Source organism: Xiphias gladius, chromosome 15, assembly GCF_016859285.1.
Source record: "Xiphias gladius isolate SHS-SW01 ecotype Sanya breed wild chromosome 15, ASM1685928v1, whole genome shotgun sequence".
In the NCBI taxonomy this organism is placed as follows: domain Eukaryota; kingdom Metazoa; phylum Chordata; class Actinopteri; order Istiophoriformes; family Xiphiidae; genus Xiphias; species Xiphias gladius.
In genome coordinates this window covers 28,186,167-28,330,345 of record NC_053414.1, presented here as the reverse complement: position 1 = coordinate 28,330,345, position 144,179 = coordinate 28,186,167, and the positions used below count along the sequence as shown (strand labels likewise).

At 39.5% G+C, this 144,179-nt stretch overlaps 4 protein-coding genes and 1 pseudogene across 9 annotated transcripts; all 5 read left to right on the top strand.

Annotated features, from left to right (window-relative positions):
• Nucleotides 1-51,850: 51,850 nt before the first annotated feature.
• LOC120800302 (FERM and PDZ domain-containing protein 1) lies at nucleotides 51,851-76,403 on the top strand. Its single transcript, XM_040146313.1, has 14 exons — nucleotides 51,851-51,969; nucleotides 52,158-52,321; nucleotides 59,116-59,218; nucleotides 59,353-59,398; nucleotides 61,073-61,177; nucleotides 63,228-63,323; nucleotides 63,868-63,993; nucleotides 64,141-64,260; nucleotides 64,840-64,976; nucleotides 67,598-67,817; nucleotides 67,959-68,141; nucleotides 68,792-68,936; nucleotides 69,048-70,373; nucleotides 72,880-76,403. The coding sequence occupies exons 1-14, from the start codon at nucleotides 51,851-51,853 to the stop codon at nucleotides 76,401-76,403; spliced, it is 6,414 nt and encodes a 2,137-aa protein (XP_040002247.1).
• Nucleotides 76,404-81,546: 5,143 nt separating this feature from the next.
• On the top strand, nucleotides 81,547-88,676 carry LOC120800303 (multidrug and toxin extrusion protein 1-like). The gene is made up of 16 exons (XM_040146314.1): nucleotides 81,547-81,729; nucleotides 82,256-82,357; nucleotides 82,476-82,544; nucleotides 82,751-82,899; nucleotides 83,655-83,697; nucleotides 83,962-84,006; nucleotides 84,098-84,195; nucleotides 85,029-85,126; nucleotides 85,363-85,544; nucleotides 85,770-85,878; nucleotides 86,868-86,943; nucleotides 87,656-87,725; nucleotides 87,828-87,960; nucleotides 88,064-88,158; nucleotides 88,266-88,329; nucleotides 88,406-88,676. The coding sequence occupies exons 1-16, from the start codon at nucleotides 81,547-81,549 to the stop codon at nucleotides 88,645-88,647; spliced, it is 1,758 nt and encodes a 585-aa protein (XP_040002248.1). The 3' UTR covers nucleotides 88,648-88,676.
• A 2,257-nt stretch (nucleotides 88,677-90,933) lies between these two features.
• On the top strand, nucleotides 90,934-101,745 carry LOC120799625 (annotated as a pseudogene).
• Nucleotides 101,746-104,822: 3,077 nt separating this feature from the next.
• Nucleotides 104,823-121,174, top strand: LOC120799597 (multidrug and toxin extrusion protein 1-like). Of its 3 annotated transcripts, none has more exons than XM_040144789.1 (16): nucleotides 104,823-105,164; nucleotides 107,832-107,933; nucleotides 108,045-108,113; nucleotides 108,342-108,490; nucleotides 115,308-115,350; nucleotides 115,872-115,916; nucleotides 116,019-116,098; nucleotides 116,538-116,635; nucleotides 117,288-117,469; nucleotides 117,581-117,689; nucleotides 118,953-119,028; nucleotides 119,236-119,305; nucleotides 119,401-119,533; nucleotides 119,641-119,735; nucleotides 119,854-119,917; nucleotides 119,999-121,174. In XM_040144789.1, the coding sequence occupies exons 1-16, from the start codon at nucleotides 104,973-104,975 to the stop codon at nucleotides 120,238-120,240; spliced, it is 1,749 nt and encodes a 582-aa protein (XP_040000723.1). In that variant the 5' UTR covers nucleotides 104,823-104,972; the 3' UTR covers nucleotides 120,241-121,174. The 3 variants fall into 3 exon arrangements, with proteins under 3 accessions (XP_040000723.1, XP_040000722.1, XP_040000725.1); XM_040144788.1 differs by having other exon boundaries at nucleotides 116,001-116,098; XM_040144791.1 differs by lacking the exons at nucleotides 117,288-117,469; nucleotides 117,581-117,689 and having other exon boundaries at nucleotides 116,001-116,098.
• Nucleotides 121,175-124,226: 3,052 nt separating this feature from the next.
• Nucleotides 124,227-136,310, top strand: LOC120800726 (high-affinity choline transporter 1-like). Of its 4 annotated transcripts, none has more exons than XM_040147019.1 (10): nucleotides 124,227-124,319; nucleotides 126,682-126,889; nucleotides 128,703-128,816; nucleotides 129,168-129,323; nucleotides 129,399-129,577; nucleotides 129,985-130,128; nucleotides 131,960-132,113; nucleotides 133,750-133,967; nucleotides 134,173-134,732; nucleotides 135,762-136,310. In XM_040147019.1, the coding sequence occupies exons 2-10, from the start codon at nucleotides 126,706-126,708 to the stop codon at nucleotides 135,769-135,771; spliced, it is 1,719 nt and encodes a 572-aa protein (XP_040002953.1). In that variant the 5' UTR covers nucleotides 124,227-124,319; nucleotides 126,682-126,705; the 3' UTR covers nucleotides 135,772-136,310. The 4 variants fall into 4 exon arrangements, with proteins under 4 accessions (XP_040002953.1, XP_040002954.1, XP_040002952.1 ...); XM_040147020.1 differs by lacking the exon at nucleotides 124,227-124,319 and adding an exon at nucleotides 124,603-124,665 and having other exon boundaries at nucleotides 129,429-129,577; XM_040147018.1 differs by lacking the exon at nucleotides 124,227-124,319 and adding an exon at nucleotides 124,670-124,761.
• The last annotated feature ends 7,869 nt before the right edge of the window (nucleotides 136,311-144,179 follow it).

Sequence of the window (144,179 nt, the reverse complement as noted above, 5' to 3'; positions counted from 1 at the left end):
AACGGATACTTTAAAGCTGCACTAATTAATATTTTTGTATAAACAATGAAAAAAAAAAGACTGAATTTCTTAAACATGTTAAATTCTTAAAGTCCCCTTAAACTAAAAAAATGTTGTTTGCTTTTTGTTACTTCCCTTTGATGTTTGACCACAATTGTGATATTAATTCCAAATTATACAAGCAAAGGGAAATTTTAGAGGGAAGAAAAGGCACAGGTAAACCAACTTTCCAGCGCCAAATGGCAAACAGACAAAGTTAGCAATTAGCCAGTGAGGCTAAAGAGCCAGATATTTTTCTCTGGAATTGGTGGAAACCAAAACAAAGTGAATATTGGTATTATTCATCAAGTGGACAGAAACACATTTGCCATAATAGCTTTGTAAGATGAGAGTATCCTAATTTAGTGTTTAGAGCATGTTTCACTGCCCACAAGAGGTAAAAAATATATATACATATATGAATGAGTGCAACTTTAAAGGGAATTTAGTAGTCATAAAATTACATCACCTTATTAAACATGTAAGGTATCTATTACTTGAAAAATTGTTACACCCAGTCTAAACATAAGATTGCCTCCTAGAATAATAACCTTTGAGAGCCTAAATATCATTGCATTAAATGTATGAAGAGTGACTACTTTACCTATTGTGAGTACTGTGTAGACCATGTTTCAGTAGCAGCTTTGCACTTTTTACGTCTTGGTTTCACATCATCACCCGTTGAAACACTAAAAATGTATTTTTTTTAATTTTTAAAAAATTTTTTGGATTGATAAAAACATTCTTGACTTATTGTTCTCCACCAAGGAGTTTATGTTTTCACCCGTGTCTGTTTGTTGGTCTTTTCATAGGTTCGCCAGCAGGATTAAGCAAAAAGTACTGAACCAATTTGCACCAAACTCGGTGGAGGGAATGGGCATGAGCCAGGTGAGAACCCATTAAATTTTTGGTGTGGATCTGGTTAAAGGGGTGGATCCAGGAATTGTTTTTATCAATTTCCTTAAAACTGCGAGATAGAACACTTTTCATCACTTTCGTCACTATTTGGCCTTGGGTGAGGTTTGTGCTCTACTGAGTGCTATTCTAGTTTTGTTTTCTTTTGGGGAGAATGTGTTACTCTCATTTTTCAGTAGTAGCTGGTAATGTTTCTTCTGTGGTATCATGCAGAAGAAACACTGCTGTACAGGTATGAAAAGAGTTATTGTTGCACATATTGTTTCTTTCAGTTCTGGAGGTTATGTTCTGGAGTTCTGCTTGTGTTTTATGTTGCTGCAGTCAAATATGCCTGAGAGCTTTGTGTGGGTAGTAAGGATTGTACTGCATGGGCATATGGATAAGATAGATATACACACTGTAAACAATGATGAGTGTGTGCTTAGACTCACGCACAAACACAAACAAGGGGAGAATTTTGGAATGCAGCGGGTGCAGGTTTATATGCCTGATCATGAAAGACTTATTTAATTAAGGCTTTTAAGTTCAGAGCCAAGAGTTGATATTAATGGATGGTGGTGATGAAAGGTGTGCGCTCCTCACTTTAAAGTAAAAATCTTTGTTTTTTTTACACCTTGGGTCTTTGGCTGTTATTCATATCAATGACATTACATTACATGGACATACTAACTAAAGATCCTACATTAGAACAGTAGTCCAGTAGGGCAAATGAAATGAGGGGTCAGACAATGACAATTTTTTTTAGTATTTTTTTTTTTTTAAGGTCCGTTAAAGATTTACTCATGCCAACTGTGTGTGACTAAAGTACAAGCAGCATGCTTGTTCCTATATGACATCATAAGACGTAATTACCTAAAATCACCAAGGTGCTCCAAATACTTGAATAAAAGTCTTTATCAAGCATTCAAAATTTAGGACAAGCCAACATAAAATATTTGGCAAAAGCCAAAAGATAATGACTTACTGAAGGAAAATCTAATTCACTTCAGGGACATCAGCTGAAAACAGAACAAGAAGTTTGAAAGTAGAGTCATGCTTGAAGAAATTTCTGGAAATGTCATCTGGTAGTGACTTGTAAGAGTTCAAGGATTGATAAGGATAGGAATTCAAAGAACCTTTATTGATTCTTTTGGCCGTTAGGGGGCAGCGGAACAAGCTACAAACACAACATTGATATACAGTATTATGGCAAACATGCCCTTTAACACACTAAGCGGTCAAGGAGCAACATTAGCATTAATTTTGAGTCACATTTATAGCCACCTGATGACTTTAAATCCAATATTCATTTTCCTTTTTTTAGCGTTGTTTGAGTCTCCACCGACTCTTGAGGGAAATATCTGGCTTTTAGAAAAAAGTAACATACTGTAGCTTCTACGTCGCTCTTTGAAAGTAAAGTTTCCTGTGGGTATGAGATTATCAATAGATTCACTCTAAATTAATTAAACACTTTTTGAATTGACCTTGGCTTCCTTTAGTTTTTCTTGGGGTTCATACCTGACTCCCACCTGGTCTATGTGTGTGAGGAATATGTTGGTCTCGTGATTCAACTGACTTGTCTACATGCCCTATAGGTGCTTTCCGCACATTTACTTTCAAGTCATCGTCATCTGCATGTGACATCATCGGCACTCTGGCATACCTTCGTTGCGTTTTCCTCCTCGCTTTATTTCACGGCCACACAAGATAAGAAGAACCCATAGCATACCAGCCACCAAAAAGAAGAGTGCTGAAGAAAGAGCAACGCAAAGGCAAAATAAACAGATTTCAAAGCACTTTTATATCAAGATCATCAAACGTCCCATGCGATGAAAGGACATGCCGCAGCTTGCTTTAATTGACACACTGACAACCTCAAACGTATGATAAGAAGAGGAGAGTGGGGGCAACAAGGATGGAGGGAAGGAGGTGGGTAAGAATGGAGGGGCTGAGGAATGAGAGAGAGATCAGCCTAAACTAACAACAATAATGGACTGATAGAAGGGCTTAATTTCGTCTGACAGACGGTGCTTTCATCAGATTATGGGCCTTGAACTGCACCTTGATTAATTATTAAATAAGGCGGCCTGCTCTTCAGCTCCGGCTCTCATTTGATGCTCCCGCAAATGTGTTTCTGCTGACAGATAGAGGTCCACTACTGGCCCCTGTTTACATATACCAAAATAGAACAGCAGGCAAGTCCCAGTACTGTGTTATAAAGCATGACTGGAGCTTTGATGGTATTACAGCCGCCTTAGGGTGGTTTTTACAATCCAATTTCAACCTTACACATAGATATTCCTCATCGCCACTATGTTCACTATGTTGATTCATTTGTTTGTTTATGCACATATTGTACTGTATGGGGAGATCTGAAATCCGTAAACTATTTTTGTACTTTAGTACTTTACTCCAAACTTACCAAAATAAAGAATATTTTTATCATAAGACTTCAAAAAAGTGTGTCACTACCCTGTATTCATACTCATAGCAAATACATTTCTATATTGGCTGTCTGGAGCTGGTAATAGCTTGTTGCAGCAGCCATGGAATTTGGTGGCAGGAAGTACATTTACTCAAGTACTTATTTACAGTTTTGAGGTACTTGCCCTTTACTTAAGCTTTGCCATTTTATGCAACTTTCTACTTAAACTCCACCACATGTTAGAGGGAAGTTTTTTAATTTGTCTCCACTGCATTTATATGACAGCTGTACTTACTAACTACTTAGCAGATTACGATTTTACAAATAAAACCTGGTGTATGATCAGTTTATGAATATCACGGATTGTTATATATTAAACTACCAAAGAGTTTATAAAGTGGATAAAATTAGCTCCATCTCCACCAACTACAATGTTAAAATGTTACTTGTATGCATTAGTGTTATTTAATAAAGGGAAAGGTGGTGAAGTTTATGTTGAACAACTGGTAATGCATGTTATATATGTATGGATGGATATGAGTATGTACATACATGAAATGTTATGTGTACTGTTTGTTTGCATGCATGTACTCCATGTGCATATGTGCGTAAAAAATGTAAATACGAAGATGATTATTTTGCATTTCCAGTATGTGTACATAATTTGCGAATGTGTTTCTTTTTCTTTCTTTTTTCCTTTTTTTCTGATATACATGTTTGTTTATAATCTCACACATTTAAAAACAGCAACATTTTGACCCGGGAGACTACAATCAGATAAAAAACACAAAATTCTTTCAATAAATAATTAAGAAAACGTAATTGGAGATATCATTAACGAACAATATATTGGACAGAAAGCTAATAAATAATAAAAACACAGAATGACCAGTCCTGTCTTCATGATGACTTTCAAAAAGCATAAGAAAAGAGATGGATCTTAAGACGGGTTTCAAAGGTAACAGGTAAGTAAGGTTGGTCACATACTTTGTGAAGGTAGTGGTAAAAAAGAGATGTGGTAAGTTTACAGTGTTGCAAAATGGGCTAAAATAAAAAATCTTTGTGACACTTTCCTAATTTTAAGCCATAGACCTCTGTGACAGTCACATGCTGGGACTGGATGCAGATGCATACAGTATGCTATCTTCCAATCCAGAGCGCTTTCAGATCTTTGAAACCTTGAGGTTAAACTTCGTTGGGCACATATGCTGTACTGTACCACAGGCATGCCGAGATGGAGTAAAAGGATGATTTATTAATTTCCATAAATAACATCAAACTGTCTGCATTTCGACACGCTAATAAATGAACCCTCCAAATCATTCAGACATGGGAAACAATAACCCAGCCCATCATTCAACAAATCAAAACCCCATGATTTTCCCTGAAATGGTCACAGCTTTCTTTCCGCGCCGAAATCCGTGCTCTTGGCCTAGATCTGACACGAGATTATGTGGGATTGGCGTCTACCTTTCTTTTTCCTCTCTCCCTTTTCCTTTGATTTGGGAGCCTGTGTGTGCGGCCTGCGTCTTTTCAGCTCCTCTTGTTTGGTTTGGGCATATCTGGCATAACTGTGGTCTTGTTAATGCTTCCCTCCAACTCAGTGCATCTGGAGAACCTCCCGCACACCTCCTTAGCTGTATCGGACAGCCCATGTGTACGATGTATATATACACATTCAGAAATGAATAAACAAGTTCACACACATATACACCCTCCTCACTGATGTCAGGCTTGCCCAGAGATAAACTGTCTGGCTCCCATTCTTCAGCTGATTTCAGTTCTCTGAGGACATCTCCTGCCCATAAACTTGCACTTCTACTCGAATGGGAAGAAAGAGGTGAAATTAGCAGATATAAACAAGTCTTCCTGGAATGAGAGGTAGTAGTATTCAGTAAAGCCTTTGATCCAGCCTTAACAAGATCGCTTTGACAAGTCCAATTTGTGGCTGCTTCTCCCCACAAAAGCTCATTGTGTAGAGATGCTGGAGATGATCTAATCACCAGTGCCCTCAGAAGTCTGAGTGAGGAGATGAAGAGGAAACATAGTGGAAACATTGTCATCCATCACTTTTTGATGTTAAAACACATGATGGCTTCGCCTTATCTGATTTTTCTACTAAATTAGTAAGACCAAATGAAATGGAGCAGATCAAACAAGAAGAAGGAGTCATTTAATTGCATTACACACCCACACTCCACTTCCTGCAGTAAACTGTCCTGTTCCTCTGTAGGAATGGACATTGCAATGAATAGATGGAGAACAATGCTCCTGCAGATGATGGCTTGTTGAATGGTTTACATGGTTTTATCAGTTCTCAGCTCCCTGTTCACACAGCTACAAACACAGTAATCCCCAAATACATATCTCACATACAAATACACACAAAAAGTCTTTCGTTCACAGATTTTTCAAACTTCAAATAAACCTGGTTACCAAGACAATCAATGTCCCCTTATCGTCAGCAATCCTGCAAAAACTCGTTCGTTCTGGTGAGAGTTCAGATGTCAGCCACACGCTCAAAGACAAAGCCGAGCACAGATACTGACTCATGCCTTCCTCTATCTATGGCACCAAAAAAAAAAGGCAGATTCTGAAATGCCACCTCGTGACTTTTTGGCGGAGCTAATCTATTCTATTTAATGTAGTTCAGAGGGGCCCGCACTGAAGACACAAGGCAGGATTAGTCCTCATATAGCGGTGGCAAGATGAAAGGAGATAAACCACTTAGCCTGGTTCTTGGATGACTTTATATATTTATTTCCCACAAGTCTCTTCCCAACGTTTGAAAAGGGATTTAGCAGCAAAGACACTTCAGTCTCTGGAAGTTAATCTTTTTTTCCTCTTTCAAATAAGTTGTGGATTTTTTTTTCTTTTTTTTGCGCACAGTTGAGTTTTATGAACTTTCGACAGTAATTCAGAGACAGAATTCCCTGTGCTAACCTTTGTTATAAAAAAAAGCAACTTTTCCTGCTGTTCAATCAGAAACACTGAATTTGTTAGAAACTGCTTTGACATTTGAATGTATTTAACAGGTCACTGACTGTGTTTTTCTTTCTGAATCATACCTCGACATAAATAACTCTCATAATTTGGATGCAGATTTCCCTGACCCCAAAATTTGCCATGTAGCCTTCATGTCTGGCTGAGAGTCTGACCCATCTGCTCTTGAGTATCTTCCCACTCCTCTATTGACTCTGCAGACCCTGTGCTCTGAGCTGAGCACACTGAGGGGTGCCGACCGAAGGCTCTGGCCCCCTCACATCAAAGGCTCCTTATGGAGGATGTTAATATTTGCTCAGGTGCATGTCGCGGGTCTCCCTCTCTGAGCAGAGACTGCTCAGAGCATATAAATATATCAGAGGCCAAAGAGACGTCTGGTAATGCTGTCCCTGTGTGTGTGAGAACAGGGGAAGGGAGTGGATGACAGTGTGTGCTGTCGCAAAACACACACATACACACTCATATACACAGACTCCACCCCTCCTCCAGACTCCTCCGGTTTATAGCCTGCATTTGAACCCCCTCATCTTCCTCTTTCCTTTCTTCTTGGTGGCCTTCTGACCCGTGGCTGCCCTTCGACCGGGGGGGGGACATCGACAGGACAGCTGGGGACAACAGGAACCCTGTCCCAACCAAATCCCCTCCTGCCTCCTGCCTCTTCCATCCCATGACCCCTCCATCGCCTTTGAACTTCTGCCGCCCAATACCGAAGAAGAGATCCCTCCTGAGACGCCGCCTGTTTACCCAACAATGTTATAAATAAAAACACAGTGGCAAGATTAGATATAACTTTCCCCATCCCTTTGTTTATGGCGCAAGTCCTCCATCTCACATCTGCAACGATTCCATCTCGGTGTCACTGATTACAGCGGCTTACAGATAGCCTGGGACCCATCTCTCAATGTTGCCTACACTCCTGTTCTTTGGATGTCAGGTTGACTTGGCTTGGCGCGACCGGCTTGTTTGCGCTGTGCTCCGCAAATAAGATCTAACCCTCCGCAGCCTCCGTCGTCAGCCAGCGCAGATAGACAGACGTGGAATCTAGAAACTCCAGCGTCACATCAAAGGAGCTGGAAGCCAGTCAGCCCCACATCTGTAGAACAATCTGACAGCAAGACTGATGTGTTTCGTAACCGGCTCACTGACAATACACAGACTGTTGAAGACCTGCAGAACTGCTGCTGCTGTTGGTGGAGAACACGTAAACAGTATAAACATACAGTACATGTCTGGAGTTTAGGACCCCAGGAAACCATGGAGCACTGGTGTATGATGTCTTTGTTACAAGCTGGAACATAATAGTAGCCTTTTGTTTGCCAATTGCTTGTTTAGTATAGGAATAAAACCATGATAATAAACAGAATCATAAAAGATATTATAATGCATAATATATAGGTATAATATATATAGATGATATACAGAAATCAGACTACTCGCTATTTGTATGGAACAGGCTGACCAGATGGAAAACTTCTCTATTTTTCTCACCTTAGAAATAAACATATTCATACAAAAATGAGGGAGGCAAGACAGATTGTATAGTTTTGTGAGAGGGTCAATATTTACCATCCCAACAGCAGACGATTGCCTTTAAAGCAGTTTGTATCAGTTATGCACATCATAAATTTGCCCAATGCCAGTGGCAGAAAATCCATTAATGCTGTGACTGTTGGTTTATCATCGATGTGGAAATGTTAAAAAAGTCTTTCACAATGACTTTGTCTATCTATCTAAACTCAGCGCTGGTCCAAGGACGTGTGCAGAAGGAAATGTCATTCTTTGATGGCGTTTTCCTGTATTGCCTGTGAATGACGATAACATTACCCAGAAATATCAAACAGGAGTGTTAAATTATATAATATTGATCGTCTGTTCTTATCAGTGAAGCCAAGGGCTTGTCCTTCCTGTTCATATTGTCCTTCCTGCTTGTTGTGATCCTCACTTTCTCAGTGTTAAAGTAGTAGGAAAATATTTCAGGGCATTCACTGGAGAAGTTAAAGGTTCATCCAAATTACAAAAAACACTATTTACAACTTAACTTTATTGGTATGTAGCTTTCTAATAAGGCCGGATTACCAACCAGATAAAGTGAGCAACTGCAGTTGGACCCCCTACCCTAAGGGGAAGCGAATGGTCCAGGTTCACCGAGTGGTGTTTCTGTGGTAAATTGATTAATTGCAAATTTATTTAGTAATACAGAATGCAGCGTTAAAAGCAGAACGTAAACTGAAAAGACAGGCGCTTTAAGGTGACATCTTGAGGGCCCATCTTGAGAAGAGGCCCTGAGTTAAAGTCTAATTTTAAAGCCTTTCAGTTTATCCTCTGCTTAAAATTATGTTCCTTAAGGTTTTCAACATATAAATTCCAATTTTTGATACTGATTATAGCTGGTATTTATTTAATGAATTTACAGTCATTAGTTACCTCTCTATATACTCGAGTAGTTTGCATTTTCAGTGGCAGAATCCATGACTCCTTTGCTGGATTCAAATGCCATGCACATATGCAAGGGATTCTCTGGAAACTATCTATGAATGTACAGGATGAAAAGCCTCACATGTTACATAATGAAGTAATCCAGAAGAGTGAAACAGCTGGTCCTGGGCATCTTGGACACATACTGCGTTGGTAGCAGTATAGCTACAATGAATTATAAAGAAGACATCACATTTGTAAACAGATACATGAGTTGCTCACCTTCCCCTGTTTTATTTCTGTCAGAGTGGCCACTGTGACATAAATGTGTTATTTCAAACGATAACTCTGGGATTTGTATTATTAAGACGTTCTTAGTGTTACCACCAGCAACCGTAGGTGTCGCCAATCCAGCCAATTTACCTGGCACATATTCCTAAATAAATTTGTGTTTAATGAAGTTACCACAAATTAATTACTAATTGCTAACTGATATATACACAGTGCATAGAGAGTGGGGGGTCAATAGGGGCCCAGAGCTCATTATTGCCCCAGTGCCACAAAAAGGATGAATCTGGCTCTGTGTACAGATAGTTTTGGTTTTATTTGCAGTGGTTTTAAGATGTCTGCAGCTGAGACTATGTTTGCCACCCCAATACAATGGAGATGGAATTTAGTTTGTAGTGCTTAAGGCATAAAAAAAAACAAAACTCAATGGCAATCTGTCCTCCACAAACAATGTCCAACTTACTCTCCACAGACCTCAGGACAGACATGACCAAAACTAAAACTACACGTGGTAAATCGTAAGATGCTTTTTTCGTACATTGGATGAACTGTATCTTTAATCTATGTTAAAATGGTTTATTCTGTGATACTGATTGGAATGTACAGTATGACTTTTATGGCTCGAATGAATGCGAGAATTAGTAGATTACATCATTACAGTGCACCAACTGTTATATTTTACTACTTTATGCAAATGCATTCTACTTACTCCACATATTATGTTTCCCCATGTATTATTGGATGAAATTGCATAACAGTGTACATATGTTGTAATTAGTACGAACTAAGGCCCTCAACTTTTAATCAAATATTCTCTTTAACATACTGAGATATAGGAGTGTGGGGATTTTCTGTTTAATTTTCTACCACACTTTGTGATTTCCAGTTAATGAGGATACCACTCATGAGTCCGAAGTCTAAAAAGATCTCTATCAGCACAATTTCTCTGCCCCAATTCAGGTGGCTTGTTATGAAGATGAGCGAAAACTACGAACACAACTTTTCTGCGCCGTCTCAGTTGTCTTGATTCAAGTTCATGAGCACCCTTAATAAAACATAATAAAATCCAATTAATAAAAATATGGATAATAAACAATGGAATTTTGCTATCCTCCTATGGTAGATACCAAACTACCACAGCTGTTCCTCATTCACCACTTAAAGTGGGTTCACTAACAGTAATTAGTAAAGTCTGAATAAGAGGGGAAGACATTTTTGAAATCATTAATGAAGACTGACCTTCTCAGTATTATCAGTCTGATGTGTCACCATGTTGGGACAAACATATTGAGTTGACTGGAATTAACACAGACTCCCAGAAGGGAAATTACTAAAGTGAGGGGACCATCTGTTTGGCAATATGGAGATAATTAACTGCACATAAATGAAGTCAATAAACACACGGTGGGTGAATCTATATTCATCAGAATTAGACAGAGAGATTACTAATAGATAGCAACCTGACTATGAAAAAAGGAGAACATAAATGTATGTTTGGAAATGGTCGTACTCTTGTGACCTCTTGTGTTTGTATAAATACGCAGATAAGAAATTTCGCTCCACTATGTTTTCTTGCATCGTGTTGCCTGCGTGTGAAAGACACTTTAAATGAAAATTCATTTCACAAAACACTTGTTGTAATGTTGTTTTTAATCATTTGGAACTGTTGCAAAGTATCTGTTCATTTACAATTCCTACTTCCATTGGTGAAATCCTTCACTACCCAGAACGACTTTCAACCACCACAGAAACCAGTTATAAGCTTATATGCAGCACTAGACTGTTAGTTGATAAAAGCTTATACTGAAACTGTTTATGTGATAATAAATTTAAGTTCAATATCCACTCTTTTTATAGCTCTGTTTTTTGTCTAAATTTGTTAAATGTTCCCCAGCTAGCTAACTTTGGCTTCTGGTGCAGAGCAGGTAGTGTACAGCGGCTTTTTCTAGATTTTTTGCGGAGAAAAAAATGACTTGCTGTACCTGGAAACAACACTGATAAAGTTGTTACAGTTACCATGTAAGCTTGTTAACATGCCAAAAGTTATATGCTGACACGCTGAATGTTAAATGAAGATGTTTAGCAACCTAAAATGCCAAAGTTAACATGTTAGCATGAAATTAAAAAAATAAAGTTAGCCTCGAAAGCACAACTAAGCTAGAGCATGCCAGAGGTATAGTGCATCTTAGACTGGTGAAAGTTGATCTAAAAGTACTAAAATTGACACTATAAGTCCTTTTGATAAACATTTTTGATTTGGTAAGCAACACGGTCTCGCTTGAGCCACCCTCAGGAAAAACTTTTTTTGGCCCACTAGTTGTAATTTGTCAGTACAGACTATTAAATAATGAAACATTGGTAATTATATTTGGTATTTTTCCAAAATGGGTATGTAGCAAAAGAATGATGTCTGGTTTAATTTTATTTCAGTCAACAATTTATGTCCACTGTCATAACAACAACAAATAGCTGCTTTGGTTTTATTGATGAATTCATTTATTTAGCCTTTACAAGTTATCACTTGATGGACAGGAGAATACGTTGTGTGATCTGTGGAGAGGGAAGAACAACAGGAAAGAAGAACAATAAACGGTGATGATGATATTAAAAATCCATATTTATCAAAGATTATCTAGAACAGAACAGCAACTCTTGAAAGGACGAGTGAAACAAGCGCAGCAGGATAAAACTGACTGTCAGGAAACCTCACTGACATATTTCACGTCACAAACTCTCCTTGTCAAATATTCATCACATCCTTTTTCCCTCCCTGTTTCATTCCAGCTTCAATAGTAATAAATACATTAGTGGATAAAAGAAAATCAAACCGGTTCCCGGAGGGAGCATGTGAAGCCTCACAATCTCCATGCTGTTTGTACTTGGGAAGAATCAATTAAAAATGTACAGCTGCCATAGATTTATTATTCATATGCACATCTTTTTCAATTCATCGATGGGCCGACACATGTATTTGTCGGGCGGGTAAATACATCAGCAGAGGAGGAGGAGAGAGGAGCTGAGCTAGTGCATCGCATGCATAGTGGGATCGTTTGTGAGAGGTGGGTCTCATTTTATATATATATATATATATATACACAGTATATAGATATGTACATTTGTAATATGCGTGTGTTATGTGCACTGACGTACTTAGAGTTCTCCACTTGTGATCGGATCAGCCAAGACACATGTTAATGCCAAGTGTGAACGGGACCTCACAGCTCAATCTTGTCCGGATGCTCGGGAAAAAACATGGATTATTGAGCAGTGCATTTTTGAATTTTGACAGATTCTTATCTGATATTTTATCATTTCGTCCTCACCCATCTGCCTGCCAGTCAGGTTGCTGGTACTATAGATCCCTTATGGCTCAGCCAAAAAAACCATTGCTATGCAACCTTTCCCCCTGTGCTTTGCTTATAGGATCCACAAGCAGACCTACAAAGATGTGATTGAAGTGAAAGAGTCAACTCAATCTGAGCTCACTCACTGGCACGCACGCACACACACAACACATGTGGGTGTTTCGTCTTGTAACATCTGAGATTCTTCAAATCTGCTTTTAAAAAAAGTTTCTCGCCAACCACATCAGTAGAGACGAAACTTGTGAAAAGGGCTGCCAAGTAAGACACAAACACACACACACACACATGCAAAAAACGCACCTACCTCCAGGTTCCTCCAACATGAGAAGACTGTCCTTTCTTCCTCCTCTTCCTCCTCCACTTGTTTCTCCTTATTGCATTTTTATTAAAAACATCAATCTGTGTGATGCGCGCCTGACATCTGTTCTGGGGAAAGTTGTAGAGCCCTAATGGGGGATCAATAGAGGGAAGATTACTCATGCTCAGGTGGAGGGGTGAAGAGTATAGTTTAGCAGATGTTCCATACAAAGATAAGTGAGCTGTGTACGTCTATGTGTGTGCATCAATATAAGCATGTGTTTGAACGTGTGTGTGTGTGTATGTGTGAGATAACAGTCATAGAGGATCCCTGAGGGAACCCTCTTCCTGAGAGCTTCATCCTTCAGGCAGAAAAGCTTTGGAGAAAGCACTTCATACCTTCAAAATTACAAGCTTTGAAATGTGAACAACTGATAGACAGCAGCATTCAGGCTGAACTAACACCTTCGTTTAGCCTTAATGTGTTGCCCTTGTCGGGTCGGATCTCTCTATCATGTCTTTGACTAAACTTGATGGTGGAGTATGCTCACACTTCCTTTCCCATCTGCTGTATAAATGTTACTTTTATCTCCGAGATGTGTTGCCTCTAAGATAAGATGAGATCCGAGATGACTTTGTCCAAATCCCAAACCAAAGGAATGAGGGTGAAAAAAACCACAGCTCTTGAATGTTGTGGATATGCTCCTCTTTCCTCTGCTGTCATTCCAGCTCTCCACCCCTAGAGGGCGAATTCAGTCTCCCTTTTCTGAAGATGGGTAAAAGAGTATTTGACTGAAGGCTGGGACAACCAGAAGATCAGGTGTTAAGTGTTAACTGTGGCAAAACAAAAAATACACATGTAAAACATGTCTTGGATGGAAAGACAAAGCTCTTTGACAGCTAAGTGGCTTGGCTGCTGATGATCCATCTCTCATCAATCAGCCCATCTCTTCACATGCAAGATGTGCACTGATGGTTCTGAAAATTTCAGCAAAAGTAAAATTACTGAGAGGCAGAAAGGAAAAGCGAGTGAAAACACACAATGATTTGCTAAAGCAGCTTTCTGACACAATTCCTTCTGGCTCTTTGCCACAATTTCTCGCTGCTTCTCTCCACATCTGGCGGTGGAACATAAAGGGGTTTTTTGAAGGATGGAGATACTGTAGGTTACTGGATGTTCTTCCACCTGCAGGTTGCTTCAATCACAGACACACACACACACACACACACACACACACACACACACACACACACACACACACACACACACACACACACACACACACACACACACACACACACACACACACACACACACACAGTAAAACAAGTTTTATCTGGTGTGTTAAAAGCACATGCCAGACACTGGAGGAGCAGCTCGGATGTTTCCAAAGGCACTGTTTTAGAGAGACAGCAGGAAAGGTGTGAGGAGGAAAAAATATGTGACCTTTGACCTCAAAGGAAGTGATTTATACAAGACTATAAAGCAAGCCCCCAGGATCAGCGCTGAGCTGTGATTTTGGAGTAGTCGCCACGGTCGGAATTATAGGCCAAGAGACTTCCACAGACCCAAAAACCTTTTTTTCATTTACAATTCATTGACTCTTTGTGTTGTCACAATATAAGACATTAGGTGCAACAAAAATTAAAACGGATGTATTACTAAATTATTTAACTAAGTAATTAATTAATTAATTGGTTCGTTTTTGCCATTCATGTATACCTGTAGTCAGCAGGAGGTTAGCCTGCTCAACCAGAGGAAGACTCTGATGCACATGAACAGGGAGCACGGTTTCCAGTTTCTTAGTACGTCTATATAGAAAGCCATAGTGGAAGAAAAAAAACATCATTTAGTTAAAGTGACAACGTCTGGGATGCACAGACTTCTACAGGTTTTCAAAATAAAATCTATTTATTGCGTATAATTGTGTTGCTAATATGACAAAGTACACAAAAATTATACAAAGTTTTCCTAACTATATTAACTGATCCAAAGCAACATGACTAAAATTTTCCAAAGAAAAGTAAGGGAGTGTGTGAACTAACGTTTGATAGAGAGAGAGGCAGCTTTACAGCCTCTACTGTGAAATAAATAATGTATATGAAATATATATATATCAAAAACAAGTCTCCCGTTGGGATACAGACTCAAGGAGGTATTGTTACTCATCATGATTTAGAAATGGTTATAACTAACATCATTAGAGTTTATTTACGGCATATTTTAACTCAAAAGTTGCTAAAAGTGCTTTAAATACTGTAAACATTTTTTTTAAAATTACAACATTACATCCAAAAAGTGTAACTGCTTGCATACTGATTATAAAAGATTAGAGGTCCTCACTGCCAATGCAGCTGACCCAAACAGACCCTAATGGAGAGAGAACACCAGCACTGAACGCAGCATGATTCACCACCAATTAATGAGCAGCCATGGTCACGAAGCGTAACAATACATGTCATTTTTCTCTGCACTTCACAGTTCACACTCTCTGTCTCGCATCATCTAAACACATTTCTCCCCCGCGATGATGATGACACACCACGTGGTCAGAACCGATAGATAGTTTGATCAGATCCACTTGAGTTTTAGACATAGAATGACACAGGTGCTAATCCCGAAACAATACAATAGGATCCTACCCAACCATATTAGACTGACTATAATTTGGACCCAGATATTAGGAAGCCAGTGAGGACCTCTTAATTTGCTTATTATTGACGAAAATAGTTACTGTATTAGTCATCCACAGCATTTAACATTCAAACTACAAAATGGAAGTGCAAGCTGCTTTGACAAGTGTTTGTCTGATTGGTAACATGTTACACAATGTAATTCACACATGTGCATGAATTTAGTAATGCACCCTCACATTGCCCTCTTTAGCTTGTTTTCTTTTCACAGCATCAACCAAAGAATTAAACTGAGAAAGCCTGCCTTTCTCTCTCATTTTCCTGTCTCCGTCTCTCTCTGTGTCCTGCCCTTGAAAGAGAAAAGGATAGGCTCAGACAGCATGGGAACGGCTAACTACCAGAGGATCCGTGCAGTGTTACATCAAAGGCCACCCCATTTGCACAGCAGCTTACACACACCCACACATACACAAACACCGGCTTACATATTTGGGGTTGCTTTCTCTGAAGTTCATTACGACTGGCAGAACTATTACCCTCTTTGACAGCATGTGTGTGTGACTCAACTACAAGAGGGGAGAGTTCAGCTCATAAACAGTTCAGCTTGGCCAGAAAGTTGGAAAGCTCTTGAACAGTCCCCGCATTATTGTTCGATTTTTTCTTATTTCCGGATTGTGAGAGCGAGTCGCCTGACTGCGTGTGAAAATGTTTTCGCCACAGATGCTACCAAAATGTGTCGTGTACAGTAAATAGCTTTCACAAGTCATTTTCCGTGACTGGTGGTTTAAGTTAGTGGAACAAAACGGCAAGAATCATAAGTAGATGGATTAGTGGACATCTCCTCCCACACCCTCTGATCTTTTACTGCAGCCTCATGAGAAGGAAGCACCCTTCTACAGTCATCTAGTACACTTAATCTGAAGTGGCAATATTAGAACCCTGAGTCTGTGCCAAGACAAATGCAGCTAGCGCACACAACTGGCTGTTCTCAATGGTTCCTGGTTCTGAGAAAGCAGAGGGGGGATCTCACATGAGTAAATTATTGGAGGAGAGTGGAAATGAGTGAGGGAGGAACGGGCAGATTAACGTGAGAACAGAGGAGGAGTGTATTGTGTGTGGGAGGGACAGATGATGGATACAAGATGTGTGAAGATCCTTAGGCAGGATGAAAGAGGTTGAGGAGTCACATGGAGTTACTGGACTAAGACTTTGAGCGATATGATAATAACAGCAGAGACTAAGAGAGCAGAGATCACTGTGACATCATTAAAAAAAGCGGATTAATGTGCAGTTTCACCTTAAAAGTTAAGGTGGAAATGGACTCTAACCGGCCTGTTGCCCATTGTTACTTAAGTAGGCTGGAGAGGCTTAATTTCATGGCCAGGTCTGGTCAAAACATGAAATTTAAGTCCAGATGAATGTGACCTCAATCTGCATTGAGACCACGGTGGTTAAGGTGGACAGAGAAACTGACTTTGTTGTAAAGTTGAGCTCGCATTCCAGCATCAACTGGCGGTTGGATACAAGTCGTCTCGCCACATGTTGGAACCATTACATGATGTCATGGTGGTACAATTTCCCACCAGTGCCTGAATGTGTGAGAGGAAGTGATGTCACAGGCTCAGGCTGAGCCCTGCAGATGGCACTCTGATAGACCAAGGGAGATACTATCTTAACCCTTTTTGTGTGTGTGTGTGTGTGTGTGTGTGTGTGTGTGTGTGTGTGTGTGTGTGTGTGTGTGTGTGTGTGTGTGTGTGTGTGTGTGTGTGTGTGTGTGTGTGTGTGTGTGTGGGTGGGTTAATGAGACATGTCAACAGATGCATAGATCAGTTGGTTTATTTCCAAAACACCACCCAGTTAAAAAAAGTTTTCCATCCTCTCTTCATTCAGTTTAAGATCTGGGGGTTTTAACGGTGGATCTGTCCCTTTAAAGCTGATCTGATCAATATTTTTATAATAACAATTAATCAAATGACTATGTGTAATGTGAAACGTGTCAAACCCACAGAGAATTATTGACTGAACCTGCAGTCCTCCTTAGCCCTAAGGGGCTTTTTACTGTCTTCCATTGCTCATTGTTTCTGTTTTTTGGCCTGCAATTTCACTGTTTTGGTTCATTCTCACTGCTCTCATCAGTGTCGATTCCAGGTGCAGGAGGCAGCTGTTTTCAACAAAAGCGCCAGTGCACTGTGCACTCCCTGCCTGGCAATAAACAATATACTGACAAAGTTAGCAACTAGCGTAAGCACTTAGTGTTTATAGAGCCAAATATTTATTAAGTTTTTCTGCCAATAAGAATGGCATTTTTGGTTTAGGAAATATGAAACAAAGGGATTATATCCTATAGAATATTTTTATTTTATGTGTGGTACTGCATAAAATTATTGAATGAAATGGTGGACATATAATTATCATATGTTACCCAGGTAACAAAGTCATGTTGAAAATAATTAAATACCAGCTGCGCTATGAGGTGCAAGTGTAGCGGAGCTAATGATTCCACTTGCAATTAGTTGCCATTACTTTACTAATTTAGTTTGTTAAAACTGTTTAAAATGTAATATTATTAGTTTCCCACTGGAACTGGTTTGTTGTATGTAACATGAGCGCTCTCTACTGCGTCCCTGCAGACTTGAGAGGGATGCTCCACGTACTCTTACCAGTCTGCTGTATTCTGCCCCTGTGGTACATAATAACACTATAATGATAATAATAATATTAGTACCTTAATAAGGTCTTTTTGTTAGTAAAAGTGTTATTTCTGCAGGTGGTATATTCAAGAGGGTTTTCAAATTCCATATCAAATTTTGAAGCTTTTGTGATGATATTGGGTTGTTGTAGAGTCATTTGTTGAGCTCACCACGTTATTGGTGACTTTGCTAGCTTGATTGTAACTTAACTGCTAACCAGCAGTTAGCTGAATTTTTTCTATCTGTGTTTTTGCAATTTTTGGAGCTTATTACTACGGAGCTGTGGGTAAGAAACCTGATATGAATCTGTTGTTATCAGAATTAACGGCTGGTTGGAGCCAAAAACAGTGACTGTTGTGCCTGATTCATCACACAGCGCAAGAGAGGGTAAACAACTGCTACAATAGGCTGGTGAGCGGGGACGAACAGGTCTGGAGCTAAAATTAGCATCAACAAGCCAAGCAGTGATGAGCAGTGCAATGAGCCAAATGTTGTAGAGCTAAACTAAAGTAAAGTTTTTTTAACTATTCAAATGGAAACACACGGGAAATGTTACAATACTTGCTCATTGGTTTGTGGCCAATATGGCCATTCAGGTATTTTATACTGGAGCAACATATTATGTTATGTGTTTTCTGTTATTTTATTTCAGCGATATAATTAATGTGATTATAAAAGAGCACAGAAGACCATGGTAAGACCATTATGTGCAAATTTGTACAGTATAGTTTAAAAAACTGTGTTAAATTCATATTGTTTTATGTATTTAATAACAGCATTTACGGCATTTGAAGGAAAGACTCAATTCACGGTATTCAGAAATTAATTTATTGTAAATGTTATTTTAAATAATTTGGGGTGTGCACTATGGTGTCGAAGGCAAAGGAACTGATCGTTTCTTACATTTCATTAAGACATTTGAGTAATGATTATTTCTCCCAGTCATCCAGGTCAGGTTTGTTTGGTTTGAGTCGATTAAAGTGATGAGGAGACAACCCAGAAGAGAGTTTGTTTTTCTGTGTATTGGGATTGACAAAACTTAATGTACATGTGAATATATGGCCATTTTTTGGTGAGATGGCTGTGCAGTTAATGCCACTATATGCTCCTCTCAGCGGCCATTTTTTATTTTATTGTTTCTTTTCATTCTTCATGATACAAGGTACCAGCAAACTTTTTTTTGGTCTCACATGTTGTCAAATAGTATTGCAAATAGCCCTTCTGCTTCCTGCTTGAGTCTAGTGCTCTCTGATTCTGGTCCAGTATAATTTGTAATTCCTACAACATCTAATTGTTAACATACTATATTGCCCCCCCTGCAGTATTAGGAGCTGTGTGCTACACATATATAAATACCTACTTTAAGCAATATGTTCAGATATTATGATACATATTAACACACCTTAATTCATCCTGCAGGTGTTAAATGTCACACTTCCATGAGATCTTAAAGTAAACCAAACTAGTCATCCTAGTTTGCTGACAATTAACAATGGCTTTATGCAGAATGTCATGAAATTGTAGGCAAAAATAGTGCTACACGTGGGATGATGCAATTATCCCAGCCTACAACCCTTTACATTTACATACAGATAGTAAATTGGAACTAAATACTGCCACAACAACTCATAAAACAATATACACAACCTCAAAAATCCCAGGTGTTTATTTGTTTGCATTTCAAACAAATCTCTCTTTGTGTGTAAACTGGTTAAGCGCTTAATCACTATTTTCAGGGGAAGGGAGAGAAGAGACGGAGTGGGACGGTTAAAGTGGATTATTTTGCAAGAGGGAAAAAATTGGGGGTAGAAGAGGGAAAAAAATGAGAGGGAGGCTGAGCAGCAATCAATGTTTTTTTTTCCCCCAGAGCTCCACAGGGATTTGCGCTGAGTGATCTGAAGTGGCGCCCTGCTGTGAAAACCTGAGTGCTTTGACTCCACATAAAACCATTCAATCACAGAGCACCATGTTCTGCTAAAAAGCCCCTTATGAGATCATTACCAAAGATGAACAAACAGGCCCTAATGAAAAGAGCCAGATCACTTTCCTTGTGTGAAGGATAAGGGGAAAGTTGGAATCGGAGCTTCAGTCACAGATTCGTGAGTTTGAACTGTGTGTTTTCTCCCTGTCGCCAAGCTAAAAGGTTACAGAGGCTTCTCATTTGAAATATTTCAACTGGAAAATGCTAAATTTTGTTTTCACTTAAAGGGGCAGTTCACCAATCATAAGATCAGTTTACTCATCATGGGGAGCACCACTCAGGATGTGAAAACAGTTCCATGTCTAGAAGAGCATTGTCAAGTCTGAGAAAATAAACCTGATGATGTCATAGAGATGACATCTCCGGTTTACAGTTTGAACCTGGAGACTACAGATTAATTGTAGTCATTGTACAAATTGTTGAGTTTAAAAGACATGGAAATTTAACAGGCGGAAAGGGTCTAAGGAGAGATTCTATTAAGCTGAATTATGGGAACTAAGGATTCCCCATTTCTGGAGCCTGACCCATACTGGTAGAAAAAGTCAGGATATTTTAACCTCTGCTGCACCAATTTTCTTCATTCTTTTTGAAATATGCCTTTTGCAAATCCCCTGCCTTTGTAGAATAATGATACTCCACTAGTGGAGTGCCCCTTAAACTGCCTGATGGTCACAAGATCAGGTACAATTTGGGGTTAATGCAAGTTTTTTTGTTTCAATCTTATTAAGAAAAAAAGAAGCAATTTAAAGATGTCACCTTAGGCTAAAAGAAATGTGATGGGCATTTTCACTGTTTTCTGACATTTTTTACAGATGAAATATTTAATTGATTAATCAAGACAATAATCATCAATTTAATCAATAATAATGTTGATTATTTGCAGCCCCAATCGTCTATCTGAAGCTATATCTGATATACTGTGTCCTTAAACATCACAGCAGTGTACCCTTAAGCATTTGAACAGAAGATTCATTTGCTCTTGGGCACCTGCCACCATTGTCAAATTCATCACTAGTTGAAATGCAGGCTGGACCCAGCCAACATCAAACAAACCCGGGGGCCCATTACAAATGAGCCTCAACAACTCCCAACCAAAACAAAATCTTTCATACTTTTTGTGGCACTCGGGACCTGGGAACATGAAACCCAAAACAGTCATATTGACAGTTCCTCCTGTTAGCAGACACAGAAAAACAATGTTCGGATAATGATGCAATCCATCAAGTAGAAGCAGTAACAAGGGGCAGCCCCTATGCAAAGTGATACTGCTGTGCTTTAAGGCCCTCATAATGCACCTGCTTGTTTCCATAACACAGGACAATTGGTTCACATTTGAGAGCCAATGACTCTTTTTACATTGACCTAATGGTTCCCAAGACTGACTTGGCTGTGGTCACACTCAAGTAGAATGGAAGTGTAAAATAAATCAAAAGTCCAAACATGTCTCAACTGTAGCTGCTCAGGAGGCATCTTAACTATCAGTTATACTTTTATGTTCTTGGTGCTTGTTGTGATATTGTCTGATATTCAGGATTACGTGGACAACTCTTTGATCTTTCCTAACAACATTATATAGGACTGTCAAAGAATAACCTGAGAACAAAGAGGAACAAAGAAAATGTCCACTGCCAGTTGTCATGGACATGTGACAAAGAATTCCTCAGTTCTTGAACAACATTATGTTTCAAAAACATCGAAAGCAATACACATGTCACTGCTGGATTAGGTAGCCATGCTATGCACAAAATCCTGCGACTGAAGACATAAGCGGGCTGGACCCACATGAAACAGCCAGCAGCAGCAGAAACTATATCACAGGTCTGCCAGTAGAGAGTTCTTGGTCAGTGTACAGTGTGCCCTGTTTTACAGCCGCACGCACAGATTAAAAGCCTAGGAACATTAAAGGGTTTGACCACCTGTCTCAGTCCTCTCTCACAGGCCTGAATGAGACCACAGGGAGATCCTCTTCCTCCAGCACACCACCTGCTATCACTACCTCCCCTTTAATGTTGGGCAACTCTTTAAAGATCCCACAATGGCACTTTGTAAGAGTGCCCAGTTTAGCATGATGGCTACTTGCAAAATCATGCCACACTGTGCTGTGACTTGCCTTAAAGTACAAAGAAATAAAGTGTTTACAGTTTCTGATTTTTTTGTGTTTTATTCCCAAAATTGACCTCAGGGGGACATTATTCCTTGTAGAAACCGTTCCTGCAAATGACTAGAAAAATATCTGTTGCAAAAGTGATTGAGGTTTTTCTAGTTTTTCATGCCATAACTCAGTCAGAATATCAAAGATTAAAAGGTATTTTGTATTTAAGAATCACATTTCCAGTAGTAACTGAATACATATTTTGCATTATTCAAACCTTTAATAACTGATTTTCAGTTACTTGAGGTTTGAGATATTGACATATTTTCACAGTTTTTCATAGTTGCTTATTTACACTTTCAGCAGATACAGAGCAACATTACCTTTCATTTGGTGTCGCAACCTTGCTAATATAATTCCAATATTCACTCTCCCTTTACCAACGCCCAAGGCAAATATCTGGCTCTATAGCTGCTAAATGCTAATGCTAGTCATTTAATTTTTCCGTCTGGGCAGGTAGTGTAGGGTGGGTTTATCAGAGCATTTTTTGGGGTTTTTTTTTTTAACTAAAAACAGCTTGCTGTATGGTGCTGAAAACGACATTATAAGAGCGTTGAGAGAGAACCGAAAGTGTAAAGCAAAACCAAAAGAATGAGCTGAAAGATAATAAAAAGCTGGACCACTTGATTTACAAATTTACAAATTCTGCTGGCTTAATATAGAGGGTGATTTTGAATCTGAAAACTTTTAATCAGACATCTGAAAGGATAACTTTTAAGTATGAGTGTGTTTTGAAAACAATACTTTCAGAAAGTATATATCTTATAAGAGTGGCCAGGTACTTTTGGCAGCTGATATGTGGGTTGAAGCTACGCTACATGTATGACGTGTAGTGAGTAGAATAAGATGAAAATAAAGTGCTGGTTGTGCAACTGTAGCCTTTAGAAGTCAGCTCTGCAGTAACAGAAGAAGAAATAAAAACTGAGAAGGCAAAGCCTGTTTCACACAAAGTTCAGCCTCTCTTTCTGACTCCGTCTGCCTCTCTTTGCTCAAGGCAAACCTTTTCATCTGCTGTACACACCCAAACAGCCATCCATGACACTTAGGGGTCAATTTAACTGCAATGTAATAATAACAACCACAAGAAGGAGCTGATCTCTCCAGAAAAAGTAAATTACAGTAATAATGAGCAGCGTAGATTATATAAGATGTCTGATGGATCAGTACATGCACTTCGATGGAAGTCTGTCAAACTGAGCACAGCAAAATGCTAACAGGAAAAAGAGAGAAAAAGAAAGGACTTTTTGCCAAGTTGTACCCAGTGTTAAATTTAATGGTACAAGTCAGAAAGGAGTTACATCAAAGGCCACTTAAAACTGGGGGTTGTTTTTTCTGGGCAAATAAAAGATAAACTGTCATCACCATTAAACTTGGCCACAGATGGTTTTTTCTCTGTTTTGGATACAGAAAAAGATTTATTTATCCTCCATTCCTCCCACTGCCATGTAGGTCAGAGTCAGTGAATCAGATGTAACATATATTAGTGGGGGAAAAATGCAGAGCCACAGCCAGACCCAGATGGGCCATCTGGCAATTTTGGCATACACCTAAAGAGACAGTCCACCTTTCTGCCATAACTTACTGAAATGATTTAATGATAGATATTTGTAAAATACTGTATTATGAATGTGATGGGGTGCTTCAATGAGCACCTCCACAGCATTTCGTTGTGAAATCAAAACACTTGGGTGTGCTATCTTAGACCAAATTATTATACATTTGTAGGTTGGAACTTTGCTGTTAAACCACATTTTTATGTGTGCAACAGCTACTACTTTAAAAACAAAGCCCTGATTTTAAGGTCTAAAGAGAGAAGTGATGAGGTAGACAAACATTTTTCATTTCATCAGTTACATTATACAGCATTAGAGTTGGTAGTGCTATGAAATCTCAAAATGTGATCCTAAAATCAGACAATTGACCATTTTTATGATATTGTAACAAGCTAGAAAGGTAGATAGTCACACAAGTGTTAAATTTCCAAAAGTTTCATCAAAGGGGGTAGGACTTGAAACTTGTTCCCAGTCCAGTTGCAAGAATTTTGCTACATTTCAGTATTTTTAAACCAGACAGAATATCTCCACTAGAAACCTTAAAATGACACTTGAGTAAAGTCAAAAGTTTGAACCAGTTCAGCTGCATTGTAAATAAGTGAAGGTTTTTAAGAAAGCTTTAAACCTACAGTAATTGATTTTTGGCCAATTGGGTAAGGCAAGGCAGCTTCATTTACTGTATATAGCACATTTCGAACACAGAGACAATTCAAAGTGCTTAACAAAGGCAAAGAAAAGTATTAGAACAACATTTAAAAACAATAAACAATAAAAAGCAGAATAAAATAAGACAGAATAAAATGAGATAAAGTTAAAAAACGCATCATGCTGAAAACACAAGCTTTTGTCACAAATTTTGCCTTTTATGGTGAGTGTATAGCATACAGTGGGATTTTACAGTTTTTTCACTGAAAACAGCAGCCTGCTGTAGCTATAAATGACAATGATGGGAGCAGTAAAAGTGAACCAAAACAGTGAATTTGCAGGCCGGGAAACTAAAACAATAAGCTGAAAGAAGCTAAAAAGCTAATTGGAGCTGAAGCAAACTGCAGATTTGGGTGTCGGTTTGTCATGAGCAACCTCTTTCACATTACACATAGTCATTGAGCTATTGTTAATATAAAAATGTTGATTACAACAGCCTTAAGAAAAGTTTTTTAACACTCAATACAAGGGAAAATATCTTGTTAAAAGAGCAAAATCTGAAGAGGAATTCTGCATACACATTTGGGTGTACCTATTCACAGAGACATTCTCTTCACAGTCCTGTCTTGGCTGAGTGATTTATAGTATTACATTGTGATGTTTCCTCTGCTGGAGGTGCACATGTACACCTAGTTCAGATCATCAAAGGAGGTGCAACCCGTTCCCATGCTTGTTCCTTGGATCTTGCTATTAAATATAAGAAGATCAGGTTAAGTGATCAAAGACCCTTCGTTTCTGGGGCTTAAGTGTTGCTCCATTTCATCAAAGGCCAGCAGTTTTTTCAACTTCCACTACCTCAAGGTAACATAAAACTAGCAAGTAATGGAGCTGTGCCCTTCCTGTAAATACTGTACATGTCTTTTTCAATGGGAACCAATATGAAAGAGGATATAATGACAAACTGGCAGCTTCTTTTCTCACATTCCTCCAGCATGCGACAAAAAAGGCACCTGTCTCTTTTATCTGCAAAAAACAATACAAACAGACTTCAAAAGAATATCCGGCTGACATTTGGTTTTCCTCCAACCAAAGTGTTTATCAGAAAGGCATATATCAGGCCGCCCTGGGGCATTGTGTTGCCAGTAACCTGCTTCCTCCAGGCCCTGGTTAACTGTCACGACATATGTCCTTCAACCACAACTTGGAAGCTATTAGTATCAGCTTCCTGTTGATGAATAATGTATTCACATGGTGCTGTGTGGCACTCATTCCAACAGAATAGCAGTTAAACACATTTAATTCACATTACTCAACTGATTAATAAATCTGATATAAATGTACAAATGAACTATTTGATGCAAATAATATTATGTAAAATAATCTTTTGCACATTTTGAAGTTCAACTTAATAAAATTTCTATGTACATTGAATAGGCATTAGTCGATTGGCAGCTCATACAGGGCACAATCATTGTCACAGTAAAGGCATTGAGTTCTTATAGAGGCCACCTATTTTGCATTTGTGATACTGAGTGGCAGTTTGGATGAAATTATCCTCAAATTAGCAAATGTTCTCCAATGGCAGATAAAAGACCTATGGAAAGACTTCAGGTAACATTCAGGTAATCAGGTCCTCAAGGGGCTTCTCCAGCTCAAATTTTTCGATGGTAAAGAAACAGTTTTTCTCACAGTCGTATGATTTACTGTATCCATCTGCACGCCAACTAGATCTTGACCAGATGGAAAAGAAAATGAAGGTTTTTCTCTCCCTTTGTCTGTCTTTGTCTTTCTTCTGTGAGATAGAGAAAAGGTCTAATGAAGTGCATTGGAGACAGACAGTCTCCTGAACATAAGGCCAGCATGTGTTGGCGTGCTACGCCTATAGACTGCTTTGTGTCCAACGTGAGCCCTGCTAGCATGAGCAGCAGCCACATCATCAGTCAGCTAACGCCACTCACTAAGTCAGCTTCAGTAACATACAACTTCACTTCTTGTGGCGTAAACAACCCATCATCTTCCATAAGAAATGCACAAAAAATAATGAAGGACATTACCCATCATACAAAATAGCTAACAGGATGCTAAGGACTTCACTGGAATGTGAAAAAATCATGATATTAATTTTCTAACCTCATTTTCCAGTCTTGTCTGATATTTTTTTCCATGAATACGATTTTTTACAAAAGTTAAAGTGGATCTGAGAGTAGTGTTACATAACTCTGGGAATTTAGAGACACATATTATTAACTACCATTCTTCTCTACTTCTTCTCAGTGAAATGCATGCCATCATAACTTTTGCCTCCTGTCAGCACTCGAATGCCATTCAACGTGCTTGTGGGGTTCAGCATATTTGGGGTCCAAGTTCACTTTCATTGAACTATGGTATCAGAATCTGGTGGAAAATCATAGCAATGCATACCTTTATGGCTCAACTGACGCACTCTGGCAGCCCCATTCTCCACTGAAAATAATGGCCTCGCTCTGGGAAATATTGCACTTGTGCATTTGGTGTGAAGGCAGAGTAAAGGCATTAGTATGCTTCAAATGAAGACCTTGTCAGAGTGTCAAACATTGTCTGAAACCCCTCCCCACACACATTTCCAATGCTTAACTTGGGAGGGCTGTGTCTGACAATTTTTGTGATATTCCAAAACTGTCAATGCGACATTCATACGCACTTCATGCAGCAGTCGATGCTGTGCAGAGGTGAGAGGGTTTGTAGGATTTGGACTTCTTTATCAAACTCACTTTCTTCATTCACACAACTACTTTTGTCAGTCTTTATGTATATAAATTAATGCAACGTCACGAGAGACAGTCCGAAAGTGTCTACTGATATCCCCATTTGAATGAGGCATTGCATCTCAATCAGCATAACAACAGGCTTTTCATTGCAGCTTTGGTTGTGGCCATTGAGAATTTGCATAAACAGTTTTGCCTTTAGATGTGGTCAGACGACACTTTGTACCAACCAGTATGTTTCAAGCTTACTTCGGCCTTAAGGGTTCTTAAGCAAGATGCTTGACTTCCTCCAGCTCTAGTGGCACTTTCTCTGCACAGAAACCTCTGGAGGAGGGCAAGACAAGAAGAGAATTTTTCTATCAAAACATTGCATATTAATGATGATAATGACTAGGTGTCAGATTTAGTTTTCAACCAAATAGTCATCTAAAAAATATGAACTCTGTACACTCCACATGCTTCATCTACACTAATGAGCACCTTATTTCCCTCTGAGCATTTATATGCTTTAACATAAAACATACCTCCGCCTTGCTTCAAGCTGTATCGTCGTTGCTGGCCTCCTCTACACTTTCTCTGTCTACTTCTCAGTATCTGCTGCCAGCTGGCTGGGAACCCAAGCCGTGCTCTGTGTATCGGTAAATATTCCATACAGCTCTTTGGCCACACTTTTCTCTGACAGTATCTAGTGACTTCACAGCACTAATCAGATGTCCTTTAAAGCTCCACTGATCTCACTTTGTTGCCAACAACAAATAACATGTACTTTTATGCTAGACATTTTGTATTTTTTCCCCTAATCCTTTCAAGTTTGTCCTCAGCAGCACTGTATGTGCTATGATCCGTCTCTCGCTCCCTCCCTATCCCTCATCCCTCTCTCTTTCTATCTAATCCCAGACGAAAGGGAGTTGGACACTCATTCCAAAAGTTGGAATTGTAAATAGCTTGAACCACATCTAAGGGAGAGACAGAATTAGCAAGAAAACACCAACTCAGGGCAGAGAAAGGAAGAGAGAAAAATACCATATTGTTCAATATTCAGGCCCAGAAATCCTCTAATGCAAGTCCCATACAAGAGGTTCAACAGGGATAAGTCCAGAGTAAACCTTGGAGCCATGCACTATTTCCATCCTTACTTAACAAGAAGCTTTGTTTGATCTCTGTTATTCTGAAGAAATTATCAAAGGTAATTTGATCACTCTTGGTCCAAAAAGATTAATGACTAACATGAACAATGATGTCCAAGAAGTGAGGAGGCATTCATCCAGTGTGGACAAAACACTGACAACAAAGTGACCCATAGTGGCCATCACAGCACTTTTAGACTCAAGACTGTCTCTTTCATGTGGATGACGTGTCCTGCCCGCTTCTCCAGGAGACGCCAGCAAGGCACCATGGTCCGATTAGGGAGTTGCTGGCAAACAATACCAGGGCCCAGTGCCATCTCCAGCTGCTTCCTCTCCACAAAGGCCCTCACTGAAGTGGATTGTACTTATTTATTCCTCTTTTATAAGGCGGACATGAAAGACAGAGCTGTTTATGTGTGTTTATTATGACTTGGGTTCGCAATAGGAACCTTAAGGAAGACTCCCTTGGAGAATCAAAGCGCTGGTGTGTGTTTGATGCCGGACCCAAGTGGTCTTGAATGCTGGGATCAGCTGGTTACTCTGGGTTTATTAATTCTGCTGACATTTAGCCATGATGCAGCATGACCTCAGCTTCTCCACAGTAGCATCTGCTCCCTGTCTTCATCTCGGCAAATTTGGAAAAAACACCAAGACAGAAAGGTGGTACGTACCGTTCTCTAAACCTAGAAGTGACAATGCCTCTGCCATTGTTGCACTTAGTACCTCTGCCCTCACTCTGAAAACTTGGCCATATCCCATGCGCAGCCCTGTGGGGAATGGCAAAGCCTCACGTCTGCAGCCGATTAGGGAGAGAGATTAAGGCCTGCCAGGAGAGACCGGGCCATGGTGGAGGTGTGGGTACTGGGATAGATGGAATGAATAAAAGACGAATTCAAACCAAATCAGGGCTGCTGGGCTTATCCACCATCAACTGCAGAGTGGTTGGAGCTTCCTGATAGAGATGCAAGAAACCATGTTGAGAAGAAAAAGGAGGGAGAAAAAAAACGCTGAACTATTAAGTTTACATAAGTTTCAACCCCCGCCACCAATTGTTCGCATGCTATCCAAAATCTGCTCGCCTTTTTCTTTTGTTACCTTCATCTCATCTCTCACCCAATGTGATGGACCCTGAGAATCAGGCTGGGCTGTAAGCTCTTAACAAGCCCAAGAAGGTTTTTCAGCCCTTATTGTAATTTACAAGAAGCTACTTCTCTGTCTATATTCATTCTCTGATAAGAGAAAACTGTCTCATCTATTTCATATTCATTAAACAGACTACTGACAGTTACATTTGGTTTCAATAACATTTTCATGTGGAACCCTTTTCCTCAAGTTCTAATGAAAATTTATTTTGTATGTATGTATTTTTACTATTTGAAATCTACTATATATGATTGATGTCTTTAACTGACGGTACTTTATTTCATAATTACACACTTATAACCCTACACAAAACTTTGTTTTGTGTAGGGTTATAAGGGGGGGGCATGTTTGTTTGTTTGTTTGTTTTGCTGTTGGGATTGTATGAACTCAATGATTGTTTTGCTTCGTCGAGTCAGCCATTGTGTGACATTGTGTCTTGTCTCACCTGTTGTGTCTGGTTTCACTAATTTAAAAACACTCAAGTTACCGCATAGCTCATACCACCAGTAGGCACTGTGAGGATGCAGTGCAAGGTCCCTCTCTAGATGATGTGTTTTTTGTACAATTTAGGATGGACAAGGCACATACACACAGACATGTTTAGACTGTTGAACCTAATCAGATAAGATCGACAAATGGGCCCATGTTGCTGCTCTTCATTCTTGCCAAACACACAACTGATTTCACTCTAGTATTCTCCTCTCTGGCTGAAGCCATGCCAACCAGTGAGACTGTCCACTGTAATGTTTGGTCTCATCCACCAAACCAGTGACATCCATGACTATTTTACCAAACATTTTGTGGTGACTGATTGAGACGTAGTAGTCAAAATACCCTTCATAGGTGGTGTTTGATTAGCCCATTCAAATCATTCCAGGTCTATAACAGAAAAATATGATTGCAGATCCATCAAACGATTTACTGTACTGTTGAATTGGATGCTTTTTGTTTCATCCTCTTTCTTTCATTCACTCTAAATATACATGAGCTGTTGCTGAAAGGCACTGACAATGTATCAGTAAATATATAGGGCAGGTAAATATATAGATGTTTAAAAGATTTCAGGAGATATGTATAGCTCGGAAATGTCAGTTTATACTGGATTAAAACAGACCTGTTTTAATGTGTGATTATGAGGTTTTCCAAAAATCTCTAATATCTTCCAGTAATTCTGATTCTCCTTTTCTCGCCTCTTCCATCACGTTTCATTTTGAATCAGGAGCAGCTCCGCCATCTAGTGGTTGCATCTGAAACATATCAGCGTCCTCCAACACGCACCCACCTCGTTCTAAATGAATGGTCTCCGAAGAACATAAAATAGCAGTCATGTTGCTTCTATGGTAACACAAATAACTCCAAGCCAGCCATTTGAAGTTCATCCATACTGTGCTAATGATGCTAATAAGGCTAATGACAAAGAGGATCCTCTGTACTCCTTTCATGTCAGCCACGAAACAAGAACAACATCTCCCTTCCTTAGGACAGTATTGAATGGATTTTGGCTTCAGAGGGTAGCTCAATTCGCTTTGAAAAACTAGGAGGTTTTTTTTTTTTATCATGAGAGAGGAAGCAACTGGAGCAAGTGAAAGAAAGCGGGAAAAGGATTGTTTGGAGTCAGAAACACATTTCAAAGGCTTCCCCAAAAACAGCCTGCGAAATCTGAGATGAAACCAGCTAATAAAGCGCCGCACGGCAATAAATAATGCAACAAGAGGAAACAACATGAAAGATCTTTTCATCTCCATATAGAGAGGAAAAGGGAAAGGAAGCAATAAGAATGTGTATATGCTCACTTCTGTAGTCAATACAATAGTTTGTTGGACTTTCCTTTGAAACTTTTGAACATTAGGTCGAGAGGATAAATGTATTTCTGGTTTACAGTCTTGATGGTGTGCTCAATTAAAGTTGTGGCAAAAAATGAAAAAAATGAGAAATTAAAACATGCTTTAATTAAGCCTGACCCACAAGGAACATAATGGCCTTTGACACTTGGCTTCTCTCTCTTCTTCTAGTCTCATTTTCACTTTATATGTTGTTTAATTACTGTTGAATTTGTTTTGTTTTTATTTCCCTTTCTGTCATCACTCCATGTGGATGATATCCTCTCTTTTCCCTCATTTTAGCACTAGAATATGCTTCTACTCCCACTGCAGCCCATCTCCCCCCTCTAGTTAAAAACTAGAGCCAATTGTTATGAATCAGTACAATCAAAAGGCCAAAAAAATCCCCCTGCGCCCACCCAAAATAGTTCTGTCCACCAGCTGATGGCCAAGGACAAAGATCAAACCGACTGGGGGGGGGGGGGCAAACAAGAACAACAAAAGAGTTTCCCCTCCTAATCTCTGGTAAATTAGAATAGACGTGTGTAGCAGTGTGGGCTTCCTGAAGAGGATAAAAGGGCTTGAGTACTGCCTGGAAGTGGACTGTGTGGTTATGATATTATTAATAAAGGCAATATGGAAGATGGACAAATGCTAAAGCTGCATTTGAGTCTAGCATGTGTGTGTATGTGTGTCTTACTGGATGGAAGTGAGACACGGAGAGGGAGAGAAAAAAGGAGAGAGAGGAAGTAGTGGTACAGTTGTCTAACACTGACATCTTGTGACCGGATGTGAAAACTGAGCTACTAACATGAAGTTGAACCACAGGAAGCAGCTGATTCCTGTAACATCTCCAATTTCCCCGAGGGGAATGCTATAATCAGTCCACTACTTAACACCACAAATCAACACAATTCATTACACAAAATAAACACAAAGAAATTCCTCAAAAGAATGTTAATGACTATTGTTATAATAACTATTAGTAGTGATGTAATTGTGTAGTCTTTTCTGTAAACTAAAACTACTTGACACATTCATTTACTACCACAGAATCACATCTAATTATCACTTACACAAGCAGGGATGGATGGATAAAATCCTCTATCATGACATATATACATTTACACTGGGTTATGATATCATTACATACCGACCAGATTTGGGCTAACACAGGAAAAATACATACCTGATAAATCATGCTACTTCATAACAGGGATGCCAAATAATGTCCTAAAGCACTCCAGCTCATTGATTTGCAATATTGCCCGCAGTGGCAGTTTCAGTGTGTCATCCCCAACGTGTGCCATATAACTTTGCTTTATGTTGCAAATTTTTAATGGCCATAAATTTGGACAAACAACCCAAACCACTAGAGACCACTGAAAATACAACTGTGCTTGAAAGGAACTTGTTTTGTTTTGTTTGTTTGCTTTCTTGTTTGTGTGTGTTTTTTGATTAATTAATTAATTAATTAATTAATTTTGCATATTTGAGTCCAAGTTGCTGAATGTGAATGCAATGTGAATGAATAACAGGCAACACTGGATATATGCATGTTCCTGTATACAGGTAAAAAATACACTTACGCCAGTAGGAGGCGACAGAGGCCAATTAATGCAGTATATATCTATCTATCTATCTAGCTATCTATCCATCCATCCTATGTCTGTGCCACTTAATTCTAATTTTTGTGGGCCGACAATGTATAGTGTTTGAGTTCTAAATAAAAATAAAAGACTACAGTAGAGTTTGCTGCCTTAAAGGCTACGATTTCGGAAGCGAGGAAATTTACTGTAAGTCAGCATTAGGGTCTATGTTCCTATGGTAGCACAGCCTCGCGGTGTTCACGCACGAGCATGAGCACGTGCATGTAGCCTACAAATCCGCTCAGCGCGTGGACACGAGCAGGGAATGAGTGATGCGGGTGTGTACGGTGAGCTTGTGTGTGTTTCCACAGTTTGTTTTCTCTTTGTGAAGCGACGACCACGTCATTAAAACTTTATTCGTGTGTGTGTGTGTGTATGAGAGAGAGAGAGAGAGAGAGAGAGACGTAAGAGTGTTGAGGGAGTGATAGAAGATTACTGTCGCTTAAGCCGCGTGCGTCTCGACCGTGCGCATCTCGCGCGCTCACCTGCTCTGGGACCTTATCAAACGCCCCCATTGATTCCTAACGGGGATCTCGGGCCGTGGTCCTCGTGCTGCCTGGACGCCGGGTGACATGGATTAACCGACTTCCTCGCTGCCTGAGGAAGGTTCGGCGTTTTTTTGGGGTTTTTTTTTTTTTTTTTTTTGAGGCGCTTTTCGAAGTTGTTCCACATCCAGGACGGTCGGGACGGCCCGCCCTGCGCTCAGGAGGGGATTACAGAGGAGATACCCGCTACTCAGTAAGGTCTTTACACCTAATTAATATACAGCCAACTAGACCGAATAACAACTAGACATAAAGTGCCGAAAATAGATGTGTGTGAACAGAAATTGTATTTGTGTCCCTTTAGTGCTTCGCTGCAAGCTAGCTAGCAAATGACGGTGCTTTGGCTTGATAAACATCGTTACATTTGTTAAGAAAAACCAAAAGCCAACTAAGGCTGAAAAGTCTGCATTATCCCACCAGCTCACTTGGACATTAATATTTTTAATTTTAATTTATGCCTCCAAGGAGAAAAGTCGTCTCATCGCTTATCATTAAACTCTTAGCCTCTATGTGTCACAGCCAGTGAACAAATGAACACCTGCTCTCCCCCCCCCAAAAAAAAATCCACCAGCTGGTAGGTTGCAGGTGAGAGGTGCCACCCATTCACGACTTCGCCTGTTTAAATACACCTGCGTCGTTTGATGAAGGAGAGGTGCACATGAAGGGGAGGAGACAGGTTGATAAGAGGGGTGGCTCAGCTTAGCGACTGGCTGCTAAAGGACTGGAAGGTATGAGGGAGTTGGTCCGAGTGCTGTGGATGTTTGACTTCAGTCAGTTTGGATATAAACAGACTGAGACATCCCTTGGCTCCTTTCAAAGCAAATGACTCAGTCATTTTCTATATTCAACTACTGCTAAAGAATTCATGAATAGACTAATAATACATAGTCTGTGTGAAATCAAAATGTGTTTTACTAATGCATCACTGCGAGCAGGAGCAGGCACAGCCACACAGTCAAACACTTTTTGTGTGCACACACTCAGACGCACACTACTACATGCATTTTACAGCAAGACGTTGCTCCAGATATTTTGCTGCATCATGCTTCAGCCTCTTGAAACACAGTACACTATGTTGATGCCATTGTAACATGCTAATAAGGGGCACAACGTGCTGCTGTGTATCAGGCTTGACTCCATCTGCATGTGAACTGTATGTGCCCAGATCAATGGGTGTGTGCAGTGTATACGTGTGTCTGTGTTTCATGAAGAGGCAAGAGTGCAAAGCGATCCCTGACACTCAGCGCAGAACTGAAACTGAGGAAGAAGAAGCAGAAGAATATGAGGCCGGCATCGTTCTGACGGCCCTCCCAGGCCTTACTAATTTATGATGTTATTTTTAGGCTCGGCTACATTTTTGATGCTTCGTATTTGTCAAGTTTAATATTGAGCGAAAACTTGGGATGTGTCTGTCAACCTCTTTGTACGTAACTGCGTGCACACAAACATACAGTACACACACACACACACTCATACCAGCACACCGTTAGACAGAAATGAAGTGTGTGGATACTTAAAAGGCCCTTTGACACTATATTCTTCTTCTCGCTCTTCTTATTTTTATTCCTATTCCTATAATAACAATAAAATTTAGTATAGAACATTTCAAGACCTTCGTTAACAAAGTGCTCTACTTGAAACTTTGCATGAATACACACAGACACAAGTGCATTGTTCAGCTTTAGTCCCTGATGTAACTAAAATTTCCCTCAGCTCCTTCTTCACCGCCAGAGCCTCAAAGCTTTAGACTCAATGGCAAAATAAGAAGCAGCGTCAAATTCTGTTATTTCTCCAAACTAATGAAGTGACATAATGAACTCTTGACCCCAATACTCAACATGAGACCTGACATTGTGCTATACTTAGGCTGAATATTGTAAAAGGTAAATCTCTTTAAAAAGCTCCTCAAAACATCTGAGGATGTGAAGGCTACAGGAAATTAGAGGAAGAAGTCTTCCCAGTGAGCAAAAACTGGTACTGCCACAAAAATCCAGCTTTCCCTGACTTACTACAGCACAGTGGTGATTCAGAAAGTAAGCAGGTTAAGAGGAACTGCTCTAATAAGGTCTAAAAGGTTTTAGGTGAACCTTAATCACCTTTGCCATATAGACAGCACTTTCATGCAAGTCTGGCTTCAATCTGAAACTCCTGATTAAACGGTTTTCCAACAACAGTAGAAATATTTCTTAAAGCGCTCTTAGCGCAGTAGGCCCATCAGAAGCCATCCGTCCGTTCTTACTGGACAGAGATGGATAATAAACTGATATCCTCCCGCTGATTCAGTGAACCTTATTTTACTTTAGATTTCACCTCCATAAATTTGGATATGTCCTGCTGTGTTATTGAAATTCTGGAGAACTAAATTTATAGTTATTACTGAATTATTGTACATCGACCATTAGACCTGCGCGCAAGTGCAGCTGTTTACATTTAGTTCAACAGTTTATGCTTATACTCAGTCAAGACTCACTCGATTTTCAAGTTTTACACACTTACATAGCTTTATGTAGGTCTGGAGATCCATCCATTGGTGACGTGAACAACTGCAGTGAATAAGAGGCCATTTTCACAACAGACATTTTGGCATGTCAAAGCAGGAAAGGCACATGTGTATTTAATAACATCACAAACAAATACATTCCATTTAGGTGAGCTAGTTCTGGCATGGCTTACTGGGACACTAACTTCTTGTTAGCGAAATTTGTTTCACCTGTGCTTTTCCTGCTTGGTCCAGTGAAAAGGTCTCAAAACATATCTGTTACTGGGTGACTACACCCTTGTTTTTTTCTTTGTTTGCCAACCTGTTTGCCAGATGTCAGTGACCGAAAACCCATAAAACTAAAAAATTATACACCTGAATGACAGATCACCCAGCCCTGGTTTCTTATTTCCATTTGTCATACAGTTGTGTAACGAGGGTTGTAAGTAACAGTTATTGTTATTATTGACTAATATGGCGATTATTTTCTCATTTAATTGTTCAGACAATAAATCATCAGAAAACAGTGAAAAATGACCATCACACCATACTAGAAAAGATTACCTAAATGATTAATTGATTATCAGATTAGTTGCAGATTAATTTTCTTTTAATTGACTAGTCAACTAATCAATTAATGGACTTATTGTTGCAGCTCTAACAACAACATTCACTATATGAACTACATCTGGGGACAAACAGCATGATCTAGCTAACACACACCAGCTTTCTCACAGCTGAGCTTTGCTGGTTGAACTAGCTCTTAGGAATTTATATTTCTTGTTGTGCTACGATGTAGACCTCATTAGGCTGTAGCAGACTACATTTTGTTGTTTTCCAGTTGTCTGTCTATACCCCTCATTTTAATTTTTTTGCTAAACAGTGCCAGAAACCTTATTTCTGTTCTTGACAGGCTTGGTTTGAGCAAGCTAATGTAGCAAAGTAGCTAAAAGGCTAATGATAATTGTTTTTCAAATTGCCAGCTATAACATTTGGCAGAGGACACATAAAGTAAGCCAGTGTCATAAACATAACCCTCATTCATAGACTTAAGTTACCAGACCCAGTCTAATTTGCTCAAACGTTAGTGGATTAATTACCCTACGTAACAGTAAAGCCACTGTATGTCTGTGTCTCACTGAGAAAACCTGGAGAGTAATGGCAGTTGATGCCTATGATGTCTGTTTCTGTCTTCCCCTCTCAGTGTTAGTAGATGGATGTCTCACTAGGAGGATGGTACTAGCTAGAGATTCATGATCTAAAACTGTTGCCATCAGTCAGTTCACAAAAGGATTCATGGAATAAATACACCAAATAGGAACAGACTTTGCAACATTAGACAGACAAAAATACACATGAATGAAGATGATAGCACCGGTGTTACCTCGGTATCCTATTTTCATATTTGCCGTAAACACTTTATTGATGGAGTGGAGATCGAAGACAAATGTGTTTCCTGAATCAAAGCCAACCCTCCACTCCCTGAGACTCAACTCTCATTATAAATTGCAGTGAAATATAAATCAGCTAATGAGAGAAATGCAACATATTATCTAAACCTTCATTCTGTTTGGCTCTGCGTACAAAACCAGTATTCTTAAGAAACCTCTATAAACTGTTTCCTAAAGTGGAATAGCTTTAATGTAGATTACATGTACTGTACTTAACCTTTTGGCATGTGCAGTTTAAGAGACACACAATGACACATGCACACACACTGTCACACGGCCACCCACTGTCTGTGTCACTTGACTAATCAAGGTCATTAGGTTACAAGCATTGTTTGTGTGTGTGTGTGTGTGTGTGTGTGTGCGTGCTTGAATGTCTGTGTCAGACTGTGATGTGAGCTGCTAATTAGATTGTGTGCCCTCTCTGCTCTCTCTAAAGGAGTGAGCATGTGTGAAAAGATGGCTAATATAATAATTTTTTTAGAATGAATTCTCATTTATTCAACAAACAATATTGCATGACGTAGAAAGTTTCAAAACAGCTTAAGCATTTTGTGTATTTCCAAGGAAAACAAAGTGATTTGTTTTGCATTTCTGGCAGCAGCAGAGGTTTGTATTCAAATCTGTAAAGCAAGCAAAACTTGATAAACAGAAATCTGAGGAAAACAAATGAGGCTGCAATTAAAGTGGATGACAGACAGTTTCATCTGTAATGTATCTTGGTGTTGACCATTACTCAGCCTGAGACACAAGGGCCCAAAGAACATATTACTAGGTAAAAAACACAAACAAACAACACAGACTACTGCTAACTTTATTTTCTAGAAAATTTCTAGATACGAAAACCCAATATTCCCTCTAACTAAGCAGACATGGCAACCACTTATAGAAAGTCTCAGTTTGTGGCTCTAATGGCATCTTCTTGAAAACAGCTGATAAGGCCTGTGGTTGCTGTAGTATTCCCTAAATAACAAACATGATGATATCAACCATAACTTTACCTATGATATTACTAATTAAGAGACTCCCATGTTTCTTTGTTGAATAATATTGAGATTATTGTAAAAGGTAGCTTTCGAAGGGGAATTATCATCGGGGGAAACATCCACACCCTACTTGTATGTACTTTTTTACACTGAAGCCCAGTCTTGACAAGGGGAAGCATATATCCTGAAGCAGTCATTCCTGATCCCTAGTCCACCCGCACAGATGTTTTCACTCATTTACCCTGATTAAAGCTTTTCTCAGGACTGTGTGGACTTCTTATTTGTTCATAAAGTTTGGTGGCATCACACAATTCCCAGCCTAGCTCCACCCCATCCTGACCAGCAGTCTAAACTGAAAACACCTGCGTGAGCGTACAGGGCCTTTAATCTGCTCATTGTTTTTCGATTTTCAGAGGAGCAGAGCACTTTTAGCTGATTCTTACCAAAATTTTATGTCCTTACGCATCCTCAAGGGTTTGTGTTAACACCGTTTCAAAACACCAATTGCAGGTCTTTACAGTACATAAGGTCTCCCTGCAACAAAGACAGGACACTGTACTGTCAGTACTGTGTGGGAATGTACAAGCTGTGCTTGAGTGACATCTCCCTCACTCTCTGGTTAGCTTTGTTGGGTGGGAAAAAGATACACACACACACACACACACACACATACACACAGTTTGGTGGCCTTTTTGTAATTCCATCATAGTTCCACCATCCTTCAACATTTAATCAGCCAGAATAATTGAAAACACCCATGTGAGTGTGAACGACCTCTAAGTAATTTAATTTAGTAATTTCAGTTCTTTAAGGAATTTGATGAAACAGCGTGTTAAGCTGTATTCACATTATCATGGAAAAACAGCTTTCACGCCCATCTCCTCCATTATTATGTACATTAATGTGGTCTGTTCAGTAAGTCCTCCAACCTGACCCATATAGGTAATTTTTCCCCACCCTCTAATATGACCCATTGAAGCATCTCCTGAAATAGGTCTCCTATGGCAGCAGGCAAAGCGGACCTTCGTTGTCATGGTTACAATAATAAACACATGGAGTGTAACAGCAGTGGCGTGCTGATTCTTCATCGTTATGGTTTCAATGATAAACATGCAGTTAAGCTTATGGAATGGTCACTCTTTGGTTAGATTTAGGCACAAAAATGACTTGGTTAGGTGTAGGAAAAGATAATGTTTGGGTTAAAGTAAGGACTTGTAAATAAGTGCTCGTCCTCAGAAAAGCCTGTTATAACAACAATGACAATTGGTTTTAAATGGAAAACAACAGCAGTCTACCGTGTCAGAATCCTGTGTTTTGTGGATCCATCCGACTACCCTCACCTCCTCCCTTTGCAGTCTTTGTCGCTCTTTACACTACCCCACCTGACTTCCTCCGTTGCTCCTGTCATAATTACTACGGCTGCTATGGGTCATCTAAGAATAAAACATAACTATGTGTCCTAATAAGCAGCTTGCACAGACAACCTTTGACATTTTTTTTTTACAGGAGGACAGTTTTGGTGTGTTGCAATGATATTGAAGCAAAGCTGCACTGCACAGTTCAGTTTTTTAAAGCTTTGACCCAAGCAAAGCTACAGCTTATGCTTAAAGATGAAGGACAAATTGATAAGGAGTTTTTCTGTATGTGTATGAAAAAACAGAACAAATCAGCAGCATATTGACACCAAACTAAAACCATTCGCTGGGCAAAATGTCAGCCTTCAGATTTAGCTATTAGGTTTGTTACGTACTTACACACTGTGAGCAGCATTCCCATTGTAGCCCGTGGGTCTTTGCAGAAGTCATTTCTCCTGTTAATCAGAACAGATACTTGCAAATGGTTATAAACTACCATTAAGTATTTGCAAATTGCTTTTTTTCCCAGTAAGCTGGATAGGGGCACAGAAGCCCCATTCACCCCCAAGAATGAAAGTGAAATGTTCATGGCAAGAGCAAAATTTTTCCATGATAAAGTGAATACAGCTTTACACTGCAAACATTATTTTTAAAATCTGATTTTCACCTTTAATTTCATATTATGGATTTTTTATATGTAATATTACTTGTTAATATTACTCATACTAGTGCAGTGCCAGTTCAAAACGTGCTTGTTATCTCATTAATAGTTCAATATTTTACTCAACCATTTAATCATCATCTAATGTCCACGTCACTGCTGTGTTGTGATATTAATAATAATAATAATGGACCCTATTTGTCAGATACCTGATCAGAAAATACTGGACCACGTTCAAGTTCAAAAGGACTGCTGTGACACTTACACTTACATACCTATTTATTAAGTACACCTAGATAAATATAATGCAGTATAATACAACAGGGCTGCAATAAATCCTCCCTTCGTGTTCAGTGTATTTTAAAAGTCATTTTGGAGGCTTTCGTTTTTGGTGCTGATGAACTGTAAAGGTTTATACTGAAGGGTGTTCCTAATATTATGTTCATGCCATTTATATGAATTAAAGTTTACGAAATATAAGGATAGATGCCAGGGTGCTTTTTCTTCCAGGATGACTGTGCAGAGCAGTTTTACAGCTGTGATAAGCCATTTCCACTTTGCAGAGTTTGGGTCTCTGTCTAAAATAGTCCCTCACTTTAAATCATCCTGTGCGAGGTTTTGTCGCTGCAGCTTGTTTTCCAGGGAATCATTGCATTGATCGGGTGCTGCCTTTGTTCTTATCGATGACGTCGGCTGCGTTGATGTGTCGCCCCAGCTCTAATTGATTGTATTTTAAAGAGAACCGAGAACCGCTCACCCAAAACCTTCGCAGTCAATACTGCACTTCCTTGGGTCATCAGCGATACACACGTCAGGTTTGAAGTCAGTCGGGTGAGCAGTTGTTGAAAAAAATCAAAGGACAGACAAAAAGAAAGACCTAAATTAGCTTCGTACATAAACCCCAACCCCCCTGCTTTAAGCGGGCAAAACAGAGAATCATTCCTGAAGAATATTTGATAGTCAGGTGTGATGAACAGACATATGTTCTTTAGGTTTACCTACCCGTCACACCCTCACCTTCTTCTTTCTCCCTTTTTGTTCTGCTCACATTTCCCTTTCTCATTTTTCCTCTCTTTGCTACCTCATGTTTTCTCTCTCTCTCTCTCTGATTCTGTCTCTCCCTTTCTTTCCCCCTCATTCTTTCTTTCTCTGTGCGTCGGTATGCCTGTTAGTTGTTGGTAGAGTGAAGCAGCTGCATTATCTAGATACATTATTGATGCACACAGCACTCTGACTAACGTGCACACACACACACACACACAATAAAAACATACATACATTCATAAAGTCAAAAACATAGTTGCACATAGACACACATATACACAATCACAAAGAGCATGTGCCTCAATTTGTTTTTGAATGTGAAAGAAACGGAGAATGGCAGCACATGTACTTCTTTATGCCTGAGAGAACACAGCTGATTCTGCCCAAACTCCTCTCTGTTCTTAAGCAAAAATGAAGCTGTCATGCTGCTTCAAATGCACAGACTAAAATTAAGCCAACAATCCAGCCAAAGCCCCATGCTAAGCTAATAGTTAAGTGTTGTGTGCTTACTTAACACCCGGTGGTACTTTGGGAGAAGTTGGAGGCACAGAGGAGCTGGAGGAAACAATCAATCTTTAAAAATAACCAAAGAATGATGACAAGAGACAGATTCAGAAATGCTGAGAAAGACAACCGGAAACACTGAGAGGAGGGAGAATTATGAAAGAGAAAATGTACTGAGGGGTGAGAATTTGAGTGGTGGGACGGCAGAGGAGGGAGGGAGGGGGGACAGACGAGTTCCCAGCATCTCTTTTCCCATAGCTTTGTAAGGGCCTCATTAAAAATGGATGATGTTTGGAGCAGTGCAGGGGCAAGTGGGACTCCACAAACAGCACAAGTAGCCCAGGCAGCCAGGCAGGCCCATTCTGCTGTGATCGTGCCCTGCTGTCTTTTGGCTCATCTCTCTCTCTGTCTTCCTCCTTTCTTCCCTCGACTCACTTCACTGTCTTCCCTCTTTTTTCCTCCCTCCTTCATTTCCCACCCCCTAACTCTTTTCTGACCTTTCTCGCCACCGTCTGTGTCTGTCCATCAAACTCTGATGGGAAGATGTCTTTTTTGCTGCTTGGCCTGTCCATTCTTGTCTTTTCCCTTCACTAATTTTCTCCCTTCCTCTTCTGTGCATCCTCCTGTCATCTGCGCTTTTTTCCCTCCCTCTATGTGCTCCTCACACTCTTTCTCTGCAATGTCGTTCTCTGCAATGAGACAACGACAGAACGAATTCATTTGATTAGTGCGTGTGAAGGAAGAGAGATGCTCCCGTCCATTGTTGACTTCATCACGTGTCTGTGTCTGTCTATCTAAGCACGTATCTATATCTTTCTGCTTGTGTATGTGTTCGTCGAATAATGAATCTATCTCACGGTCTTTCCTCAGCTATGTGAAGTAATACTGACTGTGTTTAAGACTACAACAACCCCAACTCTTAATTTTCACGTTTTGTCCCTGCCCTCAGGAGATGAAGACAAGTCACCGCGGTCCTGTTCAGCAAAGCGATGGACAGACAGAGAGCACAGCAGGACTTTAACTGCCGCCTTCATGGAGCCCTGATACACAGGGCAGAGAGCAGGTGCGTGTGTGTGTCTGTCTGTCTTCCTGAATCGGTAAACACAAATGTGAAACAGATTTTGTTTGTATGTGTGCACAAAAAGAAAAATTACAAGATTAGAGGATTAGGAGAGCGTGGGATAAGGAGAGAGTGAGTCAGACAGACATTGAGAAGGAAGTGAGTAGTGCAGAAGTGTCTGAGTTATAGTTGTAGCCAGTCTGTTACCCTTCATAGACCTGTAAGGTTGAGGTGAAGCTCAGTCTAATCTGGCTCAGCGGGAGTGACGCACAAACTCCCTGTCAGAGCCTGCAGATACACCCTGTAATCCCATTTGCCTGCTTTGTATGTTAGTGTGTGTGTCTGTGTGTGTGTGCATTCAGTACATTATGCAAAAGTTGTGTATCAAATTGTGAGTAATGCATGTTTCAGCATATGCTATACTAAACCCTGTCTCCTATGTTCATATACCATGGGGCTGTTATGTGATTTAAAAGTCAAGTTCAAACAAATACAACTAACACATAATTTGTTCTAACTAATTTGAACGTAACCCCTTATAGCGTATTTCAATTCAAGATGACATTCCTATACTACAGAGACGTCACGGGGAGGATGCTTGGGTGGATGGATTGTTGTACAAATCTCACAAATTTTATATCAGACACTGGGGTTTGCAACCTGCATCAGTTGATACTTAAGAATCAAACATAAGAACAAATTGAGGGTGATTGGAAGATCCCTAGATTTGCATGGCTTTGGTCATGAACAAAAGTATTGGAAAAATAAATATTTTTACCTCATGGTGGTGCTAGAGGAAAAGTCAAAGGATCCCCAAAGTCATTAAAGATTCGTCATCTGGTAACCATGAATCTCTGTACAACATTTTGACACAATTCGTCGAGCATATGTTGAGATATTACCTTTCCTACCATAACGCATTTGTTATAATTGGTGAAATAACCCACTTAAGTAACAAAATGCAAAATCTTAAGCTTAGGAGAGACATATGTTCATTTTAGGATGATGAACGTTTACCCTCAGATTTCTGTAAGAAGCTGTAGATAAATATGAATTGATTATCTGATAGATCATAGTGACAAATTAAAATGTTACATATCTTAAATAGAGTTCCATTAAACTTTGATGAGATTCATGATATCAGTAGCTTACCTGGCTGGTAATGGCAGGATAACCTGCATAACTTGCATTTTTAATTAGCTCCACCTTTTCAGTCTCTAACCACCAGCATGGCAAAGCATATTATTAATGTGACCAAATAGCTAGAGAGTTTATTGTAGGGGAAGAAGTAAGGATAGGATTTGCTATACTAAACTAGAATGAACTACAATATACATTACAAAAACTGGATTTGTGTGAAATGCAAAGTCACAGAGAAGAATATGGATAGAGGGAGAACCGATGACAAAGAGAAAGACTGAATATACAAGAGGGTGTGTGTGGGCAGAGGGGGATAATCTACAATCCTGGTTGAAATTATTGGCACCCCTGAATTTTAAGTACAGAATTTAGAATAGCTTCAGAAATAAATGCAAACTAACCAATTTTTTTTATAAAAATCAAAATATTTTAATAAAATGCCCAAGGTTACTGAACAAAAAAACATAAAAAACAAAACTTGAATAATAGTGAAATAGTACTAACACAAAATGCTTCCCAGACACAATTGTTTGCACCCTTCATTAATATTTGGTTTCAGAACCTTTGGCAACAATGACAGCCTCAAAATGTTTCTTGTAACCATCTAGAAGCTTCTTGCATGTGTCTGCTGGTAGATTCTGCCCCTCTTCCACTGCTATGCATTCAAGCTCTTTTAAGTTTGCAGGAGTCCTTTTTGCAATGGCAGATTTGGATTTAGCTCAGGACTCTGATATGATTACTATATTATTATATATTATGTAGTATGTATATCACAATGTTAGGTAAAAAGAAAAGTTTGTGAGTTTTAAGTGACAATCAGGTGAAGGTGTGTGAGCACAAACAGAAGAGTGCAAGTAGCATTGCAGGTAAAACGCCAGGCTGAAATTAGATTCATAATCCCCAGTTGGACAAGTTTGGTTTGAATCAGGTTGAAGATTGATTAAAATAAGATTAATATAATTAATATGACACAATTATAATATGATTTACTCATATTATAATAGGTCTGTGACAGTTGCATAAATGACTAATCAGAGAGTTATATGAAGAAGAGAATAGAACCTCAGCTTGACCATCTCATGTCTGGATGGAGGACCACCTATCTGAGCCATTTTCCTGAGGATACCCGAGACATAACATCGTGTTGAGATATATCCAGTGCAGTGAAAATAGGATTTGATTGGAGAAAAAACCTACCTACACTGCACCTGTTTGGTATTTTGGTGACTCACCGTTCCCCAAAGTAGGTGCAGAAAAGGTTGTGTTATTGGCATTCCTGCAGCACACTACAATGCAAAAGGAAAGATTATGGGTAATAGGCTATAGGTTTGCCAAAATTGATGAAGTAATTTTCGATGTACCTTATAGTAGCTAAATCTAATCATCGCTAAATTCAAATAATGAAGAAAATAAATCCTTCAAAACAAAAGGCTATTGTTACTCTTATTTGTTATATTAAGATGTTGTTTGTATCAGATGTGGTCATAAGGTGAATTGCTGTGATAAACTTTGTTTAGTATGTCCAAAATTGTGATTTCAACTTCAAATGTGACTTGATCTGCCCTTGGCAGCACAATCCAGCTGTCCAAACTGTGTGGGTGTGGACACAATAACAAACCCATGAACATGGCATCATGAAAGATGAACATGCCTGGTCTGTATAGGTTGTCCAGGTCATTCAAATCTAAAATATATTTTTTTAAAAACAGATACAAATTTTAGCTTTTCATTACAAAATGAATTATGGATTATGTTGGAAATTACAGAAGATGTACAAAATAATATGATAGCATTGTGGGAAATATTTCTCTTTGCAGTTGTGTTGTTAGAAACACAGGGAAACAAACGTGAGAGATTTGATTCCTCCCACAGCTAAACAGTAATCTAATAGAAAGAAAGGGAGAGGGACACAAAAGCGAGGGAGTGTATGGTGACTAGTGGAATAGCAGCAAAACATTCATGTGAAAAGAAGAGACAACAGACGATAATCTAGACGAAATACAAGGATGGATCAGTGGGGAAAGCAGTTTTTTTTTCAAAAAGTTATTTTATCAGGGAAACTGTACATCTGGAAAGTAACAAATGTACAGGGCATACCTTAGTACCTGGTTACATGAGCAGTCCAAAATTTAGGGAAATGCAGTTGTTTGATGTCTCTACATAGGATAAAGAAAATTATATAAATTTAATCTCTAACAGGCCTACAAATACTAGAAGCAGAGAGAAGCAGCTAGCCGATCTCTTTAACACTTTCACAATGTGTTCACACTGTATTACATTTGTACAATGGTGTATTAAGGCCATTGTAGGTTTAAAAAAAGGAAAAACGGGCTGGTGGAGGGGGATAATATTCCAAGAAAAAATTCAGAATTTCCGAGATGAAAGTGGTAAAGGTTGCAAGGTTGGATCAACCTCTTCACACTACAGACGCCACCACTTGCTGTGTATAATACCTGCAGTGGATGACCTAGTCAAATATACTTTGCAGTTGGATTTAGCAATAAGGAAGTAATCTCTTCACCATATTATCATAACCATCCAGTCTTTGGAGAGACATTGCTATGAACCACATCACTTCACTTTGCAAGGCTGGATCAACCTCATCACACCAGAGATGGAACCAGCGATATCCCTGCACATGTCAATTACGCTGTAGTTCGTGATGCTAAGAAGCTATCACGTCATCCAAATCAAGTTTCTTTTTCTTCTGAAAAGGCCCAGTTCACAGCAATGATAATATGGGGATTCTGGGCTAAAATCAGAAGTATTTCCTTATTGCTAAATCTGATTGCAAAATATAATTTAATTAGGTCATCTACTGTAGGTATAATACACGGCAAGTGGCAGCGCCTGTGGTTGAATGACCTCATCCAACCTTGAAAAGTGACGCAATGTGGTTTTTTCCTGTAAATTTGTGACTTTAATCTCAGAGAATTTCTGAGTTTCAGAGTTTTTTATTGTAAATGTATGATTTTATTCTCTGAAATTCTGAGGTTTTTCTTTAAGATTATTACCCCCACCTCAGCTCTTTAGTTTTTTTGTTTGTTTGTTTGTTTGGTTCTTTTAACCTACAATGGCCCTAATACGCTGTTGTACATTTAATTTATTTACGAAATAAAAGATAAAAAACTGAAATAGATAAATGTAGATTTAACCAGAAAGACTTGAAATTATTTCTTACACCTGTCCACTCTGGTCGGTTGCCAGATTGGCTTTGTGTTGTAACTCTGCCAGCAACAACATCCAGCTCTCTAGTTAGTGAAACTACCTGGAAGCACATGCTGTAGCTATAGATCCTTTATTGAAGTGCTGTGCCAATCATTAAATATCTGTTTGTCAAGGCATAACTCCACTTGTTTAACTGCTTCTTAACCACTGGTTTCGAACCTCATGAGATGATTAACAGGATCGAAAGAAAGCAGGGAAAAAAACATATTTCTTCTACACAAAAATGATTTTTTTCGAGCTTTCTGAATAATTTTAGGCTTTTGAAAACTGAACTGGTTAACATATGGTGGGGGTTCACAAGTAGATATTGATTCAAGCCAAACATCTTGCAAACCACTATTTTCTCTACATACATTTTATAATTATGGCACAGAATAAAAAAGAATATAACAGTTTTGTTGTCCCACAAAGTGCAACACAGATCAGCAGCTCTTTACTCTTTTTTTTACTTCTACTTTTACAAATCTAAACATGTCCTGTACCTATCTCTGTACTGGAGACATATAGAAGAAATGGATTTTGTAGTTCAGTTCAGAGTGTATTTCCCCAAATGTTGGGCTCTTCCTGGAGCAGATTTTCAATTTTAACATTTTCAGAGTCAAAGTAACAAACAGTTCAACTGTGCAGTAGCTGAATGATATTAGAGTGTCGGACAGGAGTATTACTTAGGGGTATAGGGTGCTTTCACACCTAACCCATTTTTGTGCAGAAGGTGTGTTGGTTTAGTTTGGTGTGGACGTTGTCATTCTGATTCTGGTGTGGACCAAACAATGGACCAAGACTGCTTAAAAAGGAGGTTTTTGGGCTGTGAACTCTGGCACAGTTTGTTTCTGTCATGAACACAATCTGGACCCACCACAGGATTGTGAGATAGTTCATATTTGGTTATAGAATGAAAAGCTAAACTGCTGTTAAATTTACACAAGCAAAGTGTTGATTGTGGGAACAGTCGAGGAAGAGATAACAGAACTATAGAAAAGGATTTTCCCTGATTAATCAGGAGTTAAATCGGAGGTGTGTTGTGCTTGTGTCTTAAACTCTGTTTTCACAAAGTAACTATCCATGCCACTGTTACAATACAAGATGTCTCATTTCTGTCTTGTTTCAAGGTGTCCATCAATATTTATCAAATGTGAGGTGCAGTTGCTGACTAATAATGCTCACAACCACACTCTTTGTTGGCTCTTTGTGACAACCAAAGAAGAATAAATTAATGCTTATGGTGCAGTAAATCTACAGTTTTCTGTAACTTTGTTTTTAATAAGTCAGTGTGAAGACTAAACAAAGTAGAGCTAAAGGGCAACAGAGTTTTTTTCTTTGGTCTGGTGAGTGTAGTAAACTACAGGTGTAAAAGCGATCTAAGTGTCAATATCCTATGTGTCACAAGCCTTCCTTTTCAAATTCTGTCTCATGACTCAGAAACCTCTAATTGCAAATGGATAACAGTGAGTACAAGGAAAGAGAAAATGCTTAAAATCCGGTTTTTACATTATGAGAACCCATTGGTAGGGATTGGAAGTCAGCAATGGATGCATGATGCAAGAATATTTATGAAAAGTGTAAGGCTGAGAAATGCAAAGTGTCTTGTGATTTATTTGAGAAGGAATTAAACTCTGATATTCCCAGCATCATATAATCTTACACCTTTAAAAAAAAATCTGGCACCATTTCCTGTCTTGATCTCATATCTTGAACGCTGTGGTTGCAAAACCAGAACTGCTATGCGGTTTTAACTCTGTCTTACCAGAGGTGATTTGATCAGACTGCTGGGCTTGTACTTTATCAGTACAGTCAATCTTAAACCCTTAGGAAGGAAAACATGTTTATGGGATTAGGTGGGAATGGCCGTGTATGAAGGTTTTGTCCCAGTGTTTGACATTTGAAATGCACAATCATTTGGCTGTAATCCATCCCCAATTATCCACTTTTAGAAGGAAGTAATTGCTTTGGAAATCTGTGATTTCCAAGCTTCAGGGCTGTTACGTTTCTTTATATTTGTGTGTGTATCCATTTCATTCGTGACATCACCGTGCTGGTGAGCTAGTTGGATTACTCTGACCCTAAAGAACCTGAGTACACTGAATTGTGTCTCTGTAACCTGAGAAGTTACGTACTGCGAGCAAAGAAAACAGGAAGAGTGAGATATGGAAGAGCGACAAGTGAGGGGCAGATAGGATGAAAAGGAAGAGAGAGAATGAAGCAGGAGAGGGGTACTCAGACAGATGGATGGATAATGTGCTTACAACTCCAGATCCCCCAGGAGACATTGCTGTCTGGCTGTGTCACTCAATTCTTTCATCACTAAGACCTTCTCCCTTATCACCTTCTATCACACTTGTGTGATTTCTGTCTTCCTCTCATTCAGTTTCCTGCGCTTGTCTCATCATACTGTACCTAATGAAGCATTGGACACCTTGCTTTCTTTTTTTATTCAGACACCTTACTCCCCCGCTCCTCTCTTCTCCCCTCCCCTCCCTTCCCCTCCTCTCCTCTCCTGCTCTCCCTCCCCAACCTCTTGTTTCCTCTAATGGATAGTGCTAATGCCCATCATCAGCAGCATCCTTCTGGGGGAGATTCCTTCCTGCAGCTGCTCACTGTGGGACACACAGGCCTGCTGAAATCATTCACTCATTCATTCCACCCACCAGTCCATAAATGTGTTCACGGATTCATCCATCCCTCTGCTTATTACCCTTTACACAAGACTTTTGTCCAACAACAATTCTAAGGCTCGTGGTTTGGGGGCTCTGTCTCATTCATCCATCCATTCATATTTTAATCATTTCATTCATTAATTTGTCCGTTATCTGCGTACCATCCATCTGTCAAATTATTCACCAACTCTTAATTCATTGCTAAAAATGAATGAGTCATTCATTCATTTGTTCACCTGTTCTTGTTCACCTTCACTCTTTCTTTTCCATCTTTCATTCATAGAAAGGTGATTCTACATGAATGCTCACTATTGGAGTATCTATTACCCTGTCACAGTCTAGTAGATTCAGCCTTTGATGATGTGAAAGGGGTATTAGGTATCGGCTAATGACCAAGTCTTTTGTCTGTGTGCCTCAGTCATCTGGTAGGAAGGTTTCAGGTTTGTTTATATGTGTAAGAGAGAGAGAGAGGGAGACTATCTTTTTGAGAGCAAATACTCTAGTATTATAGTATTCCATGCTAATGATCAGGCCTTATGATGTGCCTTTGCTAATTTGCTCAAAAAGCAAAAACTTCGAAGTGTTCAATTTCTGGCAAATGATGTACCATTAATCACTCACTATAAAGAGAACACAACTTCGTTTTATCTAATAGCCCCTTATCTTCCTTACCATGAAATACACATTTCATTGTATATTTGGTGTTTAGATTGATAAATTTGTTTTGTTTTTTTTCTTTGTTGTTAAAGGATAGGTTCCAGTTTTTTCAAGTGAATGCCCACATGTATACTGGAAGAGTTACTGTTTGCTGTAATCATTCCTCTTGTCCATACTGGCTATGAGGCAGTACCTGTATTCCATGTATTCTAACGTTCTGACAAAGCTAATACACGGCATCAGCAGCAGAGTTAGTCATATTCTTCCACTGTCTTTTGAGTGTGAAGTTCCTCATACAGTGGTCCTCGCTGACATGTGTCTGGGGGATTGTAGAGACTGTCCTCCTGTAAAAAAAAAAAAATGACACAGGAGATCACTGTTTGTTTCCCCGTTTCAAACTGATAGTCATCGTAGTTCCTTTTATATATGACAGTTCCACAACGTTAACTGCATATTTGATATAGCATATGCTTGAGGGTAATCACATCATGGTCAGTGTGGACAGGTAATGAAAATCCATGAAGGAGTTGGGGGTAAAATGTTCTAAAGTCTGTAGGCCTTAATAAGCACACACTTGTATGTAAGCAGATATGGCATGATCTAAAATATTGCAAGGTTCCACAAGGACCCATTAACTCACTACTGTAGGCCCATGCATTAAACCCATCACACACCAGATGCAACCCATGTCCATTACATCCATCTCACCAGCCGCCACAGCCTGTCAACAATCATTTATGACAACCACCAGCCTCACAGCAAACACAACAGGGACCCATTTAAAGGAGACGCCATCCTTATTGGAAGTTAGGAACTATTGATATTGATGTTTATTGAGATTTGAACCAAAATGCAAGCCATTGGCTCTTAACTGGGGCTAAGAGCCTATTAGGCTGCATGAGGCCACAAGTGACATCATTGTTGGCTTCAGCTCATAGCCCAAAATCACTGTCCACCACTGCCAAGCCGGATGTGTGAGTGTGTGTGCTGTGTCTCTTATGCATTGCAATTTGCAAATTCTTAAAACTGCATGTTGTATTCTGATTATGAATGTCTGATGGAGTTGTAATTTACACGTTGCCTGTTTGATTTGACTATGTTCCTGGTTGGATTCTCACACAAAACATTACATTACATTACATGACATTTTGTTGTTACCGTGGAGCCAGTTAACCACTTATAGAGTATGTATGACTCCTTTGGCCTTTTTCCCCATGCCAGGTAAATGGAGGTGCAAGACAGGAGCCGCTCCCCATCTCGTAGGACCAGCCGGGTGGAGCAGGTGGTGGGACGATGGCTGAGACGGTCCCGGGACTTAGGCAGCAGGTCTCACTCTCTGAGCAGGTAAACCTCTTCTCTTATTCAAATTCATTAGTTAAATTCCCCCATTTTATCTGACCTGTATGTCGTCTATCTGGAGTTGTTCACCACAGAATTGGTCAATTGCCAGAGCAGAATTGGAAATCTTAGTAAGCTGTCATTCAGACTTTACTGTTTGTTTGTTTTTTGTTTTTGTTTTTGCTCCTCTCCAGAGACCGGGTTGGAGTGGATGGAAGGACAGCAGAGTCCAGTGGCTCTGATCAGAGGAATTACCCCTTCCGCTTTAACGTTCAGATTCAACGGGACCCGACCCTTAACTCTCATGGCATCACTCTCTCCTCCCAAAGCCCCATCCTGGTACAAGAGGTCGCTGCAGGTATGACAAGATTCATAAAATGTAAACATACTATAGAGGTGGGAAAGAAGAAACATTACAAACATTAACATTACAAAGAAAGATCTGCAATCTTACTTTAGTATAGATAAAATATTACATTGTTATTGACAGCTGAGTGCCTACTTCACCCAACTGTCTGTGTTCTGAGGTGAACAGTTATACGGCTGATGACTGAACATTGAATCGGGGTTGTCTGATACTATATACAAACCTAGTTGTCTTTATATGTGGTTCTTCTATACACAGATATGTAACGCTCTTGTCCCAAAAACCCAATGCAGCACTCACCCTGGACAATTCAGGAGTAGAAGAAATAGAGTAGTACTCAGTATCAGGGAGTTGGGTTTCATAGCTGACACTGCACGTTTTGTTGAGATACGTCTGCTTGGTACCTCTCCACCAGCTCTGACTCCTTCTCCCACAGAGATCCCATTCTACATGCCCAGAGTCAGTTTCCTTTACCAGGGTCTGTAGTGTTTTGGTCTACTTTATTAGTACCTCCTTACCAATAGGCACAGCTGCTACTGTTCACTTGAGCACCCAAGAGAGCTGCCCTGCAATAGCCTGTCCATCCAAATGAAGGGAAAGTAGCCCAGGAAAAGAGAAAAACACAGTGTTCCCACAAGTGCGTCCACTGTCTGGAATAATATATCATAGACTGGCTTTCCCCCATTGTTATATTATTTTTCCGTATATATCAATGCAAATAGACCTAATCTAAATGTGCTACAATAATATACCTGATTCAGTTTGATACTGTTATTCATAAACTAGTAATACTTAGTTTAAAACAAGACTAACAGTCTCACCAGACATTCAACCAACTCTCAATATTTGACATATTTTGATACTTACAGACACATTTTGTTCTGTACTCAGAATGTATTATGGTTAAACCCCCAGTCCTGTAAAGGATTTATTATTTTTCGACCAGAATTCTATTCATGGCAGGCTTTGAAACAGCATTTATACTTTTAACAATATCTACAAAAACTATAATAGAACAGTTAATTGATTAAATAAAATATAAAACGTTCAAATGATTCATAAAATGTACCTTTTTTCCTACAAGTTGACAGAAACAATAAATAAATAGCTTAATGGTCAATAAATAAATAGAGAATATTATATTTTTTACTATATTTATTGATTCCTTTAATATTTGTTTCTGTATATTTTTCCTTTGTTTATTTACTTCTTTACCTCCGCATTTATGTATTTCATGATATATTTATCCAGTATCAATTTTGGGCCCTAATTAGGATCTATATAACCTCTGTTCACTTTCACAACCTCCTTGAGTTTGTGTCAAGGTGAGCTAATCCAGCCTGCCTTATAACTGTAATTTAAGAGGTACTTCAGACATTGAAAATACAGTTAAACATTTTTACTGTACAAATTGGGAGTGTGGGAGGAAAGCAGAGCACCCGGCGTAAACCCACGCCACCACACGGAGAAACTCCACACAGCAACAGGTTTCAGGTTGCTGATGGCCCCATACAGTCCATTCAGAAAGTATACAGACCCCTTCAATTTTTTTTTACATTTTGTTATGTTGCAGCTTTATGCTAAAATTGTTTAAAATAATTTTTTCCCTCATCAGTCTACACTTAATATCCCATAATGACAAAGCAACAACTGTGTTTTACTGTTTTGGCTTTTTCATCATGGGGTATTCAGTGTAGATTGATGAGGGACAGAATTAATTCAGCATAGGCCATAACCAAATGTGAACAAGGTGAAGGGGTCTGAATACTTTCTGAATGCACTTTTTAGGGTTCTGAGAGCGGTCGTTGCTGCAGTGCTGCAAACCCTCTCCAGCTGCAGCTGCTGGTGTACTGCCTTATAGAATGACAGCAAATAGAAAGAGGGAGGAGAGTATACCTGCAGTGAAAACCATTACCTGGGACACGTTTTTCCATGCACTCTGGGAGGCAGCTTTCTCTGCAAGCTGAGCAGAGCGCTGTTTGATGTAGGCTTGCAAAGACTGAACAATGGCAGTGTCCACAACTAGACCCTAACAAAAACATTTTAGAAAACACTTTAAACAAATGGAAAACAAATCCCCAAAAACACGTTTCGGAAAACACAACAACATTTTAGAAAAAACATTTACAAATTAGAAAACACAATTTACAGTATATTGCTGTGTTTTGTAATTTGTTAATGTGGTCGATCCAATGTTGTTGTGCTTGGTATGTCAAGGCCACCATAAGTGATGGATCCTAATTCTTCTTCCACCTTTTATTAAAAACTGATTTGAATGAATAATATTAAATAATAATATTATATATGAATATTATTATTATTATTAATAACAACAGTTTACAGCAACGCTAGAAATTGTGACAAAATTCATGTCGCAGCACTCAACGGGCAATCATTTACAGAGAATATAGTGTAACGGCCGAATTTCCAAGGATCCATGAAAGGATCATTTTTCCTGCATCAACCTGCCAGCTTCAGCTAACCATCCGTTCATCTGTCGCACAGGTGTGTGTCGGCTCGTCCTTTTGCGTTATATGCCAATAACTCCAGATTAGAAACTAAGTGCCAAATTACTGGAATATGACTGGACTCCTAAAGCAGCCAGGACTGTGTGCGGATCCTGCGAGAATGGGGGAAAAAGGAAGCGGAGCAAGCCGGTTGTAACCTTAAAATGGTAGCCCAAGCACAACAGGTGCACCACGGTATCGAAATTTGAGACATCAGACTCATCTTGTTTTGATTAAGACAGATTTAACAGCTCTAGAAATCAAGTGTTTCAGCTTTGTACCAAGACAATACATATGTGCTGTATTATCATCAAGAATTGCATGGGGGGCTGTTAATACCTGCCTGCACGTCTAGTTTTTAAAAAAAATGTTTTAATCCTTCCGTTGGTAAAAGTGGTACTGCAGCATACACTGTAAGAGTTCGTGAAATTTTCAGGGGCACGTGTCCATTAGCAAGTGGCGCTATAATCAAGATAAGCGCGTTTTAGCCAGTTACTCCCATACATTACATTGCACATTCAAAAACCTTACGTGTACGTGTTCCCTGAATTTAGCTGAAACTCGTGATATAGTCCACGCCCATTTCTGTTTATAAATATTTTTTGCAAAATTGTGAAATATGTGAAACCTACGGTTTTTAAATTTCTCCTATGTTGTGAGTCCCATCTGCACAAAACTTAGCGCATAGAATCTATGGACCTTCATGATAAAAAGTTATAAAAAGAATTTTCATAATCCAAAAAATGAACACATTATAAAAGGAACAACTTCCTATAGGTTGCAGACAGAACATGAACACAACAATCATTCTGATTAACATGAAACTAATCTAAACTTTATACTCATACAGAGGAAGTGATGTCATATATTTATATAGGTCTTTTTGATTAACACAAATTTTTTGCCAGTAGTTTGGCATGCCACCCCGAGGTTCTAAAACAAAATTTAGTGCATATTGGCCACTAGGTGGCACTGTTGCACAAAGTTGAAAAATAATCGAAACCTATATTGTAGAACTCATCTTTGATCTCAATCATCTCAGATTGGTTGAAGTATAATCTGCATAAATTGTTGCACTTAGCATCTAAGAACCCTCATGATTGTCAAATCACTTACACCAAAATTGGGGTAAGTCGCAACAGGTTCACTCAACTCCAAGTCCAGGTTTTATGTAAGGCTAGGTTAACCATGCTTCCTAGAATACCTACGGGAATACCCCTCAGAAACATTTCAACCTTGATGGATCTTTGTCCAGTCTCTGTGCTGCTCTCAACCTGAGACTTGCATAGCACCCATTGGCCTGCATGTCTGACTTGCATCGCCTCAACAGGCCGCTCAGTGCAGATTGCATGGGGGACTTGGATCTAGTTTAAACCTGCCTGCAGGTCTAGTGTGCTTCCTGTTATGCATGGGTGTGGGTGGCATTATGGCTGTTATTGGAGTCTATGCAAAGGAGGTGGGAGATGCATACAGCTGGTGGTGTGCTTCGCAAGATCAACTCAGTGTGAACGAGTCCTTTGAACTAAATAAGTTTAAAGGGACATAAGAATGTGTCAGCACCTGTAGATGGACATGTCACCTCTACTGCATGTCATGGCATAGCACCTCCAATTGGTCAAAATGTAAAACTTATAAATACAAGGCTTTGCCCAATTCTGGTATGCTCACAGGTAACAGCATGCACCCTTATTAATAATTCTCACTAACACCAGTTCAGAACTACAGAAGTTATTATCCAGCGATTGGCTGATGTAAATGTCACATCTAAAGGAGAGCTGTGGTCGTACAGTCCCTCCCTAATCTCCAAAGATAGAATTGGTCATCGCATACCGTATCTTGAATATGATTTACAGCTGTCAAAGTCCTCACTCAGTTTATGATTAGTTGCCTTTTAGAGCCGATGCCAAACTGTATGCCATGCGTAGTGAACCATTTAAATGTTGCTGAACTTGTGTTGAACCAAATGGCTGTCTCTGTCTCTGTTTGTGTTTTGTCTTGCAATGTGTTTACACGACTCCTCTCATATTTTTCATGGTAAAGTGTCTTGTTCTAAATTGTGATATGTTCATTTTAGAAAATGATATTTGTTGACAGTGTTTCTGTAAGTTGAATCTTAGTATTTTGCCAGTCAAGGGTTGAAGATACCTTTCATTTTTTAGTTAAAATATCAAGTTGTCAATGATACTAAAGAGAAAATAGTCACACAACACAGGTAATCACCATAAATACAGATTTTAAAAAAACAGAAATGGATAATTCAACACATTTCTAAGTACAATGTCTTCAACTAAAACAAAGGCTTGAGGAAAAGTACCAAAGTCTGCTTCTGTTTTGTAATGCCAATCAGTGATATTGATCTACTCGCTCTTGTGCGCATTTCATATCAATACTTAATACATTTGAAAATATGAAATCTCCCATTTAGAGAGTAGGATGTTTTTCTGGAATAAGGAGATGTTTATATTTGTATGGTCTGTATGTTTTTATTTATCATATACAAAAATACTGTACTAAATCTTACTGCCCCAATTTTGGATTGTGTTTATACACAAGCACTATCTGTTTTTTTTTGTAAGCCAGTCATGTAAAAAGTATACATAATTACTCGTACAAACTGTATATTATATTCTGCCTATATTTGTACTCTGAAGTGCATTTTGTTGCTGAGCTGCAGAGCCACCGTGACCTGAATCCCCCTGAAGTCCAGGGGCAGATTACCTTGCTTTCTCCTGTCTGGCTAAAGTTCACTCTGTCACCATGTGCTTGTACCTCTCTCTCTCTCTCTCTCTCTCTCTCTCTCTCTCTCTCTCTCTCTCTCTCTCTCTCTCACACACACACACACACACACACACACACACACACACGCATGCACACACACACACACACACACACACACACACCGTTGCTCATGTCCTCAGTGGCCCTACTGAGCCATGGCTCAATTTTGCCTCTCTCTGTCTCTGGCACGTGCTGAAGCAACTCGACAGTGAAATGTGAATCCTTATTTAAAAGCATTTTCAGAGCTATCAGCTATGTATTCATGTACATTTTGGATGAAACATCAAGTAATAACTTGTTTCACAATTATATAAATTAACACTGAATGGTTACTTGATGTTGTATATAAAACATTTGCTGAGGGCAATGTTGATGATAATAATAAGGAAAATGATGGTGGAAAGTGCTCATGGAGGCAGCGATAGGGGTGATAAATGTCTGTATGCAAAAGAAACTATTATCTTTCTTTACACAATATACACCGGTGACACAAGATATAATGTTCAAAATTTGCATTGTAGTAAACATATCTACATGATCTCATGTACACTGTCTTTTGGTTTGCTGCCAGTGAGCCCATTTCAGACTGCCTCCAGTATTAGTATGGTTGAAACTTAGGCCAAAGACCATGTTCATACTTTTGTGATGCAACACTAAAATAATATTAAACACACTGCATCAACATGACGTCGCCACAACAGACCTAGAGCGGGAGCGGGTGTGCAGGGTGTCTTGGGGAATGCACTTTTAATATTTTCCCAGTATATTAAGTGTAAAGAACTAAATAAAATCCATGTAATAAAATCATATTTTTTGAATAAGAAAAGAAAGGGATTTGTTAAGTTTAGTATAAATAAAAGCAAACTTAGAGCTATCAGTAACTCTATAAAATTAGATCTTCCCAAAATTCAGCGTGTTGTTATAAAGCACTGGAAAAGCTGATTTCCATACCTCTGTCTAAAATTGTGAAACTCAGCGGCACTGATGCAATGCCAGTGTCCTTCCAAATTCTTCTCAGTTTCAGTTTATTTCACTGCTGCCTTCTGCAGTACTTTCTGTAATAATTTGAGCAGAGAGCAGCTAAACGCGCACAGTATGGGACAGCATCATCAGTGTATTTAGAGCAAACGTACTATAACTTTTACCCACACCTCTGCTGAATTAAACAGTGCAGACTGTACAAGATTTTTCTTACGTTTATCACCTAATTCAGTGAATACTACTGTACAAGTTCAGTATTATCTGTGTCAGTAGTGGTGACAGTCATTCTGTTAAGTTTAAGAGCAGATGCAGACTGCCCTTCATCTTCTACAGTGATGTACGGTGAATGTTGGGAAGGTTCGGTTTGGAGAGCTCTTTAAAAAAATATGCATCAGTGTGAGATGAAAGGGGATCATTCAAATACCATCTATTGCCTGTCATCAACCCCAGTTGCAGTATGAATGCAGGCCAATTGAACACCCTCAGGCATGACAACACAAAGACATTTTGTGTGTGCAGGTGGTCCTGCAGATGGTCGGCTCGTCCCTGGCGACCAGCTTGTGAAGATCAATAACGTCGCTGCAGATGACCTGACCCCGGAGCAAGCTGCTGAAATAATCAGGTCTACACCGACAGCTGCATCCACAAACACACAAGAACATGCATGTTTATTGGTACATGCACCAAGAATACTGTTTGAAATTAAGTTATGCACATCACATTTAACTTTACCACTCTCCTTTTCAATCATTTCAGGGAGTGTCGAGAAACGTTGACAATGACGGTCCTCAGAACAATGCTGGTGAGTTTACCATATCCAACTAACCACACACAGAGACACACACTTCACAGAAAAAAAACGTTTACACACAAAGTTACACTGATGGGCACTTCATTTGATAATGGCTGGTCCTCCGCCAGCAGCACTTTTAGATGAACTTAATGTCTTTCTTGTTTCATATTTTCATTAGGTCGTAGAAACACACACATAAGCGTGTGAAGTATATGTAGATATACTGTACATGCGATATACACAGAGTTTTAAAGTGTGGTCAATAAGCCCATTAATCAGCATGTCAATGAGGCTTGGGGCCATGCATCATTGATAACAACGATCATGTCACCAAGGTCCCACCACTACATCACTGTTAACAGTGACAACATGTTGCACCCTCGTTAACTCCCCCCATGGACTCAGATCCTGTGGACAAAAACTCTATCATGATCACTCAATCTGTGTGTGTGTGTGTGTGTGTGTGTGTGTGTGTGTGTGTGTGTGTGTGTGTGTGTGTGTGTGTGTGTGTGTGTGTGTGTGTGTGCGTGTGTTTGTGTGTGTGCTAACTGTGTATTTGTGTGTGTAAGTTGTTCACCTCAATCTGTGTCCATGAAGTTGACATATGTGTTTGCACTAAGGTGAAGTAGATCGGTAATTAAATGGCGGCTCCTCAGTGATTCTCATCAGCAGCTCTGCTGATGGAGGCACCTTTTCTATTTGATTCATAGCTCACGGCTCCTCCAAGAAATCAATATTGAGCTGCAAGGAATTATTAGCATTTCCCAGAAAACTTTCATCTGTCTTGTGTGTTGATGGTAACAAAACATCAAAAGAGTTCTGAACCAAGGCATGCCTAAATGAAGATTTTTATTATAATTAGTTAGTGATATAGGAGCAGGTTGTTTGACATTTTCTAGCACTTTCAATACACCAACTGCAACTGGTTGTGCAGTAATGAATTAATCAGTGTTCTTATACTAAGTACCTGTACTTGGCTAAATGCAAATCCCTTGATTGAACTGCAAAATGCCCAAAATGTAGTTGGAAACTTGTGTTGTATTGACAATGAGATAGGATCGTTATTGCTCCATTAATTTAGCATTTTTAAAAATGTATGCACACATTTATATACCATAATCACTTATCTCATTTTACTTCCCATTTTCTATTTTTGCAATACTTGATTCTATCCAGTATCTAGTGTACACATTGGTCCCTGAAAGTGCCTATTATTTTATATTTTTTGCCAAAATTTAAACAGCCTTAATTTAAATAATTAAACCTTTTCCTCAGCATACGGCATTGATATAATTTATCTGATGTCAGCATTGTTCTCTTGGTTATATACAATGCACAGTATATTTTAATAGTTTTTCTAGAGTCAAGTAACCTGAGGCAAGAAACAAATACTGTATATAAAACAACAACTGCAAGCTTTTAACTATTGCCTGGAGTAGTGTTATCCTACCACAACTAAGTACATATTCTCAACCCATTAAAAATAATAAAGTGTTTTTGGCTGAATTGCTGTATGGTTGCTTTAATTAAATGCAAAAGAAAAAGTAACAGACTGTGTATCTTTTCATTTTCCTCATTTCACTGTGCTTCACTTAAAATATACCTCACAACCATATACAGTCCCAATTAATTATTAAAAAAAATACTGTGATAACCTGATTTATTATTATGTGTTCCTCCCAGGGCCCAAAGTCATCATTCATCACACCAGAGAAGAGGGCCAAACTCAGGTCAAACCCTGTGAAAGTTCACTTTGCTGAGGAGGTGGAAGTCAATGGACACTCTCAGGTGAGTTTGAGAACATTAATGCTAAAACTCAGCTGTAGCTCCCCCATGCCCATCTTCATTGTTGCCTTATTATCATCTTTTTGGCACTGTTTCCTTGAGACAGTTGGTGTTAATCACATGCATTACAACTAGAAACCATGTAACATATGTTATTGGGAACAGCTATCAAGATCTTTGAAGTTTTCTACAAATTTTATTGGCAGATAAATTTCACTCAGTCACAACAAACTGCATTATTTTTGGGCACTGTGCTCAATCAGGTCATCCATTAATACATAGGTGTCACTAAGACACCATTTACACAAGATGTGTATCTGGATACATTATCTGGATATTGACATCTGATCATGGGCCTTTGCATTTACCACTGTGTTTTTATGTCATTTCTGCCTGTATTGTCATCAGTGCTCATATAAGCCCGAACCAGAGTGCTGTGTATAAATTTTCAAACAATAAGAAAATTCAAAAAGAGCACCAAGTTAAACAACTTTCACTATCAAATCCAAAGACCTTCATTGACTACAACAAAATGTATAAATTACTTGCAAAAACAATTACTTTACAACATTGGAGAAATCTGAGTAGAAATTTAAGCTATTTAGATAGCCTGTGGAAAAATAATTCTCCTAAATCATCAAAATACATACAATACAAAAGAAAACTGGACTCACTTTTCACCCCAAATCACACAGCTCACACAATCTATTTTTCTCCTCAATATGTTTGAATCTATCATCTTCATTGGCCAGAGGAAGAATACCTGCTCTCAAGAGGTTTCGTAATTTTGGCTTTGACAAGAAATTTTCAAACCATTTGTCTTCAGATATCAATGAAAGCTTACTTTTAATAGAGTTAAAGCAACAATGCAAATATTGCTATAGATATACAGCATATCCATCTCCTCCAAGACTGGGTAAATCTCTTTGCCCACTGTGTAATTTAATTCTCATGAAAACTTTATGGTTTATTATATTTTCTGCCATTTACATTAGGTTGTGATTTTTTTTTTCATTCTTCATAAATTCAACATATTGTGACTTATTTGGGTTATCTTGGAATCCCTTGTGAGGGTTCTGACCTCCAGGTTGGGAACCACTGAGTTAAGGTCTCCTAGATTTTGATAAATCAAAATTTCTGACGACAGACATTGCTTTGAAATGGGATTTATTGCTGCCAGGTGTACTTTTTTACTATGGTGAGGAATGACGTTTTGTAATAGATCAGTATTATTCCATGCTGTATGCAGTTTTCTTCAATGAGCCTTGTTTGCCAGAGTTCCCATCCTGCAAGCGGATGTGAAACTAGCTGGATGAGGAGGCTGGAGTGCCCATTACTAATCACAGGGAAAACACAGATCAATATCTGCCTCATCCTCCATTCCTAATGTCTGTGATTACAGGACAATGAACCGCAGATTAGGGAGAGTGAGGTAGAGGGAGATAGAAAAGAGACAGAGAGAGAGGAGGGGGGTGGGCTGTGTTCACCATTGTTAAAAGGGAGAGAAACCAAGAGAAATAGAAGATGGGAGGGTGACAAGGGAGGGGTTGTCTAAAATTTGAAAGCTCGGGGTTTGAACTTCAAAACATTCAGACATCAGTGTTGCATTACACTAAGGTGTCAATACAGAAAAACACTTCCTAAAATCATAAGAGAACAGAGATGAGACAGGGGAAGATGAGTCACCACAGTGAACAAGCCTGGCAGACAGAAACAGGCCAGAGGATATGATGCAAAGAAATTCTCCGAGAGAAGAGCTGAAAATTAGACAAGGCTCAGGTCTCTCTTTCATACTGAAAGTGTGTTTAATGTGCAGAGCATGCATATAATATTTTTCATATTTTAAATTACACAGCACCTTTGTATCTAAGACAGACATTACATTCACAAACATAAGGGCACTCAAAAAGGACAAAAATAAAACATCCATTCCATCCATTCCCATCTCTCTGTAAGTCTGCTACTTATAATCCCTATGATTACGATGCTCACTTTTTCATCTGACACCTTCCGTGACCCCTGATCCTGACCCTGACCCTTGTCTGGTTTGCAGGGTAACTCGCTGCTCTTCTTGCCTAACGTTCTGAAGGTTTATCTGGAGAATGGGCAGACCAAGGCCTTCAAATTTGAACCAAGCACCACAGTCAAGGTACTATACAATGATAGTCTACCATGCTGACATCCATTCCTACCTTAAAAATATCCTTAGAGTTGATACCTTACAACTGTAATGGAGTTTCGGGGGGTTCAGTAATGACTCTGACGCTCATGATATGCATATTCGATGATACATTCTCAGTGATTCTTACCTAGGTCAAAAACTGTAGCCAATTTTCACGCTAACTTCCTTGTTGGTCCAAATATTCTCTGAGTGTATAAGTCATGTCAAGGAGCCTGTAGTCAGCTTTATGAATGTGTAGGAATGTGATGTAGAGTCAAGCCTGCAGTAAAATCCATATTCAAATATAACCATATAACAGAGACAATGTTGGATTGAAATTATAGTCTAATTCAAACACTACAACTGTTATTCACTCACTCCCTTAGCCTTAATCAGGATTTAATATCAGTATCCTGGATTTGTTAACCATTCAAACCTTCCCTTCAAACCTCAGCTCAGCTCACCTCAGCAAATATTTTTCCTGATGTTATACAATATCATCTCTCAAGATGTGATTTTCTGTGTGCATCAGGACATTGTGATGACACTGAAGGAAAAGCTTTCTCTGAGCCGAATTGAAAACTTCTCCCTGGTGCTGGAGCAGCAGCACAGCATCAGCAAACTACTGCTGCTACACGATGAGGAGAGGATACAGCAGGTAAACACACACACACACACACACTGATAACAATTATTTTACATGTCCACTCAAATGTACATATTTGAACTATAGCTCAACTGGGAAGTCAAAATAATCTGTGACAATATACAGTATACATGAAGAGAAGTGTCCATGTGTCTCCAGGTGGTCCAGAAGAAAGAGGACCATGACTACAGGTGTCTGTTCCGTGTTTGTTTCATGCCCAAAAACCTCCAGACTCTTCTGCAGGATGATCCCACAGCCTTCGAATACCTCTACCTGCAGGTAGATTGATGAACCGCTGACCCACAGACAAACAGCAGGCTGCAGCATTTCACATTCACAAACTCCCCAAAAACATTAACGGAAAAAGGGCTCCAAACAAGTCTCACCAGGCTCAAATTAGGAAGCAAAGTTCTGTAACTCCTACAAAAAGTCCAGTTACTGTATTGTTGCAGTTGACACATTTCACCACGGAGTAAATCTGCTGACAGATAGGTCAGCTTGTTCTGAAAGGTACAGTTTATCATCAGATCCAAGCGTAGTTTTATTCCTGCCCTGTAGTTCTTTGATTCGAATCAAGAAAATAATGTATTTGTCAACAGGCAAAACCTGAACTGTAAAGACATCATGTTGCATGAATGAAAAAAACACTTACTATTATGAAGGAAAACCAAAACATCCTTCCACAGCATGATTTTTTTACTTTTTAAAAATTGCTTTTTAAAAGTTACCCCCTTGTTGTTATGGATATTTTTGCCAGTACTATAAAAAAAATGGATGGAAGATTATTTCTTAAATGATATTTTTCTAATTTCATTTTTTACCATTTGTACTGTATTTTTTACTCTCTGTTTGTCTTAGGGGGTGAATGATGTGCTGCAGGAGCGCTTTGCAGTAGAGATGAGGTGTAACACTGCCTTGCGACTCGCTGCGCTGCACATCCAGGAGAGGTTGGCAACCTGTGGACAGTCACCAAAGACCAACCTGAAAATCATCACGTGAGATATAAGCAAATTAAGCTATAACTAACATGGGATTTTACTCCCAGTCAAGATCCCAAGGCAAGGTGGGGTCCCATGCTGGTCCTACCATGTTGGGGGGACATTAACGAAGTCAAAGCTAAAAATACATATATAAATATATAAATATATATATCTATATATATAGTATAATTAATTCAATCAGCACATAATTCTAAGTTGCATTTTTGTTATTTTGCATCAGTCAAATCAAAATTACTCTGCTTGAAATGTAACAGAAGGGTTCATTTCATAAAGGTAGAATAGAATAGAATGCCTTTATTGTCATTGCACACTGTACAAAGAAATTTAGTGCGTCCCTCTGAGTGGTACATACAATTTGCTGTATATAAAAACAACAGGCAGCAGAATCTTCAAACAGAGCAGTTTCTGTGCCTTTTTCACCGGGGAGATTGTGTAACAGGCCATGTGAGATCCTGGGAGATGTGTGCGCCAAGGAATTTAAATCAAGTCACTCTCCTCCTTTGTCTCCCCTGATGTGTATAGGAGCCAGTTCCTCTTTCTGCTTCCTGAAATTGATGAGCAGCTCTTTCGTTTTGGAGGTGTTGAGTGTCAGGTTGTTGATGGAGCAGCATTCTGACAGTTTGCAGACCTCATCCCTACAGACAGACTCGTCACCACTGTGTATCAGTCCTACCACAATGGTATCATCTGCAAACTTGATGATTGTATTGGAGCATTGGGTTGGTGGGCAGTCATGGGTATAGAGGGAGTAGAGAAGAGGGCTGAGCACGCAGCCCTGTGTAGCTCCAGTACTGAATGTCAAGGTTGGGGAGAGATGGTCCACAGTCTAAAAGTCTCCGGTTGCTTTGTTAAGAAGTCCTTGATCATCTGTATGTGTCTTCTGCATGTGTACTGACTGAAACTTAGGTTTAGCAGTTTGGTTAGCATTCTGCTGGGGATGATCTTGTTGACAGCAGACCTAAAGTCCACAAACAACATCCTCACATATGTGCCCCGGTGTTCCAGGTGAGTCAGTACAGTGAAGAGAGTCTACTATGGTGTCTTCTGTTGTCCTGTTGGCTCTGTAGGGAAATTGATAGCAGTCCAGGGTGGTTGGAAGTGAAGCTTTGATGTGCCTTAGGATCAGCCTCTTGGAACACTAAATTACAGTAGGGGTGAGAGCCACAGGTATGTAGTCATTAAGGCTGCTGATTGCTGTTTTCTTTGGGACATGCACAATGGTGGCAAATTTGAAGCATTTGGGGACAGTGCATTCTGGCAGAGAAAGGTTAAAGATGTTCCTGAACACCTCTGCCAGCTGATCCGCACAGTCTCTGAGTGCCTTCTGCGAAATTCAATTTCGACTTGCAGATTGCCTGGTTTAACACTGTGGAGCACTCTTCCGATATCATCTTTGCTAACAGTAAGTGCTGGGCTTTTAGCAGTTGGTAGTGGTGCTGTCCCGGTCTCTGCCTCCTTCACATCACTCACCTCAAAGCGGCTGAAGAAGTGGTTGAGTTCTTTGGCTAGCGAGTTGCTGCTGCTGGTGGTTGGGTCTTTGCTGCCTTTGTAGTTTGTGAAGTGCTGTGCCTTGCCATGCACTATGGGGGTCCCCATCACAGAAATTACCTTCAATCTTATGCCTGTAGGCTGCCTTTGCATCCTTGATGGTTCTCTTCAGGTTGGACCTGGCAACACTGTACAATTCAGCATTGCCAGATCTAAAGGATATAATGCAGTCTCTCAGCAGAGGCTTGACATCCCTGGTGATACACGGTTTGTTGTGACATTATATACACTGTTCCGTATATAAAACAGGGCTGTGGATTTGTAGTTCTCAATGTCTTGTTGTGCAAATAGGTCCCAGTGGGTGTGTTCAAAACATTGCTGGGGTTGAAAGGAAGCCCCTTCAAGCCAAGTCTTTATGGTTTTCACAGCAGGCTTTGTTTTGCTAATGAGAGGTCTGTATGCAGGTAGGAGAAAAGGGGATAGGTGGTCAGACTGGCCTAAGAGGGGGAGGGTAGAAAATCATAATACACATTTTATAATATTCATCCAATAGGGCATTTATTAGCTGTGGTGGTATTAAATTAATGACCATCTAAAAAGGTCCAGCCAAACTGAGGGCTGCCAGCAATGAAATATTCCAGATCTAACAATGTGTCAGGAGATCAAGGGAATAACATCTATTACATAACCTCACTGCAGACATGAAACACTGTTGAACTATATAGTAGAAGCAATAAGCAACTACTATACAAATGTTACACTTAATAGGTTCTCTCTGTATTAAAACTTCCTTTTCCTGTTAAACATTTTCTACATTGCATGCCATATACACACAAACACAGGTGGAGTTCCAACTTTGAACTTACAATATACTATATTTCTGGGTAAAATTAACTCAACGTACAACTATAGTACAACTGGAGTCAGCTCTTTACTTGAGTATCAGTGATGCATTTCAAGATTGTCTTCATTGATTGATATTGTCTTCAAGGAGAAATTTGTTTTGGTATGGAAGTGGCTGTTCCTTTCATACACATATGCACATATGCAAAAATGAGGTTCAGCTCTCTAACAGTATTGTTCATACAAACAGACCCTCTAAACCTGTGTTTTTGTGTTTGTTTCAGGAAGACATGGGGCATAGAGAACTTTGTGTCATCCACATTGTTGAGGAACATGCGAGAGAAAGATCTGAGGAAGGCCATCGGCTACCACATGAAGAAGAGCCAATCGCAGCACGATCCCAAGCAGAAGGGCCTGTCAGTCAATCAGGCACGGATAAACTACCTGGAGGAGCTAGGTGATCTCAAGTCATTTGGAGGCAAATCCTTCAGTGCCACCATGATGGTAGGGTTTTAGACTGTTAATTGTGTATGTACTGTATATTGATTTTGTAGTTGAGTTTTGGTCGATGGAAGTTTCAGTCTTCTTTCTCAATAATTGCCCATCCTCCATCTTTCTGTTAAACAATCCCTCCCCGCCCGACAGCTCCAGGACAGGGAGTCAATGGTGACCCTGCTGGTGGGGGCGCGGTACGGGGTGAGCCAGGTGGTCAACCACAAGCTTAGCATCCTGTCCACCCTTACAGAGTTCACCAGCATCACACGCATCGAGCTGCTGCCTGAATCAGACAAAGTCAGCCTAGTTAAAATATACCTGCAGGATATTAAGGTAAGAGCAGGAATACACACACCTAGACAAAGTACTATAAACATCGTCAAAAAACACTTGTACTTTAAAGTAACCGAATCAGCATTACAAACTGCTACAAAGATGGGTCATACAAGGTTATGCACCAGTAAGCATTATTTGTTCACCTCTTCGTATGTGCAGTTTGTCTGTATTAAGTGTGTGTTATGATTTTTTGACACAGTGCACCTTTTACATACTAAATACAGTTCTGTAATTTTGCAATCTATTTGATGCACCAACAGTTTGGACACAGGAGGTTTAGCCTCTTTGGAGGTCTGGATGTTAACAAATCAAACTACTACCTGCCATGCCTCTTTAAAAGCTTAAGAATGTCGCTAATTAACATTTATCTTAAATGACCTACCTATGTAGTTTTTTACTGGTGATTAATGACTTCAAAATTCTTTTCCTGACCTGTTGATATTATTTCGTGTACCCCCTCTTGTATAAGATGTGCGGACTTCAGCATAAAAAGAAGTAGAATTGCTTTTTCCTCAATATTGTGACCCATTTGGACACAACAGGATTACTGTATGTTATGTGTGTTTCTACTGGTAAAATTATCTTTCTATTCCCTCTCTTTCCTTGTCTCATTTCATATCTTCTTGTCTCCTCTCTCTGACACAAAGCCCATCACATTACTGCTGGAGTCAGTGGCAGCCAAAGATATGTCCTGCCTAATAGCAGGGTACTGTCGTGTTTTTGTTGACCCCAACCTCAACATCTTTCCCTGGATAGATGACTCCAAGAAGCACAGAGTATCTGCTGAGGAAGGTATAAAGAAAATACTAATATATAGTAATATACAGCCATAAAATTATGCATACATCCATAAATTTGGTTTCAAATCCTGGTGTTTGTTTTCATATTAATGTGTGTTCACAGGTTACGTGTCCCGGTGTGGCAGTGACTCAGATGATCCCTCAGACCTGGACATGGAACCACTAGTCTCCATGGTGTCGCTCAATGAGAAGCCCGGCCCTCGTGTCAGATCCTCATCAGATCCAGATGGAAGAAAAAGAAAAGACAGAGACAGAAGGAGAAACAAAGATGGCAAAGAAAAGGGAGATAAATCTTGGGGGGGAAAAAAACAAAGGGAAGAAAAGGATGCTGACACCAAAAAGGAAAAGTCTTTGCCACATGAGAATAGAGAGGGTAAAAATGAAGACACTGAGCACAAGGAGGAGACGGAGAGAGTGCAGGATGGTGGAAAAATACAGATTGAGATAACAGACAATGACTCAAGGGAACAACAAGAAAAAGTGGGAGAAGGCGGGAATATTGGAGGTGCAAAAGAGATGCAAGGAGCAGAGGAGCAGCCGTCTGCATCAGAAGCATCAGATTCTTGTCATACTGACTCTCATGTCCTCACCAGCCCCTCCAGTGACTCCATTGACGCCTTGGAGGAAGATGATGTACTGTCATGTTCTTCTTCTTTCAGCCACCCCAATGTTTCCTCGCAAACTCATCACCACATTTACTCTCCCCTTCAGCTGAATCCTTATGCTCAGCCTCACCTCCTCGCCCCTCCCCCAGCTCATTCCCACCCCCTCATCCACTTCCCAACTCACGACAGGGGAGGAGGGGGCTGCAGGAGGTCAGGCGACGGAGCCGATCCTCAACTCATCGCACCTGTTTCCACCTCTCAGGGCCTTCAAAACGCCAAAAATTGTTCAGGCAAGCCCTGCTCTGATGACAGTTCATTGTGCTTCGCTGAGCTCTCCCGCCTCGTAGACTTCCTGCCGAGCCCTCCGGAGGCCAGCGAGGATGATGAAGATGAAGATGAGTTTAGGAGGAGGAGGAAAAGGTTGAAAGAAATGAACCAGTTGATGAGAAGAGCAGGTGAAGGAGGAAGCGTCAGTGGGGAGGGCAGTTATAATGAATTTCCACTATCCCTTTCCCCATCCTCCCCCTCCCCCAACATGGAGTTTGTGTTTAACTTTGACCGAAGCGACGCTCGTTGCTACTACAAACTCTGCTCCAACATTACCCCGGACAGCGCTCGCAGCCTTCCCCACCCCCTGCATCATAAGGAGGAAGAAGACTGGGAGGAAGTGGAGGGAGATGAAGATAAGGCTGAAGACCTGGAGCCGATCCCCATCCTCCAGCCACCACCTGGCTTTGGAGACAGCAGCTCTGACGAGGAGTTTTTTGACGCCAGAGATCGCTTCACCTCACCTGAAGACCCAACCTCAGGGGCAGTGCCAAGAGGTCATTTAGTTGTCATTGTTCTTTGAGCTTCTTATTCAAATGTTCACAACTATCAACTGTCATTTTCATTGTCTTTTGCAGAGTGATAAAACACAGGCTGTAAATTCTGCTTTTGCTACCATCTAGTGGCTGAAGCTTTTACTTTGCAAAAGCGAGACAACATTGTATTATGGAGCAATATAACATAATTGCCAGGAAAGTAGTAGACCACACTTCTGACCACACCTAACAGTGATGATGGATTTGGTCCACTGGCTTATAAAGAATCAGCCTATAGAGCCTATAGAGGTCAGTGCAACCATGCTCTCCTGCCAGAAGAGATATAGCATTTCATCCTTTGCACTTAACTGTCCAAAGATAATTATTAGTCCAGTGGAAAAAATGACTAAGTACACATACTGAGGTAATATATAAGGAAAGTTTTGAGGTACATTTTTACCTTAAATTTTAGTTACTTTACAGATAAAATACAATGCAAGTTAATGATCAAACCAGTTGTTTCCAACCTTTTTTGGCATGTGGGCTCCTTACAAAAAACAGTGTCACTGGGGGGGGGCCCTTGTCACATGCTTCACATGTGTGTGAGTTGTTAGCAGTTCCACTAAAGACAGATTTCCCCTATATAATTCCAGTATGGATTCAAAGAGGTCAAATTATCCAATATTTCGCAAAAAAAAAAAAGATTAGATTTGAATTGTATTTTGAGTATTTTCATAATGTTGTATTATTATCATACTCAAGAAAAGGATCTATACTCCCGCTACCACTGTAATAGACACAATTACTAAAAAGTCGTAGTTATTTAAATTAGTTAAAATTAAGTTAATTAAAGTAGTTGCTGTGTTTTCTCGGATAATGGCAGCAATGCTATGTAAATTACTGAATTATAAGGAGCCAAACCTACTTGAAAATCATATTTAGTTAACTTGATAGAGACCTGATACGTCATGACAAATAACAAATATTGTTCCCATCTTTACTGCTGTCTCTTTGATTGTTGTTCAATCAGAGTATCTTTTATATTTATATTATATTATATTATATTATATTCTTTTATATTCTTTTATATTTTTAATATTAAGTGTAAAAAAAACATAAATTAAAAGATATTTTTTTACGCCTAAGGCAAGCACAGGAGGATCGTGACTTTTTTAGCCGCGAGTAGTGCCTGCAGGTGCCATACAACCGTAATAGCTGTATCCAAATGGGAACCATCCAGACTTGTGAACAGAGCCCTTGCGAGTTTTTTTATTATATGTATAGTCATGTGTTCACCATTCTCATCAACACCATCATCAAGGGTGCTGGAGGGTTGAACTGCGCTATGAGACAGGACTTACAAGACCTGATGTGTTTCAATTGAAATGAATTGAAACTGACCCTTGTACTCATTTCAAAGTATTTTTCTGAGTGATTCTTAACAGTATTGATGAGATGTGTAGGTCTGTTGCATTACATAGTAGCCATACCCCCTCATCAGAATGTGCAGCAATTTTTATTTTTATTTTTACATCAGCTGCCAAATATTATTACAATATTGTATCAACATTAAACCCTCAACTGACAAAAACCAACCTTTTCCAGTCTAGTTTTGCAGATTATAACAAATCCAATGCCTCCTATTCATATTCTGTATGCGCAGTATGAAACCTTACTACAATAATGAACAATAATGAAAAAAGCAAATGTCTTCAAAATAAATAAGGTACATATTATCGATCATTTATTTATTTTTTACATTGTCACATCCGTATCACTATGGATTATGGGTAACATTTCAAAAAACGTCCGGGGAGGTCTGCACCCTTAGTTGACACTCTGGAAGTCTGCAGAAAGTCCATTTGAGTCCCATGCGGACTTAAATGATTGTGGATTTGGACAGTCCTCATCATTCACTGACTTCCCAGGAACACGCCCATTAAGATATGCCAACTTATGTAGCCTGAGAGGTGAAACCCAGAGCAAAAATGGGCTAGAGCGTAATAATTGCTAGAGCGTAATAATTAAAGGAGTTATATTAACTCCTCTCTTATCTGGATTTTGGCAGCTAGACAGTAAGAGACCACTGTTTACAGAGATTTTATAGAGTGAATCAAACTGAACCAATGGAAACTATACCCTTGGTACCAATAGTGATGTACTACTCGCTTTTATATTAAAAATATATAGTTTATAAAGTCACAAGAAATTGTTTAATTACAATATTCAAGCCAACTTATACATAAACCTTCAAGCAAAAGTAATACAAAAATAGAATTGGTCGTTAAATTAATTTGGATTATCCGAGTCTATTTTCTGCTTCTGGGTATGAACATAGAAGACGAGGAACTTGTTTGATATGAAAAGTGCCCTGAGATAACTTCTGTTAGGATGATATAAATATACTTGCTATATAAATAAAATTGAATTGAATTGAATTGAATTAGTTATCTGGAAAATAAAAAGCTAATTTTGATACACACTGTTTTTAACATGTTTGATTGAGCTTTTTCTTACTATCCTGCAGGTATTTGCACAGAGATGAAGCTGGACTTCCTAAGTACAATCAGCCTCAGTGACATCAGAGTCTCTGTGACAGATGGAGACAAAGCTGGAAAAGCAGAAGACGACAAAAAGGAAGTAGATGAGGAAGGAGGAGGCAGAGAAACGTTGTTCCAGCTCAGAAAAAGATCTCGCAAGCGTCGTTCCTTCATGGAAACTGATTATACCTCTATGGTGTCCTATCCAGAACCAGATCCAGAATCAAAACAGGACCTGGGTTCCAACAAGCCTCATAAAAACCTTTTGGCAAAAGCCAATGATGCTCAGATGCTGAGTTCAGATCCTGAACCTTCAGAGCAAACCCAAAATCCCAGCCCTACTGTCTCCTCCCTGACTCACTCTGAAGGGGAACCGGCTCAGCTCGAGTCAAAACCCATCCTGTCAAAAGCCCGTTCTCATGGACAATGCTCTCCTCCTGGTTTTGGATCTCATGAGCAGATTAGAGACCCACAGCCCCTCTCCAGGAAGCAAGAAATGGAGATGGAACCTGATGCAATGGAATCCAAATCCGTCACAGACCTCGTGATGACTGCATCTCCTACCATCACCATGGTCCGCTGTCGGGTGGATCCAGATGGGAAGGAGAGTGCTGATCGGAGGGGTGACGGAAAGGAGGAAGGGGAGGGACGGGAGGACATGGGTGAGGGAAAAGATGAGGAAGAGAAGGAGGAAACAACAGGTGTGCCAGGGAACGGGCCATTCACTATTCATATGTTTTTGCCAGAGATCACTGAAGAGGAAGATAATGGGGACAAGAAGGGAGAAGAGAGGATAGAAGAGGTGAGAGGGTACAGTTCAAATAGGCAGTCAGAATCCAACACAATACCTACATGTTTGATAGATTCGAATAAAAAAGGTAGTAATGGATTTTTGGGATCTCATCTAATTGCCCAAGAGCTAAACTTTTATCTAGAGGAACATATTCCTGAAGCTGTGTGTGACAAGTCAAACCCACCGTCATATTCACCACCGCCCCCTCCACCCTCATCCCCTCTACCCCCACTACCAGTTTTTCACAAATCCCAAAGTGACTGTTTTCTGACAGAAGAAGAGGGAAGCAAAAACATGGAAACCTCAACCAAAATGTCTTTGTCTTCTTCTCAGGAGATGCCACTTAGCAAACAAAATTACACAAACATAACACAATTACATTTAGAAGTCACAACCTGTGTTAAGGAAGATGAAGCTATTGGTGTTGTTAGTTCTACCGTAACTACTAGTGATGAAGTTACTGACAGCACCAATTCTGACAGTGTTTTTGATGACGAAGAGGTGAGTAATTCCTTAAATTCTAGTTCAAATGACAAGAAAGATGACTGGAATCTGGTTACAAAGCATAGCATCAGATCTAACTCAGCCACGGCAGGTAGAGGTGAGTCACAAATTAGTATTAAGTCTCTGACCAGCACTGAAGCTCAAACAAGAATGCATTCAGTTAATTCTGATTATACTCGTGCTATAAACTCTATCACAGCAAAGCTTGGAGCCGCAACTAGCATCACATCTCCGACATTCACTTCAGGTACTAGGTTGAAAATTGAGATGACACAGGAAAATGCTTCATGCTTGAAAGAAATTGTAGCTAAACGTGGAAGTGATTCCACCATGTCAAGTGTTGAAGCTAGACACAGTTTAGCTAGTCCTAGCTTAGTGAAGTCAAACACAGCCACGGTCCATGATCTCTCCAAAGAGCCTCCTTCTCCAACTCATTTCCTCTTCCAGACCTGTTCCCCCAGCTTCATGGGTCGATTATCTGCCTCAACACTTAGGGGGAAGATTCAAAAGTTGCCCCTTTATTTATCACGCTCCGAGGAAAGCCTCCACCAAGCTGGGGTTGGGAATGAAGCCCAGCGTCCTGCTAAGTACAACAGTAGCAACGATGTTGAGATTACCATCAAAGTTCTAGATGTTCATGATGTCACACAAAGTACAGATTTGGAAATGGGCACAGCTTCAGAAACAGTGGATTCAGATGATTCGGATACAACTGTTACAGGATCAGAGGTGGATGGGGAGTTTTTTGTGGAAACAACCTCAGAAAAGAGTTTTCATTCAGGTTTAGAGGTGAAGGAAGTAAACTCTCCAATGATTATCCAGACTGAGCCCAAACCCCAACACCAAAATCAGCTTCTGTTCTCTGGACCCATCAAGAACACACCAGGGCCAGTAACAGAGGCTCCAGCCTCCATCTTTAACAGCCTCCAAAGAGATACCTCAGGCCTGAAAATAGACACTCCTGGCCCTATAAAAGATGCTCCAGAACCAAATATGGTCACAAACCCAGGTGAAGACATTCCAGGTTATAAAATGGGCAAACAGTCACCTTCCATTCCCCCTCCGATAGTGGTGACCACACAGAACCTAAATAGGCCAGGACTTCCTTTTCATAATCAGTCACAGAAAGTAAGACGAATCAGTAGCGACAGGCCTTTGATTGGTCTTTGTAAGCCTTCAGAGCAGAATTCCGACTCACCAAAAACACTTTCCTCAGGCTGCAGAGTGTTTACGATCTGTAAGGATCCATCTCAAACAAAGACTCCAGCCGAGGTTGGGACTACCCTGCCCTTGAAGTCTGAGCTTGGCTGCAGTTCTGTGCTAGCGTCTGGATGTGAGTCAGTTGTGGAGGGGGTGCAGGTACCACTGGACGCTTGTGGTTGCCCAGCGGTCTATACTAACTGCTTCAGTGGCGGGGACAGCTTTGACGACGAGCTGACAGTATACGAGTTCTCTTGCCGTACACAGAGCAGTGGTGTGACTCAGACTTCAGGAACAGTTCTTCCACTCATGGCTTCTCCACCTGTCCCCTCCTTTCTCTCCACCTCCTCCACCCACTCTCCCTCCTTTCCACGCTCCGTCCTCTTCTCCTCGTCTACCTCTGAGCTCAGCCCTCTCCTCTCACCGCTCTCTGAGGCCTCTGACTGTTTCCTGTCTCAAGCACACAAGGACACCATCAGTCGGTTAGGTCAGCAACACTACCCAGAACCGCCAAGAGGTTTCCAAGTACTCCGCGTAGACGTGGGCCAGCTCCTTTCAATTCTAGAGAGTAGCGGTAGTGACCGATCTGTGGCAGGACATGGAGGCCGCCACCCGAGGGACACCTGCCCGGCTCACTTTACAGAGAACAAGCGGGTGCTCCAGATAGAGGCCAGGCGGCTGATGTCAGGCTGCCAGAAGGTGGTGGGGATTGGACAGAGCCCAGAGGAAATGCTTCACTCTTTGGCAGAAAGTTTCCGGACCCTGGTGGAGTTGGCTGGAATATGCCTCTGGTTCTCTGGATGCGACAGGTGTGACCGGAGGAACGCAGAGGCAGTTGCAGGTCTGGCAGATGTGGCCCGCTCATTCAGGGACTTCTGTCTGGCAGCAGAGCGAGCCAGCAGCAAGCGCAGCTGCCAGGACCTGAGCACCAAGCTGCTCGCCAAGCAGTGCACTGCGCTCACCGCCTCTGTCTTCTGCCTCACTCAGCTGTTCCGCACCCTCACTGCACTATGAGCAGACTACTGCCTCTGAATGACCTTCAAGCAACCTGTGGTGTGTAACCTCAGATGTATGGGGTCCCCAGTGAGCCCACAGCTTCGATGTGGGCGAGGTGTGACCTGGGACAGTCAGTGTGTTTAGAATGGGCAGTAGAGCAGGAGCTGAGGTTAGCTGGGAGCTCCATGACAGTTAAAATGATCACAAAAAAATCTCAACATCATAGAGCCAGTTTGCACTTTGTGCAGTTTTGTTGAGGTGCTTATGGTGACTGTGCACGCACTGTAGCCCACAAACCAAACAGTCAGGCAACAACCAGACTGTAGAGTGGTGCAAGCTGCAAAAGCAGAATCTGCTTGCAATTCAGTATTGACGAACTGATGTACTTGAATGTATCCAACATGGTTTATTATGTTTATTAATGTATTATTTTATCGTACTGACAAGTTACTACAAAGCAAACAAGGAATGTAAAGATAAGGAAGGAGGAAATTTGGAAATGTTTACAGGCATACCTTTAGACAAAGGAATAGTGCGTGAGAGTAGTGGGCCTTTTACACACATACACATGCGCACACACATATACCGAAAGCGATTCAATATTTGCTTCATCCATTAATACACAGGCCTCTTACTTGACTGACTGATCATGTTAACTTTTTGTGTCCTCTGATAAGCAACACTGCAGTTTACTGACGCTTATATACTGTATCTTTATATCCTCCAGGCTGTTGGTGAGGACTTCTTTGAATGTTACTGTTTACAAAACCAAAAATTAGAGTGAGAAGTGATTTGTTCAAATCACACAAATCAAGCCTGAAGTTTGCCATTTTATAAATCTAGTAGCAGAATGCTGATGTATGCGCATTATATGACTTTATAAAACAATAATTTGAATGAGGTACAGTCCTTTCACACATTCAATTTGTTGTCATTTTGCACAGATAGTTGTTATGATTTATCTAAATGTAATGCATTTGCTAGCTTTTCTCTCATTGGTTTGTCAGCACTTGCTTACTCCACCTTAAGATGAAACACTGAAACTCGAGTGTATGGTGATGTGGCTGTCAACCACTGGTCTTTTCCATACATTTGTTTGTTTTTTTCTATTTGGTACTAACATATTTCCATCCAGAACAAGAATCTCCATTCTAAATTAGACCCGGTGAAGATGACATAGTTTTATGAGAATTGTACACATCTGAAGTTTCAAGCATTGTACATGCACTGGACATGCCTGGCTGAGCTTTTGGGACAGTCAGGAGGGACTTTTCGCTGACTTAGACTACAATGTCCATTACACTAAGTGCATTATTACTACAGATTTCCCAGTATGGCCACAAATAGCAGTAAACCTGAGACTGAATATGGGCACAGATAGCCCAAGCAGTGCAGGAATACAGTATGCAGCACTGCTGCTGGCTATCTGTATGTTATTTTTTAGCCTTTAATTGACATGTTGAGTGGGAGGGTGTCAGAAAACATCAGTCAGGCTGATCCAATCATTGGTTGACAGCCTCTCAACAGAATTCTTGAATTCTCAATTGATTGAAAATAATACACCTTGATCACAAAACCCTGCACAACACTGATTTACCGAAAGCTTATTGTTGTGGATAAGCTGTTGTATTGGAGCATTTTCACTTGGAATGTTTGTTAAAATACAAAGGATTGACACACACTGGACCTGCATGTTCACTGGAGAAATAAACGGTATCAGAAATAATATCACCGCTACAGTACTGGGAAAAGACATATTGCAAACAATGTTCTATTTATATTTACGATGGCAACTGAAAGACTTTTATTTGTTAACTTGTAGTGTTTTGTTCCCTTTGGTTGTCACAGAATATCATTTCCTGTACTACTATTCCCAGTTTGCAGCAGAGAAAACTGAATTACTTTTGCCACGATCTCCACGTGGAAATTGTCCCAAACAAATGATGGAAAATCTTTTTTTTAACTCCTCTTCTGTGCTCACGAAGCATGCTGTAATAAGCCATAAAATGTATTGTTGTTTCATCAGGGATTTTATCTGTGAATGACTGAATGATGACGTCGGCTCTTGCTTTGTAATGCTCAACTGTCACCATTAAAAACAATGTCAAGATTTTCTTTTTAGGATTCCTTCTTTGCTCATTCAGACAAAGAGCCACCAGGACAAGTTCATTTTGTTTCTCAGCACAGCCAAAAAGTCTTTACACACTCCAGACAGAACTGTAAAAATTGAGCATGTATTTTAAAAAGTGGTATTGTGATGCCAAAAATAGACCAGCACGCCAAAGATGAGTGAGACTGTGCTTACACTGATAGCTAGTTCTCTACAGAAACCCTATTTGTTCATTTATGAAACCGTTCAGATTCCTCAAATTTTTCTGATGTGACACTGAAAAAAAAGCAAATAGCAATCGCACAGTGATTTACATTTTTTTTTTTTTTTTCTGTGAAATGTCACGGGCAGTGTCTAACCTGCTTTTTCTGTTTTTGCGCTGGTCCAACATGAGCTAAGTCCGACTCCTTTTTATCCTTTATAGCATGTTTATATTGTTAGAAAGTATTTTCCTTATAGTATATGGTATAAAATACATACATGTCATTCTTTGATAAACTTGGGCCAGTAGAGCAAAGCTTCTCACACAAGGAAAAACCAACCGAAGATGGTGCATAGCGAGGTCACGGTAAATCATTCAAACATCCATCACATCACATTTCTCCAGCTTTAGTGAGACTGCAGTCACAGTGAAGAAGGGGGAGAGAGGAGTCCATCTTTTCTTAAGGACACATTCAATTATTTCACCACTAGAGGGCAGAAACGTTTAAAAACAAACTCAGCAACTCTGTCAGAGCCTTCCTCAATAAGCAGCATTGTTGTTCATTCAAACTGAACAACCTACTGCATTTTCTGTATGTTGCAACTCCACTTTTAAGACTGAAATGGAGGAGAAGTCCTTAAAGTGCTGAGGAAAAAACGGGAATTTAGAACTTCTACAATTTCATCTAACTGGAAATTTCATCCTATGTTGCAGATCACGTGATATGATTAAAAGCTTTGCAACAGCTTCTTAATGGACCTTCAGGTAAGGTTTCTCTGTGCAGCTACTGAGTGTTTACGGCCTTGGGGGACAACATGCAAACTCACAGATGGCCAGTGGATTTGAAACCAGAACCTCATTGTAAGGTGAGACTGTTTACCAGTAAGCCACTGTGCCACCAAAGAGGAACTTGATTTCCAACATAACATGCACCTGTTTTTGTTTGCGCAGGCAAAGTGCTGTGTATGAGTATAACCACTATTATATCTTAGTGTCTCAGCCCTTGGTTAAATTTATGGAGGGTATCGAGTTTTCCAGTATTTGGTGTTGTGCTCCTTTCAGTACCCAACAGTGCCGGGCACAGTAATATAATATCCTGAAATGGAGTGGGAGTAAAACAATATGTTTGCAACAACTTTGTACTGATTTGCAGTGACCCTTCGCTCTAAGGGGACAAGTGGACCCAAACCATGCCAGCAAAATGCCCCCCACAGCACCACAGAGTCACCGGATCCCCTCACTGTAGGGTCAAGCATTCAAGCGTGTACTGTTCTCTCTGTTTACGCCACACGTGCACTCGTCCACTTGTCGAGAACATGGTGAAGGACGAAGCATCTGACCATATCACTATTTTCCACATCTCTGTAGACCAGTGCCAATGGTTCATGCACCACTGAACTCTCAAATGTGTATTCATCTTTGGAATGAGGGGTTTATGTACTACAACCCAACTATAATAACCCTCCCTGTGTAGTTGTCGACAGACTGTTGTTGCTGACACAGTCTGATCACGTCCTGCATTGACATTCTCAGTCACCTGAGGAAGAGTTGCTCTTCTGTTTTTCCATACATTTCGCACTAATGCACGACCATCGACTGTGCGCAGGCGACCACGGTTTCTTTTTATTGGCGTCTTTCCCATAGAACTAAACGCTGATGTCACTTTAGTCACTGTTCCTACTGAAACAGCAGCCAGCTGAGCAGTCTGTGAATGAAGCTCCTGCCATCCGTGTCCTACTATGAACCCTCTTTCAAAGTCACTTAGATCTTTCCCTCTTGCCATCTTGATACAAAAACCAGAATCAACTGGGTCTGCTCAGCATTTTCATACCTGCCACAGAGCATGATGGGATGTTAAGTGTTTAATTGTACCATGCAGTGCACTTGTGTGGAAGCAGTGTAGAGTAATATACACAGGGTAACAAGCTCTGATCGTACTGTCTGAATCTGGTAGACGAAGGGTATCAGCTGGTATCAGAAGCAGCCGAGTCAAGTGTGGGGATTTACACCGGTTTGTAGCACTGAACGGTCTCAACAGCAAGTGCATTTAATTACAGTAAGCCCCGAGGAGAAAACTTGATTCAGTCAGTCACTGCCTGCACTGCTTAAAGCTAAACTTTGCCACACAGTACTCCAGTCAGTTTAGAAAACGATTTAACGCTGTAATGCTTTCATTCCTATGGCTGGCAGTTAGATTGGTAACGAATAAAAGGCCAGGAGCCAGGAGAGGTTGTTGGACCTGCAGCTATTGCAGGCAGTATGAACCAGATTAAACTCGATTTGTATGGAACTTGCACAAAAACCAAATAGAAAGGACCAGTTCGTTAAGAAAGAAATAAGAAAGGAGTTCTTATTTTTTTTTGTCCACTATTGTGCGCCAATTTTAATATTTTTAATGTAAGTAAACTTGTCTGGGCAAAGTCCAAAAACACTCCTCTGGAAGCCCACTCCCTGTAAAGGAAAATTTCGAGAAAAGGAAATAGTAAAAATAGGAAAATAATCATGATAACCATTGAAATAGTGTTTAAAAATTATTAATTTTTACAAAGCAATTCAACAGTTGAAAGTTATGAGATACTATATCTGTCAAAATATCAACTTAGTATCTATAGTATTATTTTTGATTCACAGGCTCATTATTTTCATCTAGTATCTCCTCATTTTAGCTCACCATGAGTTGTTGTTTTCTTTTTTCTTTTTTTTCATGGCAGAACTGGCCTTCCACAGACTCTGTTAGTTATCAACATAAACATTTACCAGCCTCCCATTTTCGGTGTCCGCTGAAATGGGAGCAGTTCTAAATAGACCTCGCTGACCGTTTAGAGTATATTGCCTGTCCGTGTTCAGTTATGGAGGGTTCTGCAAAAACAACAGTCAGTACCAATGAGGTGATCGGAGCCGTGACAGCAGGTGAAGCAGCTTCTTCCGTACACGACTCTGGGGACAGCTGCAGCTCCTGCCTGAAACTGGGCTTTATCCAGCTGGACTACCGGAATGAGCTCAAACAAATGTGCAGGCTTGTGGGACCAGTGGTAAGACTGAGTTGGAGCACCATCGCGCCTTTATTTAGCTTGCACCCTATGTATGTTTTCAAGTAAGCTACAGATCTGCAGTATTTACCTGTGTTTGATGTGTGTGTATGCATAGCTTGTACCTAACTTATCTTATCTTAAAGAGCCTTGCAGGTGTCATGGAAGAAGCGAGAAAAAGATGCAAATTTGTGCTCACAAATTAGTTGAATTTATATTTTATAAATTCTATTAAATGAAAGTCACAGTCAGGTACTAAATGTAGTGAAATGACATGGTCAACAATTCTCTCTGAAATGTAGTGGGAATGAAACAAGTCCCTTGTTCATATTGTATCATTTAAAATCACTTGTAAAGATGCTGTAAACACCAACAATGTGTTTCCCTTGAATATTTGTGAATATTTTTTAGGGCTACATGATATCTCTTAGGATGCCTCACGTTTATTTTTATTTTCGTATGAATGTATGTGGTATTTGTGTGAACTAGAAAATGAGCAACGGGTGCTGTGTTTGTTTTTGTTTGCCAGGTCATTTCCCAGTTGATGGTCTTCATGATCAGTGTCGTCAGCACAGTGTTCTGTGGTCACCTGGGGAAAACTGAACTAGCAGGGGTATCCTTAGCAGCTGCGGTGAGGAGACTTGCGTTGGATCTATCCGGAAATGCCAGTCTGTTTGCTGTTATTGCCTTCTATAAGCTTGCCTTTGAATTTTTATTGATTGGTAATAATGTTTCTTTTTCAATTGCAGGTGCTTAATGTCACTGGTATTTCCATTGGATCTGGTTTGTCGTTAACTTGTGATACCCTCATATCTCAGGTAGTGTTCTTTGACTTCACAGTATTTATCTAACAAGGACAAACACAAGCAGTACTGTTGGTTTCTGGTAGTCCCTTTATATTTGCTTAACAATGTACGGTAATTTTGTTTCAAGCTGGTTTTCTTAAACCAGTCATTACACCAATTATTGGTGTGATTGGTGTTTTCTTATTCCACTCCCTTATCTGTCTGCCTGTTACACGCAGACGTATGGGAGCGGTAACTTGAAGCGTGTGGGCGTGATCCTCCAGAGAGGGATTCTGATTCTGCTGATGGCCTGTTTTCCCTGTTGGGCCATCCTCATCAACACTGAACCTCTCCTACTTGCTGTCAAACAGAGCCCAGAGGTCGCCAGGTCAGTCATTATTTAATCCCCGAAACAACACTAGCCTTCAGCATCTCTTTCAGTGACACTGCCAGACATGCGGTCTTGTCCAGAGCCACTTCCAGTCTTACTTTCTGAAACAGCTGAAAAAATCTGCAAGTGTGGTGAGAGCATTTTAAACTGTTACAACAGAATTTGACTGATTTTTATGAATTTCCTCAAATAATCCTTCACTTATGTCAATGCAAAGGTGATAATAATCCATCATGTTATATATTATAATTCGATTTGATGAGCAATTTTGATATTAAGTCAATTTTGCTGACAATACTTCCGTACCTATAGTTAAATAAAGTTTGAATGCAGGACCTGTATTTGTAATGGAGCATTTTCACACCGTGCTATTGATACTTTTACTTCATTAAATGGTCTGAATACTTCTTTACCCTGTGAGCGTGTGGCCAAATCCACCAACACTGCTCCAAAATTTGGCCAATGCACTCTGGTTAATGCCCTTACTTGTTCTGCTGTTTTAAATACTTGGTAATGTGTTGCCTTCAAGCCCAGTGCAGCCACCTTTGCCCATCACTGGCAGTCATGAATGAAATCCAGCAGTGCTCATTCTGTTGATGTTTAAATCGACTATTTGCCTTAAATGGTCATCTATTCTGAGCTGCAACCTCATATAATGTTATATATGCATCATATACAATCATATGATTCAATCTGACATGATCTCATATACATACTTGAATTATTTGTTTGTTGGTTTTTGTGTCATTAAGTCTCTCACAGTTGTATGTGAAGATCTTCATGCCTGCTCTGCCGGTGAGTTTGATGCATTTTGTTTTCCATCGGGATCTTAAATATGAAGAAACAACTGAGTTGGGTGGATTCAAATTTCAGAGAGGTTTCTGGTGATGGAATACAGCGGAGGAAGATGCACAACAGACAGTCGTCATTCTCTTGCTTGTGGACATGTTTGTGGAAACTTGTATTCCGTCATTACTCTCAAGCACAAATTATCTTGTTTTCTACGCTCAAGTGACCCTGCACCATTTTACTTACTGTATATTTGTCTCCCTTCTCTAGGCTGCTTTTATGTACCAGCTGCAAGCGAAGTACCTTCAAAATCAGGTGCAGTCTCTTAATGCAGCTTATACACCACTGGTGTGAGATTTAATGATGGCCAAAGTAGAGTCACCTTAACTTGTGCTGTCGTTTTCAGAGCATTATATGGCCTCAGGTTATGACTGGACTGACTGCAAATGTCCTGAATGGAATTATCAACTACATCTTCCTCTATCTTCTGGATTTGGGCGTAGCGTGAGTTTTTGTATCTTCATGATTATGAGTTCGAGATTAGTAATTATTGGCGTACTATTAATCACTCAAATCGTTCACATCAACAGAAACAGTGTGTTTTAATTTCTGCTAGCATTTATATTAATGATATAATGATCATAAGAAAAAGTTGACGCTAACATAGCATTTTAACGCTACCTGGAAAGTCCACTGCCAAGTGCACAGTGGAAGTTTTCAGAAGCAACGCGTCTTGCAAGCAAGCCAGTGTTCATTTCATGCAGCTCATCTCTAGTCCTCACATTTGTAGATTATTGTATCTTCCTCCGCACCAGTATATTTACTGGGCTACACAATGTGTATGTGAAACCATGACTGTCCTTTTCTGTGTACACATGTCAGAAGGAGAGGAACTCTGATGCACACTTCTTACTCATTAACTGATTTGGCAGATACAATTGCCAGCCAGATCCTCTCTAGATTAAACTGCATTTTTTTTTTTTGTACATGTGCTTACATGCTAATGTTAGCTAGGCTAAGTAATAAGATGGCAAAGCACAGGAGAGGCTGAAAAAAAGTACAACCAATTAAAAAGAGGAAATATACGGAGGAGCAAAATACTAGACACAACTTACAGTATAACACATCCAGCGCCATCAATAAAGTTAATAGCTTTTTGTTTCGCACTGGTAGTATTACAGGATAGTGCATCGGGTTTCGTCAGAATGTAGACGGATTCCTATTTGCCTTGTCATGATCTGAATGAACATGCGGAAGGAAAAGGTATGACATGTGCTTTCTAGAGATGGTAGAAATGTTTGCTATCCTTACTCTAAACCCTGCTGGTTTTCTTGAAGTGGATCTGCAGCAGCCAATGCTATCTCTCAGTATTTGATGGCGGTGGTCTTATACGTTTACATCTGCTGGAGGGGTCTGCACAAGGCCACATGGGGAGGTCAGTTCTTTTGTCCTTTTTGACCAGATTTTGACATGTTTTGACAATGTTTTAGTTGCTCTGAATTCATTATGGGGTTGACTGTGCTAATTCCTGATGCTAATATGTAATTTCATCCTCTTCCATGATTCAAATCTATGGTCTTTCACAGCTTCTAGACTGGTTGTCCATTATGTTCAATTTATTATGTTATGGTTGACAAAATTAATTACACTCCACGTTTCTCTGATCCACAGGTTGGTCGCTTGAGTGTATGCAGGAGTGGGGACCCTACGTCAAGTTGGCCATTCCCAGCATGCTCATGCTTTGTCTGGAGTGGTGGATGTTTGAGTTCGGAGGATTCCTGGCCGGAGTGATTAGTGAGACTGAGCTGGCAGCCCAGGCCATAGTATTACAGCTGACCAATATAGCTTATATAGTAAGTAAATCCTAAAGTGTTCTCTTCTTTTAACTTTGGGGACGTCTAAAGGCAGATAGGCCTTCTCAGCACTGAGTTTGAAATAACCAAAACTGTTCAAACTTTGGCAGAAAATAGCATGTTCATACATTTTCTCCTATAGCCATATGGGTCTTAAAAATAAACGTTATCAAAGACAAATTCTTATAATAATCATCTGATTTTTATGTCTTGTTTCCTCCCCAGTTCTCAATAGGATTCTCTGTTGCTGCCAGTGTACGAGTTGGGAATGCTCTTGGTGCAGGAAACATAGAGCAGGCCAAGCAATTTTCCAAGGTTCCCATCATGTGTGCATGTAAGAACCAATGCAGACAGTACATATTGCCCACATTACGTACACAGAGAGTCGTGAAGGTAACGAGAACGCGGTGGAGCTTGGGCTGAGTGGTAGGGTTGGGCAATGTGATGGCATATACTGTAAGATGATAAAAAGTAGTCGTAGTGGATTTTTAGCATACGCCGTGAATTAATGTGTCAAACTTCACCAGAGTTGAGCTTGAAGCGCAGTCTCCACCCAGGTATACTTTGATGGCTTGGTAAACAAGCTACAAAACAACCTCCACTAGGGAGAAGTCCACTGCTAAATTCCATTTGCAGCCTCGATAACCAACGAGCAAGTCAGCCGTGGCCCAATGAATCAGTCAGTTTAAAGGCTAAGGAGTGAGGCCCCTATCTGTCATTACCACTGCTAACTGCATTGTGTCCTTGTGCTCTGGCTGGTTCAGCTGTCAATCAAACACTGGCCTGCTCGCTCAGAGGCTTAGTAAATAAAGGAGCCTTTCTTGCATATTTCAATTTTTCCTTCTGTACAGTAATAAGAATATGTAAACTTTAAATGTAGAAATCACTGTGTCTTGATTATTGACTGCAAAAATAGATGCCTAATGGTGATTTCAGTTGGACTGAAACTATCAACTTTGTAAAATACACTTATCTATTGCTTGTTTTTATCGTTCAAACTTCAGTCGCGTTCCTGTTTTAATGTTGTCACCGCATGCTGACGTCATTAAAATTTTAAAGTGTGTTTTACATATTTTAGATTTTCTAGAAAGTTGGCAGTGACATTAATTACACTATTACATGTCCAACATGCCTCTCTTTCTCTTGTTACCGATTCTCCAAACACGCACGCTTTCTAATGCATCTATTGTACAACTGAAACACCCATGAGAAGCTCCTTATTTCCAGCAGATTTGATTATGCACAGTCTTACAAAACAAATCAAACGGTGCCCAACTTTATTATCATCATGTTCTAATCTTGGTTTCCTTTTTCTCATTGCAGTCATAGTTGCATGTATTATTGGAGCTAGCTTTAGCATCGCTAGAAATGTTGTTGGATACATTTTCACCACGGAGCAGTGAGTATAGACTTTGTTTCTTGCCCACTTTGTAGCAGTGGAACAAGCTGTTAACACAACACTGACGTATTATCACCTAGTAAAGTTGTTATGGTGAACTTGATAGCCAACAGTTGCCTGTTACACAACAGTAGCATTTATTTAGAGTCATGCTTATGTTCACCTGATCAGTGTAACTTCAATATTCACTCTCCTTTTACTTTTGTTTTGGCAGCAGGGGGAAGGGGTGTATCTTTCTCTTTAGCTACTAAATGCTTCTGCTAACTTTGTCTGCACTGGGCAGGTGCAGTCAGTTTATCTGTCGGTTTATCTCCATACAGCTTTGGACAGCTGCAGAGTCAGGTGATAATACAGTATTTGACATATACATCAGATAAAGAACTGCAAACAGATTTCCAGTAAGCTGCAGACCTGGATGTGTCATAAACACGTGATTAAATACACATCAGTTTCCTTTCTCCAGAGGTATGATTACTGTAAGGATATATTCTGAGGAGTTTTGTTTGAACCAAACATGGTGACTAGTCTGAAACTGAATCAAACAATACCTGATAAATGGTAAAATACTCAATCCCATTGAATATTGTGGCATGGAGTGGAAAACGTTATTTCACAAAAGAGCTCAGAAATTCTCTCCTGTTCTTAAGTTTTCTATTTCCGGTCGACTGGCATTTTTGTGTCTTAACAGAAACCTCTGTCTGCACGTTTTTAGAGACGTTTTAGAGAAGGTGGCTGACGTCATGCTTATATTTGGTCTCATGCACGTCGGTGATGCCACTGCGGTGAGAAACTGTTTCATGCAAGTAATCAGCAAAGCGTTTCAGTGTAATATTACCGACATAAACAGAAAGTGGTCTGATCAAATCTGTGTTTGATGTCCACAGGGTGTGGCTGGGGGAGTTCTTAGAGGAGCAGGGAAACAGTTGGTTGGTGCTCTGTGTAACCTGGTGGGATACTACTTCATTGGCTTCCCCATTGGTGTGTCCCTAATGTTTGCAGCGAACATGGGAATTGTGGGTAAGAAAAGACCTTTAATGTACCGTTCTGCAGTTAGTACTGTATGTTGTGTCCATTAACATTCAGGAAAGCCATTAAAACCCTTCTTACATCTCTCTAATAGGACTATGGACAGGACTTACCACTTGTGTGCTAATGCAGTCGATTTTCTTCATCACATATGTGTGTAAACTTGACTGGAAGAAGGCTGCTGAAGAGGTGCATACCTACCTCCCTTAACCAATCAAAATGCTACTGTGTAAAGTTTACTTTGTTTTGAGATGTATTTGAAGTGAAACCTTTTAATCTCTAATGTCTCTGATCAGGCTCTCGTGAGAGCAGGAATCCAGATCAAAGATGAAATTGAGATGGTCGGGATGGAAAACACAGGTATTTGTGTGTTTAAATGAAATGTCCCTTGGGCAAGGGTTTATCGTTAATACCAAATGTACCTTCACGCTTTTAGAGTCAAAGCAGAACCAGGCTGACATCAGTACTACTTCATCCAGTTGTGACATTGCTGAGGAGGATCACACTTACCAGCAGGTGCACGGTCCAGATCAGAATAAATCCACCTCCTCCACAGCGGGAGATGTTCTCTCAGTAACACAGCTGATTTTACGGCGTGGACTGACACTGCTGCTCATGGTCGTCATGCTAATCCTTGGAATCTTGGCCAACAACTTGCTCATCAGACTGTTGAAATGAATCTTGCAGACAGACGGATGTTTGGCAGGTATCATAGCTTAGAACTACATTAGGCAATATTTATATGTTCACACTGATTAAAATTACGGTCTGTAACGTGTAAGGTCACACTGAGGATCAACACTTCAGACTGCAGCTTTGTAACGCTCTCAGCGTTTTGTCTCTTTTTTAATCAGGGTTTAGCACAGCAAACCAGGGCCGAAATACAAGTAAATATTGGACTCAATTTTGATATGCAGCAAGAGAGACGAGTCCACTGAGACACACACATGTTGCTCGGATTCTGTTGAATGTGTAACTTACATCAGGCAAATGTTGGCCAGAGTTCTTCATGTGCAGGTATATTATAGGTAAGAACAGGTTAGAAAGTGACAGAAATTTAATTTTGGCGCTTTCGCATACACACGCTTTTTGTTGTTTGTTTGTTTTGTTTTTTGTATTTTTGTGTTAAACTGATACTATTGTTGTTGTTTTTTTTTTTCATTTTGATCTGATTTTGTTTCACATGGCACAAATGTTTTTTGTTTTTCACAATGAATAAATGTTAGAAATTGAACAATTATATTTGATTATGTTTCTGTCTTGTCTGTGGATATCATTAAAATAAAATGAAGCATCCACAGATTGTTGAAGCAATCGATGGGAGCTATTATTATATAAGCTCCAAATGACAGTTATGTGGATTATTATGATAGGAAGGGCACTTTCTCCATCCAGTTTGGTGTGGAACAAAGACTGATGTCTTCGTAAAGTACATGAAGGCCAAGTGTGTGGATTTCAGGGTGTGGATTCAGGTGATTCTGTTTATCCCATTCTTACTTGAACAATGAAGCTTTCTCCTGAAGCCAGAAGGAAAGAAGTGATAACCCAGTTTTACCATCGGCCAACAAATGACAATGGAGACTCAAGGGTGGGCGAAGTTGCCTCACTTTTGTAAGATGACTCATCTCCTCCTGCTGCGATGTTCACAATTTTCTGTGAGCAACAAGACAGCGCAGTATAATAAGGCAACTCAGATCAGCCAGAAATGCATTGTGTGCACATTACGCCAGGCTGTAGGGAAACGCAATGGAAACGATAGTTTGACATTTCCAGTGTTTTTTTCAGACTTTTTTCATGTTTCCTTAACAAATTCAAAATTAAGAGATGCAAAAGTAGCAATATCACAACGTAAACATAAGTCCTGCTCTCAAAGTTTTACTTAATTAAAGGTACAGAGGTACTTGCTTAAGGTACCATAAGTGTTCATTATACAGAATGGTCCCTTTCCGAGTGCTGGATACATTATATTACTGGATTATTTCAGTTGATGCACAGGTCGAGATGGATCTTATTTCAAGTACTTTTAATACAGCCAGGTAAGTCAAAACAAAGCCATCATACTTTATGAGCATATTTTGTATGTAAAATCTGAAAACTAGTAACTATGGCTGTGCAGTCAAAAGTAGAAATAAAAGTCTTAAGTCGCATAGGCCTACGACAACCTCAACTTGTCAACTTAATACAGTACTTGAGTCAGCAAGATGTGTGCATGTGAGTAACCACAGCGCCTTCTGCAGCCACCTTAAATTACTGCTGGTCGGAAATGAATGAGCTAATCTCTGCTACTGGTATTTTTTGAGCGTTCCGTACAAATCGAGTTCACACTGGTATGTACCGTCTCCAAGAAACAGTCATGCCTGTATTCTTGAGTTCAACATGGATCAAAGATTCCACCTTCTCCTGGCTCCTGGCCTTTTATTCGTTACCAATCTAACTGCCAGCCATTGGAATGAAAAAACTGACTGGAGTACTGTGTGACAAAAGTTTAGCTTCAAGCAGTGCAGGTAGTGACTGACCGAATCAAGTTTTCTCCTCGGGGCTTACTGTAATTAAATGCACTTGCCATTGAGACCGTTCAGTACAAACTGGTTCCATCCCAAAAAAATCGAACATATCAAAAACACACCTTGATTTCACAAGTTATTCACTTAGTGTAGCCAACGGCTTAATATCTTGGGAGGATGTGAAGCATATTGTTTTACCCCCACTCCATTTCAGGATATTATATTACTGTGCCCAGCACTGTTGGGTACTGAAAAGTGCGCAACACCAAATACTGGAAAACTCGATATACTCCATACATTTAGAGGTCTGCACCCCCCACCCACCCTTTTGAAACCGATATACGCCAGCTTTGTTTGACATTTTCTAAAACTGCAGAGGGCGTTTATCAGAGGGCTCAATGGAGGGAGCAGTTGTAGACATCAAGCCAGGCTGTGTTTTTACAGCGCTTCTTTCTCGGGTATGGACGATTCTGCACCAGCAACAAAATATACTAAGAGAGCGAACGGAGCCTTGATAGTTCAGGGCTCTGGTGAATGCTATGGCTCTCGCCTGAGGAGCATCCGAGGCTTTGTCCCGCTTGATTACCGGCGTGAGATAGTACAACTTGTTAAACTAGGGGGGCCAGTGGTAAGTTTGAGTCAGAGCACCTTTCCTATTGTACAGGGCTGGAAAGTAACAAATTACAATCCTCTGGTACTAAAGGAGTCGTTTTGCGGAGACTACTTATAGTTTTACAATTCTTAAATGGCGGTAATTCTTCATAAGTATTGTTTCAAGTGTTATACTACAAAATAATCATCACTTGAGGATGTCGTGACAGACTCTACACAAACGTCAGGCTGAGCAGATGACGCTGGCACTGTCCAGACGGAAAGTATTCGGACAGTTACACATTCTCTAGGCTCTGCGCTTCAACATATTTAATTTGAAATAAATTAACAGGTACTGTGAGGGAGCCTTTTTAACACAGTGTCCAGACATTATGGGTTCAGATATACAGAGGACAGATACACATGAAGTCAAACAAAGTCCTCATATTTCAAATTTTTTATAAAATCCTTTGCAGTTACTGACAGCCTGAGGTCTTCAATTCTCTTGCTTGCCGTGGGGTCTCTCTACCGTCAGTCTGGTCTTCAGCAAGTGAAATGCAGCTCGGTCAATCAATATAAATGTCAGTGTGCGAGTTACAATAGCAGCCATATGTACCCAAACCATAACAGAACCACCACCATGTTTGGCAGATGAGCTGGTATTCTTTGCAGTGCTTCCCATACACTGATCTATTTGTGGCGCCCCGCCACAATATCAACATTGACCGTCATGTGTTGATTTTTTTTTTTTTTTGAGGATTTTAAATGTGTAAAATCTTATTTCATTGTTAGAGCTGTGCGCAGCGCATGGCCAATATTTGTTTGACACGATGTGAAGCAAGCTGTAGTATTTATTTGTCCAAAATTACATGCCAATTAAAAATATCTGGCAATAAAAACATAAACGGTATTATTTCATATTCAGTTTAAGTTTAAAATTAAATGTGATGAAGCACAGAGACTGAAAAAAATTGTAATTGTCCAAATACTTCTGTCTAGACTGTATGTTAACGTGGCATTAATGACTCCACACCGACAAATGCTTGACAGAGAACTTATATGTATTATAAGTAGCCACCAATCTTTTACCATTCAAAAGCCTCATCTTACTATTGCCATATTTCAAATTCCTAGTATAAAGGGTTGATTTTTTCCCCTCACCTTTTTAATATTGATTATGTATTTTCCTGATAGCTTAACTTTTTGCCATCATACATTATCTGATATTACACCCACCCAGTGGTGAATTACATAAACTATTTTCAGGACAATAACAGAAAAAGAGGATGCTATATTTTCATTCGAGCAGTCAACCTTGCTGAATTGTTTTATAGTTCATGAAAGGACTTAAAACTGTGCCAACATTTTTAGCATATCCTAAACCAGAATTAATTAACTTTCACTTCTGGTTTCGTTGAAAAACTTGATCTAGACAGAGTTTTTTTTCCAAATATACATAGGTATACATGTAAAATACTGTGTAAAGAATCTGACACATCAAATAACTGTTAAAAAAAAAAAGTTTTTTCTGGCTTTTCTATTGGAAGTCTAGATGCTGGGGTAGTAGGGCTGCTCCTTATATATGCAAATTAATTTAAGAAGGCCACGGAAATAATGCAAACGACTTTGCATCATTGCATCACACAATTAACAAATCCACATTTACATAGTATATAGCAGTGAAGATAACAAAATATCAGATGAAATCTGCTCAAGGTTACCATCACAAAATCACAAGTCACAACTGAATGACATAAGAAGGTTTTTCAGTGTGTGTTTGAAACAAAGAGAGGAAGAGGTATGCAGTTATTTATTAACTCTAATGCACTGTTTAAACTTAAAATTCTGCTCAAAGCCAGAGCTTTTCAACAAGGCTCTGTATATATTAGGACTTTACACAGGGGGGGTTGAACAATCTCTTTTAAGACTTGTTTTCCAAATACTGTTTCAATACAAACATGCATTATGTTTTTTTATGTTAATATCCGGAGGGTGTTGTGTTTGTTTTTGTTTGCCAGGTCATTTCCCAGTTGATGGTCTTCATGATCAGTATCGTCAGCACAGTGTTCTGTGGTCACCTGGGGAAAACTGAACTAGCAGGGGTATCCTTAGCAGCTGCGGTGAGGAGACTTGCGTTGGATCTATCTGGAAATGCCAGTCTGTTTGCTGTTATTGCCTTCTATAAGCTTGCCTTTGAAAATTTTATGATTGGTAATTGTAATAATGCTTATTTTTCAATTGCAGGTGCTTAATGTCACTGGTATTTCCATTGGATCTGGTTTGTCGTCAACTTGTGATACCCTCATATCTCAGGTAGTGTCTCACCACAGGATGTTCTTTCCCCTTAAAAAAGTCCAGCTATGAGTTTTTGTATCGAGTTTGTTTTCTTGACTCAGTTGTCCCCTTGCTTGTAGTGGTGTGGTGTGTTTTATTATTCCACTCCCTTATCTGTCTGCCTGTTACACGCAGACGTATGGGAGCGGTAACTTGAAGCGTGTGGGCGTGATCCTCCAGAGAGGGATTCTGATTCTGCTGATGGCCTGTTTTCCCTGTTGGGCCATCCTCATCAACACTGAACCTCTCCTGCTTGCTGTCAAACAGAGCCCAGAGGTCGCCAGGTAAGTCTCAGTGGAGTAGAGGATGGAGTCTGTGGTTGCATTGCAAACAGCTAGATCAGAAAGAACAATATCATGTTGCTGATGGCTCTTGCCCTGATCACTTGTGGTGATGTACACTCATTTTATTAGGAACACCATACTAATACTGAGTAGGGCCTCATTTTGCTCTCAGAACAGCCTCAGTTCTTCATGGCATGGATTCCACAAGAATTTGGAAACATTCCTTTGAGATTTTGCCCCATGTTGATATAATTGCATCGCATCATTTCTGCAAATCTGTCAGCTGCAAATTCGTGCTACCGATCTCCCATTCTACCAAATCCCAAAGGTGATCTGTTGGATTCAGATCTGGTGACTGTGGAGGCCACTGAAGTACAATGAACTTATTGCTTTGTGACATGGAGCATTATCATGCTGGAAGTGGCGATTAGTAGAAGGCAAATTGTGGCCATAAAGGGAGGCACGTGTTCAGCAACAATAGTCAGATTCAAGCCAGGATTGATTGGTAGTAACGGTCCCACAGTTTGCCAAGAAAACAAGGCAGGATGGGCCGATTTTAGCCAACCAACAGGCCAAAGCTCAAAGTAGCAAAAGAAAGCAGCAAATGCTGACCTTTGAGAAGTGGGAACCAGCAAATGTTTGGCATTAAACAATTCATTCTTATCAAAACAGTCACTGATTCATTTTCTGTGGATCTAGTAATCAATACATTGTCTTAGCTCTGTTTTGCCTGTATTGATCTTTTGTGGCAGGTAGGTTTGGACCGGATTTAGACCGGATGAACAAAATATTAATGTTCAAATGCAGTGGAACTTAAAAAATATATTGTCATGAGCGACGACTCTGTGGTCTGCCAGTGTTGTTATCATGATGACTAATGTATATTTTTCTTAACTGTGCTGTTTTCATATCGTCATATTGTTTGGCTGACATAGTGAGGTACATAATATAGTACTCTCAGGATATGGTTTACAGCACTGTAATGACCAGAAGCTGCAGTTTTTTTGCTGATATACTATGTGTAGGAAAAGGTTTGTCTTATATTTTAATCACTTTTTTTTTATTCAAGTAAGTGAGTTGTTTTTTGTGGGGGCACAGCCCCTCCACAATCCCTATTGAAAATCTGTAACCTGTGGTCTAATAGAGGTGCACTGATCCGGCCCACCTGATCAGTATCGCTGCCAATGCTTAAATCATTAAGCAGATTGAGCATCAGGCAGATGTGACCAATCCACGTTAAAAACAAATTCTTCATCAGTGTCATTACAAAATTCAGCGTTACCGCTGTCAGTTACATTCATTGTCAGGGCAGGCCATAGTCTCAAGCTGTAGTCCCAGCAATCCTGGGTTAGTTAAAATTACTTAATATAGCACTAAACACTAAGTATCAGATTGGTACTTGGCATTGGCAGATACCTTTAGTTTAGGTAAAGTATCGAGACATCCAGCAGAGGGGTGCTTCCCTAATGTCTAACATAGGCTAGTGTAAAGACTTCAACACTAAAACAATAAGATGTCAGACTGCAGCTTCGTTACAGCATACAAACCCCACAAGTCCAAAGATAAAGATGAAGAAGTGGGGATTTCCATTTACTTACAGTGTATTCTGACTGCAGATTTCTAAAAATTTTTTTCAGTTCAAAACTGTGAGAGCCTCCCCCTCCCCATACCCACATATCTCATCACCAGTCAGGCATAACCTATTTAATCCCACGAAAGTCATGTAGATTCAGCATCTCAGTCAATGCTGTTGCTGGACTTATCAAGAGCCACTTTCCCTTTCTAGCACTTTTGCATATTCTGAAGACAGTCAGACTGTCTGTCTATTGCACATAAACACAATCACACTCAAATTCACAAGTAGTAATTTACAGTTACACATTCACCTAACCTGCATATCTTTGAAATATGGGAGGAATATGGAGCAGTCAGAATATTAAATTTCCACTCAGGAGGGTGCCAGCTGGGCAGCAGAGACCCCCCCCCCCCCCCCCCAAGATGGGAAGAGAGCTTACTGTTGAGCCGTTGTGCTGCTAAATGAAATTCACCTGGGGTTGTGTTGATTCTTCTACTACTTTTTGATAGCTTTATACATCCCATATCAATTAAACATAATCATATATTTCAGTCTCACATAATTTCACATGCATGTTTGTCTTTTTTCCATCAAGTCTCTCTCAGCTGTGTGTGAAGATCTTCATGCCTGCTCTGCCGGTGAGTTTGAGACATTCTCTTTTCCTTCACGACCTTGTGTACTAGGCCATCAGTTCACTTACAATAGGGGCTGGTGATATCAATAAAATCTTCTATGTACGTTGTGTACATTTATATCATAATACTTTCATAAAATACATTTTCTGGAAATTCAAATGAGAAAACATCGCCAAATGGGAATGTCGATTTTTGGTTAATCCTGTTATTTAAATACCCTACAAATCAAAGGTTTTTGAGGACACGGCTGCTAAAATCCTTTTAAATTCCATACTGCCATTATGCTGTCGTGCTCATTGATTTGCATTATTGCCCACAATGGCCTAATGCAACAAGAGATATTGGAGGGATTGCTACCTCGGAAGATCCAAATCTGTGTTCTCTCACAGAAAATACTGCCATGTAACCCCAAACTATGTTCAACAGACACAGAATTCTGATATGTTATTGTCAGTTTACTTGTGTCAGTTTTCCTTCTTCAGGCTTCTTTTATGTACCAGCTGCAAGGGAAGTATCTTCAAAAGCACTTAGCTCACATTAGGACATTATATCTAAAAACATAACAACCAAAGACTCATCAGCCTCAGCTGTGCTGGTCTCATGAGGCTAAGTAGATGTGTGTTTTCCTCAATGTCTCAACAGAGCACATGTTCACATGCTAACATGCTAAATGCTACGTATTTAATAAAAGCTTGTGTTAGCATTATGTGCAGTAAAGCTGTGACCGAAAAATATACTGTTTCATCAGGCAAAGATGAAGAAACAACAGTGCTCTGGTGCTAGCAAGGCTATGATTTAGGTTAGCAAGTTTTATTCAGAAAACGAAACGACATGAAAAACTTTTATATGGACAGACTTTTGACAGGGAAGAAAAGAAAAACTAGTGATGCTCGTCAAGCATCAACAAGTCAATCAAAGCCAACATACATACACATACTAATGAACTAATGAACTAATATACTAATCAGAAACATGCATGAAAAGAAGCATCTCGATAATGTTATTTCAATTCAAATTCAATTTTGTAGGTATTACTTGATAGTCACTTTATATGTTAGGGTGAGCATGACATGTTTTTTGGCTTCCAAAGGAAGGGCTTGAGAGAAAAAACAGCTTGTCTTTTTGTTAGTGCCCTTTTGTTACAGCTTTGGACAACAGTGTCACCAAATGTTGGCTTATTGGGCCTGCCAAGAATCCCCAAATAACCTTTTCTAACTGTGGCAGAAAATGTGTGTTCATGCAGCACCCCATCATTCATAGTAAGAAGCTGATGGAGGAAATAAGGAGCTTTCAGGGCCTCTGTGTCACAGAGGCATTGATCCTATGGTACACTGGAAGGTTGCATCTTGTGGTTTTGTTGTATTGGGACTGAAGTTGCCTTGAAATGTGTTTCTAATATTTTTATTAACATACACAAAGGAGCAAAATTTCTACATAATACAATTTAACAACAACAACATCACAAAAAAACAATGCGGACAAGACATAGAATAAGAATAATCACCTCTGGGACACTGTTTTAACCTTTTTACTATTTGTATCACAATTATTATTTCATTAAGTTAGTATTTGCAGTATTACAGGATTGCTTAACTGGATTGCAATGTAAAGGGGTTCTATTATTTTTGTCAATCACTTTAATATGATTTAGTAACAATTTGAATTACCATCTACACACAACATAAACATGAAGCAATAAACATGCATTACAGTTATGACAACAGCTGTCAGCAAAATGTGGATATTTTTCAATGATTCTACTTTTTTTTTTCTACTCTTGCTCTAAAACCTGCTGGTACCTCATGATACTACTAAAGTGGATTGGCAGCAGCCAACGCTATCTCACAGCATTTGCTGGCTTTGTTCTTCTATGTTTACATCTGCTGGAAGGGTCTGCACAAGGCCACATGGGGAGGTCAGTTCTTTCCTCACTGTTGTGAAGATTAGGACCACAACATGAGTTTGATGTTAAAATGTTTCCCTTTGTCTGAATTCATTTCAGACTGCACTGCAGTAATTATTCTCTCCGATACATACATCTTGTTTCATCATTTACAGTGGGAGGAAAAAGTATGTGAACCCTTTGGAATGAGGTAATTTTCTGTGTTAATCGTTCATGAAATGTGATCTGATCTTCATCTAAGTCACAAGTATAGACAAACATAATATGCTTAATCTAATAACACACAAACAATTATAATTTTTTGTGTCTTTACTGAACATACCCATTAAACCTTCATAGTACTGGTGGAAAAAGTAAGTTATTCCTTGGACTTAATAACTGGTCAATCCTTCTATGGCAGCAATAACCTCAAAAAAATGCTTCTGGTAGCTGCTGATCAGACCTGCACAACCTTCAGGATGAATGTTGGACCATTTCTTCTTTTGGGGCAGCTTCCTCCATGGTGTCCTGCCATTTACATGATACTGCATGCAACCATGCACCATGATTTGCATTTGGTAGACTCATGAACACAGATGTTAACCAGGTTCACATATTTTTTGCACCTATACTTCGACTTGTTTGAATGGTGTATTCAGTATCGGCAAGAACATTACAATGATTTGTGTGTTATTAGTTAAAAAAGATTTAGTTTGTCAAATAATGCAACTTAGATGAAGATCTGATGTAAATGCAGGTAACTCCAAAGGGTTCACCTACTGTTCAGTGCGACTATACATCTCTTACAGCACGTTGATTGGTTATCCTTTATAAGCATTCCACTGTGTAATTTTTGTTAGCTACCCTCTGTAACTACAAACCTTTGATCCACAGGTTGGTCACTCGACTGCCTGCAGGAGTGGGGCCCCTTCGTCAAGTTGGCCATTCCCAGCATGTTCATGATTTGTTTATCATGGTGGATATTTGAAATAGGAGGATTCCTGGCTGGAGTGATAAGTGAGGTTGAGCTGGGTGCTCAGTCCATAGCGTACCAACTTTGCATTATAGCTTACATGATAACTCCTCTTCACTTTTTCCTATCTTGTAATTAGGCACACTTATAGTCTGTTGGTGACTGCTCCCATGAAACCTTAATTTAGAAAAGGCAACTTTTATCCTCTTTTTTGGGACGTATAGCTGTATTTAAAAAAATATGCTTTAAAATATAGTAGTTCTAGTAGCTGTTTTTTAGCCCCTATGCTGTATGATGACATTGCTCCATCTTTCTCTTTCGAATCTGGCTAACTATAGTTCCACAGAGCAGCCAGATTTGGCTGTTAACTTTTCATTAGTTTAATACAAATATATGGGCACTTAATGTGAAGATAAATATCCCCCTCAAATAATGTATTTCCATAGCAATAATTTACATCCTGATCTTATTTTCTTCCACAGTTCCCAGTAGGATTCTCTGTTGCTGCCAGTGTATGGGTAGGGAATATTCTTGGTGCAGGAAACACAAAGCAGGCTAAGCTATCTTGCAAAGTCCCCATCATCTGTGCATATAGGAACCATTGTATACAGTACATGTTGCGTACAATACACTCACAATTATAAATGTAATTACAGTACCTCTTACACCTGGGGCCAATGGTGGCCTTTCTGACAGCCATTGGTTTTTAAGATGTACTTGACTTCACATCAGCACAACAAAAAAATACTATAAACCAAGAGTGACAATACATTAAAGGAATGCATTCAAAACAGATACAATACATAGGAGAAGTAGATAAATAGACAGATAGAGAGATAGATAGATAGATAGATGGATAGATAGATAGATAGATAGAGAGATAGATAGATAGATAGATAGATAGATAGATAGATAGATAGATAGATAGATAGATAGATAGATAGATAGATAATATACATGAGAAAGGTATAAGAATGCAGTATTGATAGTGTAACTGTTCTTAATCTTAGAATTTTTTTTGTATCTGAGGAAATTCATTCAGTCCACATTGCATAAAAAATCCTGTTTTATCTGGACTCATGTTTAATGTATCATGTGGACTAATATCAAATGTATTATTTGGCTAGAATAATATATTTAGATGTTCTCAGTTCCGATATATAAAACAAGTTGTTGTTTTTTTTTATCAAGCTAATCTATACAATTGTAGCTTCAGTCTGGAGCTCTCTAGTTCCTTGTGTTCACCTGGTGGTTAAAATATGCACACTGTTCTTGAAAGTACACATATTCAACTTTATTAACAAAATTAGCTAGTTTTTTGTTTCTTTTGTCCAACACAGTCATAGTTGCATGTTTTGTTGGAGCTAGTCTCAACATCGCCAGAAATGTCATTGGATACATTTTCACCTCAGAGTAATGAGTAAAATCTTTGCGGCAGTAACCTTCACAAGTTATTTTGTGTATCCTTGGTTGCAGTCCACGTGCCATAGCAGGCATGGTGTCCTAATGCCAGTCAAACTGTTGTACATTAACACAGTTCATCATCTTTATGCTGACACACAAACACTGGTCTGTGATTGTTTGATGAGCCTCAGTTATGTCTAACAGGTTTTTTTCTTCAGTATTGTTAATCCCATTTTCCCTGCCGAATAGATTTCTTTCATTTCTTTCATTTTTATCACCTGACTGAATAAATAAGTCACGTACAGCGATGAACTGTGCCAACAAAACTTGTGTAGTGGGTGTCAGTGTCAATTTCAGTCTCATAGTCTGTTCATTGTTTATCAGTTGGCTGGGGATAATTTACAGTATAATGCAGTTATCTCACTAAAGAACTCAAAAATGATCTCCTGTCCTGTAAAGTTACATTTCAGGTGTGATTGTCAGTTTATATGCTTGCATCTAACAAAAATCTATAACTGCATCTTTTTGTAGAGACATTACTAAGAGGGTTGCTGACATCATGCTCATATTCGGTTTCATGCATGTTGTTAATGCCACTGCAGTGGGTAACAATGAGCAGTTGACTATTCATGCACGTTGATCAATAAAGCATTTTTGACATAATGACATGTAGAGTACACAACGTGATTTGACAAAATATCCATGCAAATATCCACAGACTGTGGCCGCAGGAGTTTTTAGAGGATCAGGAAAACAGTTGGTATGTGCTCTTTGTAACCTGGTGGGTTTCTACTTCATTGGCTTCCCCACTGGTATGTCCCTAATGTTTGCAGCGAACATGGGAATTGTGGGTAAGACCAAACTACTAATTGCCATGTCTTGTGGCTCCTGCTTGTCAACTAACATTAAGGAAAGCCTTTAAAACTTTATCTCTTATTTCTGTGTAGACTATGGACAGGACTTACCATTTGTGTGTCACTACAGGCGTTTATTTTCATCACATTTTTGTGCCAACTTAACTGGAAAAAGGCTGCTGAAGAGGTGGATACAGTAGCTACATCACTCAAACCGAATTGCCTTTGCATTTTTGACTTTGTCTTAAGATGTATTGGAAGTTGAAGCACACTATCAGCAACTGTCCTTAATGTCTCCAATCAGGCTCTTGTGAGAGCAAGAGTCCAGATCACAGAAGAAGAAGCGTTTGGGATGGAGGACCCAGGTAAGCAAATGCACCCACTTACTTTTTTCATTCTGTACAGTAGTTATATTAAACAGCCCTGCTGTGAGGACAGTATCGTGTTTTGTGTTAATATTAAAAATTCGTTTGAAAATTCTGCCTCAAATCTTTAGACTCAGATCAGAACCCGGCCCTGGCCAGTACAACTCTGTCTAGTTGTGTGAGTGCTGAGGACTGTGACAGACCCGGAGTTGCTTCTTCCAAGCCACAGTGAAGTCACCCCTACCACCACAGTGGGAGATGTTCTGTCAGTTACACAGTTGGTTTTACGGCGTGGCCTGACATTGCTAATCATGATCGTTATCCGCATAACTGGAATTGTAACCAGCAACTTGCTGGTATAACTGTTCAAATGACTCATCCTAAATGTACAGAAATATTTATTAATGTTAACATGGAGTGTCAAAGGGCTGCTCGTGAAGTTGATCCCACTGAGAATCAACTCCCCGGTCTGCAGCTTTGCTCGGATTTCATTCACTCTTAGCCTTTTTTGCGGGCTTGTCAAGCTACAAATCTCACCATCCCCATCATATTTCCATTTTTTGCCACAATATAAATGAGGGAGAGCCCAAGTAAGTGACTTGTGATGAGTCATCAGCCAAAGAGAAACATATATTTTTCTCAGCTAGCAGACCAAACCTTTACTAAAATGCAATTAAATAGTGGACTTGTATTTGATAGTAGTACAGTATATCATCTCATCTCTCTGTCACTGAACACTCAAAACATATCAGAAAATCTTGGTGCAATCATGGATTCAGACTTAAATTTTAAAAGCAATCCCAAGACAATAGTCTGCCCATGATTACTTTAGAAGTACAGCAAGATTTATAGGACAGCTGGCACTGGACAGCTGATTGATTCCAGATTTATATACAAACATGGGCAAGCTGCTTATGTGGAACAAACTTCCAATGATCCGAGACACCTTTTAATTATGTAATTCAAAGTAAAATCCATGGGATTGCGTATAAATAGCACACCACTTTCGGGCCATTTCATGTGTCATTTAACACCCTTTACTCCTGTGTGTCATTTAATGCCATTTTGGTTAGGGTTGGGGGAGTTTTACGGTTAGTAAGTGGAGAAATGATGTGCGGTCATGGAGAGACCTGAAAATGGCTGTCCACCAACAGTCCAGATCCAACATGACAGAGCTTGAGAGGATCTACAGAGAAGAATGGCAGAAAATCCCCAAATCCAGGTGTGCAAAGCTTGTCACAACATACCCAAGAAGATTTGAGGCTGTAATTGCTGCCAAAGGTGCTTCATCGAAGTACTTAGTAAAGGGTCTGAATGCTTATGTCAATGTTCTATTGTTCAATTTCAGCAGAAGGCTGCAACATAAGAAAATATGGAAAAAACTGAAGCAGTCTGAATACCTTCTGAATGCACTGTAGTTTGCCATTTTGTTTCATCTCAATACTGTTTGTTTTATGAAAAGCACTTTGAATTATGTGAATATATTGAAAGTGTGACATGTTATACAAATCAAGTTCCCTCGTCTTGCAGTCAGACAAACACTAAGTACTATATCACTGCAGAAGAAAAGTCTTGCCATGTAACAAAGAAAACTTCTTGGCATTTTAAAGATGACAAATATAATGTTCTCTTGAGAAACCAATTGTTATTTCAGCAGTGGTTAATTTGTGGATATACTGGACAACTTTTAGTTGTGAATCTCTCTCACTGTGTGAATATGAGCAAGACATTTTAGCTGGGACATTTAAGTGGAGAGGGGTTTCATAAAAAGGCACAGAAAAGCAGGACTCTTTTGGGAAAAGCCTGGCTTGAGTGATCCTAACAAACAGGAATAAGCTCTTCATTAAACTAATTTAGAGTTTAAATGATCAGACTTATGAAGACTGTTGTCAGAACGGCTTGTTCATGACTTTAAAACCCAGACCCATGACAAGCACAGATCCCATCAAATCCCAATAAAGAAAAAAGAGCATGTTGTGCACCAGGGAAAAATGGGCTCTGTGCTATTTAGCTCCACTGTTGGCTCAGTTTGGCTCAGGGCTTTTCTTGTATGTCATCTTGGGTTAAAGTCCAGCTTGACTGTGATCCTTTTTCTTTTTTGAATGTTAAAAATTAACTAATGTGTAAGATGAAAACAACTGACTAAAGTGTCACTTACAGAAGGACCCTAGACAGTTATGTATTATAATTTGTATTTTCCAGCAAATTAAAGTCTGTCAACTGGATTATGCACCTTGGTGTCTTCATGTGGCATAAAATCTCCATATGGCGGATATATTAGTTTTTAAAAAATGTACACAATTAACATATGCAACATGCAACATATACAGTACATACATATATATACACCCGTGTATCTGGGAGTCACGTATTATGGCCAAACCGCCCCCTGGCCACCAAACTAGACGTACCATGAAATTTAAATTCCATAAGCAAAAGAGCCCACCTAATTCCCCCACGCAAATACCCGCATACACATATACCTACACACACCCACATACATCCATGCAGATAATGTAAAACATAAAATACACACACTCATGCTTACATACCCACACACACACATACACAAATTTAGTTTATATGTACAAAAGTAGGTGAATAGGTCAAAAAGTTAACAAAGAAAAAGTTAAATAGATAAATAATTATATCAATGGTTATGATAATATTAAAAATATATCATTAAATATTAATTGTATCATTGTAATGAGGTCCTAACTGGGTCAAGGCGGGTCCACTGGGCATAGAACTGGCACCTTGTTTTTTCATTATGGACGGTTTTTTTTCCCTGAGGTAAAACAATGCTTTTAACTATGTATATTTATCTATGAAGGAAAAATGGAAAGGTATTGGGAGTTTGTGCACTAAAGGACCATACATTAAGCTATTTCCGTGCTCATTATTATGTTCCTACTAGCTACCCCACGTACCATTTTGGTCCTATAAAAATGATTGAAAAATGCCACGATGCCATTATTTATTCTTAACGTCTTCATATCCATTGGTGGTAGAAACCTCATACACTGGAACAAAATTAGTAAAAGACTGTATTTAAAGATAAAAAATATGATATTGTACACTGATACTGTGGGTTTGTAGTACTTTCAATATCACTCTTGTATAGGAATTTTTTCTTTCCAAATCTAGGGCCTTACGAAAATAAAGTGGCATGCAGTACAGGCTTTTAGTGGTTTAGTCATGCTGATAACGTCTGGTGAGGCTAGAATAATACTTTGAAGATATCAATGCCCAAACATGGCTTCCCAGGCAAGACGTTTCTGGAGTGAAAAATCCAAAAAAATATCAAGGTATATAAAAAAATATTAGAACAATTGGAATTGAACAAAAAATATTATGCAGGCATTACGACGAGTACCCTGAACCTCAACATGTGGACTTGAATGCAACATCAGGTCCGCCCAATGGTAGAGAGGCCCCCAAAGTGCCACATGAGGTGGTTGGCTTGGAGGACGCTCCTCAGCCCTCCTCATGAGGGTAAGCCCTCCCCTCACCCCTGCGCTGGTTATCAAACACAGTTCAACTGCCTTATGGGATATGACATACGGGAGAGTTCGTCGGGCGCATCTTCATTTGTCTAGGCATGGACGGTTCTGCCAAAACACCCATTAAATACCCCGAAGAGGCGAAAGAATACTTAAAAGCAGGCCAAGCGGGTCCTCGTGTTCAGGGGTCCGGCAATGGCTGTGGGGCTTGCCTGAAGAGCATGCGGGGATGGGTCAAGCCGGAGTACCGACACGAGCTGGTACAACTTCTCAAACTAGCGGGACCAGTGGTAAGACTGAGCTCGCACGCACCGGAGCACACCCCCCCCCCCAGGTGCACTCCCTGTGTTCTCTCCATGTACACTATGTGCGTGTTCTTCTGTATGTGGACAGCGTTAACCCTGTACTCCAGCACAGTGGAACTGAAATGAGACGTCAAACGGTATTTGAGAGCTGACTTTTTAACTTGAACTGTGTCCGCGCATTGTGTACGTAACCGACGGGTGGCGATGGAAAAACCTGACAATGAGTGAAGGGACAGGATGACAATGCGCCCATCCATAGGGAACGAGGGGTCACTGAATGGTTTGATGAGTATGAAAGCGAAGTCAATCGTATGCTATGGTTTTAGTCGCCAGCTCTCAAACCAGTGGGAGTTTTGGTCCAGGGTGTTAGACCGCGCCATCCACCACCAACACCAAATGTGGGAATATCTTTTAGAAGAGTGGTGTCCATCCCTCCAGTAGAGTTCCAGAGACTTGGAGAATCATTGCCAAGGAGCATTAAAAGCTGTTCTGGCGGCTCGTGGTTGCCCAACACCTTACTAAGACACTTTATGTTGGTTTTTCCTTTCATTTGTCACCCGTCTATATTAGTTAGTAATTAATTGGTGATGACTAGATAAAGAATAAAAATAATAAATGCAGTAAAGTAACAAAGTAAATTTGGCTCGATCTCAAGGCCCCTCTGAAGATATATATTATGTAATAAAGCAGGTGTCACCTTGAACTCCCTGTCATTTCATTATATATTGTGATATTACTGCTGCATACAGTATTGCAATATTACAAATTTGCATTTAATCGAATCAGACACCAGAACCTGTAGCTTTACGTCTCCTTGAGGGTCTGGGGTCCCCCAACACTTGCCCTCAAACTGAAGGTTAAAGTCCGCACTTAGACTCTTACTAATAATCACTGTCTAAATACTTAGGGACTATATTGTAGGAATACTTTGTACTGTGTGAATACCTGTTTAATTAAGTCACTTGCTTTTCATCATTTCATCACAGAGGCGTTGGCTGGACTGTTACCCATCAAGGACTGAGCCCAGACTCTTCATCATCAAAAACGTTTTAAAAACATACTTCTAAATAGACTGTTTCCATGCATTTTTTTCTTTCATGTGAGGGCTTCATTTTGCTTAAAAATGTGAAAATTTGAGAAGGAAGGAGGGGGTTGTATTGATTGATTTATGATTTCAACATTTACTCGAACGTCTCAAAGCAAAATGAGCTTCATAACAGATACCTGCTTCCATTATTACTAGACCTACATTTTGGAAAATCCTCAAAAACCATCATTACAATGGCAGTAAATGAGTAAACTTTCATAATTTGGTTGCCAAATCATTGCTGATGAACATAGTAGATATGAACCACAACTCCCATCTCAGGGTACGGATAGTAAAGCAAGAGAAAATATTGTAAACTGTAGAAAAATGAAGACAATGCCTGAATTCTGTCTTTTTAAAATTACATTATCTCATTAAATTTAGCCTACTTAACACCTTGTTTTCCTGGCTCCGCACGAGATGATGTTTTTGCTTCGGCTTTACTGGTAAAAAATCTGGGTATATCCATTTTTTTCCTCACACTGATTGACTGTGTGAGCTAGCGTTTGGGACCTTTTAGCCAATAAGACATGAGTATTTCCACAGATTTTTCTGTAAACCCTCTCTAATTGATCTTGCCTCCATTCACTGAGACTAGAATTACTGCTTAGTGGTTGTATGCCTCCACCAACCAGTGAACTTGCAGTTTACATCCATGTCTGTCCACACTCATATTATATATGTAGTGAAGACTTTGAAGGAATTTAATAAAAGGTATTAAGTGTATTTTATCATAATTAGCGTTGGAATTCTTGAGTTATGGCCAAAAACATGTTACGTGTGGTTACAGTGGCCTTGATCTTTGACATTTAACCATCAATTCTAATCAGTTCATCCTTGAGTCCAAGTGAATGTTTGTGCCAAAATTGAAAAAATTCCCTCAAGGTGTTTCTGAGATATCACGTTCACAAGAATGGGATGGACATATGTATGTACAGACGGACAACCCGCAAACATAATACATCCGGTCACGGCTGTCGCCAACTTGAAGGAATGATGAAATACAACACTCTGTTGACTGAAGATACAAAATTACAACATCTTCAACATCGTCTTTTACCAACGTTCAGTTACATGTGACAAACTGCTCCAAGTGGAGAATTATTCTGGGTTTAGGAAAAAATCTTCAGGGCTACAGCCCTGAATGACCATGCCACGCGACGTCTATGTTCATCAGAGGCATTGGATTGGCTTTGACTTATGCTTATGTTGTTAGTTTGTTACAGATAATAACTGTGTTGGATAATGCGCAGCCATCCACCTCCAGTCACTTGAATGCCTAATATCTGCATAGGTACTGAGGTGGTTATCTAGAATATGTTTCATATTGTTACACATCTAATTTAAATGACTTGAAAAGATGCTGTAAACACCAACAATGTGTCTTCCTTAAATATTTGTGATTATTTTTTAGGGCTACATGATATCTCTTAGGTCTTTACTCACTGTTTTGGAAAAATTCTATGATGCCTCATGTTTTTATTTTTATTTTTGTATGAATGTATGTGGTATTTGTGTGAACTAGAAAATGAGCAAAGGGTGCTGTGTTTGTTTTTGTTTGCCAGGTCATTTCCCAGTTGATGGTCTTCATGATCAGTATCGTCAGCACAGTGTTCTGTGGACACCTGGGGAAAACTGAACTTGCTGGAGTATCGTTAGCAATTGCGGTGAGGAGACTTTCTTGAGTCCTGTCTGTTTATTCTGATATCCCAGCCAGCCAGTACTTGCTTTAATCTGTCAATGTAAATGTTGTTATAATGTTTCTTTTTCAATTGCAGGTGCTTAATGTCACTGGTATTTCCATTGGAACTGGTTTGTCGTTAACTTGTGATACCCTCATATCTCAGGTAGTGTCCTCACCACAGGTTGTTCTTTCACTTTGTTTATCTAACTAAGAAAAACACAACCAGTACTGCTGGGTTCCCAGGTTATCCTGGGGTCCCCTTAAAAACAACTCAACAATGAGCTTTTGTATCAACTTAGCTTTCTTTGACCAGTCTTTCCCTTGGTTATTGGTGTGATTTTGTGTTTTCCAACTCTGCTTATTTGAGTATCTGTCTGCCTGTTACATGCAGACGTATGGGAGCGGTAACTTGAAGCATGTGGGCGTGATCCTCCAGAGAGGGATTCTGATTCTGCTCATGGCCTGTTTTCCCTGTTGGGCCATCCTCATCAACACTGAACCTCTCCTACTTGCTGTCAAACAGAGCCCAGAGGTCGCCAGGTCAGTCATTATTTAATCTCCGAAACAACTGTGCTGTGCTGTGTAACTGTTCAAAGACACACAACATAGGAATGTTCTATCGCAGCTGCAGTGAATGAAGGCCGTCTGCGTGGCATTGTCTTATCCCTGAATGTCAGTGGAACAGTGAGCAATCAATGGATGCCATAAATTAATATAACTACAGCATAAAAGGTGAATAGTAAAATGTGAATAGTATTAAAATATTCCATTACCTTTCCCCCTTTTGAGCGTTTTATGCTCACACAAAAAGAAAATTTTAACCTTATCAACCATGGGTATATGTAAGAATAGTGTAACATGTAGTGTAAACATGTTGTACAAATAACACTCATCTTAAAACGTCTGTGGTCAGTTTAGCATGTAAGACATCATAAAATAAAACCAATAAAAAACTCATCCAAGGATAGAATAGTTAATAAAATGCAAGATAATGTTTTTACAAGATTACAGATCTCTGGCTTATAGCAAGCCAGTACAGGCTTGAATACAACTAGGACACACTTGAATTGTAATATGAGTAAAACAATCAACAATTTTCAAAGATTACATATACATGAGGCAAGTTGGCAATCATTAACAGCAGTCATCATCAGCAGCTTTTAAACATATTCATCAAGGTCATCATCATCATAGCTGTGTTGATCAAATGGTGGAATCCAATCTGTTGTTGGGAACAAATTGTGTTGTTTTGTGTGTTCTACTGTCACATTAACATATTGGCAAACGGATTTCAAAATCAGTCCCCTAAATTTAGGAAATACACAACAACCTAGGATGGCAAAAAGCAGTACTACGATAGGGATGACAATTCCAATTTCAGCAAGATAAGCTCCCCATTTCCCAAAAAATTTCTCAAGTCAAACATCAGCAAACTGACTGTGGCCATGGTTTTCTTTTAGTTCATTAGCCAATGTTTCTAACCTGGTCATAGCCCTTGTGAAAGAACCATCAGGGGCTGTGTTGTTTGGAATAAAAGTACAACATGAATCACCAAACATAACAAAAACACCACCCTTTTCAACTAGGAGCATGTCTAGGGCCATCTTATTTTGCCAGGCCATCTATGAGGTTGCCATCTCTAGTGTAATATACAAATCGCTGTTGGTTGTATTAGATGTAATTGATCCAATCTGTGTTTGCACCATTAATACAGTGTGGACAAAAGAATGCAACAAATTCAGCCAATTGATTATTCTGCACCTGGTATTTATTAAGGATGCCTCTTGGAACGCCAATAGAGTCTACCCATACTCTGGGATCTTCCTCAAATTCCAACTTAACTCTGTGGTACGGTACCGGCTCACCGATGTCATTGGCAGCGAGGGGTAAAATAAAGTGGGGTGGCCTTACTTGGGTACACAACCCCTTCCACACATTTCTGGCCTCTACACATCCACCATCTGTCAGCCATAGGTGAATCAGATATAAGGCTTGTGGCGTATTCGTCACACGGTCATTGTTCCCTACTAGGCAGGCCTTATCTAATGGGGATATAGTACATTGAGTGATATTCGATGTGTGGGTACAACTTCTCTCAAACATTCCTACATCCACACTACCTTTTCTTGAATAATAGCAATCTGTTAATGCCATATTGGCTGTTAATTCAACATTTGTTGGAGGTAGAGTGTTATCCCAAGGTCTTTGCATATCATCGGATTTAAGCGCATGACTGCATAAAGGAGAGGAGAGTTCAGATGCTCCAGCGCAGTCCACATCGCAGTCGTCTCAACGGGTACCATGGCCTTGGCTGCCCAGGTAGTGCCATCGTACGTCACCTATTCACCGCTCTCGCTCCCTAATCCTCAAGTGTGCTTTGTTGAAGCTTGGGATACAAGCAGGCCTTAGAGGGTTACCGTACCTCACTCACTTCAGGTTTAACTGAGGTTCCTGATCTGCGCACTTGGATGGTCCTCCCCATGTGCCGACTTAGCATAGTGAGGAAAAAGATATTTAGGTGAACAGGGTTTGTTGTTTGGTCCAAACCGTATACCGTCAGTGTATGTGCAGCAGCTTCTCTTCCAGAGTGTCTTTTCATCAGCAGAGGTTCTCTACTGTATTTCCTGCAAGTCAGCTGTGGGAGTAAAGGTGTGTTATCAGGTATAGAAACACAACGAGCAGTCATTGTCTGTTTTGCAGCCTGCCTGGCAGCTGCATCTGCTTTTGCATTCCCCTGTCAAACAAGGTCAATGTTGTTAGTGTGAGCTTCGCATTTACACACAGCAAGCTGTTTTTGGAGCTGGATGGCATCAAGCATGCAGAGCTGTGCAGTGAGTTTGCCAGATGAGGTTAAAAAGTTCCTGTGTTTCCACAGTGTGCCAAAATCATGAACAACACCAAGTGCATAACTGCTGTCAGTGTAAATTGTTGCTGTTTTACCTGTTACCAGTTTGCATGCTTCAGTCAGTGCTTTGAGTTCTGCTGCTTACGCACAGTAGTTGGCAATTAATAGTCTTGAAATGAGAGTGTACACAGAATCAAAACAGCATAACCTGCTTGATTTTTGCCTGTCTCGGTATTGTGAGAAGCCGATCCATCCACAAACAGTTTCAGGTCAGGGTTCACAAGGGGTGTTCCTGGGTGAACACACCCCAGTTATGGCAGCAACACAGTCATGTGGCTGACCATCTTCTGGCGAGGGAAGAAGAGTAGCAGGGTAAGGAATACTGCCCTTTCTACACACACACACACACACACACACACAAACACACACACACATATACTCTCTCACACTCACACATACACACTCTCACACTCACACACAAACATATACTCTGACACTCACACACACTCTCAAAGAAATTATTCATCGGGGGCAATTGTGGGTCAGTATCTTGCAACTTCGACATGCAGATTGGAGGAGCTGGGGATCGAACAGCGATCACTCACAGTGTGTCATTTCTCTATACAATTTCTCTTCATAATTTCTGTCCTGTCCAAATGAAACATACGATGTGCAGTGTAAGTCTGGTGGCTCAATGTGATCTGTGTCTGTGGTTTTGGTGACATTTGCTGCTTGTAGTGGTTAATGCATCATTTACAGAACTGAGTGCTGTGTGAGGAAGCTTCCACTGATAAGCATATCAGACAGTAAGCTGTCTGGTGCTTCATAAAGGAGGCTTCAGATGTCACTCTGGTGACTATGATGCCCTCTGGTGTTGACACAAGCACAATGCCCAACTTGCAAATCAAATCTCTGCCCATCAGATGTACAGGACCATAGGGAGACAGTAAAAAAGCATGCTTAGAAAAAAACCCTTGTTCATTTTGGCTTTGCAGTGGGGTTGTGAATTTTTCTATCAAGGGCTATCCCGATGCTTCTACGGTTTTATGATTACTTTGCACTTGTTTTGGGTGTTGTGTGGAATTCAGAACACTGGTTAGCAGATTCAGTGGAACCAGAGTCGACAAGAAATGAGATCACATTTAGTCCACTGTATGTAGTGTATAATTCAGTTAGTCTGGTGAGAGAGTCTGCAACATTTTTTTCTTCCTTTTGGTTACAGGCCTCAATCTTTGTCATGTCCATTCTCAAGGGGAAAGCCCCACTGATATTGTCACAGAGGTGGGTGGCAAGGTCCCTGAATGCACCATTAGTGGGGTAACTAGCAGACACCTTTGCCCGTCCTTTGCCCATTTTTGTCATCAACAGGCGTCTTGGTTCAATAGTTTTGGGTCTAAACTGCTGGCAGAAAGTCAAGAGCTGACTTGCAAATTCTCCGCCATCATTGGAGACTGGAAGCAAAAAGACTGGCTGCCTCTTTGATGTCCTGGTATGTCCATGGTCTTTAGATCAGCTGAGTACCTCCCTCTCTGGATGCTACTTCCATCATAGGCATATTCATTACTTCATGAACTTTCCCATTGTTGGCTGCTCGTGCCAGGGAGGAACTCCCTTCCCCATAAGGTGTTCCAGCCCGGTTGTGGCTTGGTGACATTACCTGGCAGACAGGAGCTGATGGGGCTGGACCATCCAAGAGTGTGGTCTCTGCCCTGAGTCAACGAACGGGCCGTAGTTGAGTTTGATTCTGAGGTTGCTCCTGCTGCTGCTGTCGCTGGCGTCCCTACTTGTCGCTTCCTCCATCCAGTGTGCATAAGCTTTCCTATCAGCCCGCAACACTTTTTTATTTCTGCATTTTTTATTTTTCTCCTGACTATCTTTCTCTTTCTCTGCTAATTTGGCTCTTAACAGTTGGATATGTTTGATGCTTATGCTGCCTGTCGCTGGGAAACCACAATCCTCAACCCAGAATTTCAGTTGGTTGCATGTATGTTGACCGTCATTAGTAATCATATATTGAACATTTGGTGAATTAATTTGGCATGGATTATCATTGTGTCTCTTACTACTACTGATTAAGGAACCCATTTTGGAATCTCAATTGAAATTTGGAAAACCTTTTGGGAGCGTGGAGTTAGACTGGGACAGAACAATCAGATATTTATTTATTTAGTAGCAGCGTCTGCAACTCTTCAAAATGTAAATTAACACTCTTTAATTTATGTGAATCTGATTATGTATTATATTTTAACAAATTATATTTATTTAAACTTATTTTACACAATCCATAGTATACTCATAAAACTCTCTCTCTTTGTTGTTTTGCAGAAATAAATTCCAAAACACTCTAGACATCTGATATTCTCTAGCGGTGATCAGCCCTGAAAATCTCTAATTATTGTATATTCTCAAAGATACTTCATGTACCCAGTACTATTCTGTCCCTGACAGTTAAAATTTATCAGCGTCTACCTGCCCTAGTGACTCTTCAGTCATACACAGTATCAAACTACAATGCGAGAATATTTCTTTTTTCCCTTTAGTTCATGAACCTTGACTTCTCTATGAATTATCTTGCCAGAAAGACAAGTGAAAAGCCACCAGGTCTCTTCTTGGATCACAGCGGTGAGATGTCCCCGGTCCTCAGGCCTCAGGTCACCACTTCTCTACGCTTGTTTGACGAGGAGGTTGAGGTTTTTAGAGTCGTCAGACTCTTGCTGTATACAGTCTTCCACCTTCAGCACTGAGCGTCCCAGAAGTCCTCTTGCACGAGTGATCCTGCCGACAACGCCAAATTTGTGGTGGCAATTCTTTCCATTCAATATAGGCTGTCTGCCTGGCATCCTTTTACCCCTGAAGGTCAACTACATTCCATAGATTAATATAACTACAACATAAAAGGTGAATAGTAAAATGTGAATAGTATTGAAATTTTCCATTACACTACACTTTTAGAAATGTAGACATGGAATGAATGCAATTATATAGTGCTCTTAATTTGAGAATTAATTTACTTACACTTACCTTATTTTTCCACTTGGGGGCAGCAGAAACAAGCTGTAAACACAACATATTATCAGTTTGTAATTTGATATGGCAAACTTGTTAGCAAGTAGTTGCTTATTTACACATCTAGAAGGTACTGAGCAACATTAGCTTCATTTGGAGTCTATCTGGCTGTCTAGATGCTAAATACTCCACTGTGTTCACCAGCCACTTGCTATTTTTTTCTATCTGCTCTTTGGTGCTGAGCAGGTAAAGGTACAGCTGCCTGCTATGAAAATGGTGAGAATCAACCAAACAGTAAATTTGCATCCCATAAAATCTGTACCTGCGGAGTTGGGTGGTAATTCTCTGTGGGTTTGTCACTACAAGTAACCCCTTTTACATACACTTAGTCATTTGATCCATTTTTGATATAAAAGTAACGGTTATAGCAACTTTAAAATGGTTGAGGATGTGTGAAGCAGGAGTTGCTCGGTGACTGAATGGTACGTATGCTAGTGGGCTCCGTGGAGGTGGAGGTCTTTTCCCCTCCAGAATCCCCTGAAGCGACACTAGTGTGGTGGAGGACCACGGTGATACTGAGCCTTATCAATTCGAGCTTTTGATTTCATCCTCAGTAAAAAAAAAGTTTTGAAAAAATAACAAAAATAGCATAAACTCCTGTGATTGATGAGTCTCGATTAGTATATATTTGAAAAAGATATAAATGATATAAATATAAATTTCATGACATAAAGAAGTCCCCAGTGGATACAAGCTTCAGGACGATATAAAACATTAAACGGCGTGTTGAGCCATTTTCAACCCATGAATTGCCGCTTTTTATAACTTTGGTAAGATATGACAATATCAATACCAGCGCTGATGTGTTTCATCACGGTACATTCATATCATTTAGTTTGCAGCCCAAAAAACGTGTAAGTGTGCAGTACTTCTATAACTAATTTTAGGGAATGAATTATTCATTTAAGTGAACAAATTATTCATTTATGCACATAGATCATCCAGATTTTACCCTTGATACATGCAGGGCGTCATACCTATGCAGCTTTTGTGGACAACAAAAAACTTTTGTCTGTATTAGCAATAAGCTATTGTTCAGAAATAACAGGAACAACTTCTGAACAACATAACTGGGACACATTATCAGTCAGAATCAACCTGAGTGTATTCAGGTTTGTAAGGGATTGAGTAGTTCACAAAACCACTTTTGACTTGTAAGAAATGTTTAGTTAGATTCATGCAGTGATTTAGATCCAGTTGTTTTCCACACAGGCAACTTGTCTCTAGGGACAGCAATGCTGGTCAGTTGGTCAGTCCAACACTTTGGTTCAGAGTGAACTTTCTTGACTTTTGGGTCAAAGTTGCCATGAACTGTGGTAAAGACATTCACCAAAAGATGAATCCTATTGACTCATAACCTCATACATGCAATGTACAATCATATGTCTCAAACCCACAGTTTCACATGCAAACATTATTTGTTCTGCTTGTCTTTCTGCATGAAAGTCTCTCCCAGCTGTATGTGAAGATCTTCATGCCTGCTCTGCCGGTGAGTTTGGTATATTCTAGACACTAATGCAATAGCTACAGATCTCAAAGAGGTTTTCAATTTTTGGCCATGTTAGCAGCATGAATCTATGGAGGGCAATGTCACTCTGTCAGTCAGTCCACCACTCTGGTCCAGACTGAAATATCTGCCATGAAATACCATGAAATTTGGTACAGATATTCTCAGACATGGTTCCCCAAGGATGAATCCTACTGACTTTGGTGATCCCCCGACTTTTCATGTAGCACATCCGGCAGGTTTTTGGGTTGTTATTGAAATATCTCAAGAACTAATGGATGGCTTATCATGACACTGGGTTCAGACATTTCATTAAGCACCATCATTGGATCAAAACTTTAATCTATCAGATACTTTGGTTTATGTCTGAATATTTACAGGGCACCACTGGGCCTAAGTAAAGCCTCATAGAGCTGCTAGCATGGCTGTAGGCTCATGCTGAAATATTCTCTTCACCTATGCAAAAGTAACTGTTGTTGCAATTTCATGTTTTCCTTCTGCAGGCAGCTTTTGTGTACCAGCTGCAAGGGAGGTATCTTCAAAATCAGGTGACACTTTTTTTCACGTTCTCAAACTTTCTTGACACAAACATTCAAATTAATAATGACCTTAGGTTGTGCTGTGGTTTACAGAGCATTATATGGCCTCAGGTTATAACTGGAGCGATTGCAAATGTCCTCAATGCAATCATCAACTACATCTTCCTCTATCGTCTGGATTTGGGTGTTGCGTAAGTTTTTCCTCCATCATAATAATTATAAATAATTATTAGTGTGCTATAACACTCAATCCTATAAGCGGAAACAAGGAGACTTGCTTTAATTTCTGCTTATATAGACTGAATGACTGCTCATCTTTAGTAATGGTGGTCAGTCCATCGGTCTGTTCAAGACTGATAATCAGAATTGTCCAATCCAATTCAACAACAATACAGATGACAACCACATTAAAGAAATGTTGTCTGTGTTACAATGTACATAGATTTCATTTTATCTTTTCATTTTGATATTATGTAGTAACATCCTTTAGAACTCAATGACCATCTGAACACATCATGTATACAAAGCCTAGTTTCTTCACCGAATAAAATGTGAATGTCGGAAACAAGTGCTTTTTACTGTTTCTTCATTTCCTTCTTTGCTTTGAAATCAGCTAATTTTTTCTTTAAGTGGATCTGCAGCAGCCAACGCTATCTGTCAGTATTTGCTGACTGTGATTTTATACATTTACATCTACTGGAGGGGTCTGCACAAGGCCACATGGGGAGGTAAGATGTCTTCCCATTTTTGGCCAACACATGAAATTGATTAAAATGTGTTCGTTTTGTTTTCTTTTTATGTGGTTGACTGTATTGATGCTCTTATTCTGTCTACTAATTCCATCCTCTTTCATCATTCAAGTCTTTAGTCTTTCGCAACAATGGCTGACAATCATAAACATTCCAGTGTGTAATGTTTGACAAATTCGGTAACATTCTATAACTTTGTAAGCACTGGAGAGGAGAGGTTACAGTGGTGATGTAGCCGTTCAGAGTTAGGACTTACTTTTAAGTTCCATCATCTGTCAGAAGACTGTTGTATAAGACCACCAATAATTTGCTAGTAGTACACTAATTCTGGTCCTTTTCTGATTTGAAGTATAAGTTTATGTGATTAATTATGTATTGAGTGGGCACTTGCAACCTGGGCTCTATTAAACTTTAAGCCCAATTTAATATTTCTAAAACACACCAGCAGAATAATATATATAATGAATAATATCAAATAATGAACTCAAATGGATAGATTTTCCTAAGCACAAATCTCACATCAGTATGTGGCCATTCTACCACTAACATGAAATGAAAAATGAAAACATAAATTAAATGAAAAGCTATTATTGTATTCTAAACGCTTAAAATCCGGACCCCTGACCCACAGGTTGGTCACTTGAGTGTCTGCAGGACTGGGGACCCTTCATCCGGTTGGCCATTCCCAGCATGCTCATGCTTTGTCTGGAGTGGTGGATGTTCGAGGTGGGAGGATTCCTGGCCGGTGTGATTAGTGAGGCTGAGCTGGGGGCTCAGTCGATTATGTATGAGCTGGCTGTTGTAGCTTACATGGTAATTATGAATGCCGATTTTCTGCTTGTGCATTGACCCTTGGCCCTTAAATTATAGTTAAAGAAAAGCTTTAATACACTTTTGGATATAACTTATCTATTTTTCCCACAGTTCCCACTAGGAATCTCTGTTGCTGCCAGTGTACGGGTTGGGAATGCTCTTGGTGCAGGAAACATAGAGCAGGCAAAGTTGTCATGTAAAGTCCCCATCATCTGTGCATGTAAGAACCAATACAGATCTTTGGCCGAGTGGTGGTAGAAGTGGTTTCATATGAAGCTCCAGAGTGTTCAGTTTTGAATAAATAATTATAACATAAATAATCACATGCATAAACTGTGTAAAATATATAACTGAAAACAATAGTTTTTGAAACCCAAGTTATTATCATGAAATTTGATTTTATCATTCTTATTTTCATACCAAGAGTTTTATAGGACTTCATTTGTATGTCAAAATGTCTAAAAGGGTGGCTGTAGCTCAGGTGGTAGAGCAGGTCGTCGACTAATCTCTGGGTTGGATCCCTCCTGTCCACATGTTCAAGTGTCCTTTGGCAAGACACTAAACCCTAAGTCGCTCCAATGTGCAGGCCAACGCCTTGCATTGGTTCACAAATTGTTGGTTCATTTATATATTTTTACATTTTTTAAAAATGTATTTAACATTAAACACCTTGGGTTTCCATAGTTTCATGGCTATTACAATATACAGTATTGGACAGATAGGTCTCGAGTGTCTCATCAACACAAAAAACCCGCTACAACACATTCACGTGACGCACATTAAAACATTTACATTAAAAACCGAAAATGCATAGTAATATATGAGAAAAGATCCTCTGAAAAAGCATCTTGAAAAGGAAATTATGCTATTTATTTAAAAGTCATATAGTATCAGGACAAGAACAATGTGATTCTGACTTGCTGATGGAGTAATCATCAGGCAGCTGTCTGGGTCATTATGGTCTGTTGTGTTCTGGGCCTCAAAGCCACACCTGCTGGAGTAAATGTCACCTACAGATGGCAGCTCTATCCCAAAAATAGTCTTGCGTTGTTCCCAAAACCTTAGGAATACATTTTGTTATTCATTAATTTTTGGTCTCACCTATGAAAACTTCCATTGGATGCTCATCTCATACACTGATTGTTTTTCAATTCATTTTACTATTGACCCATCACAGGAAATATGAAAATTCAATTAAATCCGGAAATTGCTTAACTAAAAATCACGCTTTATGCTGTTTGTATTGCATTATAGATTTATTACTGATGCCAAAATGTCCTCAGTTTTGATGTATTAATCACACTTGTCATCTGGTGATACAGTTGAATAGAACTGAAACATCCATTGGAATGTCTCTGGGTTCTTTTCTTCACTTTTCCTCTTTGATTTTGATATGTATACTGTTTTAAACATTTTTTTTCATTCACTTTACACCTTTTTTTGACAATATATTTTGTTTTTTTGTTTCTTTTTCTTGTTGCAGTCATAATTGCATGTTTTGTTGGAGCTAGTCTCAGCGTCTCCAGAAATGTCATTGGATACATTTTCACCTCAGAGCAGTGAGTAAAATCTTTAACCAAAAAAAAAAAACACTTTCACTTTGTTGCACTGACAGAATTATTCAGTTGTTCTGTCTGTATGTCCAGACTGTCTTACATTAACTTAATTTCAGTATGTGTTAATCATATTATTCAGTTGGTTTGAGATATTTTTAGATATATAAATAGAGATTAGAGTTACTGAATCTCTATCTGCCTCTTTTTTAGAGACATTTTAGAGAGGGTTGCTGACGTCATGTTTATATTTGGTTTCGTGCATCTTGCTGATGCCACTGCGGTGAGAAACCATTTCAACAACAATTTTGAGAGCTGATTAGAGAGCTGATATTGACAAACAGGATGTTTTTGACTAGATCTGTTTGATGTCCGCAGGCTGTGGCTGGAGGAGTTCTTAGAGGAGCAGGGAAACAGTTGGTTGGTGCTCTGTGTAACCTGGTGGGATACTACTTCATTGGCTTCCCCATTGGTGTGTCCCTAATGTTTGCAGCAAACCTGGGAATTTTAGGTAAGAAAAGACCAATAATGTCCTGCAATTATAATGTAGCCCTGTCTCCTGTTTTTCAAGTCACATTCAAGAAAGCCATTAAAACCCTTCTTACATCTCTCTAATAGGACTATGGACAGGACTTACCATTTGTGTGCTAATGCAGTCGATTTTCTTCATCACATATGTGTGTAAACTTGACTGGAAGAAGGCTGCTGATGAGGTGCGCACCTACATCCCTTAACCAATCAAAATGCTACTTGTTAATTTTTTAATTTGTCTGTAGCTCCATTCATGGTTAAAACATGCTATTAACAACTGTTCTTAATGTCTATGATCAGGCTCTTGTGAGAGCAGGAGTCAAGATCAAAGAGGAAAAAGAGATGGCCCGGATGGAAAATACAGGTAAACACCAGCACACTAACTGAAACATCCCTTGTGGGGGAGTTTATTGTGAATACTAAAGTTTCTCCCTCAAACTTCCAGACACGAATCAGAACCAGGCCCAGGTCAGCACTATTGCATCCAATTGTGGGAGCACTGAGGAGGATCACTCATACCAGGAGTTGCCTGGTCCACACAAGAATAAATCCACTACTACTACAGTGGGAGGTGTTCTCTCTGTAACACAACTTGTTTTACGGCGTGGACTGACATTGCTGGTTATGGTTGTCATCCTCGTCACTGGAATTTTCACCAGCAGCTTCCTCATCAAGCTGCTGAAATGAGTACTCCGATGGTGCAAAGCTGGCAATCAGACTAATGGTTCTCAGGTTTGATAGCACAAAGTTCTGCTAAATAATATTTTTATGTTAACACTGAACCATCTTGTAGTACGAAAAGATTACTCGTTCTGTTGACCCAACTGAGGATCAGCACTTCAGTCTGGAGTTTGGTGCAGCCTTTGGTGCAGCCATCAACCCTCTCATACTTACTTTATCTAAGTGAGCAGCCACTCAGTGACAGCAAGCTGATTAAACAAGGTGACAAGAGGGAAACATGTAGCAAGCCAAAGGGACCCAGATAGGTTTGATGAGTTAGCAGACCAAACCAGGGCTGAAATGCAAATGATTGAACTTGGAGTATTGGGATGCTCATGTTTCACTGTTTCTGTTAAAGGGAATTCCAAGATGTTTTGATTTGAACATAACAATTTTGAGATGTTTACATTCTGTTCTGTCAGTTAAAGTGAATATGAATGTAACTCTATTTTTCAGTAGAAATACATGAATAGTGACATCACATGCTCCACAATGGGACAGCTGAAAGTCTTTCTAAGATTGTGACATTAGTACTCCTGACTTTGTAATCAAAGGGTTGTTGTTTCTAGACCAAAACATAACAACTGTAATATTTGTTTTTATCTTCATCAGCCCCTGTGTATTACTGTAGTACATACTGTATGTAGATGATATTGTTTTCCTGTTCCTGAATTAGTCTGTTGTATTTGGTATGAACATGAACTTTTAGTGTTTACATCCACCCCTCAAAAGAGAGGAAATACATGGAGTGTTTATACCAAAAATGTCAAAGACAATAATCAAAGTGAAATTCAGCAATACCAAAGAAGTTATGTAAGCTATACACTGAAAGTATTTTCTACAATGAGTTGTATTCTCATCTTTCTTTTTTTTCAAAATAAATAAATAGTTAAATCATTAATTATTATAACTGTTGTATGTATGTGTATATATATTAGTACTTCAAATTATACCTCACAGAGACTCTATAATGGTTTAGAAGATGGAAATACTAAAATAAAAGGTTGGAGAGAGTTCATAAATATCCCACCGAAACTACCGTTTTGACCAACTACCAAGTACCATTGCTTGGCATGTTGGTCAAGTATTGTATACCTGAGTACAACAATGCTCATGTTCCTCTGGCAACAAAACAAGCTGTGGTTGTTGCCTTAATCTGTAAATGTACTTTCAGTTTATTATTCAATCTGGACATTACTTTAACTCTTTTGATGCCCTTGTATTGAAACCATCTCCATCAGCTATTGATCGCTTTGTCCAGCGCAAAAGATTCCGACCATTCCACGTTGTGGTACTCTACAGACCACCTGGCCCTTATTCACAATTTTTAGTAGAATTTGGAGAAGTTATCTCAGACCTTGTTACTCATTCTGATTAGATTCTGATTACAGGTAACTGAATAAGGCCTCTGATCTGGCACTTGTTGATACTTTTGGTTTCACCCAGTTTGTGTGTGAACTTCCTCACTGCAGTGGTAATACACTTGACCTGATTCTGTCTCATGGGATAGTGGTTCCTGATCGGTCTCCTCTCTCACATCTCAAATTTGAAATGATATTAGCCTGTCCTCCCAACATTGGTGCTGATGTATTTAGCACTATACACATTGGTCCATCAAGTTCGATGGCTTGTTTCATTCACAAGCCATCTACGTCAAACTGGAATGACCATCACTAAACAGAGGATGAGTTCTATGACACCACTAATCAGCCACTTTAAATGTTGTCTTGAGATCCTGCCCCAAGCAGCTTAACACCCATTCACCCATTCAATCATGGAATTAATTCCACTGTCATGTTGATGATACTCAGCTGTATCTTCCTGTAAAGGCTGGTGACTCTTCTTAATGATCAAATGAGAGATTGTCTGCTGTGAAAAGCTGGATGTCACAACATCTCCTGCTCCTAAATTCAGATAACACTTAGATGCTGGTCATTTGCTTTGCCTGACATAGACAGCAGTTTGAACAAGTAAAAGTAACCCTTGATAACTGTGATTTCTCACGGTATGACAGCCAAGAACCTTGGTGTTACATTTGATACTACCCTCCCTTTTGGTCAGCACACAAGACATCACCCAGACTGCCTTTTTTTCACCTACGTAACATAGCTAGGATTTGGTCTTACCTGTGCATAGCAGATGTTGAGATCCTAATTTACACCTTTGTGTCATCCAGACTGGATTATTGTTACGTTTTGTTTTCAGGCCTGCTACATGCTATTACTAAAAGTCTTCAAAAGGTTCAGAATGCTGCAGCTAGAATTTTAACAAAATCCAGAAAATTTTAACACATCACACCATTTTTAGCTTCCCTTCATTGGCTCTGTATCAATGTCACTTAAGATTTTTCTAATCACATGCAAAATCATAAATGTGCAGGCCCCTTCATATCTGTCTGATCATCTTAAACCTTATATTCCATCCCATGCTCTGCTTGGACTCTTGTCTGTCACCAGAGTTAAAAAGAAGTCAGCAGGCCGCAGGGCCTTTCTTTCCTATCCTGCCCCTCTCCTCTGGAACAACCTCCCTGCTGATATCAGACTGTCTGACTCCGTTGAGACATTAAAATTCCAACTTAAAACTCACCGTTATGCTTTAACTTTTACTTAGTGGCTTATTCTTTGATTACTCAGGCCTGGTACCTGTTACCATTCTCTCACTGGTGAGTTGATCTCAATCTCAATGAATTCATTAAACCTAGTACATACTGTATCGTTCATATTGTCCTGCCAACAAGATTACTGTAACCTTTCTGAAAACCACTGCATCTCTCTAACCCTTTGTTTGTTTATTCCCTCAAGCACATGAACGTCCAGGCTGTGTGCCTCTCTCTCTCTCTCTCTCTCTCTCTCTCTCATATGGTTGTGTAGTCTGTCCTCTTTCTAGGACTTCATGGTGGAGAGGAGGTCATGTGGTTAAGGTCTTATCTGTTAGCGGCACCTTGAAGTTGCTCAATGTCCTCCTGGATCACATTCTTTATTAATGTGTACAGTCTCTAATGTTGTCATCCTGATTGTCCATACTGCAAACCTGCTGTTTGTCTATCGTTCCAGGAAGAGGGATCCCTCCTCTGTTGCTCGTCCTGAGGTTTCTTCCATTTCTTCCCATTAAAGGTTTTTTTTGGGGGAGTTTTTCCTTGTCTGATTCAAGTGACTAAGGAAAGAGGTTGTTGCTGTATAGACTGTTAAGCCCCTTGAGGCAAATTGGAGATTTTTGATACTGGGCTATATAAATAAAATTTGACTTGAATTGTATTTCACTACTTCTCAAGTAAAGTAAAAAAAAAAATAGCACATAGTATTGGTTCCTGTTTGAAGTAGTGTTCTCCAGGACTGTGACCAAGATTTTGTGAAGATACTGTAGCCTTTTGAGGGAAATATGGTTGAAGGCAAAGTTAAATGAAATACCCTGTTCATCAGTTTAACTGAAAGGGGAACTCCACTGATTAAACACATCAAGTTCAGTTCATTCATCAAGTATAATTCAGCCTGTAAAAACAGCTGTTTTAATGTGTTCTGTGTCTTTGGAGGGAGCTTTCAAAGTCTAAAAATCAACCCTCACAATGTCATCAGAGTTATTTGAACTTGGAGACAACATTTTTTCAGCAGAAAGCCTGTGTTGCATAATGGAGCTGTGGAGTTTGGAATTTAACAAAGGAAGAATAACAGTAATTAAATAAACTATGCAAGCATAGGGTAATGACACAAATCAAGCTTGATTCCAGGGTACATTTGTGTTGAAAGTACAATTGTTTGTGTATTTCTTTTGTTTCGAAATGAACTACAACTTGGTAAAACCATCAGCTTGCAGCCACCAACCACCATCTGTGTGACAGAGGTGATTTTTGGAAGTGTTACTGATTGTGTCTACAAAACACTCATATGCTTTTGCACAGGTCACAGAGGGGAACAACTGGTTTTAAGTCCTCGAAGCACATAGCGTGGATGGGTGCACTCACCATGACACCTCCAGAATGGGAGTGTGTGAAAACAGCCGATGCCCTGTGCGTGATGGGCCCAGTGTACAACACAGGATAGGAGAGAAGGGTAAGGACCATAGCTACCACTGAGGTCATGTCCTCAGTATGGTTGCAAAAAACTAAAAACCTGTAACTTTGTGTGGCATTACGTATTACACCATGTGCACCCCCCCCCCCCCCCCCCCCACACACACACAAACACACACACATTCGCACGCGCACACAACACGGGAGGAGAGCCTGAACGCACGCGCAGCTGGGCCCGCCGTGGACTTGGGACTGTTATTTTGCGTGATGGAACGGGGTTTATCAGGGTTCTAGTTTGAATAGCTACAGTGGGCCCTGCCTCTCCGCAAATACAGCATAACCCAGCTCGCAGGAGAACAGATCGTGTTGGACCCGCAGGTGTCAAAGTAAGTTCAGTCAAAGCGTTGTTCCTGTAAATGGATTTACTGGAGCCCAGTCTGCCATGACAGTTGGCCCTGGATCTTTGTTTGTGGCTCCTAAGGGTATGGACACATGTATTGAATTGAATTGTTAAGCTCCTAACTGTTTTCAAGTCATGAATTTCATTGCTTATTAGAATGGTGTAAAGACCACTTTTTAGCTAACGCTAGCTAGTCGTGAAACAATTGGAAAACAGCTAACATAAACATTTACCTGTTTCACACTCTTTGCTAACTCACTTTCATTGTCTCGGATGTACGGGTCATTGTTAGCAGTTTATAATGTCAGTAGCTCAGATCAATAAGTTTGGACCAGAGCTGTTTCAAAAGCAACGGACTTCCAGTGCAACAATATGATGAACGTGTGGCTCTGCAGTATGAGTTGTTCATTCTGAAAAAGTTAGCAAGCTACAGGTTGCAAAAAGTTTGGTCCTCATAGGCTGGTTGAATGCAAAGGCACATTATGAAATATATAATAGCTACAATCTATATATTGTAGGAACAATGATAGGAACTGTAGGAACATTGATATTTGGGTCTTAAAGGGCAGAAAAAGTAATATTTTACATGGGCTTACTTCTCTTTTACATTGTCCCAACTTTTGACCTTTGAAAGTTGATGCAGTAGATTGTGTTTCCTGCTTAAGTGGTACGTTTGGTGACCCATTGTGGTAGTTTGACTTGTGGTGTTATGGCTTTAGCCAGCATGTAGAGCTGCAGTTACCAGTTATTTTCTTCATTGTTTTATCTGCCTGTTATTTTCCTCTACTAAAAGATTGATTGTTTGGTCTATAAAAAATAATAAAAAAGTGAAAAATGTCTAAAAAACCAAGATATGCAACATAAAGGACAGAAAACAATGAAAAGCAGAAAATCCTCACATTGGTGAAGCTGAAACCAGAGAATGTTTAGAGTTTTCTGTTTAAAAATTACCTCAATGATTAATCAATGAATCAATTTTTTTACAGTTGGCTAATCAATTAATCTACCAAATAACTACCAATTTCAACTGTACCAGTATGGTTCAATGCAGCTGAGTTTTTTTATGCAATGCTGTTGGCTGTATTATTTACTGTAAGCGGTGTCAGTGTGCCGTGTTGTGCAAGCCATTTTTTTTAAACATATGTCCACTAACACCAGCTGCAGTACATCTTTTATGTGGTGATGGATATGTGTTGTGGTTTTTGCATTTCATCCACTGCTCTCAGTCACTGCTTGTCATGATCTGCCCCTCTTTAGTGTCTATTTAGTGTTTCTTGTTTTAGTTTGAAATCACCGTTCTTTTGAGTCTGTGTTTGCTTTAGTTCCTGCCCATGTGTGTTCCCTGCCTGTTTGATTGCCTGCCCTGCCCTGATTAGTTTCACCTTTTCCCAATTACCTTTGTGTTTCTTGTGTATTTAGTCTCTGGCTCTCTCAAAAAGTTACAAAAAAAACCAAACAAAACAAGTTTTCCTAAAAAGCTTTTCCTTGACATCCATGGAAAGATGTGAAGGAGAATTCATAAGGACTTAGGAAAAGACAACCTTGATGCTAAGAGAACCCGACTTCACTTGTACTTAGACACACAATTATGTGGGTGTTATTGACGTAGGTCTTCCATGGTGAAACTACGATGTTCTGAAGATGGCCTAAAAAAACCACACTCACATTTATTGACATGAATCCCAATACTTTTGAGCCTTGGAAAAATAGGGGCCGCTTATAAAAAAGGCTTTAATTCCTAAACTGTTAATGCAATATTTTTGTTAAACCCTTTGAATTAAAGCTGAAAGTCGACACTTCAATCACTATTCATTAATCATTAAAACTAACCAGTGAGGGTTCGTTGCTAAACTAAACAGGTTAAGTTGAACAACATCAGGAATATATTGTCAGCTCTGGTAAGCTTTGGTTCCTGACTCTATTGGTGATCTTTACTTTTGCACACTTGCGCTCCATATACAGCGTCAGTATTTTGTATCCATTCGGCTGATCTGCTTTTCAGTGCGCTCTATCGTGTCTGACCGCCATGGCTCTGAACATTCCCGGTGTGGTTGCAGTGGTGGTGTTCTACATCCTTATTCTGGGGACAGGGTTGTGGGCCTCCCAAAAGTCCAGGAAGGCTGAGAGGAAGAGCCATGGAAACAAGACCGAAGTGGTGCTCCTTGGAGACAGGAATATCAGCTTGTTGGTTGGGATTTTCACCATGACTGGTAAGTGGGACTCAGAAACTCATCTTAGCCCAGCTGATAATATTTAATATGATCATAAATAGGTTTATGTTGTCACATATGATTTTTTCGAGATCAAGTTAATTATCTCATTATTTCAGGATAAAAACAGTTGTTTCTTTCTGTGAACATTAATTTATTCTTTGTTTATTTACCCTTTATTTATATAGGTTGGGTGGCTGAGCGTGACTGCTCTTTTACAGCAAAATTGAGTGAAATTATTGAAACAAAGTAACAAGGATGGACAGACACATTTAAAGCAGACATCAGACAGTATACAATGTGCAGGCTCTATAGAAGAAGCCACAAGAAGGTAGAAAATGGTTAATGACAGTGTTCTTGAAGTTACAGAGAGGTATAAGTGATAGAGTTCAGTTGAAATTGCAGACTATCCCACGAGATTTACGAATTTACAGCAAAGGCAGTTTTTCCTAGATCAGTTGTTATTAACCTTTTGTCCTCATAAAATGTTATTCTCTCAAGACAACAGTGGAAACAAAAGCAAATTTCTCAATGAACAGGGTAATTGTCTCATTATCAAATATAATGTCATGTCAGCTTGGCTTGTGTAGCAGCTGATTTGAGTTGTTCATCTGGAGTTATTTATTGTTCATCAGTGCATCAGGGAGGAATTGTATTGTGTATTTTTATTGAAGACGAGATCCATATCTATGTTTTTCATTTTAAGGAGACTAGTCAGGCTGTAGCCTCACAGACCATTGCAGTTCCGTAATCTTGTGGATACTGTTAATTTCATGGGGGCCAAATAATGTATTGGGCAACAGATTAGTTTTACTAATCTAATTTTAGGATTACATTTTACTCAAGTCGTGGGCTGTGATTTCATGATTCAAGGCAAAGATGTACTATGCCTGAAGCATTCATGATGTTTTGGTGTGCTATTTTAATTGTTGACTGTGTGATGTAAATCAGTGTAGAATGGTTGCTGTATAAGCATGAACTTTATGGCCACAAAGGACATGTTGTCCTCTCAAAACATTTATTCCATTTTAAACACATTAGACCTTTATTCCACTGCTAGACCAGTAAAATCCAACAGAAAGATAGCCCCTGTGCCAGATTCACTGTGGTTAACTTGGTTGAATCTTGTGCAACCAGTACCATGCTGCTTCTAAATAAGAACATGTCTACGTTGGGTAAGACAGCGCTTTCATTCCAACTTTTCTGGAAAAGTACTGCAGCATATGAGGTAGTGCATTATTAATTGTAAGGGAAGATCATCTTCAGTAACCATCACCATGTTGGTTATTGACACAATCACACTGTATTGGTTAAATTTATTAATGACTGGAAAAAATATTGTTTTAACACCTACAGTTATGGATGGTAAAAGGGGTCATCACAGGAGCTCCCTTCTACAACCATATACAGTATATCTTAGACAAATAGCCTGTTGTATCATCCCAGTTCCGGTTGGTAGTGACTCTTACTGCATGTTTACACAGCTGAATCTACGAAAGCAAAGGACATCATCTGCCCTCAGCAATATTTGTTTAATTTGTGTGTGTGTGTGTGTGTGTGTGTGTGTGTGTGTGTGTGTGTGTGTGTGTGTGTGTGTGTGTGTGTGTGTGTGTGTGTGTGTGTGTGTGTGTTCAAACTAAAAACCAGCTAATTCAACAAAATATGTGTCCCCAATTGGGGAAAAAAAAAGATTTTTGGCTCAGTGGTTAAGGTTAGGGTAAGGTTTTAGGTAAAGCATTATGTCAATTATGAGTCCCCAGAAATGTAATAAAACAAGGATGTGTGTGTATGTGTGCGTATGATTTTTCTGCAGCTACTTGGGTCGGAGGTGGTTTTATCCTGGGTGTAGCTGAGGCAGTGTACACTCCTAAAATGGGCTTGATATGGGCTCTTATGCCTATTCAATACTCTGTGTCTTTCATAATAGGTAAGACATACACTATAAAGACAGGTGACTGTGCTGATCTAGATATCAGACATAAACACATTGTTTTCGTATCACTCATTTGATTTGTTTTATAAATATTATTCACTTTTTCGTTCTAGCAATCAGTCATTTTAGTAAACCGCTACATTAAAATGTACAACACTGTACACAGTCAGGAATTGGTTTTGTTACGCTTGATGTACTTCATATCTGAAACTTGCAGTACACAGTGCATGCAGCATCAAAAGTTCAAGGACATAGTGAAAACTATGCAACCCAAAGTAGAGTTTTTAAACGTGTATTCAGATATCAAATACAAAATAATAGTCCATATCTCATCCAATGCACAAGGTGGTCTGTTCTTTGCCAAGCCAATGAGGGACAAGAAATATATCACCATGATGGACCCATTCCAGATAAAGTATGGCAGCCTTCTGAGTGGTGCTCTAGTACTGCCTTCTCTGCTGGTGGATGTGCTGTGGGTGTCCTGCACTCTGCTTGGCTTAGGTAAACACACCTACATACCAAGTAAAAACACAAATTTTCATCCAGTGGTTGATTTAATTAAAACATTTAAAATAGAATTTCTGTGTTTGTGGGTTTGTCTTACAGGAGCAACTATGAGTGTGATATTGGAATTGCCCTATGTTTATTCTATTTGGATCTCATCAGCGGTGGCCATCGTCTACACTTTGTTAGGAGGCCTTTATTCAGTGGCCTACACTGACATCCTCCAGCTCTCTCTAATTTTCCTCAGTTTGGTTAGTTACAGCATCTTGTACAGTAGCAAGTGTTCATTTTAAAGCTGTACAGTATCTTAGCATCTAGTATAAAGCTCCACCACCTGACATACACCAATCAGCCACAACATTGAAAACAGTTACCATTTTTCCCAAATTTTCCAAAACAAAATGAATGTCTCAAGCAGTGTTGAGTCTCAATTTTGTGCAGAAAAAGTGTGAAAGGAAAAATTTCACAAGCTGATTCTGAATCACCTGAGTTGGTTAAGATACATTTTGATACATTAGTAAAATTACTGGAAGAACCTTTATTATATGTTCATAGCTCTTGCTTTCTCCCCATGTTTTCCACTAATGTTCAAAGGTCATATTTACAGTTTAACATCTGACAAAATAACCAAGTTGTTCTGGTCAATATCTATTTGCAGGGGCTGTGTATCCCCTTCCTTCTGCTCAACCCCAAATCTACAAACATTGCCCAGACTGCTTTCAACCACACGTTTCAGGAACCCTGGGTCGGCACTCTGGACAAGGACAGAGTCTGGAAATGGATTGATGACTTCCTAATGCTGGTAAGCTGAATACGCGTTACAGTAATCTAAACAATAAGAAATAAATGCATGAATAATCATCTCTATCTCAACCTTGCTGACTACAGATCTTAATTTAGCAATGTGTCTCAATTGGAAAAAAATGAGTGCAAAAACTGACTGACATGATCATCAAAAGACAATGATTAGTCAAAGAAGACACCTAAATGTTGAAGGTGACGCTGAACAAAAACACTTATACTGCATGATGTTTGGAATTAAATTTTCAGGAGCAATTTGAAATCTTCTGTCTTATTTGCATTTAACTGAAGGCAGTTGTCAGCCATCCAAATCTTGATGGCATCCAGACATTCATTTACAATGGACAATTAGTTACTCTCATCAGTTTTAAAAGAGCAATACAACTGAATATGATCGGCATAAAATTGATAAGAGATGCCGCTATAATGGCTAATAATCTCTAAGATTCAGCAAATACAAAGAGAACAATATAGGACCCAGAACAGAACCCTTTGAGACACTGCATAACAAAGGCGCTGTGAGCTGACACACAGGGGGCCGAAAAACCCCTATCAGCAAGATGGGATGAGAACAAATACACGGCAGACCCGGAAATACCCACCAGCTGGTTTAGCCTATTGTCCAGAAAACAGTTAAGAAGGTTATTGCAAGCAGTGTTAGAGAAGACAGGCACTTGTGGAGCAGTAGGAGAGAAAATAGTGTTTATAGTGTCGAAGACAACTTTTTAAATTTCTTTTGTTAGATGAAATTAGGTTGGAAAAAATAAAGTCCTAGTATCCTGCATCATTTCATTAAAACTGATTAAAAGCTCTTTACGATGCAGCCAATGGACCTCTAGCTTAGTGGCTTTCCATAAGCGCTTTGTCTTCCTACATTTGCGCCTAAAACTGCAGATTGACTCATTAATCCAAGGAGAAGATTTGACGTAGGAGATTTGTCTAGATTTTAAAGAGCCGCTTTATCCAACACAGAGGAGCACTGTTCATTAAATAACTGGACCAAGGCAAGGTCAGTAGTTGTCATGACAGCAGGTATACAGTACATGATGCACATCATGTTGCTTCTTTATGACTGAAACATGTCTCTCACGTGCAGCTGTGAGATGTTGTTCATTTGGAGATATTTGCGTGGCTTTTTATTTTATATTTCTATGTAAACTTTTATGTTTACAGTGTTGTCAAATAGTGTTTTGTTTTTTTTACTTAAATGTTTGAGGTTGTCTTAACTGCCTAATCATTTCTCCACTTTTACACAATAAAACTGATTTAACTTTATGTAATTGTAATAAATATGTAAACCCATCTCTTTCTTTTTATCACTCGACAACAGTGGAACACTCTACATAGTTTAACTCAATGAAAGTTAAAGGTCAGCAATGTGGTTCAATGGTTAGAAGTGTTACTTCCCTCAAGTAAGGTTTATGGTCTGAATGTCAGCCCGGAGTCTGTGTTGAGTTCTTCCACGGTTGCTCTGGTTTCTGTCCACAATTCAAAGAATGCAGCTAAGGTCAACCCTGTGTTGGACCAGTGACCTTACTAGAGTGTTTTGGTGCCTTTTGCCTCATGCATTCTGTGACAGACTGTAGCTTTTGAGTAGGAGTAACATGTAAACATTTTGTAAGGGAATAACAGTGAGTACATTTTTCAATTTGTCAGAGCAGTATTAGAAAATCTTCAAAGCCTTGTTTCTTCCTGAACTTCACAGAAAATTTCCTTCATTTTGATGTAGAAATGCTCTGTATCAGATTGTCTTTTCATTCCTTCCTTATCTTCCTCATTTTTCCTTGTCCTCATCATGCATGTTCCTCTTCACCCTCTACTCTTTATTCCAGGGGCTTGGCAGTGTTTCGTTTCAGAGCTTCCACCAGAGGACGCTGTCTGCCTGCTCCTCACTAACAGCCCAGTTAACCTGCTATGCCGCTGCCCTTGTCATTGCAATACTGGGAATCCCCCCTGTCTTGGTTGGGGCTGTCGCAGCCTCCACAGGTGAGAGTCAGATTGAGAGATGACAGACCTTCAATACAGACACAAGGTGGCCTGTAGCTATTTGTATTCTTTGAACAAATTATTGATTGTTAGTCATTTTGCAGTATGACAGAGGAAGCAGCGCAAGTTGGCTTGTTGTCTTTCTTCATCTACATACTGTATGGCATCTGTACATTACCAAGGGTTAATGTGAAAAAGTATAGCTTACCTTTAGCAGTGTAGGTGATAACACACTTTCCCGTTTACAGTGCTGAGATGTGCAGTACTACTGGAAACCCAACTTGACTTACATAGTACCACTAATTTCTGGGCTTTCTGTGAGAATGTTGTTTGCTAATTTACTGTAAAATGCTACTTGTTTCTTGATTGCCCACAGACAATTTGCTCAGTATAAAAGAGAGGTGCTCGTCACACGAGCAGTTAGTATTACTCTTACTACAACATTCACACATAACAAGACTTTTGAGGTGGAACACATGGAGCCTATTACTACTTCCTAAATAATCATAAATGATAGTTTATTGTTTAAGGCAAAACAAATGCTGTTGTTTGTTGTGTGTAGGGTTAAGCAACAGGCTTTTCTGACTTTGTTAGTTGGGTTGCTTTTGGACATATAAATGTAAATACAGTTTTAAATGATATATAAACTCTTATGCACATCTGGATTTGGAGCTATAATATATATAAGATTATACCTTTGTGATAAATACTATTTGTATTTTGTTTTATATTGTCCTTGCATTTCTTTTTCTCCGTTTTGTGTATGTACATTTATTATATTTATTATTATTTTATAATATTAAATTTGATTATTATGTGATTATTGAATGTGAAATGGGGTTCATGTAATTTGATTAATTTTTGATTGTTTTTTACAGCCTGTGACTGTAATGTACAGATGTTGTGAAACAGAATACACTCAGAGTTGGGGGATTTCTCTTTAGTAAGAAAAGTAAAAGTAACACCTTAATGCTGCACTTGTCAGTGTTTCGATATTAGCAGTGGAACAAATGTGTTATGTTAAAGGGGCTGCTCAAAGGGATGAACTCACAGAGAAATATCACCCAGCTTCGTAGTTCCTCTCTATGGAGCATTTTAATTTGGTTCACTTTCAATGCTCTCATCAGCCCCATTAACAACTACAATAGGCAGCTGTTTGCAGTGAAAACCTGCCCAGCACCTAAAGCGGGAAGACAAAATTAGCGACTAGCTGGTAAACATACTGGAGCATTGGTAGCTAAAGAGATCGATATTTCCTTCAGGAGTTTCAATCAGACGACCAAAAGTACAAATGCAAGGAAATGTTAATAATGCTGTGTAAATAAGCAGCTATTTGCTGACACATTTGCCATAATAACTTTCTGACGTCATAGTATGTAACTGTTGTGTTTATTATAACTTGTTCTGTTGCCCCCCAAGGGGCCAAACAAAGCAATTTATACAACTTGAAAAATGCACACCTTTAATTTATGTGATAACAGACTGTAAAATCTGTATAATTCCCTAACCTGCTAAAGTGCGAGTTGGTACAGAACTGCTTTAGATAGAAAAACATTTTAATACAGAATAGAGCCAGGGTTTCTGTATTCTATTGAGGAAAATTTACAAGAATTTAACTGTTATTTCTCTTGTCCAGACTGGAACCTAACACTGTACAGCTCTCCACCTCCATATGTACGTGGTGAGCACACTTTGGTCCTTCCCCTAACCCTACAATACCTCACTCCGTCTTACATCTCAATCATTGGAATCGGAGCCGTGGCCGCTGCTGTCATGTCATCCACAGACTCCGGCTTGCTGTCCGCAACTTCTCTTTTCTCGTCAAACATCTACAAGAATATCCTGCGTAAACAGGTATGGAGAATAAGATGTGGATGGTGGCAGCTGAGTGGCACAGTGTGTTTCTAGAGGTGTGACCTAGGGCTGGTCTCTCTTTCCTTAATCTTTCCATTCAATGGAAACTAAAAAGGACAAACAAATCACATAAATCCATTTTGGACAGCACAGGTACATGAATGTATAATGAAGTGTCTTCTTTTGTATGACTCCATGTCCCTAGGCTTCAGACTATGAAATGCAATGGGTGATTCGGGTCACTGTGGTGGTGGTGGGTCTGATTGGAACATCCATAACGTTCTACACCAACAGCACCCTGGTCCTCTGGATTCTTGGAGCAGACGTTTCCTATACCCTTATATTCCCCCATCTGGTCTCTGTGCTCTTCTGTAAAGTGACAAATGGTTACGGTGCCATCGTGGGTTACATCATAGGCTTGACTGTAAGGATTTTGTTGGGAGAGAACGCTGTAGGTCTTCCTGTTATTCTACATCTTCCTGGTTGCACATTGGAAGATGGCATTTATGTCCAAAAGTCCCCAGTCAGAACAATCTCCATGCTCTGCACCCTGATAACCATCTTAGTTTTTTCCATGCTGGCTTTGTTCGTGTTCAACCATGGCCTGCTGTCTGACAGGTGGGACATTTTCCAAGTAAAATGTAACATTACTTCATCACCAGCAGATGCTGTCACTCAGAATCTCAAAGAAGAAGCTGGAAGTGATGCTGAATGTGATGACAACAGACATGGAGTTGCCTTACAGCCAATGTTGCAGAATGGATCGTAAACTTTTGTCTTTCTTCTTAAGTTGCTGACCTGCATTTTATTATGATCTTCATAACTGTGTATATTTAGAGAAACTTCAAGTTAAAGTTGCTTTCACTTTAAACAGCTAACTGCTAGTAATAGTTACTGATGAGGTATTTTACACTCTGGAAAAAAAACCTTTATTTTTCTTTCACTGTAACATACTGTATGGTGGAAATATTTGGGTTGTTTTTTTTTGAAAAAAGATACATGAAAAAGTGATCATCCCAAAAAACAGGAGATTACACAAAATACAATTGGTAAAAATAAAGAGTTAATAAGTGACCAAAACCCTAAATGGATGGATAATAATAGTATTATAACACTGTAATCATTAGATTATTTACCCCTAGTGGTATTTACCCATGCAGATAGTTCTGTTTGCTGAGATTTCAAAATGTCAGTCTCAACTCAAATACACTAGAGATGAATAGTATCTTATTTGTGCTCTTCAAAGCAATTGAAATTAAATTAAAAAAATTCACAAGCAGAATGTCTTATGGGAACCAGATTCAACCAAAGAAAAAGAAGGAAACATTGCTGTGTATTTGTAAATTTTCAGAGCTTTGAGCAGCACAGACTAAAATGCATTTACCTCTATTGTTCGCAGCAGCAGTAGAACCTTCAGAGGTGGATGTTTCAAATTCTGAGCACATAAAAACCAAAACAATCTGCCTGGTTGTATCACTAGGGTTATGTAAGATGAAGTAAAAATGTTTTTTGCAATGTGGGTGAAATAACTTAGCTCTATTTTTTTGTATTTGTTTAACTTGCCTACCTACTCAGTTTTCACTTAATGACATGACTCACACGTCATCCTTTCCTCAGTAAAACTTGCTTTTGAAGGTTAAAGACGTAGCAGGCTATAAATTAAGGACAGTAACTCAGTTTACTTGTGTGCTTAAAAAGTGGGTATTGAGCCTTTAATTCAAGATGAGCACATTGATAATTGTTTTTGGGGATTATCTGTTTCATGTCTCTCTTTTTGTCTTTCTTTCTCTTCAGTGACACTTAAAGGCTGGGCTATGCTTGAAACGAAGTAGTTTGAAGTGTCATCCGACCATGTTTAAAAGCAAAAGTTGAAATAAGGTTAGCTTTCAAATGTGGACGACGATGTACACTTTTACAGTCTCTCCTCTGAGACATTCATGGTGTCGCACTTGGTTGTACATACAAAAAGTGATGGAAGTAGTGAGAAGAATGAACAAAGCGCTTGAGAGAGAAGCTCAGATCCTACCTAATTTTTTTAGCGTCTCGCTCACTGAAGTGGGTGTGCATCTTGGATTCCCTCCATGGAAAGCGTCTGCAGTGTCTACAGTGTCTGCAACCTTGGTTGGCTGTTAGCCAATGTGTGTAGTGTTTCAGCTCACTACGCAGACCGCTGCCAGATTTTCCATCCAACTAACTCAATGCAGCTTCAAAGGCATAAGCAAGTATTTACCAGCATTCCATGTGATGTCCTTAAGAATCCGGTGCCTTTAGATATTTGTTGAATAAACGTATTTTGTTCAAATTATCGATTTCATCTAGTTATTTGATATCAATTACAGATATTATGGTCATTTAAGACAATATTCATTACTTAATAATAAGTAAGTTTAGTATTCTCGTTTATACAAGTCAGAGCATCACAGATTTTGCACTTGGATTTGTAGAGTTTGTTAGTTAAGTTTGTCAATTTACTGCATGTGTTGCCATTTGTTTTGGTGTATTGTTTTGGGATTCAGATGTAGTTTAGTTGTTTACAAATGTCCATGAAATTATGGAAGATTTGTCCCATGTTTGCATTAGCATATTTTGGTCACTAAACCTTTAGATTGATGCTACCTTGCCCTGAATAAAGACTACCTTGATTTATATTTTTATTCTAATAACTAAAAACTATCTGTGTTGATTAATGTTATTACTACATGGTAATTCTAATTCCTTCCCGTGTACTGTACTTTTGTATTCCCCAAATAGTCATTCCAGTGAGCTAAATTTGCTCCGACATTAGTGTAACATAAGCCTTGAAGGGCAGATAGTCTTCAGCAGATGGTCTTTTGCTACTGTTGGACCTGTGATTTTAAACAGGGCCAGTTCATTCAACAAAACAACCAGGGATGTATATTATGACTCTACATGCAGTGCCTGCATTGCTAACCACTTCAGGGATGCCCAATTTGCTTAGTTTAATAAGCTCAATAGTTTATCTAAGCTACAAAGAGACCGTAGCTTATTTGATGTAACGTCCCGAGTTGACCTACTGCCAGCATGAGGTTGACACCGTTTTCTTCTGACCCAGATGGATGGGGTTGTATAGGGCCTAAAAAGGCAGCTGAGTTAGGATATGGGTCAGTGTATTTTAGAACAGGACGATATCATAGACTTGCATCGTAACTTTAGACAGGATTCCCCGACACACATTTTTCTTCGTGATGAGACTGGTGTCATGAAGAGCCCGAGACCAACCATGTTACCATGACTGTGGCCCTGGGTTCTTAAGTGTTTGGTGACTGACCCTTTGATGGGGGCACACTGTATTTAAAGCCATTAATGACAGCTGTTAAACATTTGAGAAGATGGATAAAACGTGATCTAATGCTGTCCGCTGCAACAGCCCTGCTCATACACAACCTTAGACCAAATTAGTGTTATGTCATAGCCAAAGTCACGAAAGCAATGTATCCTATTACCTGCCAGTCAAAATTGGCCTCTTTTTTTATTGCCTTGCCAAACTCAATTTAATCCAACAAAACAAAAATGGTTAGAGCTCCGGATGTCCCTTCAACAAGAATAACAGTCAAGACTTGTTTTGTTTTTTTGTTTTTGTTTTCATATAACTATAAAAGGAGGAATCTCTGTCTGTCTGTCTGTCTATTTTTTTGGCAAACAACTTAAAACTTGATCTGCGTATTGTCGAGGACCCAAGGAAGTGCAGTGTCGACTGTGAAGTTTTTGGGATGAGCGGTTCTTGAGAAACATAAAAAAAAAAGGGAGACATCCAACTAGAGTCAGTTAGGGCTGGGGCGACGCATCCACGCAGCCGACGTCATCGATTAGGTCAAAGATGGCAGCACCCGATCAATGCATGGATTCCATGTAAAAAAGGCTGCAGCTACAAAACCTGCACAGGATGATCTAAGGTGGGGGACTATTTTAGACAGAGCTCCATCTCTGCAAATAGGAAATGGCTTATCACAGCAGTACAACTGCTATGCATGGTCATTTGAAGTGAAAGCTTTCTGGAGCGCTTTGTTTAACACGCATCGACAGCAAGAACGCACCGTTTTGATGATTTTTTTTTTTTTTATCCCCACCCATGATATATTAGGATTATGAAAAGGCAGAGCAAGTCATTTATGCACCGCTGCTGTTATGGTAACTTAACATTATACTATGTGTCATCTCACCTTGTTATTTGGCCGTTGCATATTTTCAGTTTCCTTTAACAGCCATGCATGAGTGAGAAAATGGCTTATGTTAAATCGTTTCAAATAGTTTCCTTACTGTCTCAAAAATTTTTGAATTGCATATTACTCCAGTGATGAAATTAATCCATGTTATACCCATTTTAAGTTTGAAGTGAACTCCTTCAATAAAAATACTGATTCTCCAGTTCAGGGAAAAGGTCACTATGACACACATTGATTAAATTAATCTACACTCAATTGCCAATGTAGTAAATTGGATGGACAAAATATTGGGAACACTCTTAAGTATAAACCTTTACAGTTCAACTGCACCAAAAATTACAGCCTCCAAGATGACTTTTAAAATAAATCAACATCCTCTTTCAAATAGATTCAATACAAACTGAACACGAAGGAAGGATTTATTGCAGGCCTGTTGGATTATACTGCTTTAGTTTTATCTAGGCTTAACTAATACATTGGTGTCAAAGCAGTACTTTTGAATTTGTCGTCCAGTATTTTATTATGATTATTGTTAATATCGTAACACAGAAGTGACGAATAAAATATTGAACTACTAATGAGATAACAAGCACGTTTTGAACATGAACTGAACTGAACTAGTGCTATAAAGTGCCAATAGAGAGAGGAGTGTTCTGCTTTGTCACATACCCTCTGTATGTTTATTGCAATCTGTTAAGATCAGGCCAGACTAAATTACAGATATGTGGGATATCTTGTGTATAAACAAGGCTAAAGAGTCAACATCCATGCTAACAGCTCTATGGCAGGGCAGTGCTCTCAGATTAAGGCTAACAGCATCATTCTAACCTTATCACAACAATGCTAACATGTCAAGGTTTAGCAGGTATAATGTTTACAATGTTCATCTCACAGTTTCATCAAATGCTAACATCAGCATGCTAACATGGTCACAAACAAAAAGCTAACGTATTGATGATGAGCAGGTATAATTTTTTACCGTATTTATCATCTTAGTTTAGCCTGTTAGCATGCTAATATTTGCTAATTTGCTCCAAAAACAGAGTACAGTTGAGGTTAATGGAATATCCTGAGTATTTAGTCATAATCAATCGATCCAATAGTTGTTGATATATTTCACGTCAAAACCAAAGTGGTGGACTGACTGGTAGACTGAGGCCAACGGAGCAATCTGGCTTTTTCCTCATACTGCCAGTTTTCTTTACCGGGAAGTTAAATAGTATAACCTGTCACTGTAGCTCACGACTTGTGTTTGCCTCCTCGCACTCCCGAAAGCGGCTGATAACAAATCCAGTTTTGAGCTCACGAGAGCACAGTGGCTTTGCTCTGACATAAGAAATCCCAGCTGAATTACAGATCAATACTGGACTGCAGTTTTAGACGCTCTTTACTGCTGCTATCCTGCCCCGGTTACCTGTATTTATTGTACAGCATTTTATATTCTCTGCTCATATAGTGTTGTTTTCAGTTTAGGAACAGTGTAATATGGGTTGTAGACTGTTTATGATATGAAACAGTAAAATATCTAGGTTTTAAGAAAAATCATCATACCTAACTAAATTAAAACTAAATTAATGCACCACAAAATTTGATCTGTTTACGGCATTTCAGTTTATGACCAATGGTGAGGAATTGTCCTACTTTTTTTCTTGTTTATCAGGTAATGATTTTTTCTCTTTGTTCTCTAACTCTCCTACTGCTGGTCAGACCGGTCCTCGTGTTATTATCAGCTGCTTAGCTCTCCTATCTCTCAGTCACTTTGTTTTCCCCGCGTCCCCTAGCTTAAACATTCCACAGATACCCAGCAGGTCAACTCCCTTCATCTGTCAGAAGCAGTCCCATAGCCTGAAAGTCTTTCTGTTTGACTCTCTTTCCGCTTCTCTGTTTCTTACCACATCGCCTCTGGCTAACCCACTTCCTGTTACCCCGTCAGAGCCAGTATCTATTTTTCTGCCTCTCTCTGCTCCTAAAGTTTTTCTGAATCTTTTCTGTCCCTTATCCCAAACCTGCCGGAGTCTAATCATGTCCCTCTCGTACACGAACACCTGTTCTTGTTTTAAAGTCGGAACATGTTCCTGTTCCTCAATCTTCTGTTTTTGTTCCTCAGTCCTTGTAATGGGCCTTAGTCTGACTCAGCACCACTCATCTCCCCACCCCTCTCTTTGCTCCAGTCAGGCTCTCTTTATTCTTGGCCTGAGCTCTGGCTGTGTATCACGCTACTTGATGCCAACATCCTGTTCATCTTCCAGTTCTACTATGTCTTTGCCTGGTCCAACCTGACTGCCTTTTGACAGCTGCTGAAAGACCTTGTCCTTGTAAACTGCCTTTTAACTCTACTTGCTGTGTACTTTGGAGTCCAAATCCCTATGTGAGCCACATGGTTTGTGATGAGTTTAATGATTTGTAGTAATCTTTATCCCATCTTGGGCTTTAGGTCCATCCTGTCATTTTGAATAATTGAATTGGTGCAAAGTGTCTAATTACACGTCTGGTCTACTAAGAGCTGGTTCTTGAAACAACCACCATTATTAAGATGATTCAGATTATTAATTCAAGTGTAAACTCGACATAACTGGATAAATATGACGTACAGAACAACTGGGAAATATCAAATCATTAGTCTCTTAAGGTAGGCAAACACTGGGATTATGCAGTGTATTTATTTTAATAGTAGTTAATTCAAGGGATGAATGAGGAGCTAAAATTGAAGGCTGTGCCAGTGCCTTGCTTCAAAAAGATATGTTAGTGACTGAATTAAAGAGATTATATTTACCGAACGGTCTGTTGGGCAAAATCACAACTGTTCTGAGTTGTCAAAAGATGTTACTTGCTCATTTAGCCAAATTACACACTTCCGTTTCACTTCAAAAGAGAGATCATGAGCATATTAGACTATTATACTATACTATATTATATTTCATATAGTAGTGCTCTGATACATAACTGAGAAAAAGTGTTGTTGTTTTTGTGCAAAAACTCAAATTAAACTTGGTATCAGAGAGATTTGGATGTTCAGATACTCCAGGAACACTCAGCAAGTGTTTGTAAGGTTGATTGACTTTTTGTGACTCTTGTTTTTACAATTTTGCTACAGTTTCTAGGAGATCCTGCCACATTGTGTGTTTAAACATGCCACAGTTTTTTGTGGCACGGCATTTAAGTACATGGTTCCTCTTTATCACCACTCTGTATTAGAAGAAGATATTTTGATAATCAGTCTCGAGACCACGCTGCCACGGGAGACAGAATAGTTTGCATCATTGCTAGTGTGGTTGCCTTAAGGTATACAATTGCCCACATCCCTTTGTAGTTTGATGACACAGTAAATCTCTTTAATCTGTGATTTGTCTGAACTAATGTGGTTAAATTTGCAACATTACCCATCAGTTGCAGAGGTTCTGGGCATCCCACAGTAAACATTACTGTTTATCCTATTTATTCATGAACATCTGCTCTATTACATATTACATGTAGAATCACCTTTTGAGTGCAATTTTGCAGTTTTGATTTTATGTAGCCCTACCTATGTGTCACATAGTGTCACTCGATGGCTGGGTCTGTAATCCTCTCTCTGTAAGAGAAATCTGAACGATGTTGCAGGTTCCTATAAGATTTCCTAACGCATCATTTCTGAACCAGAGTATCCTGATGTAACAGAGGAAATATACTGCACACACTGCACACGCAGTCACGCACCAGTGACATCATGGAAAAACACTCCACTGTGAGTAAGCGCTCTCTCGTGTGAGCCAGCTGGTTCTGTGTATTCATTTCTGACAGAGATGCTGCTGCTGCTATTATAACGTAATGTTAACCTTTGTGTCATATGCTCAAATCTAAATATGGTCAAAATTTCATTGTTACTTTGAGGCCATGCGGTACAGACTTCTGTCTTTCTCGATATCTTTGGCTTTCAGCCTCTAATGTATAATAACAAGCATCGTGAAGTGAGAATGACAACATTTCATTTACTATTACTCAATGATTGATTCTTAAAAAATACACATGAAAAACAACAATGAAAAAAGTACATAGAAATTACAAACTTAATGTCATAGTGAATCAAAATCTAGATTTCAACACCTTGTCGTCTTACCTGAAGACCAAGTATGTGTTGTTGTTTTACTTTTGTGCAATTTAGACACAAAATGCTTCACAATCCACTCGAGAACAAATATTCATTTGGATAATGACATAAGATTACGTGTAGGAATGCCCTGTCTTATCTGGTCTCGCTCTAGTTCCTGCTTACATGAGCTTCAGGCCCACCCTACATCTAGACAGACAGGTTTGGACTGGAATCAGGAGCTTCCCTCGCTGTCATCAAAAGAACCGGAGTTTGGATCACAATCTGTGTGTATTTTCTTCTCTGCGGTTGATCACTATCTTCTTATGAGAAAAACATGACCACTGAATGTGTAAGCAGACTGTTATTTGATGTGTGTGTCATGACTGATCAGGAGGAAAGCTGAGTTCACCGGGAGTCTGTTTAAGAGCTGTAAGGGTGTGTCACACACACTGAACTGAAACACCACAGGCAAACAGCGGGATGCTAATCACATGTTACAGTTTTCGAACGTACACATTTTGTGACAGAAGAATTTGTCAAAGATGATAACAGGATTTTTCGTTTGTCACTTCAAACAGTTTTTATTTATCACAGCCCTCCAGCTCTGTAACTATACACGCAAGACACCAGGCATCTAGAATATGACTAGTATTTTTCAGAAATTCCGTGCATTACTGTAGCATCAGTTATTTATGATGTAAACGTTAACAAAGAGCCTTACTCAATACACAACACGTACAGTATAGTGCCTGTCCTAAATCCACACCGACTCTACTCTCTCCTTCCCATCTCCTTTAATTCCCCCTCCAATCCGGGTTTTCCTCATCATCCTCTCATTCCTTTTGCTGGCATTCTCTGAAAGCAGGTATCACTACACCGGCTTTCCTTTGGCCTGCTGTGCGAACGCTACCACCAGCCAGTTGATCCACCAACGGGACTTTGGTTGGCATAGAGTCTGACTGAAAGATCACAGGCACATAAAAAAAATCACAGAACAGACATCAATGAATATTTGCGACAACCATAAAATAAACTATTTACATAGTTACATTCTAAGGATACTTTTTGGACATTTTTTCTTTGTGAGGTTTTCTTCAATTTTCCCTCGTGTCCTAAGGAATTTAAGAACTTCTGAATTGCACACAAAGTCAACTGAAAGACGTGATTAAACGTGAATTTGGCCAAGGCAAACTTGTATCCGTGGAGTTGAAAATGTTTTGCCCGTATTTCGATTCTTTATGAATCTCATTCAAAGAGTTGAGAGGAAAAAGGAAGCAGACTGGAGGGAAAGTACAGAAAGAACTAGGAGTTTCGTGAGTTATGCGTCAGAAGGAGGCAAACATTCATTCTACTCCCTGTCTGAACACACCTTTAGAGAGTTTGGACTGAATGAGGCCCTGTTAGTGCTGCAGCTCTGTGAAGCCCACTGGGATTTTGTATTTGATATTTATTTATACACATAAACTTGACTAAATGAAATGCAAAATCCCACAACTGCACTATGTGATGGTCCGAATCTGGGAACACGTTCTAGCACCGATCCTCATCATGTCAAAGTCTATGTCAGTGTTTAAAAACCTGGTGTGTCAAAAACAGCTATTTATAAAATTTGGGCAGAGCTCCTTGTAGATATGAAAGCACCTGTCTGTACAAGATATCTGACTCTCTGGATTTATTAATGTTCATTTTAGGTGTGTGTCTGCCAATCATTGCATAACTTTGTTGTTTGCACAAATGCAAATTAGGTTTAGCATGCATAGTTCACAAGAGGTCGTCAAGGGTGTGGCTAAATGTTGGAGTGTGTGTTTGTGTGGATAAGAGACTTAATCAAACTTAAAAAGTGAACATGTAATCAATCAACATGCCTGTCATGATCTGCTTCCTGTGATCCCCGCGACCCCCTGTCTAGAGGCTGACTCTATTCCTTCCTTCACCACCTTCAGACCTGCCAGTCTCCAT

Bases quoted from the DNA above. Each gene is read 5' to 3' on its own strand.
- LOC120800302 (XM_040146313.1), top strand. From the start codon at position 51,851: ATGGAGGTGCAAGACAGGAGCCGCTCCCCATCTCGTAGGACCAGCCGG. The intron at 59,399-61,072 runs GTGAGTTTACCA...TGTTCCTCCCAG, and splicing joins CGGTCCTCAGAACAATGCTG to GGCCCAAAGTCATCATTCAT. The intron at 68,937-69,047 runs GTATAAAGAAAA...GTGTGTTCACAG, and splicing joins CAGAGTATCTGCTGAGGAAG to GTTACGTGTCCCGGTGTGGC.
- LOC120800303 (XM_040146314.1), top strand. From the start codon at position 81,547: ATGGAGGGTTCTGCAAAAACAACAGTCAGTACCAATGAGGTGATCGGA. The intron at 82,545-82,750 runs GTAGTGTTCTTT...TGTTACACGCAG, and splicing joins GTGATACCCTCATATCTCAG to ACGTATGGGAGCGGTAACTT. The intron at 85,879-86,867 runs GTAAGAACCAAT...TTCTCATTGCAG, and splicing joins GGTTCCCATCATGTGTGCAT to TCATAGTTGCATGTATTATT.
- LOC120799597 (XM_040144788.1), top strand. From the start codon at position 104,973: ATGGACGGTTCTGCCAAAACACCCATTAAATACCCCGAAGAGGCGAAA. The intron at 119,029-119,235 runs GTGAGTAAAATC...CCTCTTTTTTAG, and splicing joins TACATTTTCACCTCAGAGCA to AGACATTTTAGAGAGGGTTG. The intron at 119,306-119,400 runs GTGAGAAACCAT...TGATGTCCGCAG, and splicing joins ATCTTGCTGATGCCACTGCG to GCTGTGGCTGGAGGAGTTCT.
- LOC120800726 (XM_040147019.1), top strand. From the start codon at position 126,706: ATGGCTCTGAACATTCCCGGTGTGGTTGCAGTGGTGGTGTTCTACATC. The intron at 126,890-128,702 runs GTAAGTGGGACT...ATTTTTCTGCAG, and splicing joins TGGGATTTTCACCATGACTG to CTACTTGGGTCGGAGGTGGT. The intron at 128,817-129,167 runs GTAAGACATACA...CCAATGCACAAG, and splicing joins CTCTGTGTCTTTCATAATAG to GTGGTCTGTTCTTTGCCAAG.